Raw genomic sequence first — 144,179 nt, forward strand, 5'->3', positions numbered from 1 at the left:
GCAAATTGGATTTTGGTCTTCTTTCCCATGCTGGCTTTCAAGGTTTTGAGGTTTTTCTTCTAGAATGATTAGTGTGTATATTCTAATTTGGATCCTTGAATCTACCATTTCACTAAAATTTCTTTATGTGTTTTATAGCTCCAGTGCCAGGACAGTTTCAATTCCCTGGTTCCATCTGCACAGACTTTAATCCCGTTGGGGGAAAATCTTCTGTTCTTCTTGGGAGCCCTTGATTCAAGTCTATAATAGTGGGCTTTAGGAAGAAATGTGCCTTTAGAGACAACTATGATAATCAAAGCAGTTCAGATCCTACTTGTATGTGAGACAAATATTTCCCTGGCCACCAACCTGGTGCCACTCAAGGTGGTATAGGTAATACATCATTCAATTTTAGTACATTTTCACATGCTGGACCCTGGAAGTATAAGATGATAAAGCACAGTCTCTGTCTGCCCTCAAAGAGGTCATGGTCTGAAAGGAGAGACACATAAATAAATTAATAATGCAGTGATAGGATGCACAGAGGTCTAACCCTGAAGTGCAGATGTAAGGAGAGGTCAGTAAAGGCTCTCTGGAGAAAATTTTTGAATTGAAGCTTTAAAATAAATAGACATTTGCTAAGGGAAGAAGGGTAGCAAAGATATGTCAGGGAGGTAGAGTTGGGGAGACCAGTATTATTCAAAATGAACAGATATGAAGTGACCTATTTAGCTAGGAAACTACAAGCAGTGCTCAGGATTAAAGTAGAAGGCAGGGAGTGGTCACAGAGGATAAGGAAGATGATTGTGTAAAGGAGGAAAAGTTTTCCTTTACCTGATCCTCTTAGAGTTCCTGACTGGGTCTGAAAATTAAACTGACAGGAGAGAAAGCATACAAATTTATTATATAAGTTTTACATGACCCAAGAGTCTTCATAAGGAAATGAAGACCCAAAGAAATGGTTAAACCTGAGTGTTTTTATGTTAGGTTTGATGACCAGTGGAAAGTTGAAGAAAGACATGGTAGGGCAAAGAGTATGAGCTAAGTGTAATAAATTCAGGAAAACTTAACAAGGCTTGTTTGTTCAGATTTCTCTCTGTGTCTCTTTGTCTTCAGAGATGTGTCCACTGGGGAAAAAATGCACAACCATAAGCTGAGAGTTATGTTTTATTTGGGAACCTTACTGAGGGCTATAGCCTAGGAGACAGCCTTTCAGATAGCTCTGAGGAACTGTTCCAAAGAAGCAAGGGAGGAGCCAGGATATATAGGAGTTTTTGCTGAAAAAAAAAAAATGTAGCTGAACATCAAAAGGTTACTGCTAATCACAAAATACAGAAATCTCAACTTAATGATTTTAGTGCTTTTCTGTGTATGGGAAAATGCAAGAGTCTGGGTTCATTGAAATTATTCCTTTGATATCTTAACTATCTAGGACCAGTAACCTGTTTTTCTCCATCCTGCATCCCCCTCAGGGCACCACTGGGGTGGCTGCAGTGGCTGATGGCTGCAACATTATTTACTGAAATGGCAGGCAACATTTTTTGTCCACAGTGCCTCCTCTTGGTCATAAATTCCACCAAGGTTTGGGAAGCATTTTATGACCAATTTGTCCCACTGCAATAGGAAGGCTCATTCCTAGACCAGGTGAGGATTCTGTTGATAACTCAATATGTTAATTTTTGGATTAAGCCGTTTTTGATAACCTAAAATGCTCTGGGTCACCTGTCTTACTAAGTCTATTATGATCCAGGAAATGTTTTCCCTTGATGCTTCTTCCCATATCTAGAGTTAAAGTATTACAATTATTCTATCTACATAGAATACATGATTGACTGTCTCAAGACTTTTAGCCATCAATAATTTTGTTGGAGGCCTAGTTACACATTTGATAATGCAAGAGACACCAATCTTATAAAATAGACAGAATGTAAGTAATACACTTAATAACATTAATAAAGTCATAGTACAGCAGAGCGAGGCACAAGGCATAAATAATTTGAAAATAAAAAGAGAGGTCAAATGAAAACAATGATTAGTATAACTAGTTGTAATCTGGTTGGTTAAGCCATCACATCTACAGGGGAGCCAGCTGGAGAAGCCAAATTCTGGATAGATCAGGTAGAGAGAAAAAGATAAATGTTTCATCATTGTTTACAAAGTATACTTTATCAAATTGTTGTAGGTCACAGTTAATATAAGAGGAAAGATTTTTCTGGAAAACAAAGATTAAAAGCCAGTATATTTCAGAAAAAAAGTCATAAAATTATAAATCATATTTATCAGTTCTTTAGTCCCATATAATTTATTAAACAATATTTATTCATTCAACCAAAGTGACAATAAAAGATCTTTAAGGCAAATACTGATCATTTAGAGGCATAGAAACTCACACTCTGTTATCAAAAGTAGGTCAACATTCTAAGAAAACGTTGTTCTCTTAACAGAAAGAGAAAACCAAACTCTAGTCCTGCACCAGCCCACCCTCAATAACAAAATTCATTTACCTAATTAAATTCAATCCAAATCCAGCCTGACCAGGAATAAAACTCAGGACTCCCTTTCTACCAAACCTTCCTCAACTTTCTGCATCTATATTAGTTTATCTCTTATTTTTCTTTCCCATTTAGAAATAACCAGCTTTAGGACAAAATCACTTTCTTTCCCCTTAACAAAATGCACTTCCATTCCTCCTACCTTCTTTTCCTGAAAACATACATTCTACTTTCTTTGAATACTGAAATGTTTCTCTTATTATCCCTGTAGCTTTAAATACATATATTATAATTTTAACCCTTAAAAATCTTAATGTCTAGTGAAACCTGAGAAATGAGTAATTCTGAACTGTTTGTCATGCCAGTATTTCCTGATTGTCAAAATAAGCGTATTCCATAACTTCTAGAAATGTATATCTTCTTATAGCAAAATTTATTTCCTCAATGTGATACAAAATATGTGTCTAATAAACCCAAACATTTTTAGTTTCCCTCTCATAAGAAGACAAAAGTAGGTAAACTTAGACCTGTTTAACAGTCAATGTTCCAGTATTTTATCTTATTCAAAATGATCTGGATATTCAATAAATTCCATAATTTAACTTAACTTAGCAAAACTCTAAGTTTCAGGTTGCCAAAATTCTGGAGAAACTATTTTGGATAGACATACCCAAAATATAATTATTCCTAAAGAGTTCACCTGAAAAACTCTTATCTCATTTACCTCTATTTTATAACTTATGAAAATATCATCATACCAAAAATTTTTTTTTTTCTGACAAACTCTGCAACAGAAATAACATAAACTTATTGACCCTCAGTAAACCTAGGTATAATACAGGTAACATCATATTGATGACTCCAAAGACATGTCCTCACCAATTAAACCAAAACCTAAGCTAACTTTAATACATATGTATAATGTACACACAGACAGACAAACAGACATAACTAGATATCTCGTAGCTTCACTTTAAAACTTAGGTATTACACTATAAACTTTCTAGTTCATAACTGTTGCCCCAAACAATTTCTGGCTAGGCACTCCAGTGTAATTTTCTTCCAGCTTAATATGTATATTTTATATATATATACATATATATATATATATATATATATATATATATATATATATATATATATGTATATATATATATATATATGTATATATATATATATATATATATAGAATATATATTATATATAAAGGGGTAAATAGAGCAGACCTGTTTGGGGTCCTTTAATGTTAGGGACTGATAAGGGATCCCTTTAGCCCATCTAACCTTAGGTAGTTTTGTATCAAAATCTTTTGTTTTAATCCTTTTAATATCTGTTTTAGTTATCCCATTTCTTAATAGCCATCTAAAGATTTCTGTCCTGTTGGGATGAGTCCCTTTAAAATTTTCACCTTTTTGGGAAGAAGTCTCTTGATTTTTCCCTCAGCTTCTTCTTAATCAACCTAAGTAACAATTAATCTGATGTTTTATTAGGATGCGTAAGACCCATTGAGGGAAAGCCCAGACCACAAATAAGGCTTCTCAAACCGTTTTTTTGTTTGTTTGTTTGTTTGTTTTAAACTAAGGAAGTTCTCATGTTAGCCACTATATTTATCGACCTTCTATTAATATTTTGTTTTTTTATAAGTACCAGTAAAACAGCTGGTTATAATGAGAGCTCTCTAAAAATTTAGAAGTTTCTCTAATTTAAAGGATCTATCATCTGGCCATTGATGGGTAGTATCTTAATAGTGACTCAAACCAAGAAGATGCAAGAGGCGTCCCCACAAGAGAATACAAAGGATGTAGCCTTCACAAGATCTAGAAAGTTTTCTCCCCAAAATAGTCTTCTTAGTGTCTTTCAACTGAGAATAACCCACTGAGTTGTTGCAGAAAGGGGGACCCCTTCCAGGGCCCAAAAGTGAGCTCTTGTCTAACACTCAGAAATGAATTGTCCGAGGAGACACACGTGCTGACAAAGCAAGAGACTTTATTAGGAGGGGGAGCCTGGGCAGAGAGTAGCAGGGTAAGGGAACCCAGGAGAACTGCTCTGCCACATGGCTTACAGTCACCGGTTTTATGGTAATGGGGTTAGTTTCTGGGCTGTCTCTGGCCAATCATTCTGACTCAGGGTCCCTCCTGGTGGTGCACGCATCACTCAGCCAAGATGGAGCCCAGTGAGAAGGATTCTGGGAGGTTGTTAAGCCATGTGGACTGGTGTTTCCTCTCTCTTTTTGACCTTTCCCGAATTCTTCCGGTTGGTGGTAACTTGTTAGTTCCATGTTCCTTACCAGGACCTTCTGTTGTAAGATAACTCATGCAAGGGGTTACCATCTTGCTTGGCCAGGGCGGGTGGTTTCAGTCAGTGGTTCCCCTCACAGAGTGTCTTTCAACTGAGGATAACCCAGGTACCTCTTCTTGAAACTAAGTTTCAAGGAAAACCTACTCACCCAGAGAGTAGCTTAACACCACCAAATAAAACTTAGGATCATCAGCCAATAATGGGAGATCCAAGACCCAGGAAAGACCCACCCAAATTTGTCTGGACTCTCTGAGAAGGTGGACAGGCACAAAAAGCCTCTGCTGGTACCAAAGGTCTGGTTCCTTGTAGAGTTCAGCTGAAGGAAAGAAGTCTGCTCTGTGTCCCTTTGTTGGTCACCAAAATCATCGACTGGAAAAAAAAAGTGTAATCTAAATGTTGAGAGTTATGTTTATTCGTGGACCTTACAGAGGATTATAGCCCAGGAGACAGCCTCTCAGATAGCTCTGAGGAACTCTTCCAAAGAGGAAAGGGAGGAATCAGGACATATAGGAGTTTTTGCTGGAAAAAAAAAAAATGTATCAAACATCAAAAGAATACTGCTAATCACAAAAAAACAGACATCTGAACTTCACGATTTTAGTGCTTTCTATGCTTGGGAAGATCCAAGAGTCTGGGCTCACTGAAATTATTACTTTGATACGCATCTTAACTATCTAGGACCAGTATCCTATTTTACTCCATCCTGATTTCCCCTCAGGGAGCCACTGTGGTAGCTGCAGTGACTGACGGCTTGATGGCTGGCAACATTTGCTGTTTGTTTGCTGAAATGGCAGGCAGAAATTTTTAGTCCACATAAGGATGTTCCTTTTCTTCAGGTATAGGGAGGGAGGGTACCTCTCACATGAGGGTTTTAACACTTGCTTCAGGGGAAGGTCAGAAAGTCCCTCCTACACATGCTATTTGTCAAATTCCTTCAGCCTGAAATATTCAGTATGCCAAGGAGCCACATTTTGGTGTAGCATGCCCTGAAACCCATGAGAACAGAGGGCCTTTTTTCTGATTGTGGACACTGATACTGTGCTATGACTGTAGGCCTGAGCAACAGGCCAGGTTAGGGTGGACAGGCTGAGGTGATGGGCAGAGTTAAGGGGAGGCAACCATAGCATACTTCTTGCCCCTGAACTAGAGGTCGACCTTATTGAGAGTAGCTTCTTTTCTGTTCCACAGGTACCTCTCTAGACCTGGCTTACTGAGGATGCATCCCTTTCCCCAGCAGGTATGACCCATTATCCACACCATGCCTTCTCTCCTTACTGAAATAAGAAACCCCTAGGAATAACCCACACCCAAGTCTGCAGCCTGTTTGTGTGACTTTGCCTTTTATACCCTGGATAGCTTTTTTCCTGTATTCTTTTACTCTGAGGATACAGATATTCCTCATCATCCTTGAGGGCACAGGTGACAGTTCTACTACTAACATCAGCCACTTTCCCTGTAATCAGTGTTCTGATCCCCACTCTTGACAGTGTCTCAATGATTTTTTTCAGGTTCTCTTATGACTGGTTTGAGGGTCTTCTAATATGTTATACATTACCTCCCCTCCCCCCCCCCCATCTAGGGGATTTCTCTACAATTCATGATACATTCTGGGCTTTTACATTTTATTAGGATCTGGGTAATCAAGTTTAATCCTCAGACTTTCAAGACTACTAGGGTAAAAATCAACTTTTCCATTATAACTATGCTTTGACACTTGAATGAGTTCTCACTGCAGGAATGCCTTTGAAAAGAGATCTGGCTCATTATGATTGATAGATGGGTGGAGCTTCTCAGCAAGCTACTTCCTTCAGATGTTAATGGAAGGACTGTTCTCCCCTTTCTAAGAACCACTGCCAATAATTGAGATAATCAGACGTTGCAAAGATGGGAGCTGTGAACAAATGATCTCCTGAATAAGGGCAGAGGACAGCATATGGCCTCAGTACTTATACCGTGTGACCATGATCATCAAAGCTCTCTCTTCTATTTTAAAACAGAAGAAACTATCATCAGTAGATAAAACTGGATTTAATAGCAAGCCACTACAAGCTCATGATTTTCTGAACTGAGTATTTTTCTAAGGATAATGAGAAAAATAAATAGTCCAAGCTACTTTTATAGATTGTTCTACTTTGATACCATTTTGGAAAGCAGATCTCACAGAACAATCCAGTAAAATGGATATTGTTACAGGGGAAAATACCACTAAAACCCATCAGCCTTAGAATCTTCACTCTTGGCTTAAAATTGGTCAATGCTTTTTGATTGTTTTCCTCATTTATTCCAGATTCCTCAGGGTTAAGAGCTAGAAAGGTTATATTGTAATGACATTTAATTGGCATTTTAAATAATGGGTTCATAGTTTAGGTCAAGATGTTTTATAATGGTTGTAATTTGGAAGCAGACAAAAGCAAATATTATCCCTAACTTGTGGGATAGTTGGGCTGAGAACCCTTTGTGTCTAAACAGCCTTTCTATGAAGTAGGAATAACAGCACGAGTCACCATCCCCTCCTTTCTGTGACAATAAAAGACTTTCTACAAATGTTAATCAGGCTCCCAATGGTTCAAAGTTCATTTAAGATCTTTCACAATTATTTCTAACTCTAGACTCTCCTTTTAAAAACTTTTGCATATTAATAGTAAGTATTCCCACACTTCTGGAGGATATAGTATGTAAAGATATACTCTTTACATCATGAACTCATTGAAATATTAATCCCATACACAATTACAGTTACTATAGCAATCTCACATATGAGAAAATTGAGGCTCAGTCATGCGAATAACTTACGCAGCATCAGCCACCTAGTATGTGTCTGAGCTATGATTCAAATGCAGTTCTCATGGACACAAAAGGCTCTTAATTCACAGAACAAGCTTCCATTCTCTAGCAGTATGTTAGTTAGTCTCTGCTATAGTGAGTGTTGCCTGATTTTTCTTTATTAATTTAGGTTTGTTGTCCCAGTGATTACCTTCAAAATCTATGTGCTTAATAACCAGCTCTAGATTTTTACCAGCAATTGACATTAAGCTCCTTGAAAACAACTGGATAATACTCTTTCCATGTTTTCTATCCTGGGCTTCATTTTCTCTTTAGTGAGTGTCCTGCACATTCTTGTTAGGACATAGTGTTCTTTAGAGGAAAAGACATACAAAATAGGTGTGGCAATCTCTGTCATTTACCAGTGTTATCTGATCTTAGTTGCTGCAGACGTCTAAGATTGTAGCATTACCAGGTATCAGCAGGAACACTACAGGGATTTCTCCATAATTGTCCCACTGACATTTGACTTGAAAAATCTGCTCAAGTTTATGTTTAGATTGAGTATCAATAGTAAAGTAAACATAAAGGTATCACACTCGATAACTGGTGTACAATAAATTTATTTAAAAACAAACATAAACTTGAATTTCATTCCTTCTCCTAAAAAACCCTTTCTGAATTAAGACAAATGTTTTTATCTTTTGAGCATATTTTTGTTAACAAGGAATGAATGTAATATTCAGTGGAATGCATTTAATTTATTTTTTTCCCTTCAAGTTTGAAACACAAGTTGGAAAGGGCAATTATCACAAGAGGACTTTTACTTCCAGGACATTGTCTGTGCATTCATTTTAAGAATGTGATGGATCATGTGAAACATTACAGTTTGTCTGAGGGATAAGGCCTAGTGGGAATCCATAAAGCCATTCATGCAGAAATGCTCTGGAGACCTATTTAGACCAACCTTGAATACATTCTATTTCTTTTGTCTTTGCCACCTGCTCCTTTTTGAAGCCAGCCTTGTTGTTCTCAAAGAGCTTATTATTAAAATTGAGCTAAAAGTACAGCCCAGTTTTCACCATCTGTTAGAAGATGGATCACTGCTGGTGTGTTTACAAACTACTTCATACATTCTTTATCACCAGCCTATACTTTAGGAATAATATAGATATATCTTTTCTTGACTCTTTTTATTAAAACATATTGGGTGACAATATGGCATTCTGCTTGGACAACATTTGGTGTAAAGAATCAAAAGGGAAAATATTTAAGTTGTTCCTGGTGGCTGATATATAGGTGTCTTTACAATTTGTAAACAATAGCCAAACTGAGTGACTATCCTTGTGTAATCACAGCATTTTAGCATTTGTGTGTGGTGTCTGGGTTCTAGGGACCTTTTGGATCCACACATATGAGGCTCAGACATCAGTTTGATGAAAAGCCAGCCTACAATATCTATATATTTTGTTATTTTAACAAAAAATATTATGAGTAGTCAACTATCATTTTTCCAGGAATGTGTTTACAAAAAAGAATATTCCAATCACATGTATAGTCTGCTTAATCAGGATTAACCATTTTATACTTAGATTATCAGTTTCCAAAGAAATGAGGTACAATGAAATCAATGTCCACTAAAATGTTGTGGAATATCATTGACAACATGATTAACATTCTAAAGACTTTCCAAAGCTTTAGGATCATTCTAAACATAAATTTAATTACCCAGAATATTAGATAGAAACAGGGAAGATGTGAGAGTTGGGTTGTATTTACTTATTTTATGACATATCCTGTAAGTTTTCTTTTTCTCTTAATGCGTTCATCAGATCAAGTTTGTGACTTGATTGTAAAACCTAAGTTACACAAGAACAAAGTCAGATATTTGGACTCTAGTTCAGGCAGAGATATTGGTGTGAGAAAAATTCAGATTTATCTTAAGATATAGGTGATTTGGAGCCCCTAAAACAAAATGTCTTCTTTGATGGTCACAAGTGCTTATGAAAGATAGTAAACATAAAGTTTTCCAAGGACAAACACCAGTGAAAAAAACTGTTGCTGTTTTATGCGTTATCCATGAGGAAGAGAGAGATGCCTTACAATAAGAAATGCTTCTCCTGCTCCCCCCACCCTTGCCTCTTACAAGCCAATTTAATCAAAATTTACAGGGAACCAGTACCTATTCAGATGTTCAGTTTAAATACATCTTCTGTATAATGTGTTCAAAAGCCTAATGTATCTTTTGGAGTGACCATTCTTTGAATTATCCCAAGCCATTTTACTTTTAGCAATGGCAATACTTCACTTTAACTTTAGAAACATTTTCCCATCCTTTCTCTCGTTAGGTTTTGTAAATTATCTTGACGCACTGTGGGATAACATTATAATTTCCATGCACTGGTGAAAAAGCAAACAAACGAAAAATGAGTCTCTGAATTCAGTACAAGAAAGAAAGAAGTGTTTGAGAATCCACTGGGTGAGAAAAAGGCATGTTGGCCAGCCAGAGAGAAATAATCACATCATTACCATTTTCTAAATGACCCAAAACAATGAAACTGGGCATTAAAATGCATTATACATGTGTCTTTTTCTTTAAGCTACATGTTGGGTTTTCTTTTTATTATTATTTTTTCAACAACATTTTAAGGAGCAAATATTTCAGACACTATTCTCTTCACTGGAATTGTCACCACCTGTGTTGCTGTTACAGGTGGGAGAGCCCTACTATGGTCACTCATTCCACCCATGAGCACCAGCATGGGGATGCCTCTCCACCATTACATTGAGGTCCAAAGTCCCCATTTAAATAAATTTTTTTAAAAAGAGGCTTAATTTTCCCTGTTGGAAATAGGGAACATCTTCTCATCCTTCTCTTTTGTTAGAGCATATACTTTAGAAAACTTGTAAGTTCTTTCTCTGTCTCTTTGAAATGTATGTAAAAATTTCTAGAAACTAAATAAGCCCCTTGCCAGATTTATAATCCAGGAGTGTCTTTCTTAAGGGTCTGGGAGCTATCTCTTTGAAAAGTAAACATCAACAGAGATAGTACCCCTATTTTTCAGTTGCTGTGGGATGGTAAGAGCCTAGCTTCAGTGGGCACGGGGCTCCAAGTTGCAAAACTACCTCCCGTCAAAAAGATATGAGAAGTTTATTTTTCCTTTGTATAAATCAATTAAATAACATGGGTGGTCACTCCAATTACCAGGTAAATTTAGGGTAAGTTTGTGTGTAATAAATGGTACTGTTGTGCCCTCTTATTTGAGGACTAATTGTTGTTTATCTAGAGACTATGTAGGTAGTAGGTTGTATTTACCTGGTTATAAATGCGTAAGACTTCTTTCTGTCTTGCAGTCTCTCAGAGTACTGCCTGTGATGTGCATGACATTCTGGTTTAATGCTTTTTCAATAAACTCTTTTCTCTACAACTTTTCTCGAGAGTTTTTCTGGGTTGGAAGAAAATTTTGTTTTTAATTAATAATTTCCCCAACTGTTTAACTTGTAACTTTCGGGTTCTGTGAGGAAACATCCTCATTAGATGATAAAATAATGTGGTGAGAAACAATTCAGGTCAGAGCAGGCACTATTCTCACTCCAAATAAAAGGGGACTCTTGGCTGACTGGGGGAAATTCTGGGTGGAGGCACTAATTCCCACTTAAGTGAAAATGGCAATACTGACTAGCAAGTTCTCCTCAATTCGATCCCTTCCCTGGACATTTAATAAATGTCCCTCATAAGTGACCTCTACTCAGTCTACTTGTCCAGGCAGTTACCAGACTGTGGACTCTATTCTAAGAAAACTCTCCTGGATTGGTTTCCAGACTTCTGGACATGTCCATCCAATACTAGCACCTATTCCTCAAAACATTCCCTTCTTTACTCCACAATTGCTTTCAAATGGCTTTTCAAAGAGAGTTAATAGTCAATTAACCTATTTCTAACGCAGGAATAGAGACACAGACGTAGAGCGCGGATGTGTGGACACAGGGCATGAAGGGAAGGGTGGGACGAATTGGGAGATTAAGATTGACACATATATACAACCATGTGTAAAGTAGACAGCTAGTGGGAACCTGCTGTATAGCACAGGGAGCTCAGCTCGGTGCTCTGTGATGACTAGATGGGTGGGATGGGGAAGTGGGAGAGAGATCCAAGAGGGAGGGGATATATGTATACATATAGCTGATTCACTTTGTTGTACAGCAGAAACTAACACAACATGGTAAAGCAATTATACTCCAATTAAAAAAAATGCTAACCCCCCACCCAGAACTCAAACCCTTAACAGCATGATTTTTTGAGGCTTTATTTTTCAAAATTCAATAGGACCATGAAGATGGTGAGGTGGTGGTAGTGGTGGTGTTGGGGAGGATATGGTGATTTCTCCAAGTACAGATAAATAATAAACAAAATTAAACAACATTGAAGTGTGTATGTTTCAAATATATTTGACTTTACCAACACTTTTTCAAGTGCATTTAGTTTATTCCTTCACATTACCTGAATCTGCACCTGTCTTTTGGAACAGAATTTGTGCTTTGTAATTCACCCAGTCGATACATCTTCCCCTCTATAATAGGGCATCTTGGATTCAATGTGATCCTCACAGATTTGGGCATTTCCTTGTCTTGATTCTCTACTACCCCCACCCCCAACAAAGTTACAGCTAAACATTAAAAGGCTCTGAATTATTTAAGCAACTTATATACTGCTTGTGTAAAGTTTCATTTTATTAAATGTTTCTCAGTGTGATTTTTAAATTACCTCCTTTGGTTCCAATGTAATTAACACCTAATAGGCAGGAGGCTTTTCCCTCTTGGCATCCACCTCCAGGCTACTTAGCTTCTTCTGGGCTTTGCTTTGGTGTTTTCCCAACTGTAGAATGACACATTATTCTTAATGTCTTCTCAATGTCTTCAGGAGGGGACGAGTGATAGTCTTCAATCATATCACTGTTGAATATTCACCTTGACCATTCTGTGTAATGCTTTTACTTTTTTTTCTACATGCTGTAGCATATACCAGTTATAATAATAATAATAGTGTTAATGTAATTTGCCATTTTCTGAGCTCTAACATTATACAAAGTATTGGAATAATTTTATTTACATTATTTGACTCATAAAATGAAATAATAAAGGTACTATTTGCATCTCTGTTATCCAGAAAAGAAAACTGAGGGTGAGTAAGTTGAAGTAGCCTGCCCATGGTCACATTGACTCCAGAGCTGGACCTTTTAGTGATGTTGCTATACTAATATAGAGTAGATAGAGTTTCTATTTAGTTATTAACCTTATTTTAAATGGATTCAATATAGCATTGTTCCTCTTTTATGAACCAGGAAGCTGAATCAGTATTGCATGGTAATTAAGAACATAGCTTCATTGTCTGAAGGCCTGTGTTGGTTGTTGCTATTACTATTATGCTATTATTAACAAATGAGGGAGTTTAAGATACTCCTTAAGTCTGGTAAGGGAACATTTCCGGTCCAGGACGTGTGTGTTCCTAACACAACACACTCTTTCTCTAGATTGTTGTAATGGAAAGGACCATTTTGTTCTTTGGAGACTGTTATTCACAAAACTATCCTAACCCACCAGGTTCATCCATGAACTCTAAATCAGTAATTTGAGGAACAAAATGAATTCAGCTTGTCTAAAAAAGAGATCAATTTCTAACCAAAGTATGAAATGAGTTGAAAATAATATCATTGCAGAAACAAACCTATGATTTTGTGATAGTGAAATCCAACTATTCTGTCATTTTAGTTAACCCATTTGCCACCATAATTTTAGGTCTTCAGAACCCATTCCAGGGATCTTGTATGGGAGTCCAAATAATAAACTCAAAGAATGAAATATTTAACTTCCCAGATATTGAACAAAACTGAGTAATAATCTTTAATAGGCTATTTTTGGAATCTGAGAGAGAAGGGATATCCGTCAAAATGAAAAGATAAAAGGAAATTGGTATACTTCATGAAAACAAGAGATTGACAAACACTTAGGACCTTTATCTATTAGCTCTATGAAAAATAACCCTGTCTGCCTAATATGGTGGCCACGCCTTTGCAAAATGCAAGCTGGATTTGAACTGCAAGATCTCTTAAATACCTTATAGAGTTTTTGCTATACTTCATTTATAAACAGAAAACAACAAGCATACTGGCCTGGAGAAAAGTTCATTTTTAGCAAGGCTGCTTTTTTTTTTTTTTTTTTTTTTTAATAAATTTATTTATTTATTTATTTATTTTTGGCTGTGTTGGGTCTTCGTTTCTGTGCGAGGGCTTTCTCCAGTTGCGGCGAGCGGGGACCACTCTTCATCGCGGTGCGCGGGCCTCTCACTATCGCAGCCTCTCTTGTTGCGGAGCTCAGGCTCCAGACACGCAGGCTCAGCAGCTGTGGCTCACGGGCCCAGTCGCTCCGCGACATGTGGGATCCTCCCAGACCAGGGCTCGAACCCGTGTCCCCTGCATTAGCAGGCAGACTCTCAACCACTGCGCCACCAGGGAAGCCCCAACAAGGCTGCTTTTTAATTCAGGTATAATACAGTGCCCCAAGACTCTTCTAAACTTTTCTTCATAGATATTTTCAGAAGTATTTATCATGGTCACAACATGAAGTAGTTTCTGATTTATGCGGTGAGCTTCAGACTTTTGGTATTTCCTCTCTTAGCTTCAATCCATCAGGAAGCTGGTCTGCATCACATTTAACATTAATACAGCACTGTTGATAATGCCCCAGTACACAGGACACATAACAAGGAGGCCTCTGGAGGATACAGAGGGCTCAGAATGTGAGCTGGCAGTGTAAGCAGCCTAAACTGAAAGATTTTCCAAATTTATAGGGTTTTTATGTATTTGGAGCAAAATAATGCATGCTGGTGAATTAGAAAAGCCAGAGATTTCATGTATAAATGGAGAATTACAGCAAAACTCCATGGTTTTGTATTGTTTGAACAAAAGGCTTTCAGGAGATTGTGGTGAGAGAGAGGAGGGCTTCCTCAGAGGTCAGGGTAAATCAAACCATTTACCTCAGTATCATCATATTCCCATTATCCGGCACAGGGCCTGCATGTTAAAGGTGCTAATAAAGACAGGTTGGGGAGAAGGAACCAAGATGGTAGAGTAGAAGGACGTGCTCTCACTACCTCTTGCAAGAATACCAGAATCACAACTAGCTGCTGGACAATCATTGACAGGAAGACACTGGAACTCACCAAAAAAGATACCCCACATCCAAAGACAAAGGAGAAGCCACAATGAGATGGTAGGAGGGGCGCAATCACAGTAAAATCAAATCCCATAACTGCCTGGGGGGTGAATCACAGACTGGGGAACACTTATACCACAGAAGTCCAACCACTGGAGTGAAGGTTCTGAGCCCCACGTCAGGCTTCCCAACTTGGGGGTCCGGCAACGGGAGGAGGAATTCCTAGAGAATCAGACTTTGAAGCCTAGTGGGAATTGATTGCAGGACTTCGACAGGACTGGGGAAAAAGACTCCACTCTTGGAGGGCACACACAAAGTACTGCATGCATCGGGACCCAGGGGAAGGAGCCATGACCCCGGGGGAAACAGAACAAGACCTACCTGCTAGTGTTGGAGGGTCTCCTGCAGAGGCAGGGGGTGGCTCTGTTTCACTGTGGGGACAAGGACACTGGCAGCAGAATTTCTGGGAAGTACTCCTTGGCATAAGCCCTCTCAGAGTCTGTCATTAGCCCCACCAAAGAGCCCAGGTAGGCTTCAGTGTTGAGTTGCCTCAGGCCAAACAATGAACAGGGAGGGAACCCAGCCCCACCCATCAATAGTCAAGTGGATTAAAGTTTTACTGAGCTCTGCTCAATAGAGCAACAGTCAGCTCTACCCACCAACAGCCCCTCCCATCAAGCCTCTTAGATAGCCTCATCCACCAGAGGGCAGACAGCAGAAGCAAGAAGAACTATAATCCTGCAGCCTGCGGGGGGGGGGGGGAACCACATTCACAGAAAGATAGACAAGATGAAAAGGCAGAGGGCTATATACCAGATGAAGGAACAAGATAAAACCCCAGAAAAACAACTAAATGAAGTGGAGATAGGCAACCTTCCAGAAAAAGAATCAGAATAATGACAGTAAAGATGATCCAGGACCTCAGAAAAAGAATAGAGGCAAAGATCGAGAAGATGCAAGAAATGTTTAACAAAGAACTAGAAGAATTAAAGAACAAAAAAACAGAGATGAACAATACAAAACCTGAAGTGAAAACTACACTAGAAGGAATCAATAGCAGAATAACGGATAAGTGACCTGGAAGACAGAATGGTGGAATTCACTGCTGTGGAACAGAATAAAGAAAAAAGAATGAAAAGAAATGAAGACAGTCTAAGAGACTTCTGGGACAACATTAAATGCAAAAACATTCGCATTATAGGGGTCCCAGAAGGAGAAGAGAGAGAGAAAGGACCAGAGAAAATATTTGAAGAGATTATAGTCGAAAACTTCCATAACATGGGAAAGGAAATAGCCAGCCAAGTCCAGGAAGTGCAGAGAGTCCCATACAGGATAAACCCAAGGAGTAACATGCCGAAACACATATTAATCAAATTGGCAAAAATTAAAGACAAAGAAAAATTATTGAAAGTGTCAAGGGAAAAGTGACAAATAACATACAAGGAAACTCCCATAAGGTTAACAGCTGATTTCTCAGCAGAAACTCTACAAGCCAGAAGGCAGTGGCATGATATACTTAAAGTGATGAAAGGGAAGAACCAACAACCAAGATTACTCTACTCCCCAAGGATCTCATTTAGATTTGATGGAGAAATCAAAAGCTTTACAGGCAAGCAAAAGCTAAGAGAATTCAGCACCACCAGACCAGCTCTACAATAAATGCTAAAGGAATTTCTCTAAGTGGGAAACACAAGAGAAGAAAAGGACCCCAAAAAACAAACCCAAAACAGTTAAGATAATGGTCATAGGAACATACATATCGATAATTACCTTAAACGTGAATGGATTAGATGCTCCAACCAAAAGACACAGGCTTGCTGAATGGATACAAAAACAAGACCCATCTATATGCTGTCTACAAGAGACCCACTTCAGACCCAGGGACACATACAGACTGAAAGTGAGGGGATGGAAAAAGATATTCCATGCAAATGGAAATCAAATGAAAGCTGCAGTAGCTATACTCATATCAGATAAAATAGACTTTAAAATAAAGAATGTTATAAGAGACAAGGAAGGACACTACATAATGATCAAGGGATCAATCCAAGAAGAAGATATAACAATTATAAATATATATGAACCCAACATAGGAGCACCTCAATACATAAGGCAACTGCTAACAGCTATAAAAGAGGAAATCAACAGTAACACAATAATAGTGGGGGAATTTAACACCTCACTTCAACAAATGGACAGATCATCCTAAATGAAAATAAATAAGGAAACAGAAGCTTTAAATGACAAAATAGACCAGATAGATTTAATTGATATTTGTTGGACATTCCATCCAAAAACAGCGGATTACACTTTCTTCTCAAGTGCTCACGGAACATTCTCCAGGATAGATCACACCTTGGGTCACAAATCAAGCCTCAGTAAATTTAAGAAAATTGAAATGATATCAAGCATCTTTTCTGACCACAACGCTATGAGATTAGAAATGAATTACAGGGCTTCCCTGGTGGCGCAGTGGTTGAGAATCTGCCTGCTAATGCAGGGGACACCGGTTTGAGCCCTGGTCTGGGAAGATCCCACATGCCACAGAGCAGCTGGGCCCATGAGCCACAATTACTGAGCCTGCGCATCTGGAGCCTGTGCTCTGCAACAAGAGAGGCCGTGATGGTGAGAGGCCCGCGCATGGTGATGAAGAGTGGCCTCCGCTTTCCACAACTAGAGAAAACCCTCACACAGAAACGAAGACCCAACACAGCCATAAATAAATTAATTAATTTTAAAAAAAAAAGGTGGGACTCCTGATATTCTTCCCACTTTTAGAAAAAAATAAAAAAAGAATTACAGGGAAAAAAACGTGAAAAGCACAAACATATGGAGGCTAAACAATATGTTACTAAACCAAGAGGTCACTGAAGAAATCAAAGAGGAAATCAAAAAATACCTAGAGACAAATGACAATGAAAACATGATGATCCAAAACCTACGGGGTGCAGCAAAAGCAGTTCTATGAGGGAAGTTTATAGCTATACAAGCCTACCTAAAGAAACAAAAAAAATCTCAAGTAAACAATCTAACCTTATACCTAAAGGAACTAGAGAAAGAAGAACAAGCAAAACCCAAAGTTAGCAGAAGGAAAGAAATCATAAAGATCAGAGCAGAAATAAATGAAATAGAAACAATGAAAACAATAGCAAAGATCAATAAAACTAAAAACTGGTTCATTGAGAAGATAAACAAAATTGATAAGCCATTAGCCAGACTCGTCAAGAAAAAGAGGGAGAGGACTCAAATCAATAAAATCAGAAATGAGAAAGGAGAAGTTACAAGAGACACCACAGAAATACAAAGCATCCTAAGAGACTACGACAAGCAACTCTATGCCAATAAAATGGACAACCTGGAAAAAATGGACAAATTCTTAGAAAGGTATAACCTTCCAAGACTGAACCAGGAAGAAACAGAAAATATGAACAGACCAATCACAAATAATGAAATTGAAACTGTGATTAAAAATCTTCCAACAAACAAAATTCCGGACCAGATGGCTTCACAGGTGAATTCTTTTTTTTTTTTTTTAACATCTTTATTGGAGTATAATTGCTTTACAATGGTGTGTTAATTTCTGCTTTATAACAAAGTGAATCAGTTATACATATACACATGTTCCCATATCTCTTCCCTCTTGCATCTCCCTCCCTCCCTCCCTCCCTATCCCACTACTCTAGGTGGTCACAAAGCACCGAGCCGATCTCCCTGTGCTATGCGGCTGCTTCCCACTAGCTATTTTACATTTGGTAGTGTATATATGTCCATGCCACTCTCTCACCCTATCACATCTCACCCCTCCCCCTCCCCATATCCTCAAGTCCATTCTCTAGTAGGTCTGTGTCTTTATTCCCGTCTTGCCACTAGGTTCTTCATGACCTTTCTATTTTCCCTTAGATTCCATATATATGTGTTAGCATACTGTATTTGTTTTTCTCTTTCTGACTTACTTCACTCTGTATGACAGACTCTAACTCCATCCACCTCATTACAAATACCTCCATTTCATTTCTTTTTATGGCTGAGTAATATTCCATTGTATATATGTGCCACATCTTCTTTATCCATTCATCCAATGATGGACACTTTGGTTGCTTGCATGTCCTGGCTATTGTAAATAGAGCTGCAATAAACATTTTGGTACATGACTTTTTTTGAATTATGGTTTTCTCAGGGTATATGCCCAGTAGTGGGATTGCTGGGTCGTATGGTAGTTCTATTTGTAGTTTTTTAAGGAACCTCCATACTGTTCTCCATAGTAGCTGTATCAATTTACATTCCCACCAACAGTGCAAGAGTGTTCCCTTTCTCCACAACCTCTCCAGCATTTATTGTTTCTACATTTTTTGATGATGGCCATTCTGACTGGTGTGAGATGATATCTCATTGTAGTTTTGATTTGCATTTCTCTAATGATTAATGATGTTGAGCATTCTTTCATGTGTCTGTTGGCAATCTGTATATCTTCTTTGGAGAAAAGTCTATTTAGGTCTTCTGCCCATTTTTGGATTGGGTTGTTTGCTTTTTTGTTACTGAGCTGCATGAGCTGCTTGTAAATCTTGGAGATTAATCCTTTGTCAGTCGCTTCATTTGCAAATATTTTCTCCCATTTGAGGGTTGTCTTTTGGTCTTGTTTATGGTTTCCTTTGCATGCAAAAGCTTTGAAGATTCATTAGGTCCCATTTGTTTATTTGTGTTTTTATTTCCATTTCTCTAGGAGCTGGGTCAAAAAAGATCTTGCTGTGATTTATGTCATAGAGTGCTCTGCCTATGTTTTCCTCTAAGAGTTTGATAGTGTCTGGCCTTCCATTTAGGTCTTTAATCCATTTTGAGTTTATTTTTGTGTATGGTGTCAGGGAGTGTGCTAATTTCATACTTTTACATGTACCGGTCCAATTTTCCCGGCACCACTTACTGAAGAGGCTGTCTTTTCTCCACTGTATATGCTTGCCTCCTTTATCAAAGATAAGGTGACCATATGTTCATGGGTTTATCTCTGGGCTTTCTATCCTGTTCCATTGATCTATATTTCTGTTTTTGTGCCAGTACCAAACTGTCTTGATTACTGTAGCTTTGTAATATAGTCTGAAGTCAGGGAGCCTGATTCCTCCAGCTCCATTTTTCATTCTCAAGATTGCGTTGGCTATTTGGGGTCTTTTGTGTTTCCATACAAGTTGTGAAATTTTTTGTTCTAGTTCTGTGAAAAATGCCAGTGGTAGTTTGATAGGGATTACATTGAATCTGTAGATTGCTTTGGGTAGTAGAGTCATTTTCACAATGTTGATTCTTCCAATCCAAGAACATGGTATATCTCTCCATCTATTTGTATCATCTTTAATTTCTTTCATCAGTGTGTTATAATTTTCTGCATACAGGTCGTTTGTCTCCTTATGTAGGTTTATTCCTAGATATTTTATTCTTTTTGTTGCAATGGTAAATGGGTGTGTTTACTTAATTTCACTTTCAGATTTTTCATCATTAGTGTATAGGAATGCAAGAGATTTCTGTGCATTAATTTTGTATCCTGCTACTTTACCAAATTCATTGATTAGCTCTGGTAGTTTTCTGGTAGCATCTTTAGGGTTCTCTATGTATAGTATCATGTCATCTGCAAACAGTGACAGCTTTACTTCTTCTTTTCCGATTTGGATTCCTTTTATTTCTTTTTATTCTCTGATTGCTATGGCTAACACTTCCAAAACTATGTTGAATAATAGTGGTGAGAGTGGGCAACCTTGTCTTGTTCCTGATCTTAGTGGAAATGGTTTCAGTTTTTCACCATTGAGGACAATGTTGGCTGTGTGTTTGTCATATATGGCCTTTATTATGTGGAGGAAAGTTCCCTCTATGCCTACTTTCTGCAGGGCTTTTATCATAAATGGGTGTTGAATATTGTGGAAAGCTTTCTGTGCATCTCTTGAGATGATCACATGGTTTTTCTCCTTCAATTTGTTAATATGATGTATCACATTGATTGATTTGCGCATATTGAAGAATCCTTGCATTCCTGGAATAAACCCCACTTGATCATGGTGTATGATCCTTTTAATGTGCTGTTGGATTCTCTTTGCTAGTATTTTGTTGAGGATTTTTGCATCTATGTTCATCAGTGATATTGGCCTGTAGTTTTCTTTCTTTGTGACATCTTTGTCTGGTTTTGGTATCAGGGTGATTGTGGCCTCGTAGAATGAGTTAGGGAGTGTTCCTCCCTCTGCAATATTTTGGAAGAGTTTGAGAACGAAAGGTGTTAGCTCTTCTCTAAATGTTTGATACAATTCGCCTGTGAAGCCATCTGGTCCTGGGATTTTGTTTGTTAGAAGATTTTTAATCACAGTTTCAATTTCAGTGCTTGTGATTGGTCTGTTCATATTTTCTATTTCTTCCTGGTTCAGTCTTGGCAGTTTGTGAATTTCTAAGAATCTGTCCATTTCTTCCAGGTTGTCCATTTTATTGGCATAGAGTTTCTTGTAGTAACTTCTCATGATCGTTTGTATTTCTGCAGTGTCAGTGGTTACTTCTCCTTTTTCATTTCTAATTCTATTGATTTGAGTCTTCTCCCTTTTTCTCTTGATTAGTCTGGCTAACGGTTTATCAATTTTGTTTATCTTCACAAAGAACCAGCTTTTAGTTTTATTGATCTTTGCTACTGTCTCCTTCATTTCTTTTTCATTTATTTCTGATCTGATCTTTATGATTTCTTTCCTTCTGCTAGCTTTGGGTTTTTTTTCTTCTTCTTTCTCTAATTTCTTTAGGTGCAAGATTAAGTTGTTTATTCGAGATGTTTCCTGTTTCTTCATGTAGGCTTGTATTGCTATAAACTTGCCTCTTAGAACTGCTTTTGCTGCATCCCATAGGTTCTGGGCCGTCGTGTCTCCATTGTCATTTGTTTCTAGGTATTTTTTGATTTCCCCTTTGATTTCTTCAGTGATCACTTCGTTATTACATAGTGTATTGTTCAGCCTCCATGTGTTTGTATTTTTTACAGATCTTTTCCTGTAATTGATATCTAGTCTCATAGCATTGTTGTCGGAAAAGATACTTGATACGATTTCAATTTTCTTAAATTTACCAAGGCTTGATTTGTGACCCAAGATATGATCTATCCTGGAGAATGTTCCATGAGCACTTGAGAAAAATGTGTATTCTGTTGTTTTGGGTGGAATGTCCTATAAATATCAATTAAGTCCATCTTGTTTAATGTATCATTTAAAGCTTGTGTTTCCTTATTCATTTTCATTTTGGATGATCTGTCCATTGGTGAAAGTGGGCTGTTAAAGACCCCTACTATGATTGTGTTACTGTCGATTTCCCCTTCTATGGCTGTTAGTATTTGCCTTATGTAATGGGGTGCTCCTATGTTGGGTGCATAAATATTTACAATTGTTATACCTTCCTTTTGGATCGATCCCATGATTATTATATAGTGTCCTTCTTTGTCTCCTGTAATAGTCTTTATTTTAAAGTCTATTTTGTCTGATATGAGAATTGCTACTCCAGCTTTCTTTTGATTTCCATTTGCATGGAATACCTTTTTCCATCCCCTCAGTTTCACTCTGTATGTGTCTCAAGGTCTGAAGTGGGTCTCTTGTAGACAGCATATATATGGGTCTTGTTTTGTATCCATTTAGCCAGTCTGTGTCTTTTGGTGGGAGCATTTAATCCATTTACATTTAAGGTAATTATCGATATGTACATTCCTATTCCCATTTTTTAAATGTTTTGGGTTTATTATTGTATGTGTTTTCCTTCTCTTGTGTTTCTTGCCTAGAGAAGTTCCTTTAGCATTTGTTATAAAGCTGGTTTGGTGGTGCTGAACTCTCTCAGCTTTTGCTTGTCTGTAAAGGTTTTAATTTCTCCATCAAAGCTGAATGAGATCCCTGCTGGGTAGAGTAACCTTGGTTGTAGGTTTTTCTCCTTCATCACTTTAAGTATATCCTGCCACTCCCTTCTTGCTTGCAGAGTTTCTGCTGAAAGATCAGCTGTTAACCTTATGGGGATTCTCTTTTGTGTTATTTGTTGTTTTTCCCTTGCTGCTTTTAATATGTTTTCTTTATATTTAATTTTTGATAGTTTGATTAATATGTGTCTTGGTGTGTTTCTCCTTGGATTTATCTTGTATGGGACTCTCTGTGCTTCCAGGACTTGATTAACTGTTTCCTTTCCCATATTAGCTAATTTTCAACTATAATCTCTTCAAATATTTTCTCATTCCTTATCTTTTTCTCTTCTTCTTCTGGGACACCTATAAGTCGAATGTTGATGCGTTTAATGTTGTCCCAGTGGTCTCTGAGACTGTTTTCAGTTCTTTTCATTCTTTTTTCTTTATTCTGCTCTGCAGTAGTTATTTCCACTATTTTATCTTCCAGGTCACTTATCCGTTCTTCTGCCTCAGTTATTCTGCTATTGATCCCATCTAGAGTATTTTTAATTTCATTTATTGTGTTTTTCATCGTTGCTTGGTTCCTCTTTAGTTCTTCTACGTCCTTGTTAAATGTTTCTTGCATTTTGACTATTCCATTTCCACGATTTTGGATCATCTTTACTGTTATTATTCTGAATTCTTTTTCCGGTAGACTGCCTATTTCCTCTTCACTCGTTAGGTCTGGTGTGTTTTTATCTTGCTCCTTCATCTGCTGTGTGTTTTTCTGTCTTCTCATTTTGGTAATCTTACTGTGTTTGGGGACTTCTTTTCACAGGCTGCAGGTTTGTAGTTCCTGTTGTTTTTGGTATCTGTCCCCAGTGGCTAAGGTTGGTTCAGTGGGTTGTGTAGGCTTCCTGGTGGAGGGGACTAGTGACAGTGTTCTGGTGGATGAGGCTGGATCTTGTCTTTCTGGTGGGCACGTCCACATCTGGTGGTGTGTTTTGGGGTGTCTGTGGCCTTATTATGATTTTAGGCAACCTCTCTGCTAATGGATGGGGCTGTGTTCCTGTCTTGCTAGTTGTTTGGCATAGGGTGTCCAGCACTGTAGCTTGCTGGTCGTTGAGTGAAGCTGGGTCTTGACATTGAGATGGAGATCTCTGAGAGATTTTTGCCGTTTGGTATTACGTGGAGCTGGGAGGTCTCTTGTGGACCAGTGTGCTGAAGTTGGCTCTCCCACCTCAGAGGCACAGCCCTGATGCCTGGCTGGAGCACCAAGAGCCTTTCTTCCACGCGGCCCAGAATAAAAGGGAGAAAAAATAGAAAGAAGCAAAGAAAGAGGATAAAATAAAATAAAATAAAATAAAATAAAATAAAGCCATTACAATAAAAAATAAGAAAAAAAATTATTAAGCATAAATTTGTTAAGAAAAAAATTTTTAATTTTTAAAAATAGATTTATTAATTTTTTATAATAAAAAATAAGAAAAAATGTATTAAGAAAAAATTTTTAATTTTTTAAAATAAAAAATAAACTAATTAAGGAAAAAAAAATTTTAATTTTTAAAAATAGAAAATGAGGAAAATTATTAAGAAAACTTTTATTAAGAAAAAAATTTTTTTAAGTAAAAAAAAAAACAAAAACAAAGGAAAGACCGAACCTTAAGACAAGTGGTGAAAGCAAAGCTATACAGACAAAATCTCACCCAGAAGCATACACATATACACTCACAAAAAAATGAAAAGGTGAAAAATTAATATATCCTGCTTCCAAATTCCACCACCTGAATTTGGGATGATTCGTTGTCTATTCAGGTATTCAACAGATGCAGGCACGTCAAGTTGTTTGTGCAGCTTTAATCCGCTGCTTCTGAGGCTGCTGGGAGAGATTTCCCTTTCTCTTCTTTGTTTGTACAGTTCCCAGGGTTCAGCTTTGGATTTGGACCTACCTCTGCATGTAGGACACCTGAGGGCGTCTGTTCCCCGCCCAGACAGAACGGGGTTAAAGGAGCAGCTGCTTCGGGGGCTCTGGCTCACTCAGGCCTGGGGTAGGGAGGGGTACAGATGCGGGTTGATCCGGCGTTGGCAGACACCGGCGGGAAGTTGCAGCAGCCTGAGACGCACTGTGCGTTCTCCCGGGGAAGTTGTCCCTGGATCATGGGAGCCTGGCAGTGGCAGGCTGCACAGGCTCTGGGGAGGGGTGGTGTGGATAGTGACCTGTGCTCGCACACAGGCTTCTTGGTGGCGGCAGCAGCAGCCTTAGCATCTCATGCCTGTCTCTGGGGTCCGTGCTGATAGTCACGGCTTGCACCTGTCTCTGGAGCTCCTTTAGGCGGCGCTCTGAATCCCCTCTCCTTGTGCGCCACGAAACAAAGAGGCAAGAAAAAGTCTCTTGCCTGTTAGGCAGCTACAGACTTTTTCCCGGACTCCCTCCCGGCTAGTAGTGGTACGCTAACCCCTTCAGGCTGTGTTCATGCCGCCAACCCCAGTCCTCTCCCTGGGATCTGACTGAAGCCCGAGCCTCAGCTCCCAGCCCCTGCCTGCCCCGGCGGGTGAGCAGACAAGCCTCTTGGGCTGGTGAGTGCTACTCGGCACCGATCCTCCATGCAGGAATCTCTCCACTTTGCCCTCCACACCCCTGTGGCTGCACTCTCCTCGGTGGCTTTGAAGTTCCCCCCTCCACCACCCGCAGTCTCCACCCGTGAAGGGGCTTCCTAGTGTGTGGAAACCTTTCCTCCTTCACAGCTCCCTCCCATTGGTGCATGTCTCATCCCTATTCTTTTGTCTCTGTTATTTCTTTTTTCTTTTGCCCTACCCAAGTACATGGGGAGTTTCTTGCCTTTTGGGAGGTCTGACGTCTTCTGCCAGCATTCAGTGGGTGTTCTGTAGGAGCAGTTCCACGTGTAGATGTATTTCTAATGTATCTGTGGGAAGGAAGGTGATCTCCGTGTCTTACTCTTCCGCCATCTTACCCAGCACCTTCACAGGTGAATTCTATCAAACATTTAGAGAAGAGCTAACACCCGTCCTTCTCAAACTTCCAAAAAATTGCAGAGGAAGGAAAACTCCCAAACACATTCTATGAGTCCACCTTCACCCTGATACCAAAACCAGACAAAGATACTACAAAAAGAGAATATTACAGACCAATATCACTGATGAATATAGATGTAAAAATGCTCAACATAATACTAGCAAACAGAATCCAACAACACATTAAAAGGATCATACACCACAATCAAGTAAGATTTATCCCAGGGATGCAAGGATTCTTCAATTTATGCAAATCAATCAATCTGATACACCATATTAACAAATTGAAGAATAAAAACCATATGATCATCTCAATAGAAGCAGAAAAAGCTTTTGACAAAATGCAATACCGATTTATGATAAAGACTCTCCAGAAAGTGGGCATAGAGGGAACCTACCTCAACATAATAAAGGCCATATACGACAAACCCACAGCAAACATCATTCTCAATGGTGAAAAACTGAAAGCATCTCCTCTAAGATCAGGAACAAGACATGGATGTCCACTCTAACCACTGTTATTCAACATAGTTTTGGAAGTCCTAGCCAAGGCAATCAGAGAAGAAAAAGAAATAAAAGGAATACAAATTGGAAAAGAAGAAGTAAAACTGTCACTGTTTGTAGATGACATGATACTATACATAGAGAATCCTAAAAATGCCACTAGAAAACTACTGGAGCTAATCAATGAATTTGGTAAAGTTGCAGGATACAAAATTAAAGTTGCAGGATACAAAAGAGATTAAGAAATCTCTTGCATTCCTATATACTAATGATGAAAAATCTGAAAGAGAAATTATGGAAACGCTCCCATTTACCATTGCAACAATGAGAATAAAATACCTATGAATAAACCTACCTAGGGAGACACAAGACTTGTATGCAGAAAACTATAAGACACTGATGAAAGAAATTAAAGATGATACCAACAGATGGAGAGATATACCAAGTTCTTGGATTGGAAGAATCAATATTGTGAATATGACTATACTACCTAAAGCAATCTACAGATTCAATGCAATCCCTATCAAATTACCAATGGCATTTTTTACAGAACTAGAACAAATCATCTTAAAATTTGTATGGAGACACAAAATACCTTGAATAGGCAAAGCAGTCTTGAGGGAAAAAAACGGAGCTAGAGGAATCGACTCCCTGACTTCAGACTATGCAACAAAGCTACAGTAATCAAGACTATATGGTATTGGCACAAAAACAGAAACATAGATCTATGGTACAAGATAGAAAGCCCAGAGATAAACCCACACACCTATGGTCATCTAATCTATGACGAAGGAGGCAATGATATACAATGGAGAAAAGACCGTGTCTCCAATAAGTGGTGCCTGGAAAACTGGACAGCTACATGTAAAAGAATGAAATTAGAACACTCCGTAACCCCATACACAAAAATAAACTCAAAATTGATTCAAGACCTAAATGTAAGCCCAGACACTATAAAACTATTAGAGGAAAACATAGGAAGAACACTCTCTGACATAAATCACAGCAAGATCTTTCTTGATACACCTCCTAGAGTAACGGAAATAAAAACAAAAATAAACAAATGGGGCCTAATGAAACTTTAAATTTTTGCACAGCAAAGGAAACCATAAACAAGACGAAAAGGTAACCCTAAGAATGGGAGAAAATATTTGCAAACGAATCAACGGACAAAGTATTAATCTCCAAAATATATAAACAGTTCATGCAGCTCAATATTAAAGAAACAAACAACTCAATCTAAAAATGTGCAGAAGACCTAAATAGACATTTCTCCAAAGAAGACATACAGATGGCCAAGAAGCACATGAAAAGATGCTCAACATCACTAATTATTAGAGAAATGTAAATCAAAACTACAATGAGGTATCACCTCACACCAGTTAGAATGGGCATTATCAGAAAATCTACAAACAACAAATGCTGGAGAGGGTGTGGAGAAAAGGGAACCCTCTTGCACTGTTGGTGGGAATGTAAATTGATACAGCCACTATGGAGAACAGTATGGAGGTTCCTTAAAAAACTAAAAATAGAATAACCATATGATCCAGCAATCCCACTACTGGGCATATACCCAGAAAAAAACATAATTCATAAAGACACATGCACCCTAATGTTCATTGCAGCACTATTTACAATAGCCAGGTGATGGAAGCAACCTAAATTCCCATCGACAGACGAATGAATACAGAAGTTGTGGTACATATATACAATGGAATATTACTCAGCTCTTAAAAGGAACGAAATTGAGTCATTTGTTGAGATGTGGATGGATCTAGAGACCGTCATACAGAGTGAAGTAAGCCAGACAGAGAAAAACAAATATCTTATATTAATACATGTATGTGGAACCTAGAATAATGGTACAGATGAACCAGTTTGCAGGGCAGAAGTTGAGACACAGATGTAGAGAACAAACGTATGGACACCAAGGGGGGAAATTGCGGTGGGGTGGGGATGGTGGTGTGCTGAATTGGGCGATTGGGATTGACATGTATACACTCATGTGTATAAAATTGATGACTAATATGAATCTGCAGTATAAAAAAACAAACAAAGAAACCAATAAAAACAACTAATACTAAACTTTCTTTGGGTTATTTATATGGAAATATGTTAATATAAATGTTTCAGACATTACATGAAATTTCTAGAAATCTTATATATTCTGGTATAATGTTATAAGTCATATTTCTAGTTATTACTTTAAAATGTATATCTCAGAAATAACTAAATTTCCTTGTCAATTGCATTATTATGAACTTCCATCAAATCTTTAACCATGGTCATTTTTAAGTCTTTTGTCATTTACAGACAGTTCTAGGTGTACTCTGATGCTTTTGCAAAAATGTTCCTATAAAAGGGTTTCATCTTCAAGGAATTCATGGAAAAGACTCTGACAAGTACAGGTTTCTGGTAACTGACTATACTGCTGAACTGAATGAATAAGCATTTTCAGAACTCTAATGGAAAACTGATGAATTCATAAAAATGCTAACAAAAGATCAAGATTGAAAAAAAATTAATTACATGGGACTGAGTGAAGTGATGAGGATGATTATAATTTTTGTGACTTTCTGTTTGAATAAAAAAAAAAAAATCCCCCCCCAAAAAGAAAAAAAGACAGGTTAGGGTATAATTCAAAGTCAAGTCCTTTTGTATTTGCTATATCCTCTAGAACCCTAACTTGTACCACACCACCATTTCATATCTGTGCTACTTTCATATCTATTTCCCATTTTTAGTAGGGGGCCCATGTTATGTCCAAACTGTAGTTGAGTTTATTTTGGCTGTAGAAGACCATGAAGCAAGTTATATATTTATAAGTGAGTATAAATATACTTTCTGAAGCCTAGCCAAATGCTCGTCATGACATTGCATTGCATCTCTGCACATGCTAGATACCAGATGCTCAGTAAATTTGTGGACAAGTTTAGACAGGTATAATGAAAAAAAAAATGTTGGGCTGTCATGTAGATGCTAGAGTGTTTATAACAAATACTGGCCCCAAATCACTTGGCTATTTAACAAATGTTTACTGAGGACATACTATGTGTCAGGCACTAGGCACTGAAATATAGTCTTGACACTGGGACCTTAGAGTCTATTGTAGTAACATCCAGATTAACAAGTAATTATGAGCCAGGATGTTAGAAGCTATGCTGGAACACCAGAGAACACAGAGGACAGAGCAAGCAAATGTTGTGGGAATTTGGAAAGAGATGCATGGAAGGTGGCAAAAAAAGTTGCATGGAATTGTTTACTTTCTATTAAAAAAAAACTTTTTTGTTCTATAGTATAATACACTTAAAAGTATGTAGAACAAAGATATACTGTATAATGATTTATCACAAATTGAACATTCATGTAAAACAGTGCTTCTCAAACTATCTGTGGTAGACTATTTTTATCCTAAATCATCAGTTTAAAAATTGCAATTAAAGTGAAATACTAAAAAGGAATAAGAAAAATACAGATTTATAAGAAAATATACTTTTGTACCTCAACATAATAAAGGCGATATATGACAAACCCAGAGCCAACATCATTATCAATGGTGAAAAACTGAAACCATTTCCTCTAAGATCAGGGACAAGACAAGGTTGTCCACTGTCAACACTATTATTCAACATAGTTTTGGAAGTTTTAGCCAAGGCAATCAGAGAAGAAAAAGAAATAAAAGGAATACAAACTGGAAAAGAAGAAGTAAAACTGTCACTGTTTGTAGATGACATGATACTATACATAGAGAATCCTAAAGATGCTACCAGAAAACTCCTAGAGCTAATCAATGAATTTGGTAAAGTAGCAGGATACAAAATTAAGGCACAGAAATCTCTTGTATTCCTATACACTAATGATGAAAAATCTGAAAGAGAAATTAAGGAAACACACCCATTTACCATTGCAACAAAAAGAATAAAAGACTTAGGAATAAACCTACCTAAGGAGACAAAAGAGCTGTATGCAGAAAACTATAAGACACTGATGAAAGAAATATGAAATATTTCATATGAAATATGAAAGAAAGAAAGATGATACAAACAGATGGAGAGATATACCATGTCCTTGGATAGGAAGAATCAACATTGTGAAAATGACTATACTACCCAAAGCAATCTACAGATTCAATGCAATCCCTATCAAACTACCAATGACATTTTTCACAGAACTAGAACAAAAAATTTCACAATTTGTATGGAAACACAAAAGATGCCAAGTAGCCAAAGCAATCTTCAGAAAGAAAAACAGAGCTGGAGGAATCAGTCTCCCAGACTTCACACTATACTACAAAGCTACAGTAATCAAGACAGTATGGTACTGGCACAAAAACAGAAATATAGATCAATGGAACAGGATAGAAAGCCCAGAGATAAACCCATGCACATATGGTCACCTTATTTTTGATAAAGGGGACAAGAATATACAATGGAGAAAAGACAGCCTCTTAAATAATTGGTACTGGGAAAACTGGACAGCTACATGTAAAAGAATGAAATTAGCACACTCCCTGACACCATACACAAAAATAAACTCAAAATGGATTAATGACCTAAATGTAAGGCCAGACACTATCAAACTCTTAGAAGAAAACATAGGCAGAACACTCTATGACATAAATCACAGCAAGATCCTTTTTGACCCACCTCCTAGAGAAACGGAAATAAAAACACAAATAAACAAATGGGACCTAATGAAACTTAAAAGCTTTCACATAGCAAAGGGAACCATAAACAAGATGAAAAGACAGCCCTCACAATGGGAGAAAATATTTGTAAATGAAGCAACTGACAAAGGATTAGTCTCCAAGATTTACAAGCAGCTCATGCAGCTCAGTATCAAATAAACAAAAAAATCCAATCTAAAAATGGGCAGAAGACCTAAATCGACATTTCTCCAAAGAAGATATACAGATTGCCAACAAACACATGAAAGGATGCTCAACATCACTAATCAATAGAGAAATGCAAATCAAAACTACAATGAAGTATCATCTCACACCAATCAGAATGGCCATCATCAAAAAATCTACAAACAATAAATGCTGGAGAGGGTGTGGAGAAATGGGAATCATCTCGCACTGTTAGTGGGAATGTAAATTGATACAGCCACTATGGAGAATGGTATGGAGGTTACTTAAAAAACTAAAAATAGAACTACCATATGACTTAGCAATCCCACTACTGGGCATATACCCTGAAAAAACCATAATTCAAAAAGAGTCATGTACCACAATGTTCATTGCAGCTCTATTTACAATAGCCAGGACATGGAAGCAACCTAAGTGTCCATCAACAGATGAATGGATAAAGAAGATGTGGCACATATATACAATGGAATATTACTCAGCCATAAAAAGAAACGAAATTGAGTTATTTGTAGTGAGGTGGATGGGCCTAGAGTCTGTCATACAGAGTGAAGTAAGTCAGAAAGAGAAAAACAAATACTGTATGCTAACACATATATATGGAATCTAAAAAAAAAAAAATGGTTCTGAAGATCCTAGGGACAGGACAGGAATAAAGATGCAGACATAGAGAATGGATTTGAGGTTATGGGGAGGGGGAAGGGTAAGCTGCAATGAAGTGAGAGAGTGGCATGGACTTATATATACTACCAAATGTAAAATAGATAGCTAGTGGGAAGCAGCCACATAGCACAGGGAGATCAGCTCAGTGCTTTGTGACCACCCACAGGGGTGGGATAGGGAGGGTGGGAGGGAGACGCAAGAGGGAAGAGATATGGAGATATATGTATATGTATAACTGATTCACTTTGTTATAAAGCAGAAACTAACACACCATTGTAAAGCAACTATACTCCAATAAAGATGTTAAAATATATATATAAATAGACATAGACAGATAGATAGATAGGTAGGTAGATAGATAGATAGATAGGTAGATATAGATATACTTTTAGAAAACCAGTAAAGGTGAACAATTAGAAAAGTTAAAAAAAAAAAAAAGAGAAACACAAAATCCACATCCGTCATAAAAATTTATTTACAGTTGACCCTTGAACAATTTGAGGGGTTAGGGGCACTATTGCCCACATAGTCAAAAATCCCAGTATAACTTTACAGTCCTTATAGTCTGTCCTCCACACCTGAGGTTCTACAACCATGGATTCAACCAACCTGGATGGTGCAGTACTGTAGTATGCATTTATTGAAAAAAATCCAGGTATAAGTGAATCTGTGCAGTTCAAAACCATGTTCTTCAAGGGTCAACTGTATTTAGTTATTCTTCTGTAGGAAGGAGCTTAGTGTTTTGGGTTTTTGTTGCTTTTTAATTTTTTTATTGAGGTATAATTCACATATAAAATTATATTAGTTTCAGGTGTACAACATATGGATTCAATATATGTATATATTATGAAATGATCATTACAATAAATCTAGTTAATATCTGTCACCATATATAGTTCCTTTTTTTTGTGATTGGTGCTTTTAGGATCTACTCTGTCAGCAATTTTCAAATATGTAATCTAGTATTAACTATAGCCACCATGACATCCCCATGACTATTTATTTTATAACTGGAAGTTTGCCCCTTTTGACCCCCTTCAAAAACCATAAAAATTACCTGGTCAAATAAAGATTCTGAAGGTTTGCTCTCAATTTCTCTACTTATCTCATGTGGATTCAAACACTAATGTTGGCAATTAGAGTTCAATTACTGAAAAAACTCAAAGGAACAAAAATGACAATGCTTGCAAATATACATTTTGTTAGAGAAAAGGATACAAAGATACAATATGACTACAGCATCAAAGTAAGGCTGTCTCCCAGCAAGGCATCCAGAGAGGCCAGATATAGGCTCCAGTTATCTTACCAATGCAGAGCCTTACTGGACACACTTTCTCTACTAGACCATCAATATATGCATGGATTATTTTGGATCAGGGAGCCCAAAATGGAGTTTCAGCTGGTGCTTCTTATACCTGCTTGTTGTGTAGGCATATTCTTGCTATACAATCATTCCCAATGGCAGAGCCCTCCAGATGCCACACTGAGACCAGGTACAAATCATCAATCTCAATGTTATCAATGAATAATGCTGACAAAATAGGACAAACTCGCCTTAAATTCCTCAGATCCATGTTTACAAAGCACTACTATTAATCAGTACATTTTATGCCTTGACCAGTGGTCAGTGCCTTGCAGGTATGTTAGCAAAACAGCTCCGGCCAATTCCAGGCTTGCTGGAATTAAATTTCACAGCGTAACTCATAACAAACTGTTCATGGACTGGTGCTGCTTTACAGATCACACTTGCAGTGGCACTGATGTATGGATATCCAGGTCAAGAACTAGAACATGACCAGCATCTATTCTGAATTTATGATCATTGCTTTCTTGCCTTTCTTTACAGTTTCACATGATTTTTGTTATTGTTGTTTTGTTTTGTTTTTACATATCATTGGAATAATGAAGTCTATGTTATTTTATGTCTGGATTCTTTCATTCAAAATCATTTTGTAAGATTCACCCATGCTGTTAAATATAGTTGTAGTTTGCTCATTTTCACTGCAGTGGAAGCTGTGCCCTATTTATCCATTTGAATGCTGATGGACATTTGAGTTGTTTTCCATTTTTGACTATTAAGAATACTGCTGTTATGATGAATTTTAATATATGTTTTCACAATTCTCTTGGGCCTATAACTAAAGTGGAACTGTGAGCTAATGGGTTATACAAATGTTCAGCTTTGGTGGTTACTGCCAAATAGTATATCAAAGTGGTTGTACCAATTTACCCTCCCACCAGCAGTATAAAATTTCCTTTACTTCAAATCCTTGCTAATGCTAGCATTGTTAATATTTAAGTTTTGCCACCCTGGTGAGGGTGTAGTTGAATTTCACTGTGGTTTTAATTGATATTTCTCTGATTATGGAGGAAGTTGAACACCTTTATATTCACTTTGACCATTGGGGTAGAGGCTTAACCTATTCAAGTCTCTTGCCTATTTTTCTATTGATTCTATTTTTCTTATTGATTTGTAGCAGTATTTTTTGTATTCTGGATATAAACCTTTCTTCAGATACATGTGTTACAAATATATTCTCTCAATTTGCAGATACTTTTTCACTCTTGTAAAGGTATCTAACATTATCTGCCATTACTCACCTTGTCTATTGAAGTTTAGAGATCCCCATAAGCAGGACTTGAGACAAGGATTCAAAGGTAAGTTTTTTATTTGAGAGTTGATCTCAGGAAAAATTTGTCAAGAATAAAAAAGTGAAAGAAGACTGCTAATTGAAAGTTTCCTATCAAGCAATTTACCTTGAAAGGTTAATCCCACTGAGGAATTCATGAATCAATGTAGAAAGTGTACATAAGTGTTATCACATCCAAGGGGTAAGCAAATTAATATTTTTTAAAAATTCTGTGCATCTGGTGTTGAGATACTCCCAGGGATAACTTAATTCTCAGGGGCAAATTACTTCTAGCCTGCCATGTGAGCAGATGAAATAACCCTAACAGTGCAAGAAAGTGAAGGAATGAAGGTGCTGGTAGTTGGCTGGTGTTCATTGAAGTGCTAAAAGTGAGGTGGTATAGACAAAGCACCAATAGCACTTACTATACTTTCTAACACTTATAGAATTTCTTTCTCTTGCCTTAGCATATTGGCTAGAAACTCTAGTCCATATTGGATAGAAGAAATGATAGTGGTCATCCTTGCATGGATCTTGATCTTAAAGGGAAGGCTTTTGCTATTTTACCATTCACTATGATGTTTGATACAGATTTAGTATAAATACCCTTCATCAAATTAAGGAAGTTCTCTTCTATCCATAGTTTGTTTTTTAAATCACAAATGGATGTTAAATTATATCAGATATTTCTTGCATCTAATGTGATGATGGTATAATTTTTCTCATTTATTCTGTTAATGTGGTGAATTACACAGATTAATTTTTAAATGCTTAACTAAACTTGCATTCCTGGAATAAACTCACCTTGTTTGTTTTGGTTATTTTATATTACAGAATTCATTTTGCTCATATTTAGTTTAGGAGTTTCACATTTGTATTCCTGTATGAGATTCATTGTTTTTTTTGGTTTTGTTTTGTTTTTTCTTATCAAGTTCTCTTACGAAAGTTATGCTGATTTTCTTAAACAATTGGGAAGTGTTCCTTCTTTTTCTATTTTACTGAAGAATTTGTATATTTTTGACATTTTTCTTTCCTTTAATGCTTGGGAGAATTTGCTGGTAAATAGACTTTGCTGGCAAAGAAAGATCTAAACTGAGATGCATGAGTTAACCCTATTTCTGATTGTGAAGCAGCCAGAGTCATATCTATAGTAAACCAAAGGACAAAAGCTATTTCTGAATAAAAATTCATTGTTCATGGGGGTAAATGTCAAAATGCTAATCTTGTTTTGAGCTATTAATATCCTGTTCCCATCTGTTTATAATCTACTCATGCTCTAAGATCTAGATATTCTCTTGTCTTGGAAAACACTTCATTATAACTCCAGTCCACACCTATCTGCTTTGAACTAATGTGCTATTGATGGAAATATAACCTAATGACCTTTCTCAAACTGTTTTAATTTTTTTATATGGAGATATTTTAAATTTGAAGATTCAATTTCTTTAATAGTTGTATGAATATTCATACTTTTTGTTCTTTTTGCACCACCTTTGTCAAATAGTACTATTTGACATTTTTTCATTTTATTAAAATTTTAAATTTTATTAACAAATAATGCATAAGCACCTTTTTATTATGTTTGTAATAAAAATGTCTCTACACTTCTAACGTTGTTTATTTTTGTTTTTTTTATCTTTTTTTTTCATTGGTGTCACTGGAGCTTTATCAAATTTGTTGGTCTTTTCAAAGAACCATATTTGGCCTTATTGATATTATTTTGTCCTTTTTATTTTATTGATTTATGCTACCTTTTTATTTTCTTCTACTTTTTGGGCTTTACTTTGCTTTACTCAACCCTCAGCCACTCACGAGAAAAATGGTCCCAAATATCAGGCATTGCATTTTGGCCTGATAATTGCTTACTGTCTTGTTAGCATTTCAAAACATTCTGGCAAATGTTTGCAAATTTTAAGTCTTTACTCAGAGACAGAATTGGTACAAATTATTGGATCTACTATTACCAAAAATGGAAGTCCCCAATTATTTCTTTTTTGACTTTTTTTGACGTGTCATCTTATGTTTTGTTTGTTCATTTGTTTCTGAAAACTTTCTCAGTGGCTCTTGGATAGAAACAAATTCTACACTTAAAACTGCATTAATCAACAAATCAAACCTCCTAGAGACAATGTAGAGTTGGGGGGGGGGCAAATGCCTTAAACCGTCAGACTGTTAACTTCTTTATGGGCTTGCATCTGTTCTTATGCTCACCATTAAAGTTCAGGAGTGCATCCAAAATGCATCAGTAAATAAGTGCTCAGTGTGATGGGAAATAAAATATGTGGGGTGAAATAACATTTCTAAGTGTTCCTCACTCCTTCCCTACCTTTACTTTAACATTTCTTGAAGTCCTCTTTTATATACCAGACTAAATTTTTAGACATAAGTCACCCTCTATAAACTATAAACAAGAGCTGTAAATACTTGTATATTAAACAAACAACCTCTGGGCTTAAATATGAGAGGAAAAGCTTCAGATGAATACTTACCAGATAAAAAGACACCAAGACTGAAGTAAAGATAAAAGAGCATGGTTATGGATAACGGAGGATGGGATTGAGAAATCTGTCTTAGCTTGGGCTCCTATAATGATATACCGTAAACAGAGTAGCTTAAACAACAGACATATATTTCTCACAGTTCTAGTGGCTGGGAAATCCAAGATCAAGGTGTCAGTTGATTCAGTTCCTGTTGATGACACTTTTCTTGGCTTGTGATAGCTGTCTTCTTGCTGTGTCTCACATGGTGGAGAGAGAAAGAAAGTACCTTCTGGTGCCTCTTATTTTTTCTTTTTCTAGTGCCTCTTTTTATAAGGGCACTAATCCCCCTTGGGGGCCTCACCCTCATGACCTCATCTTAACCTAATTACTTTCCAAACAACCCACCTCTAAATGTTATCACATTAGAGGCTTCAACATATGAATTTGGGGTCACAAACACAAACACCTCTCTATAACAGAAACTATGAGATATGCAAGAACCATCTGAGCTAGGGAGCTTCATGGAAGCTGAGTTAGCATGACTAGTCTCTACCATTAGCATCTGGTGAGACTTTCTTGCTGCCCTGGGTTTGCATGTTGTTTGTTCCTCTTGAAATAGTCTTGTCTGCATAGTATGATTCTGCCTTACCATGGCACAGTGCAACTCCTGTGGATACCTCACATTCCTTAGAATGGGCATTTAAAAGATTCCCCACAACCTCAGTAAAGGATAGGGTTTTTTGCATCCTTTGATGGGTATTGTTGGCACTAAGGTAAAATTCCATTCTTGACCAAATTGTGCCACCATAACTAATTTGGAAAAATGTGTAATAGTAGCAACAAAACATACCACTTCCATTCTATATTTATATAATTCATACTTTAGTGTTTATATATGGATACATATATATTCATAACTCAAGGTTTTTGCCCTTGCAGAATGGAATAGTTCAAGAGGGAAGATACACACAAACACACACAGTCCGAGAAACGTCATTGGGTTAAATGTCCATCAAGAGCACAGAAATTCAAAGCAGATGGGGTGGGATGGAGTTTTAAGGGAGTGTTTTTGTAAGGCATGATTTTATCTAGGTCTTTGGGAAGGGGGTTCAGATGAGGGTCTCCATACCTTTCACTCCCTATCAGAGAGGAATATATTTCCAAGAAATATCCAGCAGAATTTCTCTTAGATCTTATTGAGATACATGCCCTAGCCCTGCTGTCAGGCTTGGAAACTACCTACCAGTATTTTAGTGGATGTGGGCATTTCCAACAAGCAATTTGTGACCAATAATGGAACCACCACATTTAGCAAGACTGATAAAGCAAATATGATCTTTTAATTTTCCTCTAGGCTTTACAGTATTTTGAAGGTATCATATCACAGTCATGGAGAAGTAGGGGAAGAGAATGATTTTGATATTAATGATGATATTAATCATAACACTAATTGCTTCCAGTAATCAACACCTACTGTGTACTAGTGACTGTACTACTTAATATTCTGTACATGTATTATTTCATTTATTTCTTACCTCATGAGACAGAAAATATAATTCACCTCAGTTTATGGATAAGAAAACTGAGGCTTAGAAAGGTGAAGTAATTTATTCAATATCTCTCAAATGGAAAGGGAGAAAATCACATTCAAACTCTAGTAATCTGTTTTCAGATTAGGAGTACCTAATGATTTACCATTCTACCTCCCTTTGAAATAATTGCATACGTCCAAGAAGTCAATGGTTCTCTTCTCTTTAAAGGGTTGGAGTGTTCAGAATGGGGTATAGGGCCCATACTGACTATTTGAAGAACTGTTGTGTTTCCACAAGCTGTGTCTGACCCTCTTTATTGCCCAGAACAAGAACCTGGCAGAAGAAACAGAGATAATCTATGTGCAAATCAACTGCTGAGATTTGAGGGCCTCCTGAAAATCTGTGAGTTCTTCAAGGGTATGAATTCTGCCTTTCCTGTTCAAAGAAGCATTCTCAGTGCCTAGCAGATCACGTGTTAGGCTTCGAACAAATATTTGTCATTATTACCAGTTGGTATTACTTCTGCTGATCTCATATTGCATGAAATGAAAGATGCAAGCATTTGATTTAAACTATTTCTTTTTGTAGTATATTTAGAAATTTCTAGTGATTCTCAAAAATATTATTAGAAACATAGTAAGTAAGCCAGTTAATAAATAAATTAGTTCACTAGGTCTCTATGTCCCTTTTTTTGAGACAGATAGATAAGATAGTTAAGACTTGATGGGGATAATAGGTGAGGTGGTTATGGAAGTAGAGAAGTGTGAGGATGCTTATGGGTAGGGTACTACAGCAAGGGTGAATGTGGATAGAGCCTAATTGGGCACCTTGAAGCCTTGGGTTAGAAAGGAGAGATGTCATCAAGAAAAGAAGGAGTACAGTTATTTCATCAGTATTATTTCTGCCTGAACTCATTAAGATGTAGTAGGAAGAATTCCAGATAAAAGTATAGACCCTTAATTTTAGGTATCAGTAGTTTTTAAAAGACTTTGATGAGTTTTCCTACTGAACTGGAATTTCAATTCTTCTGCTATATAAGTTCATACCTACAACTCTAATATTCTATGATTCTGAGAGAATGATTGAACTTACCACTTCACAATAACCAGAGATAACAAATGTGTGACAGACACACAGATCACCATTCCTAGCCCTACTCCTATTGCAGACATCACTTATTAAGTGTTACCTGCTCTCCCACTAAATCAGGATGTAACCTCAGGAATTACTAACATAGCACTCCAAGAGGCCTCTACTTTATAATCTAAGCTGGCATATAGGGCAAAATATCATTGTCATGCCAGTTTCATAAGTGTTATTTCAATGTTGATATTATTATTTAAATATTTAGGGTACCATTTTAATTTTCTATTGCTATTGTAACAAATCACTACAAATTTAGTGGCTATAACAACACCAATTAATTACCTTGTAGTTCCGGAGGTCAGAACTCCTAAAATCAAGTTGTCAAGCAGGGTTGTGTTCCTTCTGGAGACTCTAGAGGAGAATCCTTTTCCAGCTTCTAGAGACCACCTGCACACATTGGACATGGCCCTTTCCTCCCTCTTCAAGGCTAGCAGTGAACATCTTCAAATCTCTCTGACTTCTACTTCCATCATCACATTTTCTTCTCTGACTCAGCCTCCTTATTCTAATGACTCTCATGATTATACTGGGTCCACCAAGACAATCCAAGATAATCAGCCCATCTCACAATCCTTAACAATCACATCTGCAAAGTCCCCTTTTCTATCTAAGGTAACATATTCACAGGTTCTAAAGATTAGAACACGGACATCTTTGGGAAGGCATTCTTTTTCTACCACAGGTGCTTAAAGTTTTTTCAGAGCACTTCTTTTATATGTTCTTTAGCTCTCATTGTTTATTCTTTAAATATCCTCAAAAATGGAAATATATGTCCCATAACCAGCTAAATATCTTTCATAATCACATTTGATAATCAAACTAAGCAAAATTTTGGATCAAAAATAAGGTTTACCTACAAAATAATGAGACAGATTTTCTTTTGGAACTACTAATCTGGTTCTGAAAATATTTCATAAGGAGATGACCCAGAAATGTAGAAAAGAAAAATGCTATTAAATAAGTACACAAAATTCCAAAATGGATGTTCTGAATGGTATAGTCATGTGGATGTGTCTCTTACCAGTCCAAGAAGAGTGCCTGAGTTTAGGGTGGTTGTACTGCTGTTCACTGTAACACCAGCACAGAGCTTGATTCCTACAAACATGCCAAATGATTCCATGGATAAGATAATGGTATAGATACCCAAATATGTGTGCAAGTGAGTTGACAGATATAAAATTTTGTAAACATGGAAGTATCTTAATACACATCCCAATATCTTAGGGAATGCCATGATATTGATATTCAAGCATGTAAAGTCTATTATAACAGGGATTGCTTCACTTCTACTGTCTGCTTTGCTATTTTAATCAGATTTAACAGTAAGAAAAATATAGCACCCTTTAAAAGAAGGAATAATGAGTGCAGTTTTTGGTAATTTTAATCACTTGTTAGCTGCTTTCCTGAGAGCCCCATCTGCCCTTCTAGCCCATCTGCTAGTTGTTAACACTTAGTCAGTCACTTGACAAATCCAAAATATGAACTGAGATGGGGGTGGGAAAGTGAAATCATGTTTTCTGATGATTAAATGTGATTGACACACACACACACACACACACACACACATGCACGCATGCACACACATCAAGATACTTCTATTCAGGCTCAGCTTGAGCGGGACCGGGAGCCAATTTGGAATATATGTCAGAATGGCTAAGGGAAGATGCACTGAGGCAGGTGTTCATGGTTCTGCTAGGCATTGATTTGTTCAAGCATCAACCTTTCTTTGTCATAGAAGCTGATGATCAAATTACTTAATTGTTTAATCATCATTACAATAAAAAAGAGACAAAATCTGCTCCAGTTTCCCAATGGAGGAAAATGTGGCTTTTGGAAACGTTAGACTGATTTACTTAACACCAATATTCATCAATATTCAGAACAAATTCTTTAATGGATCGCTTGAATGTACTCAGGAAGACTGTGGAGTCTTCTATTCAAACGGAACATAGTAACTCTCCAGGTGAGTCTTTCTTATTTTAGAGCCAAGAAAACCAACAGCTATCGAGGTCAAGGGAGTTACTGTGGGCCATTTATAATGCTTATCAAACACTGTTTACACAGTAAGTATCCTTTTGTCTAGTGGAGTAGAGAACATCCTTCCAAATTACTCTCAAACCTTCTCCCGCTCCAAGATTCTGAGCTATGGGAACTCCACCTGACAGATTTTCACTCTAGTTTGAAATTTTTACTAATGGGATGGTTTGAACACAATCAATGATGAGATAATCTCTTTGGGGGAAACCCATTTTACTGGACAGTTTTAATTGTTAGAAGTCATTTATCTTTAGAGAAAACTTTTGCCATTTAAATCCAACTGATTACTTATTTGTTACCTGGAGATACACATATTAATTTAGTTTCTCTTCTACCTGGTTGTCTCTTAGATATATGAGGACAGGTTACAATCAGAAGAAAATCCTCATTTTCATATCCTCATTTTTCAACAATTTTTCTCTAAGGGGGAGAATTATTTCAACCTAACACTGTCTCCCCCCTTTGGAAGTTTACTAGAAGAAGACTAGCAGACTAACAGCAACAAATATCCATGCAAGTTCAAGATGCAAACACTTCAGTAAATAGTAATTTGCATGGAAAATATTTATAGATATTTCTTTAATTCGAGCCAAGATTATTATGTTTTATTAAAATAAATAGCATAACTTACACTTTGTTGCTAGAAATATAGTGTCAAGATTAAGCAAATCAGTTCTTCCACTGAAATATGCATTGGTGAGATGACATTTAGAGTTTTATGTTTTGATCTGATGACCACATTAGAGAGAAAATTTGATAAATATCTCAGAGTCCAGGAAGAGGCTAAAAGAATGACTAGGGTATCTGGAAACCATGTTACATGAAAAATAATGGGTAGAATGAGAAATATTTGACTAGGAAGAAAAACATTTTAAGAGAGAGACATGGTAACTGCCTTCAAGTAAACGCAGTAGTATCAGTTAAAGTGAGTTGGACTTAGTTCATGTCACTTCATAGAACAGAATAAAGGCTCTCAAATGGAAGGTGCTGGAAAGTAGAATTTGTCTTAGTATAAATAAGAAAGAGTTAAAAAGTAGATTGCCAACAGGAGAATGTTTAAATGCTTCAAATAAAGGCCAGAATGTTTGACATGACTAGAGTAATAGAGAAGATGTCTTTTGAGGAAAGATGTCATTTACATTTCACCCAACTTAGATGTTAAACTAAGGAATTACCTAGCATCTACTATGTAAAGTGCACTGATAGATTGTGTGGAGTTTCAAAAAGGAGTGTACAACAAACTTTCTTTCTTAAAATGCTTCAGGAGTCAAAATATAAAAACATGAACATCTACTGTATTATAAGCCTTTTGGAGAATTCATGATATTTAATTAAGAGGTTGGGATAATCACAAAGAGCAGGAAGAGTCAGAAAAAATGAGGAAAAAAATGAACTGTAAGAAAAAGAGAAATGGGTACCATGAAGCAGATTGGGTGTGGAAGTGTAAATACACACGCTATGATCAGAGGCAAGTTTGTCCAGGTTACAGGGCTGTTTTAGAAGAGCTGTGGCTATAATACTGGAAAGGTGATTGTGAATAGATGTCTTATTTCTTGAAAGGCATATTTTGGAGGGTGAACTTTATTTTTACACAGTTGGGAACCATTTTGTGCCTTTGCTTGGACAGATAAATGGTACGATGAAAATGGTACTGAAAGGAATAAATCTGGATGTGCTTGAATAATGAAAATCTGCAGGGAGCACAGTGAAATAGGCTGCACTCTTGGAGGAGAATGGAAGAGTTCTCATGGTGGGGAATATGCCGTAGGTCACTTCAACCACTCCGGGCATCAACAATTGCCTTAACACTCATTTAACAACTTGTCTATGTCAAGTAATGAGAATTACCACTTTAAAGCCTTTAGCAACCTAGCAACCACAGAACCATAAGTGTTGTTTATCATCTCCTTGTCCAGCCTAATCATACATGATTCTGTTGTTTCTTAGACTGAATTGGAAAAAAAAAAAATCTGTTGGAATACACAGTAATATTAAAATTTTCAAGCAGACAAGGTTATTAAATGACTTTTAGGTCATGAGAACTGGTTTTCATCACTAATTAGTGTCTGGAATTGTTAGAGGACATGTGTCTTGTCCCTGCAGTATATTTAGAGACTTGGTAAATGTTACAAGTACAGGAATACACACATATATTTCTTTACACCCATCATACTTTCTGAGCATAGGCTGATAAATAGGATTTAGTTGCATTTACAATTGCTGTGGAGATACAAATGTCAGAAACGTTCACATAGCTTTCTAGTTTGGTCAAATCATAACCTTAACCATGATGTAACACTTTCTTGCTTAGAAAATATGTTCCACTTGTTTAATTTCATGTTAATTTTCCTATATTTATAACTTTCTCTCATAGATTGGGTGAGGGTAAACCTGGAATGTGATAAATGGTAATGTTTTAGACTCCTGAGCCCTATTTTCCTCTACATGATCTGATAGTAATATTAATGCCCTATTAAATACATTCCAGTACTATTCTGCATAGTCCAAATTAATTTTGCTGTAATCTTTGTTTAATTACAGCACTTAACTTAAATCTTATAGTTGGCTATTCAAAGTGAAAGCTTGTTTGATTTTAATTTAAAAAGGAAAGAGAATATTTATTTTGCAATTGACTTCTTTCGTAGCCATTGTGATTGCATAGCAAGAGAACTCGTTGATGAGATTTCCAGGAAGGTCCAGCTGCCTAACCAGAAATTCTCTCCTACCTTCCTTCTTATGATAGCTAAATGTTGGTATTAATCACTCATGAATTCTTTTATTCTTTCCATAGTAATTAAATGACTATTTTGGTCATTGTATGTGCCCAGCTCTTTACCAGGAATTTAGAGGTAGTGAGTGGCACACAACATCGATAAGAAAGAGACCCTAACATTGAGTGGCTCAAATCAAATGACACCGTAGAAACACAAATTTCCATTTATCATAGAATGCAGTGAGTTTTATAATAGACATGTGATGAGAATAATGGTAGTGTAGAAGAAGAATTAGCTCACTCTGCCTAGGAGAGATTGGAAGACTCCTCAGAGAAGTGTGGGGCATTCAAGGGAAGAAAGATCGCTTGGGAGACACCATCAAGGTAAGAACACACAAATGTGGCAAAATTAGGAATATTCAATGAAAGGTGGCCGGCTCTTTATGGAGATAGAAATCAAAGGCAATGGAGTGATGAGCAGGGGAGTTTCGCAAAACAGATAAAGTCTAGCTTGTGGATGTCTTGAATATAATGATTCAATGAGTTTGTTTTTAGCTGAAAGAGGAAAAACGTGCTTCTAGAAAGAAACAGAGGAATCACAGGTGGGGCTAATTGAGGAACAAAATTGAGGAGTAATATAGTTCTGGTTATGAAAATGGAGGAAGTGAGACAGGAAGGAAAAATGTGAGGTGGGACAGAGATAAAGGTGAATTATGAGATCACGTTAACAGAGATTATTTTAAAATGTGTTTTTATGCTCTTTACTAGCCCTCTATCAAGAGGCAAATCCTCTTTGAGTATAACAGGAAGCTCTTCTTAGCAGCAGTTGAGAGCAAAACTGTTAAGAATAGTGGGTGGGAAAACTAACTGCCTGGAGCAGCAAGGGTGACACGGAGCCCAGGCTGGGGATGTGGCAGGGAGGTGAGAGAGGGACTTGGAAGGGAAATTTGTAGGACTTGAAGGGTAAAATTCATCTCTTAAAAAACTTTTTGGGAGGAGAGAAGATGGCGGAAGAGTAAGACGCGGAGATCACCTTCCTTCCCACAGATACAGTAGAAATACATCTACACGTGGAACTGCTCCTACAGAACACCCACTGAACGCTGGCAGAAAACGTCCGACCTCCAAAAAGGCAAGAAACTCCCCCCGTACTTGGGTAGGGCAAAAGAGAAAAAAGAAATAACAGAGACAAAAGAATAGGGACGGCACCTGCGCCAGTGGGAGGGAGCTGTGAAGGAGGAAAGATTTCCACGCACTAGGAAGCCCCTTCGCGGGCAGAGACTGCGGGTGGCAGAAGGGGGAAGCTTCGGAGCCACGGAGGAGAGCGCAGCCACAGGGGTGCGGAGGGCAAAGCGGAGAGGCTCCCGCACGGAGGAGCGGTGCCGACCAGCACTCACCAGCCCGAGAGGCTTGTCTGCTCCCCCGCCGGGGCGGGCGGGGGCTGGGAGCTGAGGCTCGGGCTTCAGTCGGATCGCAGGGAGAGGACTGGGATTGGCGGCGTGAACACAGCCTGAAGGGGTTAGCGCACCACAGCTAGCCGGGAGGGAGTCCGAGAAAAAGTCTGCAGCTGCCGAAGAGGCAAGAGACTTTTTCTTCCCTCTTTGTTTTCTGGTGCGCGAGGAGAGGGGATTCAGAGCGCCGCCTAAACGAACTTCAGAGACGGGCGCGAGCCGCAGCTAACAGCGCGGATCCCACAGAAACAGGGGCGCAGAGGAAAAAGCGGAGAGACTCCCGCACAGAGGCTCGGCGCCGAGCAGCGCTCACCAGCACGAGAGGCTTCTCTGCTCCCCCGCCGGGGCGGGCGGGGCTGGGAGCTGAGGCTCGGGCTTCGGTCGGATCGCAGGGAGAGGACTGGGGTTGGCGGCGTGAACACAGCCTGAAGGGTTTAGCGCACCACAGCTGGCTGGGAGGGAGACCGGGAAAAAGTCTGCAGCTGCCGAAGAGGCAAGAGGCTTTTTCTTGCCTCTTTGTTTCGCTGCGCGCAAGGAGAGGGGATTCAGAGCGCCGCCTAAACGAACTCCAGAGAAAGGCGCGAGCCGCGGCGATCAGCGCGGACCCCAGAGACAGGCGTGAGACGCTGGGGCTGCTGCTGCCGCCTCCAAAAAGCCTGTGTGTGAGCACAGGTCACTCTCCACACCGCCCCTCCCGGGAGCCGGTGCAGCCCGCCACTGCCAGGGTCCCGTGATCCCCGGACAAATTCCCCGGGAGAACGCACTGCGCTCCTCAGGCTGGTGCAACGTCACGCCGGCCTCTGACGCCGCAGGCTCGCCCCGCCTCCTCCGTACCCCTCCCTCCCCGCGGCCTGAGTGAGCCAGCGCCCCCGAAGCAGCTGCTCCTTTAACCCCGTTCTGTCTGGGCGGGGAATAGACGCCCTCAGGTGACCTACACGCAGAGGCGGGTCCAAATCCAAAGCTGAACCCCAGGAGCTCTGCGAACAGGGAAGAGAAGGGGAAATCTCTCCCAGCAGCCTCAGAAGTAGCGGAGTAAAACTCCACAAACAACTTGATGTGCCTGCATCTGCTGAATACCTGAATAGACAACGAATCATCCCAAATTCAGGAGGTGGACTTTGGGAGCAGGATATATTAATTTTTCCCCTGTTCCTTTTTTTTTTTTGTGTGAGTGTATATGTATATGCTTCTGGGTGAGATTTTGTCTGTATAGCTTTGCTTTACAATAGCTTTATTTTGCTTCACTATATTATAGCCTCTTTCTTTCTTTCTTTCTTTCTTTCTTTCTTTCTTTCTTTCTTTCTTTCTTTCTTTCTTTCCTTCCTCCCTCCCTCCCTCCCTCCCTCCCTCCCTCCCTCCTTTCTTTCTTTCTTTCTTTCTTTCTTTCTTTCTTTCTTTCTTTCTTTCTTTCTTTCTTTCTTTCTTTCTTCCTTTCTTACTTTCTTTCTTTCTTTCTTTCTATTTTTTCTCCCTTTTACTCTGAGCCGTGTGGACGAAAGGCTCTTGGTGCTCCAGCCAGGCATCAGGGCCGTGCCTCTGAGGTGGGAGAGCCAACTTCAGGACACTGGTCCACAAGAGACCTCCCAGCTCCACGTAATACCAAACGGTAAAAATCTCTCAGAGATCTCCATCTCAACATCAAGACCCAGCATCACTCAATGACCAGCAAGCTACAGTGCTGAACACCCTATGCCAAACAACTAGCAAGACAGGAACACAGCCCCATCAATTAGCAGAGAGGCTGCCTAAAATCATAATAAGGCCACAGACACCCCCAAAATACACCACCAGACGTGGATGTGCCCACCAGAAAGACAAGATCCAGCCTCATCCACCAGAGCTCAGGCACTAGTTCCCTACACCAGGAAGCCTACACAACCCACTGAACCAAACTTAGCCACTGGGGACAGATACCAAAAACAACGGGAACTACAAACCTGCAGTCTGTGAAAAGGAGACCCCAAACACAGTAAGATAAGCAAAATGAGACGACAAAAAAACACACAGCAGATGAAGGAGCAGGGTCAAAGCACACTAGACTTAACAAATGAAGAGGAAATAGGTAGTCTACCTGAAAAAGAATTCAGAATAATGATAGTAAGGATGATCCAAAATCTTGGCAATAGAATAGACAAAATGCAAGAAACATTTAACAAGGACGTAGAAGAACTAAAGAGGAACCAAGCAATGATGAAAAACACAATAAATGAAATTAAAAATACTCTAGATGGGATCAATAGCAGAATAACTGAGGCAGAAGAAAGGATAAGTGACCTGGAAGATAAAATGGTGGAAATAACTACTACAGAGCAGGATAAAGAAAAAAGAATGAAAAGAACTGAGGACAGTCTCAGAGACCTCTGGGACAACATTAAACGCACCAACATTCGAATTATAGGGGTCCCAGAAGAAGAAGAGAAAAAGAAAGGGACTGAGAAAATATTTGAAGAGATTATAGTTGAAAACTTCCCTAATATGGGAAAGGAAATAGTTAATCAAGTCCTGGAAGCACAGAGAGTCCCATACAGGATAAACCCAAGGAGAAAAACGCCAAGACACATATTAATCAAACTGTCAAAAATTAAATATAAGGAAAACATATTAAAGGCAGCAAGGGAAAAAAAACAAATAACACACAAGGGAATCCCCATAAGGTTAACATCTGATCTTTCAGCAGAAACTCTGCAAGCCAGAAGGGAGTGGCAGGATATACTTAAAGTGATGAAGGAGAAAAACCTACAACCAAGATTACTCTACCCAGCAAGGATCTCATTCAGATTCGATGGAGAAATTAAAACCTTTACAGACAAGCAAAAGCTGAGAGAGTTCAGCACCACCAAACCAGCTTTACAACAAATGCTAAAGGAACTTCTCTAGGCAAGAAACACAAGAGAAGGAAAACACCTACAATAACAAACCAAAAACATTTAAGAAAATGGGAATAGGAACATACATATCGATAATTACCTTGAATGTAAATGGATTAAATGCTCCCACCAAAAGACACAGGCTGGCTGAATGGATACAAAAACAAGACCCATATATATGCTGTCTACAAGAGACCCACTTCAGACCTAGAGACACATACAGACTGAAAGTGAGGGGATGGAAAAAGATATTCCATGCAAATGGAAATCAAAAGAAAGCTGGAGTAGCAATTCTCATATCAGACAAAATAGACTTTAAAATAAAGACTATTACAAGAGACAAAGAAGGACACTATATAATGATCAAGGGATTGATCCAAGAGGAAGCTATAACAATTGTAAATATTTATGCACCCAACATAGGAGCACCTCAATACATAAGGCAAATACTAACAGCCATAAAAGGGGAAATCGACAGCAACACAATCATAGTAGGGGACTTTAACACCCCACTTTCACCAATGGACAGATCATCCAAAATGAAAATAAATAAGGAAACACAAGCTTTAAATGATACATTAAACAAGATGGACTTAATTGATATTTATAGGACATTCTACCCAAAAACAACAGAATACACATTTTTCTCAAGTGCTCATGGAACATTCTCCAGGATAGATCATATCTTGGGTCACAAATCAAGCCTTGGTAAATTTAAGAAAATTGAAATTGTATCAAGTATCTTTTCCGACCACAACGCTATGAGACTAGATATCAATTACAGGAAAAGATCTGTAAAAAATACAAACACATGGAGGCTACACAATACACTACTTAATAACGAAGTGATTACTGAAGTAATCAAAGGGGAAATCAAAAAATACCTAGAAACAAATGACAATGGAGATACGACGACCCAAAACCTATGGGACGCAGCAAAAGCAGTGCTAAGAGGGAAGTTTATAGCAATACAAGCCTACCTCAAGAAACAGGAAACATCTCGAATAAACAACCTAACCTTGCACCTGAAGCAATTAGAGAAAGAAGAACAAAAAAACCCCAAAGCCAGCAGAAGGAAAGAAATTATAAAGATCAGGTCAGAAATAAATGAAAAAGAAATGAAGGAAACAATAGCAAAAATCAATGAAACTAAAAGCTGGTTCTTTGAGAAGATAAACAAAATTGATAAACCATTAGCCAGACTCATCAAGAGAAAAAGGGAGAAGACTCAAATCAATAGAATTAGAAATGAAAAAGGAGAAGTAACCACTGACACTGCAGAAATACAAAAGATCATGAGAGATTACTACAAGCAACTCTATGCCAATAAAATGGACAACCTGGAAGAAATGGACAGATTCTTAGAAATGCACAAACTGCCGAGACTGAACCAGGAAGAAATAGAAAATATGAACAGACCAATCACAAGCACTGAAATTGAAACTGTGATTAAAAACCTTCCAACAAACAAAAGCCCAGGACCAGATGGCTTCACAGGTGAATTCTATCAAACATTTAGAGACGAGCTAACACCTATCCTTCTCAAACTCTTCCAAAATATTGCAGAGGGAGGAACACTCCCAAACTCATTCTACGAGGCCACCATCACCCTGATACCAAAACCAGACAAAGATGTCACAAAGAAAGAAAACTACAGGCCAATATCACTGATGAACATAGATGCAAAAATCCTCAACAAAATACTAGCAAACAGAATCCAACAGCACATTAAAAGGATCATACACCATGATCAAGTGGGGTTTATCCCAGGAATGCAAGGATTCTTCAATATACGCAAATCAATCAATGTGATACACCATATTAACAAATTGAAGGAGAAAAACCATATGATCATCTCAATAGATGCAGAGAAAGCTTTCGACAAAATTCAACATCCATTTATGATAAAAGCCCTGCAGAAAGTAGGCATAGAGGGAACTTTCCTCAACATAATAAAGGCCATATATGACAAACCCACAGCCAACATTGTCCTCAATGGTGAAAAACTGAAACCATTTCCACTAAGATCAGGAACAAGACAAGGTTGCCCACTCTCACCACTATTATTCAACATAGTTTTGGAAGTGCTAGCCACAGCAATCAGAGAAGACAAAGAAATAAAAGGAATCCAAATCGGAAAAGAAGAAGTAAAGCTGTCACTATTTGCAGATGACATGATACTATACATAGAGAATCCTAAAGATGCTACCAGAAAACTCCTAGAGCTAATCAATGAATTTGGTAAAGTAGCAGGATACAAAATTAATGCACAGAAATCTCTTGCATTTCTATACACTAATGACGAAAAATCTGAAAGTGAAATTAAGAAAACACTCCCATTTACCATTGCAACAAAAAGAATAAAATATCTAGGAATAAACCTACCTAAGGAGACAAAAGACCTGTATGCAGAAAATTATAAGACACTGATGAAAGAAATTAAAGATGATACAAATAGATGGAGAGATATACCATGTTCCTGGATTGGAAGAATCAACATTGTGAAAATGACTCTACTACCCAAAGCAATCTACAGATTCAATGCAGTCCCTATCAAACTACCACTGGCATTTTTCACAGAACTAGAACAAAAAATTTCACAATTTGTATGGAAACACAAAAGACCCCGAATAGCCAAAGCAATCTTGAGAACGAAAAATGGAGCTGGGGGAATCAGGCTCCCTGACTTCAGACTATATTACAAAGCTTCAGTAATCAAGACAGTTTGGTACTGGCACAAAAACAGAAATATAGATCAATGGAACAGGATAGAAAGCCCAGAGATAAACCCACACACATATGGTCACCTTATCTTTGATAAAGGTGGCAAGAATATACAGTGGAGAAAAGACAGCCTCTTCAATAAGTGGTGCTGGGAAAATTGGACAGGTACATGTAAAAGTATGAAATTAGAACACTCCCTGACACCATGCACAAAAATAAACTCAAAATGGATTAAAGACCTAAGTGTAAGGGCAGACACTATCAAACTCTTAGAGGAAAACATAGGCAGAACACTCTATGACATACATCACAGCAAGATTCTTTTTGACCCAGCTCCCAGAGAAATGGAAATAAGAACACAAATAAACAAATGGGACCTAATGAAACTTAAAAGCTTTTGCACAGCAAAGGAAACCATAAACAAGACCAAAAGACAACCATCAGAATGGGAGAAAATATTTGCAAATGAAGCAACTGACAAAGGATTAATCTCCAAGATTTACAAGCAGCTCATGCAGCTCAATAACAAAAAAACCAACAACCCAATCCAAAAATGGGCAGAAGACCTAAATAGACATTTCTCCAAAGAAGATATACAGATGGCCTACAGACACATGAAAGAATGCTCAACATCATTAATCATTAGAGAAATGCAAATCAAAACTACAATGAGATATCATCTCACACCGGTCAGAATGGCCATCATCAAAAAATCTAGAAACAATAAATGCTGGAGAGGGTGTGGAGGAAAGGGAACACTCTTGCACTGTTGGTGGGAATGTAAATTGATACAGCCACTATGGAGAACAGTATGGAGGTTCCTGAAAAAACTACAAATAGAACTACCATACGACCCAGCAATCCCAATACTGGGCATATACCCTGAGAAAACCATAGGTCAAAAAGAGTCATGTACCAAAATGTTCATTGCAGCTCTATTTACAATAGCCAGGACATGGAAGCAACCTAAATGTCCATCGACAGATGAATGGATAAAGAAGATGTGGCACATATATACAATGGAATATTACTCAGCCATAAAAAGAAATGAAATGGAGGTATTTGTAATGAGGTGGATGGAGTTAGAGTCTGTCATACAGAGTGAAGTAAGTCAGAAAGAGAAAAACAAATACAGTATGCTAACACATATATACTGAATCTAAGGAAAAAAAAAAAAAAAAAAAAAAAAGGCCATGAAGAACCTAGTGGCAAGACGGGAATAAAGACACAGACCTACTAGAGAATGGACTTGAGGATATGGGGAGGGGGTGGGGTGAGATGTGACAGGGTAAGAGAGTGTCATGGACATATATACACTACCAAATGTAAAATAGATAACTAGTGGGAAGCAGCCGCATAGCACAGGGAGATCAGCTCAGTGCTTTTTGACCACCTAGAGGGGTGGGATGGGGAGGGTGGGAGGGAGGGAGATGCAAGAGGGAAGAGAAATGGGAACATATTGTATATGTATAACTGATTCACTTTGTTATAAAGCAGAAGCTAACACACCATTGTAAGGCAATTATACTTCAATAAAGATGTTTAAAAAAAAAAAAAAAAAAAAAAAAAAACTTTTTAAAGAGCTGGAGCTGGTTCATAAGATACAACATTGTTTACCAAGTGCTTGGGAAATCTATACATGAGTGTGTTGATCCTTGTCAGCTCCTCTGAAGTGTGATTGGCCCATTAAGCGCCACTGGATTACCCCACTGGAAGTCCATCAGGATGTTTGGGCACTGAGAGAGTACAATAGCCCAGCTTGCCTTAACTGTGATTTCTATTCATAATGGGCCTTTAAAGGGTTATAGTGTAATTAGGGAAGCTATTGCACAGATATTTTGGGATGTTGGTGTAACTTATATTGTTATAGAAATATGAGCAAACAGGATTTAAGACACTCCAAGTGCACCCTACATCTTATTGGGAACCCCTGGAACTTCATTCAAATCCTCACTAACTAAACATTAGATTTTATATGGTATCAAGAGGGAGGAACAAGTTAGTATGAATAGGTTAATTGTGGTGAAATTTTGGCATGCTCTACGTTTGCCACAAGGTCTGAATTGGTATTGCAGTTTTGTCAATTGCAGTCCTTAAATTTTATTTTTAAATTTTGTACTAGATTTTTATTGGACTATAATTACTTCACAATACTCTGTTAGTTTCTTTTGCACAACAAAGCAAATCAGCCATATGCATACACATGTCCCCATATCCCCTCCTTCTTTAGCCTCCCTCCCATCCTCCCTATCCCACCCCTCTAGGTCGTCACAAAGCACCGAGCCAATCTCCCTGTGCTATGCTGCTACTTCTCACCAGCCAATTGTTTTACATTCGGTAGTGTATATATGTCGATGCTACTCTCACTTCGCCCCAGCTTCGCCCTCCCACTCCATGTCCTCAAGTCCATTTTCTATGTTTACCTCTTTACTCCCGTCTGGCAACTAGGTTCATCAGTACTATTTTTTTTTTTTTTTTGATTCCATATATATGCATTAGCATACAGTATTTGGTTTTCTCTTTCTGACTTACTACACTCTGTATGACAGACTCCAGGTCCATCCACCTTACTACAAATAACTCAATTTCATTTCTTTTTATGGCTGAGTAATATGCCATTGTATATATATGCCACATCTTCCTTATCCATTCATCTGTTGACAGACATTTAGGTTGGTTCCATGTCCTGGATATTGTAAATAGTGCTGCAGTGAATATTGTGGTACTTGTCTCTTTTTGAATTATGCTTTTCTCAGGGTATATGCCCAGTAGTGGGATTGCTGGGCATATGGTAGTTCTATTTTTAGTTTTTAAAGGAATCTCCATACTGTTTTCCATCATGCTTGTATCAATTTACATTCCCACCAACAGTGCAGGAGGGTTCCCTTTTCACCACACCCTTTCCAGCATTTACTGTTTCTAGATTTTTTGATAATGGTCATTCTGACTAGCATGAGGTGATACCTCATTGCAGTTTTGATTTGCATTTCTCTAATAATGCAAAAAACTTTTAGGTCTTCTGCCCATTTTTTAACTGGATTGTTTGTTTTTTTGATATTGAGCTCCATGAGCTGTTTGTATATTTTGGAGATTAATCCTTTGACTGTTGTTTGCAAATATTTTCTCCCATTCTGAGGGTTGTCTTTTTGTCTTGTTTATGGTTTCCTTTGCTGTGCAAAAGCTTTTAAGTTTAATAAAGCCCCATTTGTTTATTTTTGTTTTTATTTCCATTACTCTAGGAGGTGGATCAAAAAATATCTTGCTGTGGTTTATTTCAAAGAGTGATTTTCCTATGTTTTCCTCTAAGAATTTTATAGCATCTGGTCCTACATTTAAGTCTTTAATCAATTTTGAGTTTATTTTTGTGTATGGTGTTAGGGAGTGTTCTAATTTCATTCTTTTACATGTAGCTGTCCAGTTTTCCCAGCACCACATATTGAAGAGGCTGTCTATTCTCCATTGTATATTTTTGCCTCCTTTGCCATAGATTAGTTGACCATAGGTGCATGGGTTTATCTCTGGGCATTCTAGCTTGTACCATTGATCTATATTTCTTTTTTTGTGCCAATACCATACTGTCTTGATTATTGTGGCTTTGTGCTGTAATTTGGAGTTGGGGGGTCTGATTCCTCCAACTCCATTTTTCTTTCTCAAGATTGCTTTGGCTATTCAGGGTCTTTTGTGTTTCCATACGAATTGTAAAAATTTTTGTTCTAATTCTGTGAAGAATACCATTGGTAGTTTGACAGGGATTGCACTTAATCTGTAGATTGCTTTAGGTAGTATAGTCATTTTCACAATATTGATTCTTCCAATCCAAGAACATGGTATATTTCTTCAGCTGTTTATGTCTTCTTTGATATCTTTCATCAGTGTTTTATAGTTTTCTGAGTACAAGTCTTTTGCCTCCTTAGGCAGGTTTATTCCTAGGTATTTTATTCTTTTTGTTGCAATGGTAAATGGGAGTGTTTCTTTAATTTCTTTTGCTGATTTTTCATTGTTGGTATACAGGAATGCAAGAGATTTCTGTGCATTAATTTTGTATCCTTCAACCTTACCAAATTCATTGATTAGCTCCAGTAGTTTTCTGGTGGTATCTTTAGGATTTTCTATGTATAGTATCATGTCATTGGCAAACAGTGACAGTTTTACTTCTTATTTTCCAATTTGTATTGCTTTTATTTCTTTTTCTTCTCTGATTGCTGTGGCTAGGACTTCCAAATGTATGTTGAATAAGAGTGGTGAGAGTGCGCTTCCTTGTCTTGTTCCTGATCTTAGTGGAAATGCTTTCAGTTTTTCACCATTGAGTATGATGCTTGCTGTGGGTTTGTCATATACAGCCTTTATTATGTTGAGGTAGGTTCCCTCTCTGCCCATTTTTTGGAGAGTTTTTATCCCAAATGAGTGTTGAATTATGTCAAAAGCTTTTTCTGCATCTATTGAGATGATCATATGGTTTTTACTCCTTAATTTTTAATGTGGTGTATCACATTGATTGATTTGCATATATTGAAGAATCCTTGCATTCCTGGGGTAAACCCCACTTGATCATGTTGTATGATCCTTTAAATTTGTTGTTGGATTCTGTTTCCTAGTATTTTGTTGAGGATTTTTGCATCTATGTTCATCTGTGATATTGGTCTATAATTTTCTTTTTTTGTGATATCTTTTTCTGGTTTTGGTATCAGGGTGACGGTGTCTTCATAGAATGAATTTGGGTATGTTTCTCCCTCTGCAAATATTTGGAAGAGTTTTAGAAGGATCAGTGTCAGCTCTTCTCTAAATGTTTGATAGAATTCGCCTGTGAAGCCATCTGGTCCTGGGCTTTTTTTTTGTTGGAAGATTTTTCATCACTGTCTCAACTTCAGTGCTTGTGATTGGTCTGTTCATATTTTCTGCTTCTTCCTGGTTCATTCTTGGAAGGTTGTGCTTTTCTAAGAATTTGTCCATTTCTTCCAGGTTGTCCATTTTATTGGCATATTGTTGCTTGTGGTAATCTCTCATTATCCTTTGTATTTTTGCAGTGTCAGTTGTTACTTCTCCTTTTTCATTTCTAATTCTATTGATTTGAGTCTTCTCCCTTTTTCTCTTGATGAGTCTGGCTAGTGGTTTATCAATTTTGTTTATTTTCTCAAAGAACCAGCTTTTAGTTCTATTGATCTTTGCTATTGTTTTCTTCATTTCTCTTCCATTTATTTCTGCTCTGATCTTTATGATTTCTTTCCTTCTACTGATTTTGGGTTTTCTTTGTTCTTCTTTCTGTAGTTGTTTTAAGTGTAGGGTTAGATTGCTTATTTGAGATTTTTCTTGTTTCTTGAGGTGAGATTATATTACTATAAACTTCCCTCTTAGAACTGCTTTTGCTGCATCTCATAGGTTTGGGGTCGACATGTTTTCATTGTCATTCTTTTCTATGTATTTTTTTATTTCTTCTTTGATTTCTTCAATGATCTCTTGGTTATTTAGTAACATACTCTTTAGCTTCCATATATTTGTGTTGTTTACAGTTTTTTTCCTGTAATGGATTTCCAATCTCATAGAGTTGTGGTCTGAAAAGATGCTTGATATGATTTCAATTTTCTTACATTTTCCAAGGCTTGATTTGTGACACAAGATATGATCTATCCTGGAGAATGTTTCATGTGTACTTGAGAAGAAAGTGCATTCTGTCACTTTTGGGTGGAATGTTGTATAAATATAAATTAGATTTTTCTGGTCTATTGTATCATTTAAAGCTTGTGTTTCCTTATTTATTTTCATTTTGGGTGATCTGTCCATTGGTGTAAGTGGGGTGTTAAAGTCCCTTGCTATTATTATCTTACTGTCAATTTCTCCTTTCATGGTTGTTAGCATTTGCCTTATGTATTGAAGTGCTCCTATGTTAGGTGCATAAACATCTTTAATTTTTATATCTTCTTCTTGGATTGATCCTTTGATCATTGTGTAGTGTCCCTACTTATCTCTTGTAACACTCTTTATTTTAATGTATACTTTGTCTGATATGAGTATTGTTACTACAGCTTTCTTTTGATTTCCATTTGCATAGAATATCTTTTCCATCCCTTCACTTTCAGCCTGTATGTGTCTTGTTTTTGTATCCATTCAGCCGGTCTGTGTCTTTTGTTTGAGGCATTTAATCCATTTGCATTCAAGATTATTATTGCTATGTATGTTCCTATTACCATTTTCTTAATTGTTTCGTGTTTGTTTTTTGGGTCTTTTTCTTCTCTTTTGATTCCTGCTTAGAGAAGTTTCTTTAACAATTTTTGTAAAGCTGATTTGGTGGTGCTGAATTCTCTTAGCATTTGCTTCTCTGAAAAGTTTTTGACTTTTCCATTGAATCTGAATAAGATCCTTGTTGTGAAGGGTAATCTTAGTTGTAGGTTTTTCTCTTTCATCAATTTAAGTATATCCTGCCAGTTTCTGCTGAAAACTCAGCTGATAACCTTGTGGGGATTTCATTGTATGTTATTTTTTTTTCCCCTTGCTGCTCTTAATATTTGTTCTTTGAATTTAATTTTTGTTAATTTGATTAATATGTGTCTTGGAGTGTTTTTCCTAGGGTTTGTCCTGTATGAGACTCTCTGTGCTTCCTGGAGCTGGGTGACTATTTCTTTTCCCATGTTAAGGAAGTTTTCAACTATAGTCTCTTCAAATACTTTCTCAGACCCTTTCTTTTTCTCTTCCTCTTCTGGGACCCCTATAATTCCAATGTTATTGCGTTTAGTGTTGTACCAGAGGTCTCTGAGATTGTCTTCAATTCTTTTCATTCTTTTTTCTTTATTCTGCTCCTCAACAGTTACTTCTACCATGTTTTCTTCCTGTTCACTTATTCGTTCTTCTGCCTCAGTTATTCTGTTATTGATTCCTTCTAGTGTATTTTTCATTTCAGTTATTGTGTTGTTCATCTCTCTTTGTTCTTTAGTTCTTCTATTTCTTGTATTTTCTCAATCTGTGCCTCCATTCTATTTCCGAGATTCTGGATCATCTTTACTATTATTACTCTGAATTCTTTTCCAGGTAGATTGCCTATTTCCTCTTTATTTACTTGATCTTTTAGATTTTTACCTTGCTCCTTCATCTGTGACTTTTATTTTGCCACCTCATTTTTTTTTTTTTTTTTATGAGTGGGATTGTGTTCCTTTCTTACTGATTGTTTGGCCTGAGGCTTCCAACACTGGGGTTTGCAGACTATTGGGTAGAGCTGGGTCTTGGTGCTGAGGTGAGGAACTCTGTGAGATCTCACTCCAACGAATATTCCCTGGGGTCTGAGGTTCTCTGTTAGTCCAGTGTTTCGGACTCGGAGCTCCCACCGCAGGAGCTTTGGCCCAACCCTGGGCTAGTGAACCAAGATCCTGCAAGCTGCCTGGGGTGGCAAAAAAAAAAAAAAAAAAAAAAAAAAAGAACCAGAAAACAAAAACCATAACAAAAACAAAGTAAAAAATAAAATTAGACTAAGAAACTAACAGATATGTTAGGAAGAATATAAAAATAAAAATATACATGAATCAACAACCAGATGATACTTAAGTTCCACAATAGTAAAGAAGAGGAGGAGGGAAAAGAAAAATAAAAACAAAAATGGGGGAAAATGACTCCGCTGTGGAGGGCGGGGCCTAAGCAAGGGTGAGGTTTGGGTGGTGGGTGGGGCAATGCTCAAGACCCACAAGGCTGGAAAAGGCCCTGGGAGCTATGGGGGCTTAGGCTTAGGCTTATGGAACAGAAGGGGCCCAGGCGTGCCCCCCACTCCTGGTCTCAGAGGTCTGGGGACCTCATCTGGGAGCCCAGCAGGCTTCCTGGGCTTGAGTGAGTGGGACAAATGCCCTCCTCTCCTCTCCTGCTCCTCCAGTCTGAGGGGGCCTCTCCCACCTTCCTCTCCTGATCTCCCCAGCCTCCTTCCTATGCCCCCAAGGACACATGAGGCGTGGATGGGGTTTTGGAGTTGTGGTACTGGCCTGGGGGTTCAGCAGCCTCCCCAGCCCGAGTGGGCCAGGTGATTGCCCTCTGCTCCTCTCCTGCTCTTCCCAGAGAGTCCCTCCCCCCTGTCTCTCCTGATCTCCCCAGCCTCAGGGGCACCCATCCTTTCTGGCCTCCACTTGTCCTTCCCCCTCAGTCCCCCTACATCCTACCGGTTCACTTTGAGTTCCTCCTGTCTCCGTGAGCATAAGTCCCCCACCAGCAGCTGGCAGGTGCCCTAGTTGTGGGGAGACACTAACTCCGCATCTTCCCACACCGCCATCTTGACTCTGCCTCCTTAAATATTTTTTGAAGTTGTAAGAACTATATAAGATAATGTCTGCCTCAGCTTTCACCCTCCATGGTGGGGCTACTTAATGTCCATAGTTTTCAGGCTTGATTTTCCTCTGATGCCTGAAAAAAACCTTTGTAAACATCGAAGTGTTGTACATGTATATAACACATTAATAGTAGTAGTATCATTTTTGTTTGTGAGTCAAGTGCCATGTCGAACACATATGTGCTAGAAATTATCAATCTCAGACTTAAATACAAACAGAATTCATTCATATTCCATATTTCAAAAATCAAGTTTATTTTTATTATAAATGTAATGCCTGCTTATTATAGAGAGTTTACTACATAAAAAATAGACAAAAAGTCATGTTTCTGTCACTCAAAGCCAACACATTCTGATGTGTTTTTCTTTAGAGATTTCCTGTGAAAATGTGTAGTTTGTTTGTTTTACATGGTAGTGATCATACTTTACATCATGTTTAATATAACATTATAACATTTAAATGACTCTTTCATTTAACATTGTAACATAAGGATATTCTCATGTTATTTTAACCCTCAAGAAACATCATTTTTCATAACTTCATAAAATTTTAACCACTGAATATGTTATAGTCTGCTTATGTCTCATAAAAAAATTAAGGGTCTGTGATTTCTGCCATTTTAACTTGCTCCTTTGTGAGAGTCTTTTAATTTTTCTTAAGTTAGAGTATATCTGACTTTACCGGCACAAAACTCAGAATGAGGTGGAAAATTATGGGAAGGGTATGAAAAGAGAGACTCAATACAAACACTCTTGTCAAGTTATCTTGATAGTATAGAAGAATTTCTCTTATTAAGTGGAATTATCTAGATCAGTGGGTGTACATATTTTGTCTGTAAAGGACTAGATGGTAGACATTTTGGTCTCTGCAGACCATATGGTCTTTTTGTAAAAGCAACCATGAACGATTTGTAAATGAATAGGTTTCATTTACAAATAAAACTTCCAATAAAACATTATTTATAAAAATAGGTATTGGTCTGAATTTGGCTCCTGGGCAATAGTTTGCTGACCCTTCCTCCTGGTTATGGTTGTAGATATCTGTATTTTGAATGTGCTATATAGCTCTCAAAATGTGGACTTTAAGCCAGATAGATATATTGTTTAAGGACATAACTATGATAAAGTACCTAGAGTGACAGTCTTGTTAATCACTTTCCCTACAGGAGAGCATATTACAGATAGAGGTATTCTTCCCATATTCATTCTATAATAACAAATACTTAAGTATGCTAGGTACAGTTGTAAGTGCATTAGATATACTTACTCAATGAAACTTTAGTAAAACTATGGAGTTTGTTCAATGTTGTTAGGTTCATTCATCTAATCCCTTTGATTCCTCGAAAATCTTTCATCCCCTGCTCCAGTGTACCTATTTTCTCCTCTTTTTTCCAAACCTAGGCTGTTGTTAGAGAGGATCGCATAAGTCATTTAAACCAACTGTAACGGTAATAGCATCAGGAAACAGTATCTCATGGCATAATTTTCCGCTAATGAGAGATTTGGAACAATCTTTCTTCATCCCTAATTCTCACTTATAAAATGTGGGACATGATTAGATGAGTGGTTTTTATGGCTCACTGTGAATCAGAATAACCTTGGGGGGCATTCTTATCTCTACTTTTTACGTATCTTTAGGACTGAGATCTGGGTATCTATGCTTATTAAGCTTGAATGGATTCTCATCAAGTGGTCCCAGTGGTCCTCAACCTTGCTGCATACTACAGTCACCTGAGAAGCTTTATAGATTCTGATCCTTCAGTCACACCTCTAGAGATTCTCATTTCATTGGTTTGGGATTTGGTCTGGGCATGAGTACTTTTTAAATCTTCCCAGGTGATTCTACTGTGCAACCACTGAGCTATACTGAAGCTAGTTATCTAACTAACTACTATTTGCAGACAGGTTTGGAAAAATGTCAAGATATTTTCTTTTCTCAGTACTGAGAATTTATGATTTCACGTAATTAACTCAAAATACTACAGTGAAATATGGCATTTAGATTATGGATAACAATGGTTATCCAAGGTCATTTTCAAATTATTGTTTCTTCTGGGCATATCCAAACTTATCCAAATAATTTTGAGAATGTTACATAACTTCAATCATTGTCTCTGGGGGCATGGGAATCTGCCTTCAAAACAGAGTCTTCAAGTGTTTATTACCGATACAAAACTTAAGTACTGTTGATATAGTAGATCCAATATGAGCTAGGCCTTAAAAGATGTGTTGGAGTTATGTAATAGCAGTTAAAATTTATTGAATGCTAGTCACTGTTTCTAATGGTTTAAGTGTATTACCTCACTTAATCATGTCCCCCACCAAAAGAATATGAGTTAGGCACTTTTATTATTATCCCTATTTGACAGATAAGAAAACTGAAGCATGGGGAACCTAAGCAACTTGCTCAAGGTCACACAGATGGTAAGTGTCAGAGTCAAGATCCGGGGCCAGGTAGTCTACTCCAGACCCTATACACTAAACCACTTTTTCTCTAAACAAGAAGGAAGAGCATGTCAATTCATATGAGCACATGGATGAATTAACTATAAACAAAATTCATAAATGGCCTAGAAAGTATTTTTCTTGAAATTTTTGTTGAAAGCAGGAGAGAATTATGGTTCGGTCCCCAGGCACAAAACTGACCCTGGGGTGCCACTTAAGGATGGAGAAAACATGACAAAAATTTATAGTTCAAGCCCTGATCCTGAAGCCAGGTTTCCCAGGGATGAAGAGGTTAGCAGGTCTGTTGTGAAGGATCCCTGAGCCCAAGGAATATTTAACAAGACTATAGATTATCAAGAGGCTGCTATTACCTATGTGACCTATATGACCTATTTGATACTTTTACAGTGGAATCCGTCTGGGGGATCCATATGTAAGCACAAAACCAGAGCAATTTAACTAACCACCCTTCCCACTCTTGTGAGGCTAGAATCAGGTAGACTTATGGTAAAGAAAATGTTTTCTTCAGAGAGTAGAAAGTCAATATTTTGGAGGTATTTTTAGCTTGAACAAGTATTATATTTTTGTGGGCATTCTGGGCATGATCATGGGAAACAATGAAAGGCTGGTACAAGCAGGGCAGTAGCAGAGTCTTGAAGATAGTAAGTGGAGCAGAACTGAAGCTGGTGACAGAAGAGCTGCTGGGACTGTGTCAGCTGGATCAGCATTGCCTTCTTCCTGTGCTGTGTAGCAGCCTGCAGCACTGGCCACGGAATTAATCTCTGAACAGGCAAATAAACCAAAGGCGAGACAGAACCAACAAGCTTGACAATGTTTCAGGGCACGGTAAAATGTCCTTTAATTTGGTGGTTTGTAAGAACCATTCCTTCTTGGATATTTTCACTGGCCTCTCAAATACACCCTTATCAACACTGAAGAAAAAAAGCTGTTGTAAAGTCCATATGAAATATGAAGCACATCAGACAGAAATTAGATAGTTAATGTGAAATTGGTGTTACTATTTAGCTGATCTTATCTAATAAGGACCCGTCAACAGGTGCTATCTGTAGCCATATATTGTTTTAAAATGTAGGTCTTATTATTCTCGTATGGTGAAGCCAACAGATCAGGAGAAAATTGCCATTGAAAAGAGAGTTACTCACAGTTCCCAAGAAGAGGGGGCACACCATGCCATGCAGGACCATACAAGGAGGCACCAGGATGGATCAGGAGGCAGAGGGAGCCAGGAAAAATGTGGGCAAGAGCCTTCACTGTGGTTTATGACAGAAGGAATGGGTCAGGCAAGGTAAGCTGACTATTTAGGGTTGACTAAATGAATAATTTCATCTGATTCTAAGGCATAGGGCAAGCTCTTAGTTGCCTGATACCTGGCAGTGGGGTGACTAGGGCAGGTAATATTGGTCTAGCATATAAAGGCCCCATAGGGGAAGATGGGAGTTGGCTCTGGATTGGTTCATGTGCATATGAAAAGCATGCTCTGAGTGCAAGTTTACTATATCTAGGAATTAGCTAGCCCTGGAACGAGCAGTCTCTACAGGATCATCAAGACTCCAGATGTCAAAACATCAGAAAATACAGAAAATAAAAAGGCATGATTAGTACCTAAATGGTGGGTGCTTTATTTTAGGACCTAATGCTAACAGTAACATTATTTGTTGAGAATGACTGAATCTATGAACACTACAGTTGAACCTGGCTTTTTTGAATGGATTTGAATCAATTTATTAGAACGGATGGTTTGTCTTGTGTGCAGACATAAGTAAGAAAGCAGAGTTGGCCATCCACTATCCACATTTCAAGGCAACTGGGCTGCTCTTTTCTTTTCTTTGCATACAATAAAGTTGGGTGAACTTCGATACACTCCAGAAATCTAATTCATCCTACTGTATGCTCCAAGTTACCTCTGCTTGAGTTTCTTGATCATAAACATTTATTTTGAATATTAGAGTGCTGATGCAATATGGTTTGTTTTGCCCACAATATATTTTATTAATATCATAAACTAATTTTATAGTCCTATAGAATTATTAAGGATCTGAAAGAGCCACTTAATTTTTTTTGTATAATACTCTACTGTATTATAAAAGAAAATTTAAATGGTTAGGATGTTATTTTAAAAAAATGAATCCTCCAGTGTCTCAGGACACATCCTTTGAGAATATCAAGTGTCTACTATCTGTAGTTATATTATTCAGTTACTTTAAGAATTATTTGATAAAACAGACCACAATTATTATAATGTGGGTTTCCTTTTGAGGAATCCTAATTTGAATTGTATTACAAAAGAAATACATACTCTTTGTAGAAAATATTAACAAATAAAACAAACCCTAAAGATAATTACTTCTAAAAATTTGAAATGTATAGTTTTAGGTATAAAATAGTTTTATTGAAAACTGAATCACCCCGTAGGTGCCTACTATTTGTAACTTACATATTTAATAAGTTGTCATGAATATATTTTTATATCTAAAAATTGTTACTACATAATAATGGCTAATATCCCAAGATATGTTTACACTAAGGTTTATTTAAGCAATCTCCTATTGTAGGATAGTTATATTATTAAATATGTTATTAATTTCCTTAGGTTATATTATTAGAACTGGGAATGATGAGTCAAAGAACATTCATGTTTTCAATTCTTTTAATAAAAAGACAAAAATAACTCCCACAGAAATTGGTATAATTTACAGTCTCTTCACAAGTGTAGAAGTATCAGTTTGATAGTCAAGAAGTTATTCATTGTTTTCATTTACATTTATTCCACTGCTTGTAAATGCTACCATTTTTTTCATGTACCTATTTTTAGTTTGTATTAATTCATTGGTATAATGCCTGTCTGTATTTTACCCCTTTTGTCTTTTGGTGGGTTTATATATTTTTATTTCTTAGGACTCACTAACTTTATAACACACTAACTGTAGCAAATTTTTCTGATGCCCTGAATCGCATACCCTTGACTTACCTCTGATTTTATCCATAGCTGTGGATAAGAGTGCTGTTCAAGGTCAGATTCTCTGACATGCCCATCATATCTGTCTGCCTCCTGTTTTAGGGAATTCTCCAAAGCCTTGCAGCTTAGTTGGATGGTGTGGGTTAAACCTCACCCAATGGGAGATGAGAGACAGTGAAACAATGCTCCAGTCTCCCTACACTGGATGGTTAATTCTGGGAAGCATTTGCATGCTTCTTAGAGGTCTCACTGGCTACCATGGCCTTCAGCAGTGACACTGATAATGTACCATTCTTTGTTTCTTCTTCCTTTCCTGTTTCACTCTTCCCTGCTCTCTCATTCTTTCTTCTTGTCATCACCTCCTACATAAGCTACGTGCACTTAATCCTTGTCCCAGTCTCTGTGTCAAGGGACTTCGAGGCTCTGGTATTAATTTTAAATTTCTCTGCAGCTTGGGCCAAGAAAATTTCTTTTTATCTAAATTGGCTTTTCACATCTGTTGATATTTTTTCTCTGAGGCTCCAGATGTTCTTGTACTATGCCAAGTATATTAGTTTCTTCTTGTTGCTGTAACAAATTGCCATAAAACAAATTGGTTTAAAACAACACAAGTTTATTAGCTTATAATTCTGGATGTCAGAAGTCCAAAATGGGTCTTACTGGGCTAAAACACAAGTGTTGGCAGAGCAGTATTCTTTTCTGGAGGCTTGAGGGGAGAATCTAGTACCTGCGTTTTTCATTTTATAAAGACCACATGCGTTTCTTGGCTGATGGTCCCTAACTCCATGTTCAAAGCCAATAGCATTTTCTAATCTTTAACTCTGACCCTCCTGCCTCCTTCCTATAAGGACCCTTCTTATAAGAGGGTGTGTTTACTTTGATCACACCCATATAATCCAGAATAAATTCCCTACTTTAAGATCCTTCATCAAATTATAACTTCAAAACCTCTTTTGTCATGTAAAGTGACATATTCAATGGTTCTGAGGATCAGAATGTGGATATCTTTGGGGAGCCGTTATTGTGATTACCATACCAAGGTATGCTGAAACTTTAATTCTTGGTATCAACTTCTAGATTACAATTTGTGAAAATTTTCTGATTTGTGAATCTGTAATTGCCAAAATTTACTCTATGAATAGAATTACTTCCAATGATATTCTTAGAGATCTTGGTTATTTCAACAAACTCAGCAAAACTCCTGTCACTGTTTGTGGAACAAATGCTCTTTCTTATATGTGGGACTCTGCCCTACTGCCCAGGTCTGTGCTGGGTTGCCAGATCCTCCATGGTAGTCAGCATGTAGTTCTCATTTATAAACTGACAGTGGGAATGCTTAAAATTCATCCTCTTTGGGGGGAAAATTAACATCTTCATTAGGGTCCAAAGATACCATTATACTTTCTGAAAAACAAAATTCAGCCCTCTTTCTGAATGCTTCATCTCAGAGTTTTTCAGCTTAAATATTTCATATCTACATTAGATGTACGTTAGTAATTGGCTTGGGTGGGATTTGAGGATCACTTGCTGCCTTAGCTTCTTAAAGAAAGTTAAAGTTTTTGATTTTATTTATTTTTTTTATGTGAGATTTTTTTTTGCTATTTATTATTTATGTTTTTACACAGCAGATTCTTATTACTTATCTATTTTATACATATTAGTGTATATATGTCAATCCCAATCTCCCAATTCATCCCACCACCACCCCCTGCCCTCGCTTTCCCACCTTGGTGTCCATACATTTGTTCTCTACATCTCTTGTCTCTATTTCTGCCTTGAAAACCAGTTCATCTGTACCATTTTTCTAGACTCCACATATATGCATTAATATACAATATTTGTTTTTCTCTTTCTGCCTTACTTCACTCTGTATGACAGTCTCTAAGTCCATCCATGTGTCTACAAATAATCCAGTTTTGTACCTTTTATGGTGGAGTAATAGACCATTGTATATATGTACTGCAACTTCTTTATCCATTCATGTGTCGATGGGCATTTAGGTTGTTTCCATGACCTGGCTATTGTAAATAGTGCTGCAATGAACATTGGGGTGCATGTGTCTTTTTGAAGTATGGTTTTCTCTGGGTATATGCCCAGTAGTAGGATTGCTGGGTCATATGGTAATTCTATTTTTAGTTTTTTAAGGAACCTCCATACTGTTCTCCACAGTGGCTGTATCAATTTACATTCCCACTAACACTGCCAGAGGGTTCCCTTTTCTCCACACCCTCTCCAGCATTTATTATTTGTAGATTTTCTGATGATGCCCATTCTAACCTGTGTGAGGTGATACCCTATTGTAGTTTTGATTTGCTTTTCTCTAATAGTTAGTGATGTTGAGCAGCTTTTCATGTGCCTCTTGGCCATCTGTATGTCTTCTTTGGAGAAATATCTATTTAGGTCTTCAGCCTATTATTTGATTGGGTTGGTTTTTTTTTTAATATTGAGCTACATGAGCTGTTTATATATTTTATTTAATTAATTTATTTTTTTAACATCTTTATTGGAGTATAATTGATTTACAATGGTGTGTTATTTTCTGCTTTATAACAAAGTGAATCAGCTATACATATACATATACCCCCATATCTCCTCCCTCTGGCATCTCCCTCTCACCCTCCCTATCCCACCCCTCTAGGTGCTCACAAAGCACTGAGCTGATCTCCCTGTGCTATATTTTAGAGATTAATCCTTGGTCTGCTGATTTGTTTGCAAATATTTTCTCCCATTCTGATGGTTGTCTTTTCGTCTTATGATTTTCTTTGCTGTGCAGAACTTTTAAGTTCCATTAGGTACCATTTGTTTATTTTTGTTTTTATTTCCATTACTCTAGGAGCTGGGCCAAAAAAGATCTTGCTGTGATTTATGTCAAAGAGTGTTCTCCTATGTTTATCTCTAAGAGTTTTATAGTATCTGGTCTTACATTTAGGTCTTTAATCCATTTTGAGTTTATTTTTGTGTATGGTGTTAGGGAGTGTTCTAAATTCATTCTTTTACATGTAGCTGCCCAGTTTTCCCAGCACCACTTATTGAAGAGTCTGTCTTTTCTCCATTGTATTTCCTTGCCTCTTTTGTCATAGATTAGTTGACCGTAGGTATGGGGTTTACCTCTGGGCTTTCTATCCTGTTCCATTGATCTTTATTTCTGTTTTTGTGCCAGTACCATATTGTCTTGATTAGTGTAGCTTTGTTGTATAGTCTGAAGTCAAGGAGTCTGATTCCTCCAGTTCGGTTTTTTTCCCTCAAGATTGCTTTGGCTATACAGGGTCTTTTGAGTCTCCATACAAATTTTAAGATTTTTTTGTCCTAATTCTGTGAAGAATGCCATTGGTAATTTGATAGGGATTTAACTGAACCAGTAGATTGTTTTGGATAGTATAGCCATTTTCATAATATTGATTCTTCCAATCCAAGAACATGGTATCTCTCCATCTCTTTGTGTCATCTTTGTTTTCCTTCATCAGTGTCTTATAGTTTTCTGAGTACAGGTCTTTTACCTCCTTAGGTGGGTTTATTCCTAGGTATTTTATTCTTTTTTGTTGCAGTGGTGAAAGGGATTGTTTCCTTAATTTCTCTTTCAGATTTTTCATCATTAGTGTATAGGAATGCAAGAGATTTCTGTGCATTCATTTTATATTCTGCAACCTTACCAAATAGATTGATTAACTCTAGTAGTTTTCTGGTGGCATAGTTAGGCTTCTCTATGTATAGTATCATGTCCTCTGCAAACAGTGAGTGTTTTACTTCTTCTTCTCCAATTTGGATTACATTTATTTCTTTTTCTTCTCTGATTGCTGTGGCTCAGACTTCCAAAACTATGTTGAAACAGAGTGGCAAGAGTGGACATCCTTGTCTTGTTCCTGATCTTAGAGGAAATGGTTTCAGTTTTCACCACTGAGAATGATGTTTGCTGTGGGTTTGTCATATATGGCCTTTATTATGTTGAGGTAGGTTCCCTCTATGCCTACTTTCTGGAGAGTTTTTATCATAAATGGGTGTTGAATTTTGTCAAAAGCCTTTCCTGCATCTATTGAGATTATCATATGGTTTTTATCTTTCAATTTGTTAATATGGTGTATCACATTGACTTTTTTGTGTATATTGAAGAATCCTTGCATCCCTGGGATAAATCCTACTTGATCATGGTGTATGAACCTTTTAATATGTTGTTGGATTCTGTTTGGTAGTATTTTGTTGCGGATTTTTGCATCTACATTCATCACTGATACTGGTCTGTAATTTTCTTTTTTTGCAGTATCTTTGTCTGGTTTTGGTATCAGGCTTATGGTGGCCTCGTAAAATGAGTTGGGGAGTTTTCCTTCTTCAGCAAATTTTTGGAAGAGTTTGAGAAGAATGGGTGTTAGCTCTTCTCTAAATATTCGATAGAATTCACCTGTGAAGCCATCTGGTCCTGGACTTTTGTTTGTTGGAAGATTTTTAATCACAATTTCAATTTTATTACTTGTGATTGGTCTGCTCATATTTTCTGTTTCTTCCTGGTTCAGTCTTGGAAGGTTTTTTCTTTCTACGAATTTGTCCATTTCTTCCAAGTTGTCCATTTTATTGGCATAGAGTTGCTTGTAATAGTCTCTTATGATCCTTTGTATTTCTGTGGTGTCTATTGTATCTTCTCCTTTTTCATTTCTAGATTTATTGATTTGAGTCCTCTCCCTCTTTTTCTTGGTGAGTCTGGCTAAGGGTTTATCAATTTTATTTATCTTCTTAAAGAACCATCTTTTAGTTTTATTGATCTATGTTATTGATTTCTCCATTTCTGTTTCATTTATGTCTGCTCTGATCTTTATGAATTCTTTCCTTCTGCTAACTTTGGGGTTTTTTTTGTTCTTCTTTCTCTAATTCCTTTAGGTGTAAAGGTAGATTGTTTATTTGAGATTTTTTTGTTTTTTGAGGTAGGATTGTATTGCTCTAAACTTCCCTCTTTTGCTGCATCCCATAGGTTTTGGGCCCTCGTATTTTCATTGTCATTTTTCTCTAGGTATTTTTTGATTTCCTCTTTGATGTCTTCAGTGATCTCTTGGTTATTTACTAATGTATTGTTTAGCCTCCGTGTGTTTGTGCTTTTTACATTTTTCTCCCTGTAATTTATTTCTAATCTCATAGTTCTGTTGTCCAAAAAGATGCTTGAAATGACTTCAATTTTCTAAAATTTACCGAGGCTTGATTTACCCAGGATGTGATCTATCCAGGAAGATGTTCCACGTGCACTTGAGAGGAAAGTGTAATCTGCTGTTTTTGGATGGAATGTCCTATAAATACCAATTAAACCTCTCTGGTCTATTGTGTCATTTAAAACTTCTGTTTCCTTATTTATTTTCATTTTGGATGATCTGTCTTGGTGTAAGTGAGGTGTTAAAGTCCCTCATTATTATTGTGTTACTGTTGATTTCCTCTTTTATAACTGTTAGCATTTGCCTTATGTATTGTGATGCATCTATGTTGGGTGCATATATATTTATAATTGTTATATCTTCTCCTTGGATTGATCACTTGATCATTATGTAGTGTCCTTCTTTTTCTTTTGTAACATTCTTTATTTTAAAGTCTATTTTATCTGATATGAGTATTCCTATTCAGGAAAGAAAGCTATTCCTGCTTTCTTTTGATTTCCATTTGCATGGAATATCATTTTCCATCCCCTCACTTTCAGTCTGTATGTGTCCCTAGGTCTGAAGTGGGTCTCTTATAGACAGCATGTATATGGGTCTTGTTTTTGTATCCATTTAGCAAGCCTGTGTCTTTTGGTTGGAGCATTTAATCCATTCATGTTCCAGGTAATTATCGATATGTATGTTCCTATGACCATTTTCTTAATTGTTTTGGGTTTGTTTTTGTAGGTCCTTTTCTTCTCTTGTGTTTCCTTCTTAGAGAAGTTCCTTTAGCATTTGTTGTACAGTTGGTTTGGTGGTGCTGAATTCTGTTAGCTTTTGTTTGTCTGTAAAGCTTTTGATTTCTCCATCAAATCTAAATGAGATCCTTGTGGGGTAGAGTAATCTTGGTTGTAGATTCTTCCCTTTCATCACTTTAAGTATATCATGCCACTCCCTTCTGGCTTGTAGAGTTTCTACTGAGAAATCAGCTGTTAACCTTTTGGGAGTTCCCTTTTATGTTATTTGCCATTTTCCCCTTGCTGCTTTCAATAATTTTTCTTTGTCTTTAATTTTTGCCAATTTAATTACTATATGTCTCGGTGTGTTTCTCCTTGGGTTTATCCTGTATGGGACTCTCTGCACTTCCTGGACTTGGGTGGCTATTTCCTTTCCCATGTTAGGGAAGTTTTCGATTATAATCTCTTCAAATATTTTCTCTGGTCCTTTCTCTCTCTCTTCTCCTTCTGGGACCCCTATAATGTGAATGTTGTTGCGTTTAATGTTGTCCCAGAAGTCTCTTAGGCTGTCTTCATTTCTTTTCATTCTTTTTTCTTTATTCTGCTCCATGGCAGTGAACTCCACCATTCTGTCTTCCAGGTCAGTTATCCGTTCTTCTGCCTCAGTTATTCTGCTCTTGATTCCTTCTAGTGTATTTTTCATTTCAATTATTGTATGTTCATCTCTGTTTGTTTGTTCTTTAATTCGTCTAGGTCTTTGTTAAACATTTCTTGCATCTTCTCGATCTTTGCTTCAATTCTTTTTCTGAGGTCCTTGATCATATTCACTATCATTATTCTGAATTCTTTTTCTGGATGGTTGCCTATCTCCACTTCATTTAATTGTTTTCCTCGGGTTTTATCTGGTTTCTTCATCTGGTATATATTCCTCTGCTTTTTCATTTTGTCTGTCTTTCTGTGAATGTGGTTTTTGTTCCACAGGCTTCAGGATTGTAGTTCTTCTTGCTTCTACTGTCTTCCCTCTGGTGGATGAGGCTATCTAAGCGGCTTGTGCAAGCTTCCTGATGGGAGGGGCTGGTGGTTGGTACAGCTGGGTGTTGCTCTGGTGGCCAGAGCTCAATAAAACTTTAATCCACTTTTTTGCTGATGGGTGGGTCTTGGTTCCCTCCCTTTTGGTTGTTTGGCCTGAGCTGACCCAGCACTGGAGACTAGAGGCTCTTTTGTGGAACTAATGGCGGACTCCGGGAGGCTCATGCCAAGGAGTACTTCCCAGAACTTTTTCTTCCAGTATCCTTGTCCCCATGGTGAGCCACAGCCACCCCCTGTCTCTGCAGAAGACCCTCCAACATTAACATGTAGGTCTGGTTCAATCTCCTATGGGATCAGTGCTCCTTCCCCTGGGTTCTGATGCACACACTACTTTGTGTTTTCCCTCCAAGAGTGCATTCTCTGTTTCCCCCAGTCCTGTCAAAGTCCTGCATTCACATCCTGCTAGCCTTCAAAGTCTGATTCTCTGGGAATTCCTCCTCCCATTGCCAGACCCCCAGGTTGGGAAGCCTTATGTGGGTCTCAGTACCTTCACTGCAGTGGGTGGACTTCTGTGATATAATTGTTCTCCAGTTTGTGAGTCACCCACCCAAAGTTTATGAGATTTGATTTTATTGTGATTATGCCCCTCTTCACATCTCATTGCAACTTCTCATTTGTCTTTGGGTGTGGAATGTCTTTTTAGGTGAGTTCCAGTGTCTTCCTATCGATGATTGTTTAGCAGTTAGTTGTGATTCCGGTACTCTCGCAAGAGGTAGTGATCACACGTCCTTCTACTCTGCCATCTTCTAAAGTTATTGATTTTATAAGGTTGGGTTGTGTTCTGCCCTAAGCAATACAGTAGGCTAAGTCTGTGTAATACTAAATTCAGTAAGAAAGTTGGGTGGGCTGGAGTCTTAGGGAAAGAGCATCTTTGGAGTCAAAGATAAGTTTGAAGTCTAGCTCTTGTACCCACTGGCTGTGTGTTCTTTGGTAATGTATTTAACCTCTCTGTACCTTACTTTTCTTGTCAAGTAATTTGAGATGTACAATAATCTATTTCCTGGGGAAGGAGCAATTAGGAAATGCATGAAATAGTATGCATTATGTAGTCTAGCATCTGACATATTGTAGGGGCTCAGTGAATAGTTGACGTTTTATAATAATTACTTGGCAATTCTCCCCTTTCCTTCTGGCACCAGAATTTTTCCTTTTGTACTCTGTCATTTAAACTAACAGACGAAATGACTCATTTTTTCCATTTAAAAATTGTTCTCACTTAAACTGTACTTACCCCTTAAGATAACATCCATTTCTTTTTCCTTTTTCCCATTCACCATAACATTTTCCAAAGAGTAGCCAGGACTTTCTGTCTCCAATTGTTCTTCTCTCTGTGTCTCTCTATTTCTCCCTTAGTGAGGTACAATTTATGTATCATAAAATTTACCCATTTTGCATGAACAACTTGATGTTTAAAGTGAATATATGTTCATGGAATGATGTTTTTGAGTGAGGTGCCCATGGGATCAGGCTGAGGCTGAGACTTGCTTGATTTCTTTCTCTTTCTTACCCTGATTCTCCCACTCATTTATTGCTTTCTCCTGGGGACACTTACTTAATAAATCACTCCCACTTGAACCCTTGGCTCTGTGTCACCTTCCGGGAGAATGTAACCTTGACAGATGGCCAAATGTCAGAACTTGTCACAGCCACAGTCAGGATTTATTTTCTAGGCTTGAAAGGAGCAGCCAGTCATCACAGCAGACATGGAAGCAAAGTTAGAGTCTTGAATCAATGTGGCATCAGAAGAGTCTTCTGGAGAGATGAGAAGACCAGGGTCTGCAGTGGGCAGTATGAAAACTTACTCTGAACCGTGGCTGAAACAGATGACCACTGGCCCTGTGTATTATCCAGACCCACCTTCTTTCCTTAGACCCATCACTTTTGTCTCCTGGGGCCAGGTTCTGTTATTCCATGTCTAGGTCACTGGTGTACTCTGCCCTTATCTTCCCAGGCACAATTTGTGTTTGTATTTGGGCCTTCTCCAAGGGCCATATTTTGGCCATACCAGGGAGAGTCCTGGAGTTCTTAGATATTCTTCACTCAAGTCCTCATTCTTCCCCCAAGGCCTGCACTTCCTCACCTTGACCTTAAGTGTTACTTATCTACTTTCAGATACCTTAAGAATAATCTGTGAGATCTTTAGTTCAAACTTATATGAAAAAATACACAAAGTGGAAGAGGAAGAGAACTTTTGGGAGAAGCACACCCATGAGGGAGGTGGAGAAAGAGTATATACCCACATAACATTTGGGCTGTGCCCATCTCCATCACTTATGTGGGTATCCTAATTACAACTCAGTAGAGGTCAGGTAGGGGTAAGGTAGGTTTAGTAGGTTTTATTTATCATGCTGGTAAAGCATATGCCTTTAAATCATTGTCAGTGAAATTGGATGGGTAGGTATTTAAAGAATACAATTTAGTTTCATACAACACTTATTCATGGGAAAGAACTAATTCTATTATTATTTTTACCATTTTCTGTCTGTTGAGTTGTACTTAAAAATGTATTAACCAGAGTTAACCCTTTAGAGATTTATATTTTTTATTCTCAGCACTGTTCTGTTTGCATTTGATAATTATTCATTACATCCTTATTATTAGTCTGCCTGTATAAAAGTAGCATCTTGTATTCATAAATTGCCGACCTTTAGAGGCAGACCCCTGTCTGCTAAGTCTCTGATTTGCCAGTTAATAATCATTTGTAAGAGTTTGTCAGCAAAATTGTCAAATTAATGACCAATCCGTGTTACCTTAATTTAAACATCCCCCTGTCTGTAAACTCCCTCATTTGTAATGAATTATTTGGAGAGTTAATTGGGAAAGGTGAATCGGATATAGCTCAGCGATATGGACAGTGTTATTCTACTGTCCAGGCCATTCTGTTTACAGTTCAAAAAAGTCTACATGGGTGTATGGGTGGGGGTGTATCAGTGGCATGGCATGAGGGAAAAGGGCAGGCTGATAAATGACACATCAGTGCTAGATTGAATCACAGTCACTGGTTTTAATAAAGAAAATGAACCAGAAACGTGCCAAGTACTTGGGCAGCGTCTTCCCTGATATTTTCCCTGTTGTGCCTTCAGATTACTGAGCAGTATCTAATCCAGCTCTGCAGACCATCAGGAGAAAGGACATCCTCTTGTCTGGGTGGTCAGGGCCCGAGACGTCTCCTTGACAGATTAGGGTTTAGCCATGATGTGCAAAGGATCCTCTGAGCTCCAAACCTCCTTCCCATGTCACAACATTTTTCTGGAGTCTATAGAGGGTGTTGTGAAGGGATAGAAATCCCTGACAAGGTCAGAGCCAAAGGGAATGAGAGAATGTTTCTTGTCACTGCTGTTATACAAATAAAGAGCCCTGAAACTCCAGTGTCCTCATTAGTGGTGCAGAATATCAGAAGGCTCCCAGCTGCTTCTTCATGAGCCTTGGCACTGCCCTCCTCAAATGACAGGGGATGTTTTCTCATGTTGTTTATCTGTGAAAGGCCTCAGCTCTCTCTGCTGGATGGCAGCCTCGCTCTCTTTTGATGTTGTTTTTGTCATTTCTTCTTTCTCCTTGGCAACCATTCCTGACACACAGACTCTGAGTAGTGCTAGGAAAGGAACATAAGTAAGACAGAGCAGAAATAAAACTCAATTTTTGATAATCAGGGGAAAATGGAGGATGGGAGTCTATATTTTTGGTATCTCCTATGGGTTATATATGCTGACAGCATTTTTCATATGTTAACTAGTCTTCATAATAGTTATTATTTATTCCAATATTGTGAGCAAATAAGTACCATGGTAAGTACTTTGTCAATGAACTTACAACCCCAGGTCTTTCTGACTGTGAAGCCCCTACTTACCTACTGTTTCCTGCCATTTCTATGCTCATGTTTCATACAGTCTCAAGTAGAGGGATTCCCTGCCAGATTCGCAGGCAGCTTTGTGGTGGGAAGATTTGTGTTGTAGTGAGCAGCAGATGGGACCTAGAATTAGAAGACTTGGGTTGGAATTCCAGCTCTGGTACTTACTAACTTTGTGACATCGTATAAGATAAAACAAGATAAATCTGAAAGCAATGGGTGCATATAATATAATCAGTAATTTAAAACAAGGTGCCTTGAATCAGTAAGTGAGTTAACATCCTTAGTTTCAGTGCCATCACTTGGAAGTTTTATTCCTGAGCAAACTGAGGTTCAGAGATGCTCATGTGCTCATGTGCTCAGCCCTTAGCCTTCAGCAGAACTGTCCAGAGAGAAAAATTTAAAGTTGACTTTCTCATTCTCCTTTCTTGATGGTGACATGCTCCTAAGGGCCCAGAGACTCTTTCTTGTCTTTCTTTTCTCTTACAAAATTTTAGTTTTAGCTTTTTAATTTCCATTGAAATTTGACTTCTTCCAAGGATTATGCATTTTAACAAGGGTTATTGCAAGGAAAGACCTTAGTCTTTAGTCAGCGGGGAAGATGCTCTTAGGAGCAGCAGGCCCTTCTTAGTTTCCCCAAATCATTCCAGGGGATTCAGTACAATGTGAAGACTGAACCTTAATGGCCACTATTTTGATGTCATGCTGAGAACCACTGTCAGCTGAATAATGATAGTATCTAACACTTTTGTGGTGCTCACCATGCACCAGGCACTGTTCTTGTATGACACATGTGAACTCATTTAATTTGCAGACAATCCCATGATATGGGTCCCAGTATTTATTCCCATTTTCCAGAAGATGAAACTGAAGAATACATAGGTTTAATAACTTGCTTAAAGTTGTGGAGCTAACAAGGGGCAGAGGTAGGACTTTACCCAACTAGCCCCAGTGTACACTGTTCACTGTCTGCTCCTCTGTCTTAGAATAAACCAGGATAAATCATTGTATTGCAGTGTTTTATTTTTTATTTTTATCATCAACAGATAATAGAGATAGAAGCATTGAAGAAAAGGATATTCGAAGGTGAGTAATCTCCCTTGAAAGAAACTGTAATACAGTATTAAATTATCCCTCTGTTCCAAAGAATGTTAAGAATAAATATGTGGGGTTTCCCTGGCAGTGCAGTGGTTAAGAATCCGCCTGCCAATGCAGGAGACACGGGTTCAAGCCCTGGTCCAGGAAGATCCCACATGCCACGGAGCAACTAAGCCCATGTGCCACAACTACTGAAGCCTGTGCTCTAGAGCCCACGAGCCACAACTACTGAGCCCGTGTGCCACAACTACTGAAACCTGCACGCCTAGAGTCCGTGCTCCACAACAAGAGAAGCCACCACAATGAGAAGCCTGCACACTGCTATGAAGAGTAGCCCCCGGTTGCCGCAACTAGAGAAAGCCCACGCACAGCAACAAAGACCTGATGCAGCCAAAAATAAATAAATGAATAATAAATAAATAAATTTAAAAAAAAAGAATAAATATGTGGTCCACAATCTCTTATCCATGATGCCAAAATCCAAAAGACTCCCAAACCCCAAAGTTTTCTTAAATTTGTGACAAAATGGTTTGGTAGCCAAACCAGACCTGAACTTGAAAGTGACTATTCATAGTTTTTATACTACTTAGTGTAAGTATGTATATGTTTCACTGTAGAAAAAATTAATATGTTTGATTATGAGTTACTGCCCCAAATCAAACTTGGTATATTATGTAATATATAGTATATACACAATACTCTTTTTCTAAAATTGAAAAACAGCATTTGAAACATAAGTGACCCAAGCTCTTCAGGAAAGGGCCAGTGGATTTGTATAATATACCATAAAAAATACTGATTAACAGAGCTCATTGCTTCCTGTGTGGTGCGGAGGAGGTTATAGTGCATCTTGTCCTTGCCTACAACGGAGTGGGCTGGCTTGGAATCCCTAACTAGCTCTGATTAGAGAATGATGCTTACTCTCTACCATACCCAAATTCCCTCCATACCACAGTTCCTAACAACCTTCACGGGGCTGCAGCTTGAGATGGTAGATTGAGGACGTTGGTAGCATCTATAGTAAAGTTGGGAAGATTCCCCTTCTTTGTAGCACAAAGCCATCTATAAATCATCTGTTCTAGAAATTTACTAGGGGTTGATGTCCATCTTGAGAACGTATAATTTGGACTTTTCCTTTTTGAAAATTGCTACATTTACCTCTATTGCCTGAGTTAGTTCCTCTTTATTACTTTCATCTGTCCTTATTCCCTCTTTGTCTCTTACCCCCTGCTTCCTACTCCTTCCTTCTCCCCACAATCTAGAAGGATGGGAAGAGATGCCTGTCTCTAAGGAAGTCAGATAAAACCTGGAACACAAAGGTAAGGGAGAGTCTAATGCCAGGACAGACCAGGGGCAGGGGGTAGGAGATGAAGTTGCACCTAGGACATAACGGGAGAGAGCATCATCCTTGTCCCAGACTCCCTCTTAACCTCCTATCATTTGAGCTTATACCCCCATTCTCTTCCAGCAGAATGGAGACATAGACCTGGAATCGCAGACACAGAAGCAGATTAGAGAAGTGGTATGAGCACAGGAGAGTTTGGCAGCTGCATGTTTGAGGGAAATTACTCACAGGTAATCATGGATGAAGAAACTTTCTGAATTTCCACAGAGAAAGAAGGATCCTGGTCAGAGGCAGAAAGCTGAGCACGATGCTTCTCTGGAATCCTCCAATCTGGTGTTCTTGAGGGGGCATATTCAACCCCTCCTCCACTGCCCTTCTTTATATTTCTACATAGGCACCTTCCCAGAGAACCCCTCACTTATATGCATATAGTTTCTTTATAGGTCCTGGTATACTTACTTCAATCATGTTGGAGTCCAGTGCCTTGCTTCATGCACAGGCAAGCATGTAGACATGTGTATGTAAGTCTTGATTTTTATATCTGGCTTGTATAAAGCAGGGGCCACAGTTAGGTGAATGCATCTGGATTATGAGCTCAGATATACTTTTTCTGTGTAAGTTTGGGAAAAGTGAGTGGACTTTTTTTTTGTTTTTCATGAGTACTCATATGTTTAATGGCCTGTTTGCTTCATGTGTGGGTCTTCTTTTTGATAAGTGCAACTTCTACTCAGGGATCATGGTCTGAAGAATGAGGGTGAGTAGTAAGCTAGAAATATGATATTTTAGTCTGTTTTTTTCAGATGAACATGATAAGGAGACAGACAATGTCATAACATTATGAGTATAGATTGGCTTCCCTTATCAGCTGCAGTGATTTGGAAACCTGGATCCCAGGCTCTTAGCTGAACTAACAGTACAAAAAAGGATTTTGATTTTTGCCATTTTACAATTCTTCAATTATTAATAAAGTTTTTCTTCTTTCAGTTTTATTTGTAAAATGGAAAAAGTAAGATATTTGACCTCCAAAAATTTGTTTTTCTTCTTCTAATATTCTGAAATAAAGATCTTAGAACCTGATCTGTCAGTCATCTGGCAAAATTAGAACAAACCTCTACTCAATATCTTCATCACTGTGGTGACCATATGCCTTGATTTGTTTGGGGGCAGTCCTGATTGATGTCTTTTGAGCTGGAATAATTATTAATTGATCCCCTTTTACTCTCCAAGAAATCTCATTTTAAATGACAACTTACATGATCATCCTACTGGTAGCAGACTTTGTTCCTAGTGAGACTCTTTTGTATTCTTCACAAATATTATTCCCTAAAAAAAGGCAAATTGTGGATGCTTTACTGAGTCCTATATCCAATTTGGCTCCCTTTTCCTTCTTGCCCAGACAGGTGATAAATAAGTAAAACAAATGACCTCTCAGGATCTGTTGTCAACTTTGCTCCTATCCAGCCCCAATTTGAGGTATTTTTTTATTCCTGTCCCCATCACTCAGGCCTTGAAAGCTGATAGATTGCTGATTTCTTCCTTGAAACATGACATGATGAATAAGACTGCATTCCACAAGGGCCAAGGGAGAACTAAAAGAAGGGACTGTCCTATACAATGGGAAATTATTTAACAAAATTTGCATGAAGGAGAAATAGGGACCTTCATATAATATGACTTCAGAAGTTCAGGAAAATTATCTTCTCCACAGTTCTGATGGATGGATAGCTTTGAACATTTTTTGAACTAAGGACAAAACATTTACTTTGACAAAAAGAGAATTGGCTTAAATTATAAATGATTCTGTTGGAGAGAATTCAGTGACATCCAAATTGAACCTTTACCCACAGCAACCTAGGTCCCATAAACAGAAATAGAGGGCTCATATCTGGGGAAGGCACAGCTCCCCTGATAAAGAGACACATCTGAAGTATTGTGACCAACTCTGGGTTTATCATTATCCATAAATACTAAAAATTCTAGCACAAATTTGGTACTATTTAAAATATCATCTCTTTGTTAAGGTGTGTTTGTTTTAGTTTTCTAGTTTAGTAGTTAGGTTGCTTCCCTTTCATCGCATAGCAGATCTCAGTAGAGTTTTGAAGCTCTTTCAGAGTTTTGAAGAAACAGTGGGAAGGCTTAGGGAAAGGAGGACTGAGAGAGGCTTGCCTCAGTTATGCTCTAGTGACAGATTTTGGTGGCCTAGGAGCAACAGTAGTGCCCAATCCAGTACACAGAACCTCCCACGATCACCTTGATATGTTTTGCGTCTATCCACTTTTCTCTGTATTCTCAATCCTAATAATAAATTTATTGAGCATTTTACATGTAATAACATTTAATTCTCATAAAAACTCTAGGAGGGAAATTCTATCCACATTTTATAGATTATGAAAGTGAAGCTTGGACAGGTTAAGCAAATTGAGCAAGATCACACAGCTAGGGCTGGAGAGCCAGGATTCAAGCCCACGCTTATGCATTCCACGTCCACGCTCTTTTGTTTTTTTGCCTTTTGTTATTATTATTATTTTTTCTATTAACTCTTTATTTTTACCTAGTTTCAGACTTAAAATTTGTAAGGAAAAAAATATCCTGTATGCCTTTCACCCAGGTTTCCCAAATGCTAATATTTTGGCATACCTATATTTGCCTTACCATTTTTGTTCTCTCTATATATTGCAGACATAATACCTCTTTTTCTAAATATTTCAGTGTGTTTTCTCAAAATAAGGAATTTGCTTATATAGCCATAGTACAATCATTAAAATCAGGACATTCCATTCATATTGTTACAATAATATTATCTAATGCGTAAACTTTACTCAGATTTTACTTTTTGTCTCAATAACGTCCTTTGTAGTTAAAGAAAATCCTAGATCATGTTTCACATTCAATTCTCGTATTTTTTCAGTTTCCTTTAATTTGGATCAGTTCCACAGTCTTTCTTTTTATTTCGTGACATTAACTATTTAAAACTAATACAGGCCAGTTTATTTTGTAGAACGTCCTCCAATTTGGATTTGTTTGATGTTTTCTCACAATTAAATTTAGGTTATGCATTTTGGACAGAAATAACACAGAAGTGATCTTGTGTTCTTAGTGTGTTACATCAGCAGACACCTGATATGGATCTGTCTCATTACTGCTGAAGTTAACTTTGATCACCTGATCAAGATCATGTCTTCTAGGTGATTCCACTATAAAGTTACTATTTTTGCCTTTATAATCAATACGTATCTTGTCAGAAGACCCTTTGAGGCTATAAAATCTTCTGGTACTCCTCAAAGTTCAATTGGGTAAAATTATTAGCATTCACTTATGAGTCTTGCCAGAATCAATTATTATCATGATGGATTCCAAATGTTAATTTTCTAATTCCAGCATTCTTTCTAAATTTGTTAGTCATTCTACTATAAAGAGGAACCTTCTTTCACTTTCTCTTTCTTTTCTTCTCCTTCCTTTCTTCTGTCAGGGAGGAAGAAATTTTTCTTTACCCTTCTAGGTTCTCTGGCTGAACCACAAGACATTAACAGGAGAAAAACAAATTTAATTTTTTATATATGGGACACCATAAGAATCTAAGGCTCAAAGGACAGTCAGGCAATTGAGGCTTATATGTTATTCTGAGTTTAGGAGAAGGGGGTGGGAGTCTAGAACTTCAAAGGGGACAAAAGATAATTCACAAGGAGATGGGAGAAGCAAATGTTTGGTAAACAAATGTTTTCCATGCCATGTGGAGAGGTATTTCCTATGTAAAACAAAGTTATATTTGGTAATAGCTCACTATCTGAATGCTTTTAGGCAGTTAAAGGGATGGTAAAAAGAAAAATTTCCCAAGTCTTCTGTCTCTTAAGAATAAGCAGCCTAAAATAATCCTCATGCCAAAGAGACACATCTTTGGGTTTCAAATTTTGTTCTCCTACACTTCCTTCTTCCCTTCTTTCCTCCTTTCTCTCCTTCTTTCCTTCCTTAATATTAATATTATACTCATGAATTATTATTTTATTTGAGTTACAATCCTTTTATATTCTTAAAAAAATGTTGTTTGATGCTCAAATTGTCCCAGATTTGGTCATAGCCCATTCAAGCCCATTCATAGTTTGTTGAAGCAAAGTGAAATGGAATAGGTGTTTTTGTCAAGTCCCCATCACTCTTTTGAGCACTTCCTTATTTTCAAGACATTCTAAGCTCATCTTGCATTTTCCCAGCCCCAGCCCTAAAATCTACCATTCTGCAGTGGGCTCTTGTTCTTATTGGAGAATGTATTAGAAACCTGTATTTGGGCATTAGGTTTGTAGAGTCTGGACTCATAACCATTGTGATGACTAAGCTCTTTTGTCTCTCTTCTAGATTCTGATAGCACACTGATGATATCCTTGCCTCCACCCTACTCCACTCCAATTTGTCTTACATGCTGTAGCATTAGTGTTGTTATTTTTGTTTTTTGGTCTTTTGTTTTGTTGTTTTCAAAATGCTGCTATGATCTTGTAAACTGTGTGCTTATAAGACCTATTAATGGCATCCCTTTTCAATGGAAACTTGAAAAATCCTTAGCATGTCTCAGAAAACCAGCCTCTTCTAACACTGCTCTCTTCCTTATTGTCCATCTTTTAGGCTCATTGTCTTTCTTTAAGTTCTCTGAAACTCCCACGTTACTTCCAGTTCAGGATTTGCCTGTGCCCAAACCTCTGTCTGAAATGCTTCCACTCCCAACTCTCCACCTAGTCTCTAGTCCTCAGATCCCATCCTGTCAGTTCTTGTGACTTCAGTCACTCACCAAGCCCTGTTTCTTTATCTCAGTTTGTAATTATGTGCTTAATACTGTGATGTTTTGATTAAAGTCTCTTCTTCTCTCTCCATTGTAAACTCCATCCTTACCACTGCATCCCTAAAAACCGGGACAGGGTCTGCCACATAGTAAGAGTTTCATATAAATTTGGTGATGAAGTATGTACTACCCACATAGATTCATGGCTTGATTTAAGTATTTCTACATTGGAAATGCCCAAGTTTAGTTTATTTTTATTAATTTTTTGTAATTGTCTTGAAATAGCCATGTATCTGTTATAATGAGTAGCTTCAGAAATATAAAAAAATGTAATTTTTAAATTAATAAATAGAGGGAAATCTGATGTTGTGTGTTTTCAGTAATAAGGCAAAAGGAATTTAGCTTAAACAGGCTTTTGATTTGAAAGAGATATTAATATTTTAAGTAACAGATCTTTGAGGAAATAATGAGTGGTTCTAAAATAAGGTTTGTAATGGGCATAACTTCTCTCTCTCTCTTTTTGAAACATAGTTGATGATACTATTTTATCTGTCATTGATATTAGATTTTCAGAATTATTGTTAGAAAGATCCTAGTATTATTTTGAATCAGTAGCACCGTAAAATGGTATAATATTCTAAGCAACATCAGTGTCCAAAAATCATTGTGATCTCTCTAGCTGAATCATTTTTCCAATGAGAAAATGGTTATCAAGCTATGTCCATACTCTAAGACTCATTTGTTCATTCAGTCTGCTACCTTGCCCACCATTATGACATAGGATTGCTCTCAGTTCAGTTTTACCTTAAAACTGCAGGAAGGGTAGGTAGTATGTTTGCACTACACTTTAAAAGACTTTTTTAAAAACAACCTATTCCAACACTATCATTTTCTAAGGCTTTTTAATTTTCTTCTAGGCTAATTTTTAATAGACTAGCGATTCACAGGTGAGAAATAAAAACCCATATAAGAGGTGATTAAAATACAACAGAACATTATTCATTTTCACAATTATCCTGAATTCCCACGGCAAATTAGCAAATTTTACAGTTTTGAAACAGGGAAATGGAGATGAAGTGAGTAAAGAAAAATTTACATTAGTGATGAAAGTTATACATGTGCATAATATCCATAAGAAAGACAATTACTGCAGCCTTACTCATTGGCCAGTGGGCATTTGTCTGCTATGCACACAGGTTCTGTGAAAAACCTGGATCATTAGCCAAATGAGGACATTTTGCAGATTAGGAGTGTGCTGAGGCATTTGTTTCTAGACATTGTGATCTCGGTCTTTAAAAAAGTTGGAATAAATTCGCCCTGGGACTTGGACCTTCGAAGGAAACCCTAAAGCAAAGATGGGGATGAATGTGGATTTTACTCAGTTCCTGGCTTAGAATTACTGTTACTTTCAAACACTTTTAAAAGAAATGTAGCATAACAGTATGTGTTATGCATAGTAAAGTCCATAAAGTACACTAATATTAAGAATAAAGCTCAATGAATTTTTACATATATACACCCAGGTATCTATAACCAGAAGAAGATAAGGAACATTTCTAATGCCCCAGAAGGCTCTTTCATGCTCCCTTCCATTTAGTAGCCCTCTTACCCCACCCCTTTCCCATCCATAACTACTACTTTTTTTTCATATAATAAAATCATGCATTATACATCTTTTGTGTCCAGCTTCTTTCATTCAGTACACTGTCTATAAAATTGATTCATGTTGTTGAATGTATCAGTTAGGTTTTTTTTTTTTTTTTTATTGTTATACAGTATTCCATTTTATGGAAATATTACCATTTGTCCATTTTCTTATTGATTGACATTTGGATTACTGCCTAGTTTTTGGTTATTTAAAATAAAGCTATTATGAACATTATTGTACATGTCTTTTGGTGGCCAAATGTATTCATTTCTCTTGGGTACATATCTAGGAGTAGAATTTCTATGACAAAGGGTAAGTTAACATTTAGTTCAATAGATACTGAGGGTCTATAAAAATATAGTTATGCCATTTTACATCCATGTAGACAATATGTGTAGTAATTCTAGTTACTACAATCCTTGACAATATTTGTTACTGACAGTCATTTTAATTTTAACCATTTTGGTGTATAGATAAAGGGTTTTGGGGGGCAACTTTTGGCTTTGGATATTCACATGGTCTATGACTATCTCATTTTAATCCTTGGATGTAGCATCTTATTTAGCTATCTTCATATCTGGTCCTGGCCACCCTCTTTTATTGCAGTTTTCCCAATGTGCTCCAGTGTATGTTTATTTGGAAGTTCATTCTACCTACAACACCACCCTGGCTTTATTTTTCTTATTCTCTTTCTATGCACAAAAAGATTTTAGTTATTTGGATATACCTAAAAAATAAGGTAGGACAACTAAAATGTATAATAATCATAAACATTATCACTGCTCACTTCTTTAATTAAAAGTATGTAATTAATAAAAGTATGTAATTTACATAGATAAAAATACAGTCATTCCTCAGTATCTATTGGTTCCATGATCCCCACAGATAGCAAAATTCACAGGTGCTCAAGACCTTTATAAAAAATGGCATAGTATTTGCATATCCTATGTGCAAAGTATAATTAAAGTATATGGGAGGATGTGCATAACCCATGCACATCCTCCTGAATACTTTAAATCATTTCTAAATGATTTACTTATGATACCTAATACAATGTAAATAGTTGTAAATACAATGTAAATGCAAGTTAAATCATTGCTGAAGCATAGCAAGTTCAAGTTTTGCTTTTTGGAACTTTCTGGAATTTAAAAAAATATTTTAAATCCACAGTTGGTTAAATTCCCAGATGCAGAACCTGTGGATATGGAGGGTCAACTGTGCACAGAAAAAACACATAGAGAAAAAAAGTGCTGCTCCATATCAGTACCACCTGCTCTTGACATGGCCAATTTGAGATAATTAGTAAGAATTAGGCTGATATTATTTATACAGAGCTAAGTAGAACAGGAAATGGTCCTGAGATGATGGCTAGGCTTTGTGTTACTGACCCAAATGCTTACCACAATGAAAGGAGGTGGGAATATTTGGTATTTTCAGCTTTGGTATCCAAGTTAGAAAAAAATAGAAATTACAGTAAGAACTAAGTTAATTAGGACGTATAGGAAGTGGGAAATTTAATCAATTATAGTTCATGGGGAATCAAGAATTTTAACCAGATTAACACGCTTTTGTCAAACTTTCCTGTGGGGCATTGCCTTTGTGTTCATATTTGTTTTTTGTGTCAGTAAGAAGAGCCTATTGAACGTGATTGATTTTGTCTCTGCAGACTGGGGATATTAAAAGAGCCTTGGTGACATCTTAATGACCAAGAATTTTCAGTGTTCTCTACAAAAGATAGAGACAGAAAATGAAGAGTTCACAAAGAATCTATAATGACTTGAGGATTTGCACTGGATTTATGAAGTAAAATTGCTCCATTTGGTTTTCTTGCCTTTGGCTTCTTTCTCTTAACTGGCTGAATTGAAGAAAATACCAAGTTTGTCAACTATGGTTATTATAGTTCTAATTAATTGAGGCTTTACCATCACTTGTTAATAATTGTATTTTACCAAAGTGGAAGGTATACTGGAAAAACATAGATGAAAATAATAAATATTACACACAAGAATACACAAAACTGATATTTTATCATGACTTACTGAAGTTCACTTTATTAAGTAAAAGCAACAAGTTTTGAACTAATCTTATCCTAGAACTGAAAGAATTGGCTTGACCAAGGAAGTATATTGTTAAGAAAAAAAAAAAAAACAAAACAAAACACAGAGCCTCATCCACCAGAGGGCAGAGAGCAGAAGCAAGAAGAACTGCAATCCTGCAGCCTGTGGAACAAAAACCACATTCACAGAAAGATAGACAAGATGAAAAGGCAGAGGGCTATATACCAGATGAAGGCACAAGATAAAACCCCAGAAAAACAATGAAATGAAGTGGAGATAGGCAACCTTCCAGAAAAAGAATTCAGAATAATGATAGTGAAGATGATCCAGGACCTCGGAATACGAATGGAGGCAAAGATTGAGAAGATGGAAGAAATGTTTAACAAAGACCTCGAAGAATTAAAGAACAAACAAACAGAGATGAACAATACAATAACTGAAATGAAAACTACACTAGAAGGAATCAATAGCAGAATAACTGAGGCAGAAAAACGGATAAGTGACCTTGAAGACAGAATGGTGGAATTCACTGCTGTGGAACAGAAAAAAGAAAAAAGAATGAAAATAAATGAAGACAGCCTAAGAGACCTCTGGGACAACATTAAATGCAACAACATTCGGATTATAGGGGTCCTAGAAGGAGAAGAGAGAGAGAAAGGACCAGAGAAAATATTTGAAGAGATTATAGTCGAAAACTTCCTTAACATGGGAAAGGAAATAGCAACCCGAGTCCATGAAGTGCAGCGTGTCCCATACAGGATAAACCCAAGGAGAAACATGCTGAGACACATAGTCATAAAATTGGCAAAAATTAAAGACAAAGAAAAATTATTGAAAGCAGCAAGGGAAAAATGACAAATAACATACAAGGGAACTCCCATAAGGTTAACAGCTGATTTCTCAGCAGAAACTCTGCAAGCCAGAAGGGAGTGGCATGATATACTTAAAGTGATGAAAGGGAAGAACCTACAACAAAGATTACTCTCCTCTGCAAGGATCTCATTCAGATTCAATGGAGAAATGAAAAGCTTTACAGACAAGCAAAAGCTAAGAGTATTCAGCACCACCAAACCAGCTCTACAACAAATGCTAAAGGAACTTCTCTCAGTGAGAAACACAAGAGAAGGAAAGGACCTACAAAAACAAACCCAAACAATTAGGAAAATGGTCATAGGAACATACATATCAATAATTACCTTAAACGTGAATGGATTAAAAGCTCCAACCAAAAGACACAAGCTTGCTGAATGGATCCAAAAACAAGACCCATATATATGCTGTCTACAAGAGACCCACTTCAGACCTAGGGACACATACAGACTGAAAATGAAGGGATGGAAAAAGATATTCCATGCAAATGGAAATCAAACGAAAGCTGGAGTAGCAATACTCATATCAGATAAAATACACATTAAAATAAAGAATGTTACAAGAGACAAGGAAGGACACTACATAATGATCAGGGGACAAATCCAAGAATATGTAACAATTATATATATATATGCACCCAACATAGGAGCACCTCAATACATAAGGCAATTGCTAACAGCTATAATAGAGGAAACTGACAGTAACACAATAATAGTGGGGAACTTTAACACCTCACTTACAACAATGGACAGATCACCAAAATGAAAATAAATAAGGAAACAGAAGGTTTAAATGACACAATGGACCAGACAGATTTAATTGATATTTATAGGACATTCCATCTCAAAACAGCAGATTACACTTTCTTCTCAAGTGTACACGGAACATTCTCCAGGATAGAGCACATCTTGAGTCACAAATCAAGCCACAGTAAATTTAAGAAAATTGAAATCATATCAAGCATCTTTTCTGATCACAACACTGTGAGATTAGAAATGAATTACAGGCAAAAAAAACGTTAAAAAACACCAAAACATGGAGGCTAAACTACATTACTAAATAACCAGGAGATACTGAAGAAATCAAAGATGAAATCAAAAAATACCTAGAGACAAATGACAATGAAAACACGACAATGCAAAACCTATGGGATGCTGCAAAAGCAGTTCTAAGAGGGAAGTTTATAGCTATACAAGCCTACCTAAAGAAACAAGAAAAATCTCAAGTAAACAATCTAACCCTACACCTAAAGGAACTAGAGAAAGAAGAACAAACAAAACCCAAAGTTAGCAGAAGGAAAGAAATCATAAAGATCAGAGTGGAAATAAATGAAATAGAAACAAAGAAAACATGAGCAAAGATCAATAAAGCTAAAAACTGGTTCTTTGAGAAGATAAAATTGATAAACCATTAGACAGACTGATCAAAAAAAAAAAGATAGAGAGGACTCAAATCAATAAAATTAGAATTGAAAAAGGAGAAGTTACAACAGACCCTGCAGAAATACAAAGCATCCTAAGAGACTACTACAAGCAACTCTATGCCAATAAAATGTACAACTTGGAAGAAATAGACTAATTCTTAGAAAGGTATAACCTTCCAAGACTGAACCAGGAAGAAACAGAAAATATGAAGAGACCAATCACAAGTCATGAAATTGAAACTGTGATTAAAAATCTTCCAACAAACAAAAGTCCAGGACCAGATGGCTTCACAGGTGAATTCTATCAAACATTTAGAGAAGAGCTAACACCCATCCTTCTCAAAAACTCTTCCAAAAAATTGCAGAGGAAGGAGCACTCCCAAACTCATTCTATGAAGCCACCATCACCCTGATACAAAAACCAGACAAAGATATCACAAAAATGGAAATTACAGACCAATATCACTGATGAATATAGATGCAAAAATCCTCAACAAAATGCTAGCAAACAGAATCCAACAACATATTAAAAGGATCATACACCATGACCAAGTGGGATTTATTCCAGGGATTCAAGGATTCTTCAATATACGCAAATCAAGCAATGTGATACACCATATTAACAAATTGAAGAATAGAAACCATTTGATCGTCTCAGTAGATGCAGAAAAAGCTTTTGACCAAATTCAACACCTATTTATGACAAAAACTCTCTAGAAAGTGGGCATAGAGGGAACCTACCTCAACATAATAAAGTCCATATACGACAAACCCACAGCAAACATCATTCTCAATGGTGAAAAACTGAAAGCATTTCCTCTAAGATCAGGAACAAGAAAAGGATGTGTACTTTTGCCACTATTATTCAACATAGTTTTGGAAGTCCTAGCCATGGCAATCAGAGAAGAAAAAGAAATAAAAGGCATATAACTTGGAAAAGAAGAAGTAAAACTGTCACTCTTTGTGGGTTACATGATACTATACATAGAGAATCCTAAAACTGCCACCAGAAAACTACCAGAGCTAATCAATGAATTTGGTAAAGTTGCAGGATACAAAATGAATGTACAGAAATCTCTTGCATTCCTATACACTAATGTTGAAAAATCTGAAAGAGAAATTAAGGACACACTCTCATTTACCATTAACACAAAAATAATAAAATACCTAGGAATAAACCTACCTAGGGAGACAAAAGAACTGTATGCAGAAAACTATAAGGCACTGATGTAAGAAATGAAAGATGATACCAACAGATGGAGAGATATACCATGTTCTTGGATTGGAAGAATCAATATTATGAAAATGACTATACTACCCAAAGCAATCTCCAGATTCAATGCAATCCCTATCAAATTACCAATGGCATTTTTTACGGAACTAGAACAAAAAAATCTTAAATTTGTATGGAGCACAGAAGATCCCGAATAGCCAAAGCAGTCTTGAGGGAAAAAAACGGACCTGGAGGAATCAGACTCCCTGACTTCAGACTATACTATAAAGCTACAGTAATCAAAACAATATGGTGCTGGCAGAAAAAAAGAAACATAGATCAATGGACCAAGACAGAAAGCCCAGAGATAAACCCGCACACTTATGGTCAACTAACCTATAACAAAGGAGCAAGGATATACAATGGAGAAAAGACAGTCTCTTCAATAATTGGTGCTGGGAAAACTGGACTGTTACATGTAAAGAATGAAATTAGAACACTGCCTAACACTATACACAAAAATAAACTCAAAATGGATTTGAGACCTAAATGTAAGACCAAACACTATAAAACTCTTAGAGGAAAACATAAGAAGAACACTCTCTGACATAAATCACAGCAAGATCTTTTTTGATCCACCTCCTAGAGTAATGGAAATAAAAACAAAAATAAACAAATGGGACCTAATGAAACTTCAAAGCTTTTATACAGCAAAGGAAACCATAAACAAGACGAAAAGACAACCCTCAGAATGGTAGAAAGTATTTGCAAATGAATCAACAGACAAAGGATTAATCTCCAAAATATATAAACAGCTCATGCAGCTCAATATTAACAAAACAAACAACCCATTCCAAAAATGGGCAGAAGACCTAAAGAGACATTTCTCCAAAGAAGACATACAGATGGCCAAGAAGCACATGAAAAGCTGCTCAGCATCACTAATTATTAGAGAAATGCAAATCAAAACTACAATGAGGTAACACCTCACACCAGTTAGAATGGGCATAATCAGAAAATCTACAAACAACAAATGCTGGAGAGGGTTTGGGGAAAAGGGAACCCTCTTGCACTGTTGGTGGGAATGTAAATTGATACAGCCACTATGGAGAACAGTATGTAGGTTCCTCAAAAAACTAAAAATAGAATTACCATACAACATACAATTACCATACAATTACCAGCAATCCCACTACTGCACATATACCCAGAGAAAACCATCATTCAAAAAGACACATGCACCCCAATGTTCATTGCAGCACTCTTTACAGCAGCCAGATCATGGAAGCAACCTAAATGCCCATTGACAGACGAATGGATAAAGCAGATGTGGTACATGTATGCAATGGAATATTCCTCAGCCATAAAAAGGAATGAAATTGAGTCATTTGTTGAGACGTGGATGGATCTAGAGACTGTCATACAGAGTGAAGTAAGTCAGAAAGAGAAAAACAAATAACGTATATTAACTCATATATGTGGAACATAGAAAAATGGTACAGATGAACCAGTTTGTGGGACAGAAATTGAGACACAGATGTAGAGAACCAACGTATGGACACCAAGCGGCGAAAGCAGTGGGATGATGGGCGTGGTGGTGTGATGAACTTGGTGATTGGGCTTGACATGTATACATCGATGTGTATAAAATTGATGACTAATAAGAACCTGCTGTATAAAAAAATTTAAAAAAATTAAAAAAAGAGGTAAGTACTAGGGAGGTAATATACAACACGAGTAATATAATTAACACTGTTGTATGTTATATATGAAAGGTGTTAAGAGAGTAAATTCTAAGAGTTCTCATTACAAGGAAAACATTTTTTCTTTTTTTCTTTTTTTTTACTTTAGATGATGGGATGTTTACTAAACTTACTTTGGCAATAATTCCATGATGTATGTAAGTCAAATAATTATGCTGTGTAGCTTAAACTTAAAACTTGTATGTCAATTATATCTTAATAAAAGTAGAAGGAAAAAAAAACAAAGAAACAAACAAAAAGAAACAAGAAAAATCTCAAAAAAAGAAGAGAAAATAACATGAGATTTGAAATCCAAAAGTCAGAGTCCAAATTCCAGAATGTGACATTGAGCATGACATTAACTTGTTTTGTGAACCAGTTTCTTCAGCCTCAAAATGAGAAATAGTAACAATACTACCTATTTTAAAGATTATTGTGATAATCATATTGGAAGATATACATAAAATTGTGTGTGACCTGTGAAACCCTATGACAACAAGAGATGTCATTATCGGGGTATCAAATGTAAAGAAACAGGAGTGCAAGAGGAGGTGGAATGGGATGGGGTTGGGGCACAGTGTCCTTACTGTGCTCATTTGACTGATCATATGTACAGAGATGAGATGATATATCTTTTAGTAACTAGTGAGATGCTTAAAGTTTCCTTGAGCTATTTGATAGGAAGCAGCTGGGCTCATCTTCCCGATTTTTATCCTAATTGTTTTGGTTATAATAAAGAAAGTGAAACTCACCAGTTACATCTGATGAGGGAAATATTATCTTTAAGTTATCTGGTTAAACATAATTTGGGTGAGAAAAACTGTCCATCAATGACTTGTTCCAAGGGCTGGGGAAAGTACCTCTATTATGCTTATAGCCTGAAACGGATGATCTGAGCTGTGCAGATTTCCAGGAGTAGAGAAAGGAGGATTTGGCTCACTTGGGAAAAAATCTGACCTGAAAATCTCAAAATCTGGATTTAAGAAACAAGGAAGCAGGTGACATTGGCAAAGTGGTCTCTCTTTGGACCTCATTCTTATGTGTGAAATAGGTGGGTGGTCCTCACATTCGCCACCCTTGTTTACTCCCCCAGCACATAGCCCTTATGATGTCTTATTGCTCACCATTAAAAATCTTCCAAGAAGGAATTTAAAGCCATTCACACTAAGATACAAATAACTGATGGGATTTCCCCCTATAAAGGGGATGGAGGTTTTAAGATTAAGGAATGAAGCACTAGCTGTAGATTTCCAGACATTAACCAAAAGGTGGAGGAATTATTTTGGAAGCTAAGAGGAACTTTCCAACATCTTACAATCATAACTTGTTGGTAGCTATGCTTTCTTCTTGTGTTGTCATGTGGCACAAGTGGAAAGATGAACAATAAGATGGGAGAAGCAATGAGCCTGGGTAGCTAATCATAGTGTGCAGGCCCTGTAAAGATGCCAAAAAAGGCAGATGAACACTAGGGAGAAAGAACTCATCTTCCTGCCCTCCTTCTCTAGCTTGAGCCCCAACTCCCTCTCTATGCATTCCAGGATAGTTTATTTAGTCTAAATATCCCATATTTGAAGCTTACTGCATTTTGTAATTAAGCAGAATTATACAGTTCTGAAGGAGAAAAGGCTTGACTAAGTATATTTAGTCGCTGGACCACTGGGGAGCTTGCTAGAAATGCAGAATCTCAGACTCACTTCAGACCCACTGTATGAGAATCTGCATTTTAACAAGTTTCCTAGGTGATTTGTGTGGATATGAAGTCTTGAGAAAGCACTGAATCCATATATTGTTACATTTATTCCCCAGTAATTAAAATCACTGGTGTCATCAAAGGCTCTTTTCCCTAATTTAAGCGGTTCTTCTTGCAATGCTATTTTCATCCTCTAACTACTAATATACAGTTGTCAGATCTCCCAGATTCCTGCTCTGAATCTTTCTGGAGCCCAGCTATACATATTTAGTTCTTTTAATGTTTGCTCGTAAATCAAGCCCTGCATTCCCTTAATCAATCCAGCAACTCTCCCCTGAATTTGCAGCAATTTGTCAACATCTTTTTATATCTGAGGAGCTCTAGACCTGAATGTAATTTTCTATGAGGGTACACAGATTTTTTTTTACAGGATTTAAAAGTCCTTTAAGATATGTGACTAAGGCTAATAATCAAACAAAGTGAAGGCAGTGTACGTGCAAAGACTAAATCAATTAGAAACCCATTTGACAGTAGCATCATCATCATTATCATCATCGTCCTAACTACAACTCAAAAGATAGACAGTTCTTAAGCTCTTATCATGTGTATATTGGGTGTTAAGGATATGAAGAGGTGTAAGACAGGAACCCATTCCATGGAAAGGTGTGAGTCTAGTTGGAGAAAAAAAAATTTTCAGTAAAATAAATAATAGAAAGCTACAAAAAAGCATATACCATGTGCGAAATAAGTGGTTGAGAAACAGTGGAGGAAGAGGAATTACTGTGGCCCAACACCCTTAGGAAACATTTCAGAGAGGCCTTAAGAACATGCAAATATCTAGATTAATGGAGAAAGGTAGAAAGGACAGCCGAGAAGAGTAAATAAAGTAAAAGTATGATTCTAAACAAAACTTTGACTTTTTTCTTTGTAGACTCTCCACTTGCTGTGTTCTGAGACTGAACATTTCTTTTTCTCTCTACATTTCCTGTATTCCCCAAATGTTTTAGTAATCATATATTGTTTTAAAAGATAAAATAAATGATCTGTATTTTATGAAGAAGAGGAGAAAATACATTGTTTATATTTCTTTGCATCATACTATCTCTTTCATCCAAAAGAAGAAAAAACTCAGCAAAATAGTGTGCACAGAGGAAAAAATGAGGTCTCCTTAAGCTGCCCTTCTCTCCTGTTCAGTCTGGCTGCAGGAAGGGAGAGGAGGAGAACAAATGGCCTCCAATGATGTTTTCTAGTAAAATAATTTGAAATAATATTCAGGATACCTCAGTTCTATAGCTGGTCCTGCTATGACCAAGTTATATGACGTTGCGTGTCACTTACGCTCTCAGATGCCAAATGGGGGTTGTATTATGATCGTCCCATATTCCCTAAAGACATTTTTGGGGTGATAAGACCTTCATATGGGCTTCTAATATCCCTGGTTTAAATCTGTGATATACTGTTATCAAATGACCATATAATTTATTGTTCAAATCCAGACACCTAAGAATGAAAGGGGCCTTTGTTAATATTTACACCAGAACAACTGTTATCAACTGGGGCTGTACTGGTCCATCAAGCCACTTGGTTACCCCAGCTGGTGCAGACCAGACCAGCACTAGAACTCTATTTTGGGGGAAAGAGAAGGAATTCTTTGTCTACAAAGGAACAGATTGTTTGGCTTTATGAAACCAAGAATTTTATTCTCCAGTTTAAGCTGTTCTGTCCAAAAGCCGTGTTTTGTGTGAAGGACACATTAGTGCATGGAGTGAAACATGAAGATTTGCTAGATATAATGATTTTCCAGTCTCTCCTTCTCACCTCTGCTCTGGCAGATTGAGTTAGAAATGTTCTCAAGGCCACCGAATAGATTAATGCATATTCTAATTCCTAATGCCTGCAGGGCAATAACTCGGGCCTGATTCCTTCAGCTATAATAACAAGGTTTATTTTATTGCAGTTTGAAGGCTGTTCAGGACCGCAATAGGAGAGCATGTCCCCTGACTCAAATAGGCTAAACATCTGCTAAGTTATTCCCCAACTTTCTCCTTAACTTTGCTTTATTGTTATTACCCTCAGGAGGCCACTAAGCAGGAATTTGTGGGAGGAAGAATATAAGTGACATTTGTATCTTTATTCACACATTTAGGCAGTTTATTATCTAGGAACTCATTCCCCCACACTCCCCAAGGAACTTAATATGAAATAATATTAACATATTAAGCACATAATGTGAGGCTGCATTAATTAATATAATGTTCAGCTCTCCTGCAAATTGTGGTCCAACTGTGCTTCTTTTACTGAATCAAACAGTATGAGAGGTAACATGGTTGTCCGGAGAGTGACTAGGCATAGAAGATGCCTAAAACAACCTTACTCAGTGTGAAGAAAAAGAGGAATGTGAAAGTTATCTTCTAGAATCAGAAATTCTCCCATGGAGAAAAGGAGTGCATTTGTATGAGTGATGATCCAGAAGATAAAATGAAAGGAACATAAAATGTAACTTCCAGGCTAGTAGACCTAAGGCCAGCTTATGCATGTGGAGAGATGTTTCAGAAGAGGCTGGTTATTAGGATGTAGGAGTTTTGCACTGGGTTAGTGCAGATCTGTAAGGAATCTCTAAGTCTAGGATTCTGTGGTGATCTGTGATTTATATACTAACCTGAAGTTATCTAGTTCTCCTCAACTGGAAATGCACTTAAACCTATAGTACTTCCTTGTTATAACGTTAGGTTACTATTCTTACTCTCTACTGTGTAAAGTAGTACTTCATCTTAAATATTCAACAGTGATTCTTGTCAAATTTCCATAGTATTTCTTCTAATTATAGTTGTAATGAGTTTTTGCTTGCCTCCCAAACGTTCCTTTCCTTTCTCCTGAAAGAGATCTGATTTTACTCAGGTTTCTATCTCTTCTGTATTCAGCTATATTACTCAAGAAAATCTAACTCTACCCTCTGTTTCAAAGATGAGTTCTGATTAAAATAATCATGGTGATCTCTTGCCAGTCATTGGTCTAACAATGTACATATGACTCAATTCCAGCCTGTGAGATTCAAGGAGAAAATGGTTGGAGACCTTTGTGAAGATTCTTGACCTTATGAGGAAGGAAAACAAGGGTTAGTTTCTCTCTCAGAAAGCAAATGAGCAAGCTTGGTCTCAGTGACTTCTGGCATCTATCATAAGGCCATGAAGAAATCTAGCTTGAAGAGAGTTCATAGTGAGAGAAGGAAAGAATAACAGAAATGGAGCTGGAGCCCCAGTTAGGCCAAATCAGAAGGCCACCTACCTCCAAACTTTCAGGAAGCCAATAAAGTTCCTGTTTAAGCTAATTTCTACTGCTTGCATCTGAAAGCATCCTAACTGATAACCTGATCCTCTGGGATGAACAGACAACCAGATCTTTTCCCTAGCTTCCCCTTCAGTAATCTCCCAAACAAACTGTGTGACCAAACTGTATGAACAAGATAACATCTAGAGGAAGATTAGAGGAGTTGACAACATGGCACACAAGCCTGCACACAGTGGGGGATGGATGGTGATGACTCAGACGCTCTATCTCAATGATTAACTGAGATGACTTTCCTCCTTCTCTTCAAAAGTTTCACAGATGAGCAGAATCTTCAGAGGTGGTTTTTGGGGGATGATGAGTCCACCCTCTCCCCAGACTGCTGGCATTCTGATTAAAGACACCTTTCTTTTCTACCATTTGTGAGTATGATTTTGTAAGCAGTGAGCAACATGTCCCAATTCATTCAATAACATACAGACCTTACTTGAATCCTATCAGTTTTTTCATTAATGTCTGTTTTTCTGTTCCAGGATCTTACCCAAGATTACATACTGCATTTAGTTACAATTTCTTTTTAGTTTCTTCCAATCTTGAACAGCTCTTTAGTCTCTTTGTCTTTTAATATCCTGACACTTTTGCAAAGTGCTGATATTTATTTTTCATAATCATTGGTCAAAGTTCTACTCAGTCGTGCCATTTTTGGTGTATTCATGAACGTAAGTTGTCAGTGTTCTTGATGTCTTTAGTAGTAATCTCTCCTGGAAACATTTTTCTTTACAAAAGGATGGCAATCATCACAGTATAAGAGTTCACTTAGAGGATATTTTTAGTGTTATAAACAAAAGGGATGCTATCTTAATTTTTAAGTCTTATTTCCAATGGTCTTTTTGAAGGTTTTCAGGATTTTTTAAAATTTTAGGCCACAAATGTCACATTCAGGAAATATATATTAAACACTTACTATGAACAAGGAATTGTACTTTTTGTGAAGACACAAAGGTGGTATGACATAGTCTCTGCTCTCAAGAAAAACAAAACATTGGGCTACATCTTCAGAGGACAGTAAACAGTGATCCTTAGGTTCCTTTTATTTGTTGTGGTCAAACCTACCAACTGTTTTCTTAATCAACATCCGTATCTGGGCCAGTTTTTTAGAGAAGAAATATTAGCTCAGAAAGGGGGAAGGGTGTCTTTCACTTCATTCTAGAAAAATATATAAAACAGAATTAGTATCTCCGGTGTCACCAGAACCAAGAAAGATTTGCCTATCATGGAAGATTTAAACAGATGAAAATTTCTCCATATATACTCTCCAAGGCTTGAAAAATGTAGTGTCTGATAGCTAGACTGTCAGATTTTCTTTAATGACCATTTAATATGTCATCCTCAAATTGTTGAAATAAATGTGGAATCAACATTATTATAGCCTTTGTAGAGCAAGATATTAATGAAATATACCATGAAATAATGTTGAGCATTCTAATTAATTATAATTAAAATGAATAGGCTATTTTCCTAGAAATAATTGTCAGTTTCTGAAGTTCAAAAAATATTGTAGTTACAGAAACTATAATTTGTTATGAAATAGCAAACAATGTGTGCTCTTAATCTATAATGCCTTGTAGCCAATGGAGACAGCTTGGGTTGCTGCCATTGATTAAATGTAGAAGCATAGCTGGAGCATTTAATCAATCATAAAGCCACTTTAATGCCCTGTATCACTCCAAAGCTGGAGCAGTTAGAGAAGCTGCACTGTAGGCCAGAATACAAATGTGGAACAACAAAAGGAGAAGGAAAAATGAATGACTTCTTTCTGTGTCAGAGTCTTCATGTTTCAAAAGTTATGAAATGGATAAAATTTTACATGCATTATATGAATCATTTTGGCTGCACAGATGTGAAAATACAACTATCACTTGCAATATGTAGAGCTATGGCCACACGTGTAAGTGAGCATAAACAAGTGTAATAGTTTGATAGAAAATAATAATAATGGATTTTTGAATAACATTATTTTTAATGAATATTTTATGGTATGTCACTTCTCTTGAAAGTTACTTAATTCCTGCCCAAATGATCATTTCTAATATCACTAATGCCACAGCTACAACAAAGGAAAGAAGCTAGTGCCAGAAGAAGAAGGAAGAGGAGGAAAAGAAAGGAAGGCAGGGAAGAGAAGGAAAGGAAGAGGAAGAGGAAGGACTGAGGTGCTATGTAATTGGTATTTCAGATTTGATATAAGAAAATGGTCAGTCCTGTGAATCACCATGTGGCATGGAATGATCTGGGACCAAGAGAAGTAATGATGACATAGAATCATATGACCAAAGAAGATAGAGGGTTCATCTATTTGGATAGCTGGATGAGGCTTTTCTTGGTCCATTCTAAGGAAGAAGTATAGTTAATGCCATAACCATGTGGTGTGCATCAATGATACTTTGTATTACCTACATATATAACATGTTTGTCTGTTTATCTATCTATCTATCTCTATATATATAACTTTAGTTAAGAATTAAATTGTTTATATCACAATGTGTTCAATTAATTCCTTTGTCATCTTTGTAAAGTCTGAACCTGCAAGAATCATTGAAGGGTTGCTGAGGAGACAATTTTGAAAGAGCTGGATCCAAATGACATCTGAAGTGGAAACTGTGGGTTCCAGAACTGGAAGAACAGGGAAATATTACCCCTGATAATGGTCCCTTCTGTATCATCCTGCAGTATGTACTGCCAAAGTGTCTACCCATCTGTAGAACCAAACTGAAGGGGAGTCTGAGTTCTTAGTGCTTACGTGGAACCTTCTTACCTCCAGTTCTTCTTGCTCATCTTTTAGCCTTAGTGTTTTAGGATATATTTTAGTTCTTGATTAGTTTTAAACCACTTTATTGAGGTATGATTGACATACAAAAAGCTGTACATATATATGTATAAAACTTGATGAGTTTGGACAAAAGTACACATCTGTGAAACCATCACTACAATCTATTCCATAAACGTATCCATCATCTCCAAAAGTTCCTTATTATTTTTCATGGATATTAGTTTTGATTGTATAATGTTAGTCATAAAATAAGCACCTTTTAAATACTTAAAAAATCAACTCATCTGGTTTGAAGTTTTGAGCTGGTACTGAACATGATAAATGGCCACTGTTTTCAAGGAATTGATAGAAGGCGATGTTAATACATATGACATTACATGATGTGAATGAATTGTGTAAGATAGCATATAAGTGTAAATTGTGGGATAAAATTACTTTAAGAGCTGAGAGAAGTTCGAAGGGAAACATAGTCAGTGAGACCTCAGGTGGTCAGGGGAAACTTCAGGGGGGAGGTGGGATTAAACCTGGGCCATCACGATGGGTTTGATTAATTGAAATAAATGGAAAGATTGACTGAGAGAATCCATAGAGATATCATGAGCTACAGAAGCTTCCCAAAGTTTCCTGTGAAAAAACAGAGGGAATAGATATTTTTAGGGGTGATAAGAAATGTTAAAGAAGATAATAATCTGAGCATAATTGTCACAGAGGCTACTCTTTTCTGAAAAATTTCGAGATGAGTACTCATGGTATAGTGTCTGTTAATGCATTTCTCTTGATGACACAGGGTAGCTATGCTGAGGAAAATCCCAACAGAATGGGACCGGGGGGACAGTATTTTTAAGGCAAATTAGGGAATGGCTCTGAAGGCAAACAGTGTTTGAAGACAGTTGGGGTCACGGGGTTGGGCAAGGAGAAGGACTCAGACTGTAGAAGATGGACCCCTTCCTTTATGACAGGCTCTGGCCATCTACATGTATGTTGGCGATGGCTGTTTGTCTCCCAGTTTCTATCGTCTATCTTTTCCTTTTAGAATTAGAACCTCTAAATTTTAGCTGAATATGTGGCTGCCTAAATTAAAGACTAAAATTTCCAGATTTCCTTGCACTTAGGCACAGCAATTTGTATCAGTTTTGGACAACAGGTGTGAGAAAATTCACGTGTTAAATTTCTAGGTCATTCCCTTAATAGAGAGTGAGCATGACCTCTATGTCCTCTTGTTCCTCTTTCCTGTGGGCTGGAATGGGGTGTGATGATGAGCTCTCTTGGACCATGAGGACAAAGCAGAACCCTAGAAAGGGCAGAGCCACAAGGGTCTCCAACTCTGTGTGTCACCATTCTAGGCCTGGAGTAACAGACTTATATGTAAAAGGGAAATGTACTACTCTTTGACTTAAACCACTATATTTTGGGGGTCTCTTTCACTTAGTGATTGCTGACAAGAAGTCTATATTTTGGTATGTGCTTACTAAAGACCTCTTGATTACTTGAGTAAATTAGAGAAAGATTTTTCAATATGCATGCATACATTGTGATCTGATCACATATTCTTGTGAAGAATTTGATTTTTTTCTTGGCCTCAGACATAATTCACTCTGCATGAAGGATGGCAGCTTCATGGTTCCATTTATATTTTTACCTTATTTATTCATGTTGATAGTGGAATAAGGTACAATAAATATATGGCTTGCTGCTTCATAGTGTGTGTGTCACTGCTATAGTTACTAGAGGAATATAGCTGCTTATTTTATAATCTTTATTTTGGAAGTTCTTTTGAAATTGGGTGTTAAAACATAGAAGCACAAAACTTCTTTACAAGGGTTATCATGTCTCTACTTTGAACTTTCAAAAGACCAGGAGAAGAGAAGTAATCATTTGCCAGTAGCTGTTGTGTGAGGTCATTCAAGTCAGCCAGGTCATCACAAATGGAGACACAAAGGTTTGTCCTCTGTTGGGTTTCATAATTTAATTTCCCTGAATTCACTGACACCAAATAACTGATGAGTACAACATTTTACAAGCTGTGGCACTGAAGTCGGAGAAGTTACAGACAGGCCAGCGTTTCTCAAGGAAAAAGTACTTCTCAGAAGTGAGTTAGTGTTCACTCCTGCTTGGTTTCTTCTGCTTCTGCCACACTCTAATTCCAGAGTCATTTCTGACTGAGGCAAAGGGTTAGCAACCTTCAACCGTGTCCTTCCAGGTGTCCAGCAGGGAAAGGTTTTATGACAGCCCTGGACTCTGAAGAAGAGAAGTGTGGTCTCACTCAGCCACATAAAACCGCAGCCTTTGAGCTAGTCAGAAGTGAAGAATGTCTGAAAGGGCAGTTCCTGGGTCATCAAATTTTATCAGAAGCAAGAGAAATGGCTATAAAAATAGTTTAATATTTAAAAAAGCAAAATTTCTAGAGTAAAACATTTTTCTTTTCCACTTTCATTCACTGAGTTAATAAATACACTTCTGCTTCTGTTTATTCCTTAACCTTTCTTCCTTTTCTATCTTCCACCATTTCTTCTTCCTCTTTCTGGAGAATAACACTTTTAAGGTCATAAGGGTTAATGTAATATGATATGAGGAAATCTAAATTCAGTAACTTAAGAGTGCGGTGGGGTAGAGGAGATAGGCAAGCATGTCCAGGGAGCAGCTATCCTTTTAGAAGCAACCCTGCTCAGTCACCACACCAGCAAGGTGGCCAGCAAAGATTCAGTGACATGCAAGTATATCAAGCAGATTTACTAATTTATGTCCATGGGATTTGCAAATTTCTATACTATAATGTATTCTGAAAATTTTGCATTCTTTCCACAAGATATATTGAATCTCAGGCCCTGGGCTGTGATTGATCCTAATACTAGGGTAATATATTAGACTGCCACACAGTATCTGACAGGCTTTTATTATGGATTTTAAAAGGTTAGCATCCTGGGTGAAAATCCTCAAAGGTCATTCCTGGAAAAAATAATTTAAGCTTTGAAATTTGATGTGAAATGGAGAGTTGTTTCCACTCACAATGTGGGCAATATCAAATACAACGTGTTGGCTCCAGCTGTCTGCTTCAAGCTTTGGGGTATCTGTTTGGAAAGAACTGCCCCAACTCAAGGTCTTGAGATTCATTCCCAAGTGGGAGACATTGATTTTCTTATTCCTGATCTATAGTTTTAGAATGCTTGTAACCTAGGCCAGCTTACTCCAAATAAATATCCTTGGAACCAAGACGACTCCAGAGGAGTGTTGATATGCCATGTCACCATAGACATCCCTTTGAAAAATTAGGATGTCAGCAAAACTCTTAGATTTTTCCCATATTTCTACCCAATTCCTTCTTCTCTCAGGTCTTTAACAGATGGCCCAATCTTAGAAATTTCTGCAAAGGATACTGGTAATAACACAACTCTGACTGCTAACAGAGGTTTAATCAATGTCTTGAGGATTAAAAGCCCCAAACCTCAAAGGAATAAAACTGCAATGACTGAATAAAAGCTTATTTGGTTAATGTTTTGGGAGAGAAACCAGGACATGGGCCCCATAAATCAAATTGTTGACAGGCTTACGTCTAGCCTGGCTGACCTCTTTCCTCCCTTGGGGTAAAGAAAACAAAACACTGATAGAAGATTAAGAGTGCCAGCTGCATGAAGGGATATCTTATGTGTTAAAGTATACTTGGATGGCTATCCTGGGCCTCTTCTCAGACTAGCTGAGTTACTTTAGAAATAATATTTCCTTGTTGATTCAAAGGGGACATTAAGGTGGGTGATTTCATCTAGCACTTCAAAGTTGATCTTGTTTGCTTTGGTGTCCTATGGCATATAGAGAAATAAGTTTGAGAATGAGAATGATAGTAAACATAAAAGCCCTGTTGAACTTTCCCTAGTGTAAGCAACTCCATGAGAGAAAAAATGATGTCTTATTCATGGATAGTCACAGGGAGATGTTGTCCACAACACGCTTGAAGTGATGACACTCTCACTCAGTACTTTGGGCAGAGCTGATTCTAAATTTGTTCACTGGATATGGTTTTGTGGAACTGCTACAAAGTGTCATTCTTTGCAACAGATGACACTCCAGGTATATGGCAAAATTACCCTATTTTATTTAGGCATCACCCGAATTTTAGGAGGGTGAAATGAAATGATTTGGAAAAAAATTAGATATTTTCCCCCACTCCATCAGGTACAAATTTATAAAAATAAAGTTGTTTGTTGGAAAATATATGTATCAAAGTCTTAGAATACTATGAGGAAACTTTTCAAATTATATATTGTCAACTTCAATAAGAGAGAACTAACAGAAAACTAAGCAGCAATATTATCGTTTCACCTAGAAAGGGAGAATGCCAACGCCTACAGCTAGAGCTACCAGTTTTAAGGTATAAAGGAAACCAGGCTCTTCTTCTGTGGTATGACATGAGAGGTGAAGGTAAGGTCTCTTTTGGACCATAAGAATTTGTGAGTTACAGGATGTTAAGATTATAAAGATCCAATTGAGTTTCAATCATAGGATATTGGCATGACATTAAACACATGGAAATAAACCAGGAACACAGCTAGACACATTCAATCCATTTTTAACTTCCATTATTATTATTGTTATTGTTACATCAACAAGATTTCTCTGTGCACATCTCATCCTTTGCAATTACCATAATATTTTGTCATTAATTACTTATGTGCCCTTCTCCTTACTTGACTGCAGATCCCTAAATGTAGGGACTGATCTTGAATAAGATATTTCTTATCATTCTGTGCTTATGTAAATTTGGATATTGGATATAAACAGGTAAAGCAAGTTTTGTTTTGTATATGGAAATTTTCATCTGCAGATGTTTTTCTCCTTTCAGAGAAAGATAGCAGTCATGGTAAACCTAATACTCCAGGTTCAAATAGTAAGTAGGTTTTGTCTCAAAACTAATCAAAACATCACTGCATACAGGTAAATGTGACTGTGGCAGCTCCTGAGATAGGTGCACTCAACACCACTCCTTGTACCATGTGTTTCCTGAAGCTAAATGCTTCATTTGTTGGACTCCCTGGAGCTCAGATTGTTGTGATCTGATTCAGCCAAGCAGGTGCACCTGGATGAATCCTGGAAGGCAGATGTAAACATCAGAACACAATGATGTGCAATTTTTGTGTAAAGTACATTGGTGGAGTCCCTCATTTTTTGTTGTTGTTGTTGTTTGTTTGTTTTGCAGTAGTTGTAGTGGAGGTTCTAGAGTTTTGGGTGTTAAGCAGTAGGTGGCACTATCAGTGGGATTCTCACTGAACACCTCTGTGATGTGGATGGATATCTCTTTTTATTAAATTAAGGTAAGAATAGATTCTGTCACCTGCAAGTAAGAACACTGACTCACAGAATAATTGGGACCAGAAGTGGTTGCAGATAGCAGATTTACAAAGGAAAGGCAGTCTGGAATGAGCTCTCTGATTTAGATGGGGAAGGATTCAGTTACTGTTATAGGGTGGGTCACTAGTATTCTTCTGTGTCACCCAGTACAAACTGTTATACCTAAGTTATCATTTGTGGCCACTAGAAATGAAAGAATGATTTGGACAGATTGAAAGAACCCTGTAATAAAACATAATAGAGAGCACAATTATAGTGGAAAATACTGTCTACTTCTAACTACATTGAAGAGCTTCAAGAGAAAAAAATGGTAGATTCAAGGTTTTAAATTCTAGACCAGTTAGAGAATCAGGGCATTTAAATGCCGTACCTAAAACAATCTCCTATAGTTCCACGGCTGATGTGTGCAAAAACAGTTACAGAATCTTATCATGTGGGTTGCTGAATTAAAACATAGATTAAATTCACAACTTCACTAGATCCTCAGATAAAAGGTAAAGAATTTGTTGGTGAAGAGTTGGACCCTGAAGGACTGGAATTGGAACATTTGGGAGAATTTGAACAACTCTGACTTCTCCCAATATACTAAGCTATCAGAAATATTCCCTCTCTTCTGTTAGGTGAGGCCAACTGTGGTGCATGAAGATATTGTGATTACTTCAACAGAAAATGATGCCAGGTCTCCTCCTTCCCCACTGGACTGCTCCATGTGGCATCTGGAGTTAGGTCCCAGTATGCTCTTGGGGATCAATTAAAAATCTAACCTAGATGTTGACTTATACATTTCCATATTTTACATCCACAAAAAATCTTGGGATATACATATGGGAATTGGTCCCAAGGGTGTTAGACAAGGGAAGGAGCAACGCATTTTAGATCACGTTGAATTTGTCAATTTTGGTGTACATACAGAGGTTATGGATTTAATGTACTAGGACAAACTAGCTCAAGTAACTGAAAGTGGATTTAATTATTTTCTTTGACTGTTGACTAAAACTGGATTCAGTAGTAACCTAAGCCAAAAGAAGCAAAGATGCCAGAAATGCCTTCGTTTAATGTACAGCAAGGAATCCAAAATCTTAAGAAAACATGAAATTTTGGAGTGGCTTTATCATGTATGACTGGTCATTCTTCCAAAACATGTCCTGAAAGACAGCCTAGATGATGTTTATTATTGATGAGGGACACACCAGAGACTTTAAAGTACTTCACTGGTTGTCCTCTGTAAGCTGGGATAAAAGTGGAAAATACAACCATTTAAACGGATTCCTGATTTCAGTGAGAATTCTGGGTACTCAGAGTAGCAGAGGCAAATTATTAGCTATTAATATACAGGAGCAACATTACCATTGAAAGCAGCAGGGCCATAATCAGTAATCAGAATAATTTGATCCATGTGGAATTTTGGCAATGGCTAACTGATCATGGGTTTCCTAGAAATGAAACAGGTAGATATTCTACTTGATCTGTACACCTGAAAAAAATAGCTCAGGGCTTAATGAATAGAAGCCTGACTTGAATCACACTGTAGACAGTTGCAACCCTTCAACCAGCTTATAAACATGATCTAACACCATTTTAGTGAAGGGGAAGTTGGACATGCTTAAAGAAGATTCCTGTATATACTTTCCAAGTATTTACTTCAAATTTTTCTCCTAACCGTCCTCAAATAGACGTGTGGCAAATTCAAAGTTAATTATACCTTGACTAGGAAATACCTACTATTTGGAATTATTAACACTGGCTATATGAAAATACTACTCTCTAGTAACTCTGAACTGTACTGTACTCTGGAGGTCAGAGTTGAGACTTATGACTATCAGGTGGTAAAGAGAACTCAGACCTGATATTATCCCAGAGTAGGCCCAGGGGTTCCACAAACCCAATGTGTCAGAATAGCCTTCCTGCCCTTCATCCCACTTTGTCACTTCTCCATCTTGCTTCTCATGCATCATGATAGTTTGTCTTCAGATCAAATAACTTTTCTTCTCAGAAGTTGCCAGTCTAATTTCATTGTCATCATTCTTTCCCTTTTCTCCTGTTACACTTTTTTGCATTGATTTCTGACCTTTATATAATTTACATCATAAAATTCCAGAATTCAGGGGATTAGGGAACTGAAGGAAGATACAAAGAAATGTTAAGCAGACAAAATCTGGATGATAAGATTATGAGACTATAGAAAATAATAATTTTTATCCTGAAACAATAGTCCTTTAAATATCTGAAGACAGCTTTCATTTTCCTCGCTGAGTCTTCTTTCCTCAGGCTGAACTGCCTCAATCTTTCCAAAGAGTCTTTGTAAGGCCAAGTTTTGCTTTATTTTTATTAATCTATTACTCCTTTTGTGGGTGAGCACCCATTTTTTATGTGAACAAGTTTACCAATTATGCTAACATCAGCATGGAAATAAAAAACAAGATTATTCTCTCCCTGTTCTAATCTCTATATTTTTATTGAGTGTCCAGCTTTATATTATTTTTTCTTCTCCTTTTTTTAGTAATGTTACACTTTGTATCTATTTTGTCCAGATGAAACTTCTAATGTTTTTTTTACCTATATCTTCTTTTAGCATCCTTGTGTGGCTTTGAATTCCTTCTGCCCGACTAATATTGTTATCATCCACAGTTTTGCTTTAACCTATGGGATATACCCTTTATCAGAGTTAGTGGTAAATTCTCCCTACTCTGACCTCTCCTCGAGGTCCAGAATTATACCATGACTACTGGTTTACAAACTTGAACTTGGCTCAACCTTCTGTCCACACCTGTATGATTCTGCTTTGCCTCTCCTCTGTCTGCACTCTATCCGCAATCTTGCTTTACACCTATATCTTGGTACTAACATATACTTATTTTAGTTTTCTTGGGAAGATGTTTAGTTCATCCTGATCCTGTCTGAACACTAACAAGAGAATTCCCTGCCTTCTTCACCCCATGACTTTCAGAGAGTTATTTTGACATTTTGACAGCTATTATGTTGGTAGTGTGTTTCTTTTATTTCCTCCTTTGACTTAGGTAGAACTCTATAGAGCATTTGAGACCCCTGAATCAATGGTCCAGATCTTAATTTTTCACTAACTTTGACAACCGTCTCATATTTTCCCTTCCTCATCTGGCCCAGAGCTAACATGCTTCCCCTTTTGCTGGAGCATGAGGAACCTTGGTATTCTGTAGGCTGACAAGGTGAGACACAAGTGAATACAGTCTGGCCTGATGGGGATGTTGTCAGATGTAATCAGCCCCACTAGGAGTATATTTGCTCAGAGAAGTCTGGTCCTGAATGCTTCTCCAGCTGCTGTCTTTCAGTCCCACAGCTGTACACTGGCTGCTCCAGGCTGGTGGTAGGGCTAGCAGAGCTTGGCTGTCATGGAGATCTCAAGATAATTCAGAGAAAAAGCCCAGCAATCATTTAGCAGAAGGTATTATACATGCAGACTTTCCCAACACCATAAAGCTGTGAACATAGTAGAAAATTAACAAATATGTATTGGAGGTCAGACAGGAGGCATTATTCCTTTGGAAAATTACCAAAATGTTGAATTATAGTTGCCCTATTTCTAAAAAAGGAGTGAGCAGAGTAAATGATTATTTATTTTGCAACATTATAACTTTAAAGCTCTCGTGTTGTGGAATCTGTGACTCACAGCTCCTTAAGGCCTATAGTATCAATGCTAAAATGGGAGACTGTAAAATAATTGGACCAGTTAAACAAACTTGCCAGATTTTTCCAAATTTTCCAAATGCTCCAAAATATTTACCTCAGAAGACTACTCAACTATTTTAGAAAACATTGCTTAACAAATCCAACTCCTAGTAAAATAAAAGCAAAACAAAATAAAAGTTTAGAAAGCATCACTCTACTCATGTCTTCAATGTCCACCCACCACCAAATTTATAAGTTTACCAATTAAGGCACCTCCCAAGTTAGCCTCAACTCACCTTCCCTCTCTTACTAAGCACTAAGCAGTTTCAGCACAGTGAAGTTAACTCTAGAACTGTAGAAAATGTAAAGGCAAAACCTAGTTCTGTCTCTCACTTTTCCATGGCCTTAGAAAAAGTGTCTCATATATTATCATCTATTAAATGGAGATACTGGTATTTTCCTGTTTCACCATTATAAGTATTAAATTAGATAATATGTAATATGTGTGGATTGACACAGTTGACGCCTAACAAGCGTTAGATCCCTTTCTTGTGTATTCCTCATACAAATTTCTTACTTCTGCCATACTCACTGGTCCTAGTGTTCGGAATGTTCACCCAGTTTCTCTCTGCGTACCAGATTCTAATCAATTTTCAAAGACTAATTTAAGTTAGACTTGCTATGTCCCCTCTGGCCAGAGAAGTGTCTATATATCTTTTATCTCTGGCCAGAAAAGTCTTTATATCGCTTTATCACTTGTAAAACTAATAATTTATTTGCCCTTTACTGGCCCATGTTATTAAGTAAAAACAAAATTCCTCATATGTATTTATATTGCCTGTACTCTCTAGTAATTTGTCATACCTACAGGGAGACAGTGCAGTGTAGGTGAAAGAGCAAAAGCTCTGGCATGCAACAGACCTGATTTCTAGCTACAAAGTTCCTGAAAGATGATATGTTTAGAGAGATAGACAGGCAGACCGATAGGTAGATAAATGTTCTGCTTCCCCTATTATGTACATATCTGGTTATTAAGTGTAGATATGCAGTTTTCTTTATGTGTATAGGTAAGATTGAATAAAGAAGGTTATAGGTAAATCAAAAAGTTCTTGTAAAAGTCAAAACTGAACTAAGAATAGGAAGTACTAGCTGCACCAGTAGTCCTTCAGAATAAGTGAGATGGTGTTTAATATGACGGATCAGACAAGAATCCCAAGAACTGACTGCAGAAATTATTTCTTGAATCCTTTGGGTAGGTATCATCCTCTCCTTCCCTCACTCTTTGTATCTAATTCCACACCCAAAATATGTTCTAAATCTATTTTTCTCCATTTCCTCAGCCACAACTCTAAATGAAGCTGCTCTCTCAATCACCAGAATTATTGTGTAATCTCTTGTCTGATCTTTCCATTTCTATTCATTTCCCCTTAGAATACATTTTCAACACAGTGACTTTTTAAAAATATAAATCAAATTGTCACTACCCTAATAAATGCCTAATGGCTTCCCTTTGAAATAAAATATTGTAATCCTTACATACAAATTTTTTTTTAATAAAAGATAGTACTGCATGTGGATGTCTGGCACATACTTCTCTGTTAGAACAGGTCAGTGCTTGAGATTTAAGACATGTCCAGGAAAAAAAAAAAAAAAAAGACATGTCCAGGGGGCCAGTGGGAGGTTAGCCGATACTGCATTTGGCATTAAAAAAGAAGTGACATTCTAGGCACCCAACATGGAGGAAATTTTTGTTTCAACATAAGCCATATGTGAATAGTGGCCAAACCAGAATGGCAAAGGGAATTCCACAAGCAGCCCTTTAACTTGGATATCCTGTCTCAAGTCCTTCCCACTCTGTCCTTCAGTCATGACTAGAAGGAAAGAAGCTGAGATTTTATTTATGTCTCGAAAAGGCAGGAACGAAAAAATAATGCAGTTTAGTGAAACTTTCAGGGGAATATGTGTTGCTTTATCTTGTTTGTATAAAGCTTTCTATTAATTTCCCAGGGGAAAAGAAACCCTGTGAGAGCTAAAATCTTTTGGATTGCTGAGCTTATAAAATGATTTTATTTAAGCCTAAATAATCCCTGATAACATGCTTATGGTATCAGTTTGGATTGTGTGCACACTTGTATCTCCCTCCCACTCTCCAAACAAGCAAAATCTTTTTTTATTTCATTTTTTAATTCTTAATTTTTTATTTTAAATAATTTTAAAATGAGATGAAAATTTCAGTAACTATTCAGACAACTTCTATTTATCCTTTCTTTTTTTAAATTTTTTAATTTAATTTAATTTATTTTTTTATACAGCAGGTTCTTATTAGTCATCAATTTTATACACATCAGCGTATACATGTCAATCCCAATCGCCCAAATCATCACACCACCAACACAAATCCCCAAGGCTTTCCCCCTTGGTATCCATATGTTTGTTCTCTACATCTGTGTCTCAACTTCTGCCCTGAAAACTGGTTCATCTGTAACATTTTTCTAGGTTCCACATACATGTATTAATATATGATATTTGTTTTTCTCTTTCTGACTTACTTCACTCTGTATGACAGTCTCTAGATCAATCCATGTCTCAACAAATGACCCAATTTCATTCCTTTTTATGGCTGAGTAATATTCCATTGTAGATATGTACCACATCTTCTTTATCCATTCGTCTGTTAATGGGCATTTAGGTTGCTTCCGTGACCTGGCTATTGTAAAGAGTGCTGCAATGAACATTGGGGTGCATGTGACTTTTGGAATCATGGTTTTCTCTGGGTATATGCCCAGCAGTGGGATTGCTGGATCATATGGTAATTCTATTTTTAGTTTTTTAAGGAACCTCCATACTGTTCTCCATAGTGGCTGTATCAATTTACATTCCTACCAACACTGCAAGAGGGTTCCCTTTTCTCCACACCCTCTCCAGCATTTGTTGTTTGTAGATTTTCTGATGATGCCCATTCTAACTGGTGTGAGGTGATACCTCATTGTAGTTTTGATTTGCATTTCTCTAATAATTAGTGATGTTGAGCAGCATTTCATGTGCTTCCTGCCCATCTGTATGTCTTCCTTGGAGAAATGTCTATTTAGGTCTTCTGCCCATTTTTAGATTAGGTTGTTGTTTCTTTAATATTGAGCTGCGTGAGCCGTTTATATATTTTGGAGATAAATCCTTTGTCCGTTGATTCATTTGCAAATATTTTCTCCCATTCTGAGGGTTGTCTTTTCGTCTTGTTTATGGTTTCCTTTGCTGTGCAAAAGCTTTGAAGTTTCATTAGGTCCCATTTGTTTATTTTTGTTTTTATTTCCATTACTCTAGGAGGTGGATCAAAAAAGATCTTGCTGTGATTTATGTGAAAGAGTGTTCTTCCTATGTTTTCCTCTAAGTGTTTTATAGTGTCCGGTCTTACATTTAGGACTCGAATCCATTTTGAGCTTATTTCCGTGTATGGTGTTAGGGAGTGTTCTAATTTCATTCTTTTACATGTAGCTGTCCAGTTTTCCCAGCACCAAATATTGAAGAGGCTGTCTATTCTCCATTGTATATTTTTGCCTCCTTTGTCATAGATTAGTTGACCATAGGTCTGAGGCTTTCTATCTTGTTCCATTGATCTATGTTTCTTTTTTTCTGCCAGTACCATACTGTCTTGATTACTGTAGCTTTGTAGTATAGTCTGAAGTCAGGGAGTAGGATTCCTCCAGCTCCGTTTTTTTCCCTCAAGACTGCTTTGGCTATTCGGTGTCTTTTGTGTCTCCATATAAATTTTGAGATTGTTTGTTCTAGTTCCGTAAAAAATGTCATTGGCAATTTGATAGGGATTGCATTGAATCTGTAGATTGCTTTGGGTAGTATAGTCATTTTCACAATATACATTCTTCCATTCCAAAAACATGGTATATCTCTCCCTCTGTTGGTATCATCTTTAATTCCTTTCATCAGTGTCTTATAGCTTTCTGCATGCAAGTCTTTTGTCTCCCTAGGTAGGTTTATTCCTAGGTATTTTATTCTTCTTGTTGCGATGATAAATGGGAGTGTTTCCTTAATTTCTCTTTCAGATTTTTCATCATTAGTGTATAGGAATGCAAGAGATTTCTGTGCATTAATTTTGTATCTGGCAACTTTACGAAATGCATTGATTAGCTCTAGTAGTTTTCTGGTGGTATTTTTAGGATTATCTATGTATGTTACCATGTCATCTGCAAAGAGTCACAGTTTTACTTCTTTTCCAATTTGTATTATTTTATATCTTTTTTTTTTTTATTGCCGTGGCTAGGACTTCCAAAACTGTGTTGAATAATAGTGGCAAGAGTGGACATCCTTGTCTTGTTTATTTCTGCTCTGATCTTTATGATTTCTTTCCTTCTGCTAACTTTGGGTTTTGTTTGTTCTTCTTTCTCTAGTTCCTTTAGGTGTAAGGTTAGATTGTTTATTTGAGATTTTTCTTGTTTCTTGAGGTAGGCTTGTATAGCTATAAACTTCCCTGTTAGAACTGCTTTTGCTGCATCCCATAGGTTTTGGATCATTGTGTTTTCATTGTCATTTGTCTCTAGGTATTTTTTGATTTCCTCTTTGATTTCTTCAGTGATCTGTTGCTTATTTAGTAACGTATTGTTTAGCCTCCATGTGTTTGTGTTTTTTACATTTTTTCCCTATAATTCTTATCTAATCTCATAGCGTTGTGGTCAGAAAAGATGCTTGATATGATTTCAAATTTCTTAAATTTACTGAAGCTTGATTTGTGACTCAAGATGTGATCTATATTGGAGAATGTTCCATGCACACTTGAGAAGGAAGTGCAATCTGCTGTTATTGGATGGAATGTCCTATAAATATCAATTAAATCTATCTGGTCTATTTGTCATTTAAAGCTTCTGTTTCCTTATTTATTTTCATTTTGGATGATCTGTCCATTGGTGAAAGTGAGGTGTTAAAGTCCCTCACTATTATTGTGTTACTGTCGATTTCCTATTTCATAGCTGTTAGCAGTTGCCTTATGTAATGTGGTGCTCCTATGTTGGGTGGATATATATTTATAATTGTTATATCTTCTTCTTGGATTGATCCCTTGATCATTATGTAGTGTCCTTCCTTGTCTCTTGTAACATTCTTCATTTAAAAGTCTATTTTATCTGATATGAGTATTGCTACTCAAGCTTTTTTTTGATTTCCATTTGTATGGAGTATCTTTTACATCCCCTCACTTTCAGTCTGTATGTGCCCCTAGGTCTGAAGTGGGTCTCTTGTAGACAGCATATATATGGGTCTTGTTTTTGTATCCATTCAGCAAGCCTGTGTCTTTTGGTTGAAGCATCTAATCCATTCACGTTTAAGGTAATTATCGATATGTATGTTCCTATGACCATGTTCTTAATTGTTTTGGGTTTGTTTTTGCAGGTCCTTTTCTTCTCTTGTGTTTCCCATTTGGAGAAGTTCCTTTAGCATTTGTTGTAGAGCTGGTTTGGTGGTGCTGAATTCCCTTAGCTTTTGCTTGTCTGTAAAGCTTTTGATTTCTCCATCGAATCTGAATGAGATCCTTGCCGGTAGAGTAATCTTGGTTGTAGGTTCTTCCCTTTCATCACTTTAAGTATATCATGCCACTCCCTTCTGGCTTGTAGAGTTTCTGCTGAGAAATCAGCTGTTAACCTTATGAGAGTTCCCTTGTATGTTACTTGTCATTTTTCCCTTGCTGCTTTCAATAATTTTTCTTTGTCTTTAATTTTTGTCAATTTGATTACTATGTGTCTTGGCGTGTTTTCCCTTGGGTTTATCCTGTATGGGAATCGCTGCGCTTCCTGGACTTGGGTGGCTATTTCCTTTCCCACATTAGGGAAGTTCTTGACTATAATCTCTTTAAATATTTTATCTGGTCCTTTTTCTCTCTCTTGTCCTTCTGGGACCCCTATAATGCGAATGTTGTTGTGTTTAATGTTGTCTCAGAGGTCTCTTAGGCTGTCTTCATTTCTTTTCATTCTTTTTTCTTTAGTCTGTTCCACAGCAGTGAATTCCACCATTCTGTCTTCCTGGTCACTTATCCATTCTTCTGCCTCAGTTATTCTGCTATTGATTCCTTCTAGTGTAGTTTTCATTTCAGTTATTGTATTGTTCATCTTTGTTTGTTTGTTCTTTAATTCTTCTAGGTCTTTGTTAAAATTTCTTTCATCCTCTTGATCTTTGCCTCCATTCTTTTTCAGAGGTCCTGGATCATCTTCACTATCATTATTCTGATTTCTTTTTCTAGAAGGTTGCTTTTCTCCACTTCACTTAGTTGTCTTTCTGGGGTTTTATCTTCTTCCTTCATCTGGTACATAGCCCTCTGCCTTTTCATCTTGTCTATCTTTCTGTGAATGTAGTTTTTGTTCCACAGGCTGCAGGATTGTATTTCTTCTTGTTTCTGCTTTCTGCCCTCTGGTGGATGAAGCTATCTAAGAGTCTTGTGTAAGTTTCCTGATGGGAGGGACTGATGGTGTGTAGAGCTGACTGTTGCTCTGGTGGGCACAGCTCAGTAAAACTTTAATCTGCTTGACCTCTGATGGGTGCGTCTGGGTTCCCTCCCTGTTGTTTGTTTGGCCTGAGGCAACCCAACACTGAAGCCTACCTGGGCTCTGTGGTGGGGCTAATGACAGACTCTGGGAGGGCTCACGCCAACGAGTACTTCCCAGAACTTCTGCTGCCAGTGTCATTGTCCCCACTGTGAGCCATAGCCATCCCCCGCCTCTGCAGGAGACCCTCCAACACAAGCAGGTAGGTCTGGTTCAGTGTCCCCTGGGGTCACTGCTCCTCCCCTGGGTCCCGATGTGCACAGAACTTTTTGTGTGCCCTCCAAGAGTGGGGCTCTGTTTCCCCCAGTCCTGTTGAAGTCCTGCAATTATATCCCTCTAGACTTCAAAGTCTGATTCGCTAGGAATTCCTCTTCCCATTGCCGGACCCCTAGGTTGGGAAGCCTGATGTGGGGCTCAGAACCTTCACTCCAGTGGGTTGACTTCTGTGGTATAAGTGTTCCCCAGTCTGTGAGTCACTCACCCAGCCATTGTGGGATTTGATTTTATTGTGATTGTGCCCCTCCTACCGTCTCATTGTGGCTTCTCCTTTTCTTTGGATGTGGGGTATTTTTTTGGTGAGTTCCAGTGTCTTCTTGTCGATGATTGTCTAGCAGCTAGTTGTGATTCTGGTGTTCTCACAAGAGGGAGTGAGAGCACGTTCTTCTACTCTGCCATGTTGGTTCCTCTCCTATCCTTTGTTAATAATCCCCAAATGTTAAGATTTTATCATATTTGTTCTCTACTGCCTGTCCTTTCTTTCTATCTCTATTTTTTTTTTTCCTTTGGAGTATAATTGCTTTACAATGTTGTGTTAGTTTCTGCTGTACAACAAAGTGAATCAGTTATATGTATACATATATCCCCTCCCTCTTGGACCTCCCTCCCACCCAATCCCCATGCTACCCATCTAGGTCATCACAGAGCACCCAGCTGAGCTCCCTGTGCTATACAGTGCATTCCCACTAGCTCTCTATTTTACACATGGTAGTGTATGTATGTCAATCTTAATCTCCCAATTTGTCCCACCCTTCCCTTGTTCCCTGTGTCCACATGTCTGTTCTCTATGTCTGTGTCTCTATTCCTGCCCTGGAAATATGTTCATCTGTACCACTTTTCTAGATTCCACATATATGCCTTAATATATGATATATTTTTTTCTCTTTCTGATTTACTTCACTCTGTATGACAAAATCTAGGTCCATCCACATCTCTACAAATGACCCAATTTTGTTTCTTTTTATGGCTGTATAATATTCCAATGTATACATGTACCATATTTTCTTTATCCATTCATCTGTCATTGGACATTCAGGCTGTTTCCATGTCTTGGCTAATGTAAATAATGCTGCAGTGAACATTGTGGTGTATGTGTCAGTTTGAATTATGGTTTTCTCAGGGAATAGTCCCAGTAGTTGGATTGCTGGGTCATATGGTAGTTCTATTTTTAATTTTTTAAGCAACCTCCATACTGTTCTCCATAGTGGCTGTACCAATTTACATTCTCACCAACAGTGCAGGAGGGTTCCCTTTTCTCCAAAACCTCTTCAGCATTTATTATATGTAGTTTTTTGATGGTGGCCATTCTGACTGTGGGAGGTGATACCTCATTGTAGTTTTGGTTTGTGTTTCTCTAATAATTAGTGATGTCGAGCATCTTTTCATGTCTCTCTTGGCCATCTGTATGTCTTCTTTGGAGAAATGTTTATTTAGGTCTTCCACCCATTTTTGGATTAGGTTTTTTGTTTTTTGATATTGAGCTCCTTGAGCTGTCTGTATATTTTGGAGATTAATCCTTTGTTCATTGCTTCATTTGCAAATATTTTCTCCCATTTTGAGGGCTGTCTTTTCATCTTGTTTATGGTTTTCTTTGCTCTAGAAAAGGTTTTAAGTTTAATTAGCTCCCTTTTGACTAGGTCTGGTTTATTTTCATTACTCTAGGAGGTGGGTCAAAAAAAAGACCAAGAGTGTATTTCCAATGTTTTCCTCTAAGAGTTTTACAGTGTCCAGACTTACATTTAGGTCTTTACTATATTTTATGTTTATTTTTGTGTATGGTGTTAGGGAGTGTTCTAATTTCATTCTTTTACATGTAGCTGTCCAATTTTCCCAGAACCACTTATTGAAGAGGCTGTCTTTTATCCATTGTATAATCTTGCCTCCTTTTTCATAGATTAGGTGACCATAGGTGTGTGGGTTTATAGCCAGGCTTTCTATCCTGTATCATTTATCTATATTTCTGTTTTTGTGCCAGTACCATACTCTCTTGATTGCTATAGCTTTGTACTATAGTCAGAGGTCAGGAAGCCTAATTCCTCCAGTGCTTTTTTTTTTTTTTTTTCCTCTCAAGATTGCTTTGGCTCTTTGGGGTCTTTATGTTTCCATACAAAGTGTAAAATTTTTTGTTCTAGTTCTGTGAAGAATGCCACTGGTAATTTGATACGGATTGCATTGACTCTGTTGGTTGCTTTGGGTAGTATTGTCACTTTCACGATATTGATTCATTCAATCCAAGAGCATGGTATATCTCTCCATCTCTTTGTGGCATCTTTGATTTCTTTCATCAGTGTTTTATAGTTTTCTGAGTACAGGGATTCTGCCTCCTTACATAGGTTTATTCCTAGGTATTTTATTCTTTCTGTTGCAATAGTAAATGGGATCGTTTCCTTAATTTCTCTTTCTCATATTTTGTAGATAGTGTATAGGAATGCAAGAGATTTCTGTGTGTTAATTTTGTATCCTGCAACTTTAACAAATTCGTTGATTAGCTCTAGTAGTTTTCTGGTGACATCTTTAGGATTTTCTATGTATAGTATCATATCCTCTGCAAACAGTGACAGTTTTACTTCTTCTTTTCCAATTTGGATTCAATTCTTTTTCTTCTCTTATTGCCATGGCTAAAACTTCCAAAACTATGTTGAATAATAGTGGCAAGAGTGGACGTCTTTGTCTTGTTCCTCATCTTAGTGGAAATGCTTTCAGTATTTCACCATTGAGAATGATGTTTGCTCTAGGTCTGTCATATATGGTCTTAATTATGTTGAAGTAGTTTTCCTCTATGCCCACTTTCTGAAGAGTTTTGATCATAAATGGATGTTGAATTTTGCCAAAAGCTTTTTCTGCATCTATTTAGAGGGTCATATGCTTTTTATTCTTTAATTTGTTAATATGGTGTAACACATTGATTGATTTACAAATATTGAAGAATCCTTGCATACTGACATATATCCCACTTGATCATGGTGTATGATCCTTTTAATCTGTTGTTAGATTCTGTTTGCTAGTATTTTGTTGAGGATTTTTGCATCTATGTTCATCAGTGATATTGGTATGTAATTTTCTTTTTTGTGTGTGATATCTTTGTCTGGTTTTGGTATCAGTGTGATGGTGGCCTCATAAAATGAGTTAGGGAGTGTTCCTCCCTCTGCAAATTTTTGGAAGAGTTTGAGAAGGATAGGTGTTAGCTCCTCTCTAAATGTTTGGTAGAAATCACCTCTGAAACTATCTGATCCCAGACTTTTGTTTTTTGGAAGACTTTAATCACATTTTCAATTTCATTACTTGTGATTGGTCTGTTTATATTTTCTAATTCTTCCTGGTTCAGTCTTGGAAAGTTGTCCTCTCCAAGAATTTGTTTATTTCTTCTAGGTTGTGCATTTTATTGGCATATAGTTGCTTGAGGTAGTCTCTTATGATCCTATGTATTTCTGCAGTGTCCTTTGTCATTTCTCCTTTTTCATTTCTAATTTTATTGATTTGAGTCCTCTCCCTTTTTTTCCTGATGAGCCTGGCTATATATTTATCAGTGTTGTTTATCTTTTCAAAGAATAAACTTTTAGTTTTATTGATCTTTGTTATTGTTGTCATCATTTCTATTTCATTTATTTCTGCTCTGATCTTTATGATGTCTTTGTTTCTACTAACTTTGGGGTTTTTTTTTAATGTTTGAAACATTTATATTAACATATTTCCATACAAATAACCAAATGAAAGTTTAGTATTAGTTGTTTTGTTGGTTTGGTTTTTTCATACTGCAGGTTCTTATTAGTCATCAATTTCATACACTTCAGTGTATACATGTCAATCCCAATCGCCCAATTCAGCACAGCAACATACCCACCCTACCGCAGTTTTCCCACCTTGGTGTCCATATGTCTGTTCTCTACATCTGTGTCTCAACTTCTGCCCTGAAAACCGTATCATCTGTACCATTTTTCTAGGTTCCAGATACATGCATTAATATACGATATTTGTTTTTCTCTTTCTGACTTACTTCACTCTGTATGACAGTTTCTAGATCCATCCATGTCTCAACAAATGGCTTAATTTCGTTCCTTTTTATGGCTGAGTAGTATTCCATTGTATATATGTACCACATCTTCTTTAACCATTCGTCTGTCAATGGGCATTTGGTTGCTTCCGTGACCTGGCTATTGTAAATAGTGCTGCAGTGAACATTGGGGTGCATGTGTCTTTTGAAATTATGGTTTTCTCTGGGTACACGCCCAGTAGTGGGATTGCTGGATCATATGGTAAATCTATTTTTAGTTTTTTAAGGAACCTCCATACTGTTCTCCATAGTGGCTGTATCAATTTACATTCCCACCAACAGTGCAAGAGGGTTCCCTTTTCTCCACACCCTCTCCAGCATTTGTTGTTTGTAGATTTTCTGATGATGCCCATTCTAACTGGTGTGAGGTGATACCTCATTGTAGTTTTGATTTGCATTTCTCTAATAATTAGTGATGTTGAGCAGCTTTTCATGTGCTTCTTGGCCATCTGTATGTCTTCTTTGGAGAAATGTCTATTTAGGTCTTCTGCCCATTTTTGGATTGGGTTGTTTGTTTCTTTAATATTGAGCTGAATGAGCTGTTTATATATTTTGGAGATTAATCCTTTGTCCATTGATTCGTCTGCAAATATTTTCTCCCACTCTGAGGGTTGTCTTTTCGTCTTGTTTATGGTTTCCTTTGCTGTGCAAAAGCTTTGAAGTTTCATTAGGTCCCATTTGTTTATTTTTATTTTTATTTCCATTACTCTAGGAGGTGGATCAAAAAAGATCTTGCTGTGATTTATGTGAAAGAGTGTTCTTCCTATGTTTTCCTCTAAGAGTTTTATAGTGTCCAGTCTTACATTTAGGTCTCAAGTCCATTTTAGGTTTATTTTTGTGTATGGTGTTAGGGAGTGTTCTAATTTCATTCTTTTACATGTAGCTGTCCAGTTTTCCCAGCACCAATTATTGAAGAGACTGTCTTTTCTCCATTGTATATCTTTGCCTCCTTTGTCATAGATTAGTTGACCATAGGTGCGTGGGTTAATCTCTGGGCTTTCTATCTTGTTCCATTGATCTATGTTTCTGTTTTTGTGCCAGTACCATATTATCTTGATTACTGTAGCTTTGTAGTATAATCTGAAGTCAGGGAGTCTGATTCCTCCAGCTCCGTTTTTTTCCCGCAAGACTGCTTTGGCTATCCGGGGTCTTTTGTGTCTCCATACAAATTTTAAGATGATTTGTTCTAGCTCCATAAAAAATGCCATTGGTAATTTGATAGGGACTGCATTGAATCGGTAGATTGCTTTGGGTAGTATAGTCATTTTCACAATATTGATTCTTCCAATCCAAGAACATGGTATATCTCTCCCTCTGTTGGTATCATCTTTAATTCCTTTCATCAGTGTCTTATAGCTTTCTGCATACAAGTCTTTTGTCTCCCTAGGTAGGTTTATTCCTAGATATTCTATTCTTTTTGTCGCAATGGTAAATGGGAGTGTTTCCATAATTTCTCTTTCAGATTTTTCATCATTGGTGTATAGGAATGCAAGAGATTTCTGTGCATTAATTTTGTATCCTGCAACTTTACAAATTCATTGATTAGCTCTAGTAGTTTTCTGGTGGCAGTTTTAGGATTGTCTATGTATAGTATCATGTTATCTGCAAACAGTGACAGTTTTACTTCTTCTTTTCCAATTTGTATTCCTTTTATTTCTTTTTCTTCTCTGATTGCCGTGGCTAGGACTTCCAAAACTATGTTGAATAATAGTGGTGAGAGTGGAAATCCTTATCTCACTCCTGATCTTAGAGGAAATGTTTCCATTTTTTCACTGTTGAGAATGATGTTTGCTGTGGGTTTGTCTTATATGGCCTTTATTATGTTTAGGTAGGTTCCCTTTATGCCCACTTTCTGGAGAGTTTTTATCATAAATGGGTGTTGAATTTTGTCAAAAGCTTTTTCTGCATCTATTGAGATGATCATATGGTTTTTATTCTTCAATTTGTTAATATGGTGTATCACATTGATTGATTTGCGTATATTGAAGAACCCTTGCATCCCTGGGATAAATCCCTCTTGATCGTGGTGTATGATCCTTTTAATGTGTTGTTGGATTCTGTTTACAAGTATTTTGTTGAGGATTTTTGCATCTATATTCATCAGTGATATTGGTCTGTAATTTTTTTTTTTGTAGTGTCTTTGTCTGGTTTTGGTATCAGGGTGATGGTGGCCTCATAGAATGAGTTTAGGAGTGTTCCTTCCTCTGCAATATTTTGGAAGAGTTTGAGAAGGATGGGTGTTAGCTCTTCTCTAAAAGTTTGATAGAATTCACCTGTGAAGCCATCTGGTCCTGTACTTTTTTTTGTTGGCAGATTTTTAATCACAGCTTCAATTTCATTACTTGTGATTGGTCTGTTCATATTTTCTGTTTCTTCCTGGTTCAGTCTTGGAAGGTTATACCTTTCTAAGAATTTGTCCATTTCTTCCCGGTTGTCCATTTTATTGGCATAGAGTTGCTTGTAGTAGTCTCTTAGGATATATTGTATTTCTGTGGTGTCTGTTGTAACTTCTCCTTTTTCATTTCTGATTTTGTTGATTTGAGTCCTCTCCCTCTTTTTCTTGATGAGATTGGCTAATGGCTTATCAATTTTGTTTATCTTCTCAAAGAACCAGCTTTTAGTTTTATTGATCATTGTTATTGTCTTCTTTGTTTCTATTTCATTTATTTCCACTCTGATCTTTATGATTTCTTTGGGTTTTGTTTGTTCTTCTTTCTCTAGTTCCTTTAGGTGTAAGGTTAGATTCTTTACTTGAGATTTTTCTTGTTTCTTTAGGTAGGCTTGTATAGCTATAAGCTTCCCTCTTAGAACTGCTATTTCTGCATCCCATAGGTTTTGGATCGTCGTGTTTTCATTGTCATTTGTCTCTAGGTATTTTTTGATTCCCTCTTTGATTTCTTCAGTGATCTCTTGATTATTTAGTAACGTATTGTTTAGCCTCCATGTGTTTGTGTTTTTTACATTTTTTCCCCTATAATTCTAATTTAATCTCATAGCGTTATGGTCTGAAAAGGTGCTTGATATCATTTCAATTATCTTAAATTTACTGAGGCTTGATTTGTGACCCAAGATGTGATCTATCTTGGAGAATGTTCCATGTGCACTTGAGAAGAAAGTGTAATCTGCTGTTTTTGGATGGAATGTCCTATAAATATCAATTAAATCTATCTGGTCTATTTGTCATTTAAAGCTTCTGTTTCCTTATTTATTTTCATTTTGGATGATCTGTCCACTGGTGTAAGTGAGGTGTTAAAGTCCCTCACTATTATTGTGTTACTGTCGATTTCCTATTTCATAGCTGTTAGCAGTTGCCTTATGTAATGTGGTGCTCCTATGTTGGGTGGATATATATTTATAATTGTTATATCTTCTTCTTGGATTGATCATTATGTAGTGTCCTTCCTTGTCTCTTATAACATTCTTTATTTTAAAGTCTATTTTATCTGATATGAGTATAGCTACTCCAGCTTTCATTTGATTTCCATTTGCATGGAATATCTTTTTCCATCCTCTCACTTTCAGTCTGTATGTGTCCCTGGGTCTGAAGTGGGTCTCTTGTAGACAGCATATATATGGGTCTTGTTTTTGTATCCATTCAGCAAGCCTGTGTCTTTTGGTTGGAGCATTTAATCCATTCACGTTTAAGGTAATTATCGATATGTATGTTCCTTTGACCATTTTCTTAACTGTTTTGGGTTTGTTTTTGTAGGTCGTTTTCTTCTTTTGTGTTTCCCACTTAGAGAACTTCCTTTAGCATTTGTTGTAGAGCTGGTCTGGTGGTGTTGAATTCTCTTAGCTTTTGCTTGCCTGTAAAGCTTTTGATTTCTCCATCAAATCTAAATGAGATCCTTGGGGAGTAGAGTAATCTTGGTTGTAGGTTCTTCCCTTTCATAACTTTAAGTATATCATGCCACTCCCTTCTGGCTTGTAGAGTTTCTGCTGAGAAATCAGCTGTTAACCTTATGGGAGTTTCCTTGTATGTTATTTGTCATTTTTCCCTTGCCACTTTCAATAATTTTTCTTTGTCTTTAATTTTTGCCAATTTGATTAATATGTGTTTCGGCATGTTTCTCCTCGGGTTTATCCTGTATGGGACTCTCTGCGCTTCCTGGACTTGGCTGGCTATTTCCTTTCCCATGTTATGGAAGTTTTCGACTATAATCTCTTCAAATATTTTCGCTGGTCCTTTCTCTCTCTCTTCTCCTTCTGGGACCCCTATAATGCAAATGTTTTTGCATTTAATGTTGTCCCAGAGGTCTCTTAGGCTATCTTCATTTCTTTTCATTCTTTTTTCTCTATTCTGTTCCACAGCAGTGAATTCCACCATTCTGTCTTCCAGGTCACTTATCCGTTCTTCTGCCTCAGTTATTCTGCTATTGATTCCTTCTAGTGTAGTTTTCACTTCAGTTTTTGTATTGTTCATCTCTGTTTGTTTGTTCTTTAATTCTTCTAGGTCTTTGTTAAACATTTCTTGCATCTTCTGAATCTTTGCCTCTATTCTTTTTCTGAGGTCCTGGATCATTTTCACTATCATTATTCTGATTCTTTTTCTGGAAGGTTGCCTATCTCCACTTCATTTAGTTGTTTTTCTGGGGTTTTATCTTGTTCCTTCATCTGGTATATAGCCCTCTGCCTTTTCATCTTGTCTATCTTTCTGTGAATGTGGTCCCCCCCCCCCCCCACCGCAGGCTGCACGATTATAGTTCTTCTTGCTTCTGCTGTCTGCCCTCTGGTGGATGAGGCTATCTAAGAGGCTTGATGGGAGGGGCTGTTGGTGGGTAGAGCTGACTGTTGCTCTATTGAGCAGAGCTCAGTAAAACTTTAATCCACTTGACTGTTGATGGGTGGGGCTGGGTTCCCTCCCTGTTCTTTGTTTGGCCTGAGGCAACCCAACACTGAAGCCTACCTGGGCTCTTTGGTGTGGCTAATGACAGACTCTGAGAGGGCTTATGCCAAGGAGTACTTCCCAGAAATTCTGCTGCCAGTGTCCTTGTCCCCACAGTGAAACAGAGCCATCCCCCGCCTCTGCAGGAGACCCTCCAACACTAGCAGGTAGGTCTTGTTCTGTTTCCCCCGGGGTCATGGCTCCTTCCCCTGGGTCCCGATGCGCGCAGTACTTTGTGTGTGCCCTCTAAGAGTGGAGTCTTTTCCCCAGTCCTGTCGAAGTCCTGCAATCAATTCCCACTAGGCTTCAAAGTCTGATTCTCTATGAATTCCTCCTCCTGTTGCCGGACCCCTAGGTTGGTAAACCTGACGTGGGGCTCGGAACCTTCACTCCAGTGGGCGGACTTCTATGGTATAAGTGTTCTCCTGTCTGTGAGTCACCCACCCAGCAGTTATGGGATTTGATTTTACTGTGATTGCGCCCCTCCTACCATCTCATTGTGGCTTCTCTTTTGTCTTTGGATGTGGGGTATCTTTTTGGTGAGTTCCAGTGTCTTCCTTTCGATGATCATCCAGCAGCTAGTTGTGATTCTGGTGTTCTCACGAGAGGGAGTGAGAGCACGTCCTTCTACTCCACCATCTTGGTTCCTCCCTCCTAAAAATTTTTTTTTTTTTTTCCTTTCCTTTGTGCTTCGTCTAATTTTCCTTTCTCATAGGGGGCCCAGAGCAGAGGCCTTGCCTCTGGCCCTCCTAGTGCAAAACAGCCATGTGGGACACTGCATCTCAGACACTGTGCGGAACAACACTGCTCATGGCACTGCGATTCAAGATCCTAACTTTGGGTTTTGATTGTCCTTCTTTCACTAGTTGCTTTAGGTGTAAGGTCAGATATTTTATTTGAGATTTTTCTTATTTCTTGTGGTGAGATTTAATTGCTATAAACTTCCCCCTTAGAATTGCTTTTGCTGTATCCCATTGGTTTTAGTTTGTTCTGTTTTCATTGTCATTTGTTTCTAGGTATTGTTTGATTTCCTCTTTGATTTCTTCAGTGATCTTTTGGTTATTTAGCAACACACTGTTTAGTCACCATGTTTTTGTGTTTTTACAATTTTTTTTCTGTAACTGATTTCTAATCTCATAGCATTGTGGTTGGAAAAGATGCTCGATACAATTTCAATTTTCTAAAATTTTCCAAGATTTGATTTGTGACCCAGGATGTGATCTATCCTGGAGAATGTGCTGTGTGCACTTGAGAAGAAAGTTTATTCTTCTGCTTTCGTGTGGAATGTCCTATGAATATCAATTAAATCTATCTGGTCTATTGTGTCATTGAAAGCTTGTGTTTCCTTATTTATTTTCTGTTTGGATGATCTGTCCATTGGTGTAAGCAGTGTGTTAAAGTCCCCCACTATTATTGTGTTACTGTTGATTTCCCCTTTTATGGCTGTTAGCATTTGACTTATGTATTGAGGTGTTTCTATGTTGGGTACATAAATATTTATAATTGTTATATCTTTTTCTCGGACTGATCCCTTCATCACTATATAGTGTCCTTACTTATCTCTTGTAACAGTCTTTGTTTTAAAGCCTATTTCATCTGATATGCATATTGATACTCCAGCTTTCTTTTGATTTCCATTTGCATGGAATATCTCTTTCCAACCCCTCACTTTCAGTCCGTAGGTCTGAAGTGGGTCTCTTGTAGACAACATATATATGGGTCTTGTTTTTGTATCCATTCAGCTATTCTGTGTCTTTTGGCTAGAGCATGTAATCTATTTACATTCAAGGTACTTATCAATATGTATGTCTCTATTACCATTTTCTTAATTGTTCTGGGTTTGTTTTTGTGAGACTTTTTCTTCTCTTGTGTTTCCCACCTAGAGAAGTTCCTTTAGCCTTTGTTGTAAAGCTGGTTTGCTGGTGCTGAATTCTCTTAGCTTTCACTTGTCTGTAAAGCTTTTAATTTCTCCATCGAATCTGAATGAGATCCTTGACTGGTAGATTAATCTTGATTGTAGGTTTTTCCCTTTCACCACTTTAAATATATCTTACTAGTCCTTTCTGGCCTGTAGAGTTTCTGCTGAAAAATCAGCTGTTAATCTTATGGAGATTCCTTTTTATGTTATCTGTTGCTTTTCTCTTGCTGCTTTTTATATTTTTTCTCTGTGTTTAATTTTTGTTAGTTTGATAAATATGTGTCTTGGTGTGTTTCTCCTAAGGTTTATCCTGTATGGGACTCTCTGTGTTTCCTGGACTTGGTTGGCTATTTCCTTTCCCATGTTAGGGAAGTTTTCAACTGTGATCTCTTTAAATATTTTCTCAGACCCATTCTCTTTCTTTTCTTCCTCTGGGACCCCTATAATTTGAATGTTGGTGTGTTTAATATTGTCCCTGATGTCTCTGAGACTGTCCTCAATTGTTTTTATTCTTTATTCTGCTCCGTGGCAGTTATTTCCACCATTCTATCTTCCAGCTCACTTATTCATCCTTCAGCCTCAGTTATTCTGCTATTGATTCCTTTTAGTGTATTGTTTACTTCAGTTATTGTATTGTTCATCACTGTTTGTTCTTTAGTTCTTCTAGGCCTTTGTTAAACATCTCTTATTTCCTCAATCTGTGCCTTCAACTTCTGATATTTGGATTGTCTTTACTATCATTAATCTGGATTCTTTTTCAGGTATGTTGCTTATTTCCTCTTCATTTTTTTAACTTTCCCTTTCATTTTTAACATTTTTTTTTCAATTACCATTTTGTGTATTGTTTTCTTTTTTTAACTTTTTAAAATTTAATTTTATTTATTTTTTTATACAGCAGGTTCTTATTAGTCATCAATTTTATACCCATCAGTGTATACATGTCAATCCCAATCGCCCAATTCATCACACCACAAACCCCAACCCCCTGCAGCTTTCCCGCCTTGGTGTCCATACGTTTGTTCTCTATATCTGTGTCTCAATTTCTGCCCCGCAAATCAGTATATCTGTACAATTTTTCTAGGTTCCATATACATGTATTAATATATGATATTTGTTTTTCTCTTTCTGACTTACTTCACTCTGTATGACAGTCTCTAGATCCATCCACGTCTCAACATATGACTCAATTTCTTTACTTTTTATGGCTGAGTAATATTCCATTGTATATATGTACCACATCTTCTTTATCCATTCATCTGTCAATGGGCATTTAGGTTGCTTCCATGACCTGGCTATTGTAAAGAGTGCTGCAATGAACATTGGGGTGCATGTGTCTTTTTGAATTATGGTTTTCTCTGGGTATATGCCCAGTAGTGGGATTGTTAGATCATATGGTAATTCTATTTTTAGTTTTTTAAGGAACCTCCATACTGTTCTCTATAGTGGCTGTATCAATTTACATTCCCACCAACAGTGCAAGAGGTTTCCCTTTTCTCCACAACCTCCCAGCATTTGTTGTTTGTAGATTTTCTGACGATGCCCATTCTAACTGGTGTGAGGTGATAACCTCATTGTAGTTTTGATTTGCATTTCTCTAATAATTAGTGATGTTGAGCAGCTTTTCATGTGCTTCTGGGCCATCTGTATGTCTCCTTTGGAGAAATGTCTATTTAGGTCTTCTGCTCATTTTTGGAATGGGTTTCTTTTTTTTTTTATTGAGCTACATGAGCTGTTTATATATTTTGGAGATTAATCCTTTGTCTGTTGATTCATTTGCAAATATTTTCTCCCATTCTGAGGGTTTTCTTTTCATCTTGTTTATGGTTTCCTTTGCTGTGCAAAAGCTTTGAAGTTTCATTAGGTCCCATTTGTTTATTTTTGTTTTTATTTCCATTACTCTAGGAAGTGGATCAAAAAGGATCTTGCCGTGATTTATGTGAAAGAGTGTTCTTCCTATGTTTTCCTCTAAGAGTTTTATAGTGTCCAGTCTTACATTTAGGTCTCAAATCCATTTTAGGTTTATTTTTGTGTATGGTGTTAGGGAGTGTTATAATTTCATTCCTTTACATGTAGCTGTCCAGTTTTCCCAGCACTACTTATTGAAGAGACTGTCTTTTCTCCATTGTATATCCTTGCCACCTTTGTCATAGATTAGTTGGCCATAGGTGCGTGGGTTTATCTCTGGGCTTTCTATCTTGTTCCATTGATCTATGTTTCTGTTTTTGCGCCAGTACCATATTGTCTTGATTACTGTAGCTTTATAGTATTGTCTGAAGTCAGGGAATCTGATTCCTACCCCTCCGTTTTTTTCCCTCAAGACTGCTTTGGCTATTCTGGGTCTTTTGTGTCTCCATACAAATTTTAAGATTTTTGTTCTAGTTCTGTAAAAAATGCCATTGGTAATTTAATAAGTATTGCACTGAATCTGTAGATTGCTTTGGGTAGTATAGTCATTTTCATAATATTGATTCTTCCAATCCAAGAACATGGTATATCTCTCCATCTGTTGGTATCATCTTTAATTTCTTTCATCAGTGTCTTTTAGTTTTCTGCATACAGGTCTTTTGCCTCCCCAGGTAGGTCTATTCCTAGGTATTTTATTCTTTTTGTTGCGATGGTAAATGGGAATGTTTCCTTAATTTCTCTTACAGATTTTTCATCATTAGTGTATAGGAATGCAAGAGATTTCTGTGCATTAACTTTGTATCCTGCATCTTTATTAAATTAATTGATTAGCTCTAGTAGTTTTCTGGTGGCATCTTTAAGATTCTCTATGTATAGTATCATGTCATCTGCAAACTAACGTATTTTTTTTGTCTCTTTTTTTTTTTTGATGGGTGAGGCTGTGTTCTTGTCTTACTGGTTGTTTTGTCTGAGGCATCCAGCTGGGGTTTGCAGGCAGTTGGGTAGAGCTGTGTCTTCGTGCTGAGATGTTAATCTCCAGGAGACCTCACTCCGATTAATATTCCCTGGTATCTGAGTTTCTCTGTTAGTCCAGTGGTTTTGTCTTGGTGTTCCCACCACAGGAGCTCAGGCCCGACCCATGTCTGTGTACCTAGATCCCACAACCCACACAGCAAGGAAAAAAAAAAAAAAGAGCCAAACAATAACAAAGGATAAAAAGTAAAATAAAATTAGAAAAATAAAAATTATATTAGAAAAAATAAAAATATAAATGAAACAAGAACAACAATGTAAAACAGAACCACAATAGCAAAGAAAAAAATAAGGGGCTGGAAAGGCCTTGGCTGTTTGGGACTGTCTTAGGTGGTGATGGGGCTTAAGTGGGGGCAGTACCTAGGTGGGAGCGGGGCCTAGGCTCAGGATCCTCGTGGCTGGAAAATGCAGTAGGGCAGGACTTAGTCAGGGGCAAATTTTAGGTGGTGGGGGTTGTCTAGTCCCAGGACCCAGGCAGGCAGATAAGGCCTTAGGTGTTGTTGGGCAGGGCTTTGGCTCAGAGTGGCTGAAGGGGACCTCAGCGTGGGGAGTATCAGTTCCAGGACCCCAGTATCACTGGGACCTGAGTGGGTGGGGGAAATGCCTGCTGAGTTCCCTTCTGATCCTCTGATCCTCCAAACCTCTCTTCCTGTCCCTGTTGATCTCCTAGTGGTGAGTGGGCCCCTCTGGGTGTGGGAAGCCCTCCCCTTCCCCAGCTTCCCCTCAGGGGCTCTGGTTCCATCCCTCCTCCTCTTCTCCTCCTCCTCGCTCTTCCCCATGTCCTACCTGTTGCTTAGGGTTTCTTCCTGTCCCCTTAAGTGTCCGAGGTCCCCCACCAGTGCCTGGTAGGTACCCTAGTTGTGAGGATATGGGAAATCCGTGTCCTCCTACTCCCCAAAAAATCTTTCCTTGACAGAAATCCAGAATTCTTGGGAGCTCAGTGACCCAACAATCCTACCAGGTCCCTTTCTAGGCCTTATTGTCATTCACATTTAAAAATGGCTTCTCTTCTAGCCAGAACCTGTAACTTGGAATATCAGTACAATATTTTATGGATGCATTATAATAAATAATGAGGGGAAAATACAAGCACAGAACTACCCTTCAAAGACCACAGGGTATAGGTAAACAAGTTGACTTACAGAAAGAGAGAAAAATGGATATTAAAAAAGAGAATTTCTCAATGAAATGTGATCATAAGACCAGAATCACCAACTATATATTACTGAATGAAGCCAACATTTCCTAACTAACTGTGTATATCTTTTTAAAGCAGTATAATTAAGAAATGAAGCATGAAAATAATGTAGAACTGTCACTGTTGAAACGATCTTCCTTTTTTTAAAAAAAATTACAGAATTCTTTTGTACAACTTGTTTCATAAAGTTGACTAAATCATGTTGAAAGCAAAGCATATCATAAGTACTTTGAGCTTCTATTATGTTTCCTATTCTTGGATAGACAATAGAGTAAATAAAAAGAGGAATAAAGGTATTTTCTTTGCTATGCAGGAATTTGCTGTCTTGGAAAGAAAATAAGTCTATAAAACAAGGCAGGGTAGCATCAAATGTTAGAGTTTTCAGAATAGCCTTCAAATGCTCAGCATTTTACATTTGTTGGGAGTCATATTTATCTCAAATACCTTTCAAAGTCTTAGAAAAACACTAAGGTAGGAATGATGTTACTGTGGTGTTGTATCAAAATGTACCAGTCTGCCTCTATTCAAGGACAGGTACAATATGGCCCCTACAGCTGTAAGCCCAGGTTCCTAAGAGGATCACACAGTTCCTTTCCACCATTTGCATCTAAAAGTATCCATTCTGAAATATGTTGATTTGGGAGATTCATGCAATCATCTGACTTAAAAAATTGCAAAAGTTTTTCATTTCCAGTGGCCTTTTAGAAAAGAATATCAGCTGAAAATTCTTTTTTTTTTTAACTGAAAATTCTTTTCATCCTATCTCCAGCAATTTTACTCACTATATCTAACTCTGATGGGAACCCCCAAGATGTGGTGTGAATGGAAACTTGACTTAGCTACATTATCATCTGTCTTTATGTCCCTTGTTCAGAAAAAGAAGGGATTTATACCAGACAATATCCAAATTCCCTTCCTAATCAAAATTTCTCTCTTAAAATATCATGTATTTGGGGCTTTCTCCAAATGTCTTAAAGTTTTTTCATGTTTTTTTCATCCATTAATGTATTTTATAGATATGGATATTCTCATCCTTCCCTATCTCTTAGACATAAAATTCTGAAAGATAGAAGATATCAAGTGTGGTAACAAGCTAACCATTCAGAGTTCAAAATAACACTAAAGCATAAATCCAAATTCAAAACTCAAAAGGACTCTGTTTTTTAAATGAATAAGACAGAAGCAGTCAACCTAACATCTATCTATCTATCTATCTATCTATCTATCTATCTATCTATCTATCATCTATCTATCTACCTATATGACATACATACACACATCTTATGATTCTTACTTGCCTATATAAGAAAATTAACATTTTTAAAAATCTGAAGCAATTTGTCATTAAATATTTGGGTCCCCATCCCCAAGTTTTATGGTCATCTGTCTTCTTAACCTTCTCCCATATTTTTCAGCACATATACTCATTTCCTTAAATTTTTCCTTCCACTTAATGACATCATGCATGATCTACCAGTCTTTCATGCTAAAAATGTTCTAGTTTACTTTGATTACTTACTTTCTTGTTCGATTGCCATCAGATTCCACTGATTTTAGATCAAATCATCATTATCAGTGAAATCTTCTATATTCATAAGTAAATTCCACTATTAAGTAGTTCTAGGCCTTGCTAAATTGCTTAACTTCTCAGTGCACTGGCTTCCTCACCTCTAAAATGGGGAAGGTTGTAGTATCTTTTCCATTAGATTAGGATGAAGAAAAGATGAGATGATGCAATAATATAGTTAGCAATGTCCCTGGCACATATTAAGGTCAATGCTAGCTATGATCATGTTACCATCATTTGCTGGACTATTTAAAATACCTTCCTTTATCATCTTCTTGGGATCAGTGTTTGAATTGCAACTTTTCTTCCTGAGGGAAACCAGAATTATCTTTATAAAATCAGTTTCTAATCAGCTACTATGATTTAAAACATTCAGCACTTTCCATTGTGTATAGAATAAACACTAGACTCCTGACCAAGGTGTAGAGACTAATGGAAATGATGGAAACTAATGTTCCAACCTTATCTTCAGGTAATAGTCAACTTTGCACCATAGATGATGTTGACTTGGACACATGACAGGCAAGACTCATGGTCTCTAAGGAACCCACACCCTGTGCTGTGACAGCACTGAGTCCTGATGTATGTTCTTGCCTCTGCTTTTTGCTCAGTCTTCCTTCTGTTTGTAACATCCACTTGCCTCCTTTGTATGTCCAGTGAATGTGAATTTGTCCTTCTAATGAGTTCCACTTATTCCACCATTCCTTCTTTCCACCTATGCATGTGGCCTCTTCATTTTGAAGTCTTTCCTATGATCCAAGTGTATGCAGTCTTTTGCCTATTAATGTTCCCACAACACTTTATGTATGTTTTTATTTTATTTTCACACAAACACACTATATTTTATTTTTACAAGAGATAAATAGACTGACACCAAGCATTGTAAATAGATGACCACTACAAAAGCAACAATGATTGCAATTACAAAACACGAAACACACTCATACTATGTCATAATTTTGACATTCAGTCCAGTAATCCTCCACTGTTTATGTATGTTTTTAATATGACACTGAACACACTGAAATGTTCTTGGTTGGTTATTTATGTATATGCTCACCACCCTCCACTCGGCATTATAAAGTCACTGAGAACAATGGGCTTGGCTAAGAGTGGGGTGAGAGTTGGGAGGGGATGGATCTAGGCTAAATACTGTTCCAAGTGTTTTACTTATGCTCTCATTTAATCCTTATCATGAGGCTATAAGGATAAATGAGCCTGAAGTAACTTTAGGAGGCAAAGTTACTTGCCACAATTATGGACTTTAAAAACGCAACATAGCTCTCAACTGAGGGTAATTGTGCTTTCAAAATCACTGAATGTACTAAACAAGTAAATATAGCTGTCTTTTGTTTTAATACTGAGAATTTTGTTTATTTTTTCTCTATTTTTTCCAGCCTTATTGAGATATAATTGACATTCCATCTATAGATTCAATACAATTCTATAAAAATTCCAATAATATTTTTTACAGAAACTGAAAAAAAATCTAAAATTTGTATGAAACCACAAAAGACCCTGAATAGCCAGTGCAATCCTGAGAAAGAAGAGCTGGAGGCATCATATGTTCTGATTTCAAACTATATTACAAAGCTATAGTCATAAAAATGTAGTCTATTTTTATGGTACTGTCATAAAAATAGACACACAGATCAATGGCACAGAATCAAGAGCCCAGAAGAAACCCTCACATATGTGGTCAATTAATATTTGATAAGGGAGCCAAGATTATTCAAATAAGAAAAGATAGTCTCCAATAAATGGTGTTGGGAAAACTGAATAGAAAGGTCTTTTGGATGATTCACATCCCTATTTGTCTCCACCAAGAATTGGCCTTTTTATCCTGATGAAAACTTACATTTAGAGTAACGCTCTGAACAGGGCAATGTTTTTCTATATAATCCCCAGAGGTCCAAGATTGCATATATCTTGGCTCTGGACTACTTTGGGAAAGAAGTTAAAAATCTTTTATCATTAACCCCCTTTAACCAGAGAAGTTATACTTTTGTTTGTCGTATAGACTGAGGTTCCTTGGGGTTTAAAAAAAAACAAACTAAGCAGCTTAAAATGTTTAAAATTTGCTGATCTACAGCGTCTTTAAACCTCATCATATTCCCCAGAGTAAACTTTCACCAAAAGCCACCTACAAATAAGCAGTAGTTCAATTTTTACTTTAGTTCAAATTTAATTTGTCATGCCAAACTATTGTGAAAAGCAGAGAGGATAAAATCAAAGTGTTGCAAGATGAAGAACTTTTCCAAATTCCAGTTTCACTGCAGGTTGGCCTTGGAGCTCTGAAAACGATACCTGCAGGGCTGAGAGGAAGAAAACTCATTCACCCAGACCACAATTTTGATTTGGGAGATAACTGCATCTCAGACCCATGGCTTTATCCCAAGCAGGGCCACAACTGAATGCAGCCCTTGTAGCTTTCATGATGGAGAGGACCCACTCTCTGGTTCCATTTTTATGGTTTCCACTTCCTTTGCTGTGAAGATTTTTTCTCCTTAATAAATCTGAATAAGCGTGCTGTTTCCCTTCCTTGATCTGAGGCTTGATTCAGAAAGGAATTTTTCCTGTCTATGGGGCTGAGCTGCCCTGCAGACAGTGTCAGTAGGAAAGGTCACCTGCTGATACCCTGCTGAGAAGCTAGTGCATCAGACCAAAATGTGTTCAGCCCCTCCTCAGGGGCAGAGACATTGAAGTTAAAAGCTACAGATGTGAAGAGATGGCAGTGAGCATGTTGGGCTTTCAAAAGAGCTCTGGCTGGGGATGAAGATCCTGCCTATGGTGACAGAATTTATTTTCTGAGCAAAAGGAGTTTTTAAAGACAAATAGAAAAGGAAATTGGAGTTGAAACTCCCCTGCCTCTATAATCCAACCCTATCTTACATGTCTAACCTTATTTTTCTTAATGTGTATCCTCATCTCTGATCTTTGCCCTGAGAGTCTGTATACATTTCATTCCTGTTTGAAGGGCCCTCACTCCTCCAACCTTTCTACCAGTAAGCTAAAGACTTGGTGGATATTTGTGCCTTGATTTTGTTGTTGGTGTTGTTTTGTTTTGTTTTGTTTTTTTTGCTTTCAGAGGCAAGGTTATTGATTTGTTCTGCTTTTAAACATCTACCTTCTTCAAGTCTTTCCTTTATGATTAATATTATAGTTTATGCTTTAATGTGAATGTTTATGGAATCATATGGCCTAGGAGAGATGAAACTACATAGTTCAAGAAATTCATATTGTAGGACCCACTAGGTCCCTAAGTTGCAAATATAGCTGATAATGCACAATTGCTTGTTTGTTGCAGAGAACTGGCAGTTTATAGAATCTTCTTGTCAGAAGTGGAAGAGACAGTTATTATTTTTCCAACTCCCTGAGATGATTAATGAATAAACTCTTTTGTATTTGAAAAAAGACTATCTTCCCTTTATTAATGGGTGCAGATTTTGCTCTTTTCTATGGCTGTATAATCTTCCATTGTGTATGTATACCACAATTTCTTTATTCATTCATCCACTGATAGAAACATATGTTGTTTCCATATTTTGGTTATTGTAAACAATGCTGCAATGAACGTGGGGGTGCATATATCTTTTAGAGTTAGTGTCTTTGCTTTATTCAAATAAATGCTCAGAAGTGGAATTGCTGGATCATATGGTAGTTTTAGTCTTACTTATTTGAGGAACCTCCATATTGTCTTCCATAGTTACTGCACCAATTACATCTCCACCAACAGTGCACAAGCATTCTCTTTTCTCTACATCTTCACCAACACTTGTTATCTCTTACCTATTTGATACTAGTCATTCTAACAGGTGTGAGGTGATATCTCATTGTGGTTTGATTTGTATTTATCTGATGATTAACTATGTAGAGCATCTTTTCTTGTACCTGTTGGCCATCTGTATATCTTCTTTGGAAAAATGTCTATTCAGATCCTCTGCCTATTTTTAAATTGGATTGTTTGGTTTTTGCTATTAAGTTGCATGAGTTCTTTCTATATTTTGGATATTAGCCTCTTATCAGATATACAAAAATTCTCCCATTCAGTAGGTTGTCTTTTAATTTTGTTGATGGTTTTCTTCACGGTGCAGAAGCTATTTAGTTTTATGTAGGCCTACTTGTTTATTTTTGTTTTTTCAGATTTGAGTTGATTTTCTAATAATGGAGATGGTTAAATGTCTATTAAGGAAACCTCAGTCTCTCACCCAGTTCTTTTTGTAATCAATACCTTAAATTTAACTGAGTGATTGGAATTTGCCAAAAATGGGCAAAAGTAGAGAGGGGTATAGTGATGAATCTGAACCAAATTTGGTTAGGGTTCCAACAATATACTTTCAGAGAAAGTCTCCACAGATAAATAGTGAGCACGAAGGACTTTGAGGAGCATGCAACATGGACTCAGTCAGAATGATTGGTGTTGCCAGCAGGACTCATGTTCTTGGAAGAAGGCATGAGAACAAGGATGGGGTCCAGTTCCAAAGAAGTGAGGGTACATTTAGGGCCTCACAATAAGTACATATGCCCAGGGTAATGAAACAGAGACACCCTTTTTAGGACTAAAGTATAGGAAAGATAGTCATCACGTTAGGAGTTCCCACATACTCACTACTTCTTCATATGTTGGCATTGTGCAGTCCTAGAGAATACACGGTACAGTGACATATTTAATCTCACAGAAAAGAAAAATATTACAATATGACTTTGATTATACTAGTATTTCCTAGACTCATCTATAGCCATGGATGCTGTGTGTGTGTGTGTGTGTGTGTGTGTGAGAGAGAGAGAGAGAGATAAATATTAACAGCTCATAAAATTAGTATGCAACTGAGTATATTATGGAAATGCTGATCTAGAAGATCTGTGTTTTACCTGCATTGAGGTCCAGACCTAAAATTCTCGCCCCTTAAGGGGGTCTGAAAGGCTTCAGCTATGGAGATTGCAGTGCTCAAGGCGCAAGAGACTTGTTACATAACTTGAGTTAAAGTTCACATATAAGGTGTTGGCATACACTAAGAAAATATGAATAAGGGAATTAAAGGGTGATGGAGAGAAGGCAATATTTCTCTATTAATACACTGAGTGGGTAAAGTTAGCAATTATAGCTGGATGTTGTAGGAAAGAGGAAACATGATTTTGAGCATGGAATGATGAGTATAAAATTGTACCAAAGGATGATCCACTTGTAATGCCACATAGGATGGACTGGAAGAATAGGAGGTGGGAGGTTGAGCAGCTAAATGATATACTATTGCACTTATGAAGCATGGGATGATATTGGTCTAAACTTAGGTGATCATATTGTGAGTGGAACTGAATATAAGAAGGAATGAATATAAGACCGGATATTTTATCTATCATGACAGTTGAAAGAAAAAGAGAAATTAAAGATTATTTTGAAATTTAGAGCCCCAGTGATGGGAGAATTGTGGAGGTTCTCTAACAGAAATGATACTGTTCAATGGGCTACCAGCACATGAAAAGTCATATGTAAGGGATAAAAGGGTTGGTGGTGGGAACTTCTGTAAGAAGATCAGCAGAGATAAATAAGAATCTTATTAAATAAGTTCAGCATCACAAGCAAAATTAAATGTGTGTGCCATCTACATAAAAATCGCTTATAAATGATATTTGTTGGTTTAGATTTTTCAAGTTTTTTTTTTTCTATGACAAATTATTTGTGTTGGCCATATGTCTATATCATGGAGTGAGAACTTCAGTCAGCTTCTTCTTTTGTATTTTAAAGTAAATATCTTTTACTTTTACATCTTGGTAAAGGCCAAAGAAGAAATTTGGAAATTGTTTTCAGAAACTTCCTTGTACTTTTCTGGGGGTATGGTTTCAAACATTTTAAAGAAATGTGCCATCTTACAGATCTTTAAACAACTAATTATTTTTTTATATAATTACATCCTACTTGCATAATTAATAAACTTAAAACTTATGAATATAACAAATTAGATTTTCCCAAATATTCAAACATTGATTGAGAACATAATTGTTCCAAATCTTAGTACATCAGATTTTCTTAAATGCTTTAAACTGCTTAAAATATTTTAAAAATTACTAGATAAAATATTTGAAAACCAATTTTAGAAGTGATAATGGAAATATAGCCATTTGATTTATTTGTCACAGAGTTTTGACAAGAGGGGTGTCTATCAGATGAGTGGGGATTCTGTTCTACTGAAATACGTAGGGGCTTCCCAGGCACTGGCCAGAAAATCTGCACTCCAAGGCCTGCTCCACACTGATAGTAGGCTCCTGAGGATATATTAAGTGAAACTTGCACAATAAGAAGTCCCAAGAGTAGGGTGAAGATTTTTTTTGAATTGAATTTAGTCAAATAATTGGCTAGTTAAGAGTTAACTTTTTCTGGACTGCTAAATATCTGATTATTTGCAGGTATACAGGTATTTAATTTTTTGTTAAAAGCAAATGGTCATTTGATTCACAGTTATTTAATTTATTTTTTTTCCAGTTTTATTAAGATATAATTGACATATAGCACTATATAAATTTAAGGTGTACAACACGATTTGGCTTATGTACATCATGAAATGATTATCACAATAAGTTTAGTGACCATCCTTCATCTCATATAGATATAAAATTAAGGAAATAGAAAAAATATGTTTTTCTTGTGAGGAGAAGTCTTAGGATTTATTCTCTTAACAACTTTCACATATAACATACACCAGTGTTAATTATATTTATCAGGTTTTACATTACATCCCTAATACTTATTTATCTTATAACTGGAAGTTTGTACCTTTTGACTACCTTCCTCCAAGTCCCCCTCCCCCCACCTCTGGTAACCACAAACCTGATCTCTATTTTTTTTTGAATATATCCTTACTGGAGTATAATTGCTTTACAAAGTTGTGTTAGTTTCTGCTGTACAACAAAGTGAATCAGCTATATGTATACGTATATCCTCATATCCCCTCCCTCTTAAGCCCCCTTCCAAACTTCCCTATCCCACACCTCTAGGTTGTCACAAAGCATCGAGTTGATCTCCCTGTGCTAGGCAGCAGCTTCCTACTAGCCGTCTATTTTACATTTGGTAGTGCATATATGTCAATGTTACTCTCTTACTTCTCCCAGATTCCGCCTCCCCTACTGTGTCCTCGAGTCCATTCTCTACGTCTGTGTCTTTATTCCTGCCCTAACACTAGGTACATCAGTACCGTTTTTTTGATTCCACATATGTGCGTTAGCATATGGTATTTGTTTTCCTCTTTCTAACTTACTTCACTCTGTATGACAGATTCTAGGTCCATTCACCTCATTACAAATAACTCATTTTCACCCTTATTATGGCTGAGTAATATTCCATTGTCTATATGTGCCACATCTTCTTTATCCATTCATCTGTTGATGGATATTTAGGTTCCTTCTATGTACTGGCTATTGTAAATAGTGTTGCAATCAACATTGTGGTACATGTCTCTTTTTGAAATATGGTTTTCTCAGGGTATATGCCCAGTAGTGGATTGCTGGCTCATACGGTAGTTCTATTTTTAGTTTCTTAGGGAACCTCCATACTGTTCTCCATGTGGCTGTATCAATGTATATTCTCACCAACAGTGCAGGAGGGTTCCCTTTTCTCCACACCCCCTCCAGCATTTATATTTTCTAGAGTTTTTGATGATGGCCATTCTGACCAGTGTGAGGTGATACCTCATTGTGGTTTTGAATTGCATTTTTTTAATGATTATTGATGTTGAGCACCTTTTCATGTGCCTCTTGGACATCAGTATGTCTTCTTTGGAGAAATGTCTATTTAGGTCTTCTGCCCATTTTTTAACTGGATTGTTTGGGTTTTTTTGATATTGCGCTTCATGAGCTGCTTGTATATTTGGAGATAAATCCTTTGTCAGTTGCTTCATTTGCAAATATTTTCTCCCATTCTGAGGGTTGTCTTTTCATCTTATTTATCATTTCCTTTGCTGTGCAAAAGCTTTTAAGTTTCATTAGGTCCCATATGTTTATTTTTGTTTTTAACTCCATTACTCTAGGAGATGGGTCAGAAAGGATTTTGCTGTGATTTATGTCATAGAGTGATCTGCCTATGTTTTCCTGTAAGAGTTTTATAATGTCTGGCCTTACATTTAGGTCTTTAATCCATTTTGAGTTTATTTTCATGTATAGTGTTAGGTGGTGTTCTAATTTCATTCTTTTACATGTAGCTATCCAGTTTTCCCAGCACCACTTATTGAAGAGGCTGTCTTTTCTCCATTGTATATTCTTGCCTCTTTTGTCAAAGATAAGGTGACCATATGTGCGTGGGTTTATCTCTGGGCTTTCTATCCTGTTCCACTGATCTATATTTCTATTTTTGTGCCAGTACCACACTGTCTTGATTACTGTAGTTTTGTAGTGTGGTCTGAAGTCAGGGAGCCTGATTCCTCCAGCTCCATTTTTCATTCTCAAGATTGCGTTGGCTATTTGGGGTCTTTTGTGTTTCCATACAAATTGTAAAATTTTTTGTTCTAGTTCTGTAAAAAATGCCAGTGGTAGTTTGATAGGGATTGCATTGAATCTGTAGGTTGCATTGGGTAGTATAGTCATTTTCACAATGTTGATTTTTCCAATCCAAGGACATGGTATATCTCTCCATCTGTTTGTATCATCTTTGATTTCTTTCATCAGTGTCTTATAGTTTTCTGCATACAGGTCTTTTGCATCCTTAGGTAGGTTTATTCCTAGATATTTTATTATTTTTGTTGCCATGGTAAATGGGAGTATTTCCTTAATTTCTCTTTCAGATTTTTCATCATTAGTGTATAGGAATGAAAGAGATTTCTGTGCATTAATTTTGTATCCTGCTACTTTACCAAATTCATTGATTAGCTCTAGTAGTTTTCTGGTGACATCTTTAGGATTTTCTATGTATAGTATCATGTCATCTGCAAACAGTGACAGTTTTACCTCTTCTTTTCCAATTTGTATTCCTTTTATTTCTTTTTCTTCTCTGATTGCCATGGCTAAAACTTCCAAAACTATGTTGAGTAATGGTGGTGAGTGTTGGCACCCTTTTCTTCTTCCTGATTTTAGAGGAAATACTTTCAGTTTTTCACCATGGAGAATAATGTTTGCTGTGGGTTTGTCATATATGGCTTTTATTATGTTGGGGTAGGTTTCCTCTATAGCCTCTTTCTGGAGGGTTTTTATCATAAATGGGTGTTGAATTTTGTCTAAAGCTTTTCTACATCTATTGAGATTATCAAATGGTTTTTATCCATCAATTTGTTAATATGGTGTATCACATTGATTGCATATATTGAAGAATCCTTGCATTCCTAGGATAAACCCCACTTGATCATGGTGTATGATCCTTTTAATGTGCTGTTGGATTCTGTTTGCTAGCATTTTTTTTGAGGGTTTTTGCATCTATGTTCATGAGTGATATTGGCCTGTAGTTTTCTTACTTTGTCACATCTTTGTCTGGTTTTGGTGTCAGGGTGATGCTGGCCTTGTAGAATGTGTTTGGGAGTGTTCCTCCCTCTGCTATATTTTGGAAGAGTTTGAGTAGGATAGGTGTTAGCTCTTCTCTAAATGTTTGATAGAATTTGCCTATGAAGCCATGTGGCTCTGGGCTTTTGTTTGTTGGAAGATTTTTAATCACAGTTTCAATTTCAGTACTTGTGATTAGTCTGTTCATATTTTCTATTCCTTCCTGGTTCAGTCTTGGAAGGTTGTACTTTGCTAAGAAATTGTCCATTTCTTCCAGGTTGTCCATTTTATTAGCATATAATTGCTTGTAGTAGTCTCTCATGATCCTTTGTATTTCTGTGGTGTCAGTTGTTACTTCTCCTTTTTCATTTCTAAATCCGTTGGTTTGAATCTTCTCCCTTTTTTTCCTGATGAGTCTGGCTAATGGTTTATCAATTTTGCTTATCTCTTCAAAGAACCAGCTTTTAGTTTTATTGATCTTTGTTATTGTTTTCTTCATTATTTTTCATTTATTTCTTATCTAATCTTCAAGATTTCTTTTCTTCTGCTAACTTTAGGGGTTTTTTGTTCTTCTTTCTCTAATTGCTTTAGGTGTAAGGTTAGGTTGTTTATTTGATATTTTTCTTATTTCTTAAGATAAGATTTTATTGCTATATACTTCCCTCTGAGAACTGCTTTTGCTGCATCCCATAGGTTTGGGGTTGTCGTGTTTTCATTGTCATTTGTTTCTAGGTATTTTTGATTTCCTCTTTGATTTCTTCAGTGATCTCTTGGTTATTTAGTAGCATATTGTTTAGCCTCCATGTGGTTGTATTTTTTACAGTTTTTTTTCCTGTAATTGATATCTAGTCTCATAGTGTTGTGGTCAGAAAAGATGCTTGATATGATTTCAATTTTCTTTAATTTACTTAGGATTGACTTGTGACCCTAGATGTGGTCTATCCTGGAGAATGTTCCATGGGTACCTGAGCAGAAAGTGCATTCTGTTGTTTTTGGATGGAATGTCTTATAAATATCAGTTAGGTCCATCTGGTCTAATGTGTCATTTAAAGCTTGTGTTTCCTTATTTATTTTCCATTTGAATGATCTGTCCATTGGTGTAAGTGGGATGTTAAAGTTGCCTACTATTTTTGTGTTACTTTTGATTTCTCCTTTTATGGCTGTTAGCATTTGCCTTATGTGTTGAGGTATTCCTGTGTTGGGTCAATAGATATTGACAACTGTTTTATCTTCTTCTGGGATTGATCCCTTGATCATTATGTAGTGTTCTTCCTTGTCTCTTGCAATAGTCTTTATTTTAAAGTTTATTTTGTCCGATATGAGAATTGCTACTCCAGTTTTCTTTTGATTTCCATTTGCATGGAATATCTTTTTACATCCCCTCACTTTCAGTCTGTATGTGTCCCTAGGTCTGAAGTGCATCTCTTGTAGACAGCATATATATGGGTCTTGTTTTTGTATCCATTCAGGTAGTTTGTGTCTTTTGGTTTGAGCATTTAATCCATTTACATTCAAGGTTATTATTAATATGTATATTCCTGTTACCATTTTCTTAATTGTTTTGGGTTGTTTTTGTAGGTGTTTTCCTTCTCTTGTGTTTCCTGCCTAGCAAATTTCCTGTAGCATTTGTTGTAAAGCTGGTTTGGTGGTGCTGAATTCTCTTAGCTTTTGCTTGTCTGTGAAGATTTTTATTTCCTCGTCGAATCTGAATGAGATCCTTGCTGAGTAGAGTGGTCTTGGTTGTAGGTCTTTCCCTTTTATCACTTTAAATATATATTGTCATTCCCTTCTGGTCTGTAGAGTTATTGCTGAAAGATCAGTTGTTAACCTTATGGGGATTCCTTTGTATGTTAGTTGTTGCTTTTCCCTTGTTGCTTTTAACATTTTTTTCTCTATGTTTTATTTTTGTTAGTTTGATTAATATGTGTCTTGGCATGTTTCTCCTTGGGTTTATCCTGTATGGGACTCTCTCTTCTTCCTGGACATGATTGACTATTTCCTTTCCCATGCTGGGGAAGTTTTCAACTATAATCTCTTCAAATATTTTCTCAGACCCTCTCTTTTTTTCTTCTTCTTCTTGAATGCCTGTAATTCGAATGTTGGTGCACTTAGTGTTGTCCCAGAGGTATCTGAGACTCTCCTCCATTCTTTTCATTCTTTTTTCTTTATTCTGCTCTGTGGCAGTTATTTCCACTATTCTATCTTCCAGCTCACTTATCTGTTCTTCTGCCTCAGTTATTCTGCTATTGATTGCTTCTAGAGTAGTTTTAATTTCAGTTATTATGTTGTTCATTACTGTTTGTTTGCTCTTTAGTTCTTCTATGTCCTTGTTAAATGTTTCTTGTATTTATTCTATTTCTGAGATTTTGGATCATCTTTACTGTAATTACTCTGAATTCTTTTTCAGGTAGTTTGCCTATTTCCTCTTCATTTATTTGGTCTTGTGGGTTTTTATCCTGCTCCTTTGCCTGTAAGATATTTCTCTCTCTTCTCATTTTGTCTAATTTGCAGTATTTGTGGTCTCCTTTCCCCAGGCCACATGGTCTCAGTTCCTCTTGCTTCTGTTCTCTACCACTGGTGGTGCAGTTGGTCCAGTGGCTTGTGTAGGCTTCCTGATGGGTGGTACTGGTGCCTGGCTTCTGGTGGGTGG

The sequence above is a fragment of the Eschrichtius robustus genome, chromosome 14 (assembly GCF_028021215.1).
Source record: "Eschrichtius robustus isolate mEscRob2 chromosome 14, mEscRob2.pri, whole genome shotgun sequence".
Taxonomy (NCBI): domain Eukaryota; kingdom Metazoa; phylum Chordata; class Mammalia; order Artiodactyla; family Eschrichtiidae; genus Eschrichtius; species Eschrichtius robustus.